The sequence below is a fragment of the Rattus rattus genome, chromosome 6 (genome assembly GCF_011064425.1).
Source record: "Rattus rattus isolate New Zealand chromosome 6, Rrattus_CSIRO_v1, whole genome shotgun sequence".
Lineage (NCBI taxonomy): Eukaryota > Metazoa > Chordata > Mammalia > Rodentia > Muridae > Rattus > Rattus rattus.
Window position 1 is genome coordinate 145,247,853 of NC_046159.1, and position 111,020 is coordinate 145,358,872.

General features: G+C 37.6%; 1 protein-coding gene and 1 long non-coding RNA gene across 2 annotated transcripts; both read left to right on the forward strand.

Moving 5' to 3' along the window:
• Positions 1-23,804: 23,804 nt before the first annotated feature.
• On the forward strand, positions 23,805-44,171 carry LOC116904156. Its single transcript, XR_004388333.1, has 3 exons — positions 23,805-24,663; positions 42,964-43,072; positions 43,613-44,171. It is a non-coding gene; the product is annotated as an uncharacterized LOC116904156 (long non-coding RNA).
• Positions 44,172-44,355: 184 nt separating this feature from the next.
• Positions 44,356-89,018, forward strand: LOC116904155 (protein piccolo-like). The gene is made up of 9 exons (XM_032907053.1): positions 44,356-44,729; positions 50,316-50,366; positions 52,423-52,547; positions 56,350-56,376; positions 66,148-66,241; positions 67,343-67,414; positions 68,601-68,781; positions 71,070-71,264; positions 88,409-89,018. Exons 1-9 carry the CDS (start codon positions 44,427-44,429, stop codon positions 88,552-88,554), a joined length of 1,194 nt encoding a protein of 397 aa, XP_032762944.1. The 5' UTR covers positions 44,356-44,426; the 3' UTR covers positions 88,555-89,018.
• Positions 89,019-111,020: the final 22,002 nt, after the last annotated feature.

A 111,020-nucleotide genomic window follows, 5' to 3' on the forward strand; every position in this document is an offset into this window, starting at 1 on the left:
CAGCTTGATAGCACACCTAAAATCTGTAGAACAAAAAGAAGCAAATACACAGAAGAGGAGTAGAGAGCAGGAAATAATAAAACTCAGGACTGAAATCAACCAAGTAGAAACCAAAAGAACTATACAAAGAATCAACAAAACCAGAAGCTGGTTCTTTGAGAAAATCAACAAGATAGATAAAACCTTAGCCACACTAACCAGTGGGCACAGAGAGAGTATCCAAATTAAGAAAATCAGGAATGAAAAGGGAGACATAACAACAGAAGCTGAGGAAATTCAAAAAAAAAAAAATCATCAGATCCTACAACAAAAGCCTATATTCAACAAAACTGGAAAATCTGGATAAAATGGACAGTTTTCTAGACAGATACCAGGTATCAAAGTTAAATCAGGATCAGAAAAACCACTGAAATGGTTGAATAACTCCAAAAGAAAGAAAAGCAATTATAAAAAGGCTCTCAAGAAAAAAAAATCCCAGAACCAGATGAGTTTTGTATAGAATCCTACCAGACCTTCACAGAAGACCAAATAGCAATACTGTCCAAACTATCATAAAATAGAAACAGAAAGAACACTGCCCAATTCCTTCTATGAAGGCACAATTACACTTATATCTAAACCACACAAAGACCCAACAAAGAAAGAGAACTTCAGACCAATTTCTCTATGAATATTGATGGAAAAATACTCAATAAAATTCTCGCAAACTGAATCCAAGAACACAACAAAACAATCATTCACCATGATCAAGTAGGCTTCATCCATGGAATGCAGAGATGGTTCAATATAGGGAAATCCATCAACATAACCCACTATATAAACAAACTCAAAAGAAAAAAACACATGATCATCTCATTATATGAAAAAAAACCCACATGATTGTTTAATTAGATGCTGAGAAAGCAATTGACAAAATTCAACACAACTTCATGTTAAAACTCTTGGAAATATCAGGAATTAAGGCCCATATATAAACATAATAAAAGCAATATGCAGCAAACCAGTAGCCAACATCAAACTAAATGGAGAGAAACTTGAAGCAATCCCACTAAAATCAGGGACTAGACAAGGTTACCCATTCTCTCCCTACTTACTTGATACAGTACTCGAAATCCTAGCCAGAGCAATCAGACAACAAAACGTGGTCCAAAGGATACAAATTGGAAAGGAAGAAGTCAAAATATCACTATGTGCAGATGATATGATAGTATACTTAAGTGACTCCAAAAGTTCCCCCAGAGAACTACTATGCCTGATAAACAACTTCAGCCAAGAGGCTGGATATAAAATTACCTCAAACAAATCAGTAGCCTTCCTCTACTCAAAGGATAAACAGGCTGAGAAAGAAATTAGGGAAACAACGTCCTTTACAATAGTAAAAATAACAAAATACCTCATTGTGACTCTAACCAAGCAAGTGAAACATCTGTATAATAAGAACTTGAAGTCTCTGAAGAAGGAAATTAAAGAAAATTTCAGAAGATGGAAAGATTTCCTATGATCATAGATTGACAGGAATAATATTATAAAAATGGCCATCTTGCCAAAAGCAATCTACATAGTCAGTATAATCCCCATCAAAATTCCAATTCAATTCTTCACAGAGTTAGAAAAAGCAATTTGCATATTCATCTGGAATAACAAAAAACCCAGGATATTTAAAAACTAATAATAAGAGAGCTTCTGGGGGAATCACCATCCCTGACCTAAAGCTTTACTACGGAGCAAGAGTGATGAAAATTGTGTGTTATTAGTACAGAGACAGGCAGGCAGATTAATAGAATAGAATTGAAGACCCAGAAATGAACTCACACACCTATGATCACTTGATCTTGACAAAGGAGCTAAAACCATCCAGTGGAACAAAAAGAATATTTTCAACAAATGGTGCTGGTTCAACTGGAAGTCAGCCTGTAGAAGAGTACATACAGACCTATTCTTATCACCCTGTACAAAGTTCAAGTCCAAGTGGATCAAGGACCTCTACATAAAACCAGATATACTCAAACTAATAGAAGAAAAAGTGGGTAAGAGCCTTGAACATATGGGCACTGGGGTACATTTCCTGAACAGAACACCAATGGCTTATGCTCTAATATCAAGAATTGACAAATGGGACCTCATAAAATTGCAAAGCTTCTGTAAGGCAAAGGACACTGTCATTAGGACAAAATGGCAACTACCAGATTGCGAAAAGACCTTTACCAATCCTACCTCTGATAAAAGGCTAATATTTAATATATACAAAGAAATCAAGAAGTTAAACTCCAGAGAATCAAATAATCTTATTAAAAATGGGGTATAGAACCAAGCAAAAAATTCTCAGCTGAGTAATATTGAATGACTGCTAAGTACCTAAAGAAGTATTCAACATCCTTAGTCATCAGGGAAATGCAAATCAAAACAACCCTGAGATTCCAAATCACACCAGTCAGAATGGCTAAGATCAAAAACCTAGGTGACAGCAGATGCTGGTGAGGATGTGGAGAAAGAGGACCACTCCTCTATTGTTGGTGGGATTGCAAGCTGGTACAACTACTCTGGAAATCAGCCTAGAGGTTTCTCAGAAAATTGGACATAGTACTACCTGAGGCTCCACCTATACCACTCCTGGGCATATACCCAAAAGATGCTCCAACAAAGAACAAGGCCACATGATCCACTATGTTCATAGCAGCCTTACTTATAATAGCCAGAAGCTGGAAAGAACCCAGATGCCCTTCAACAGAGGAATAGATAGAGAAAATGTAGTACATCTATACAATGGAGTACTACTCAGCTATTTTTTTTATTATTATTATTAACTTGAGTATTTCTTATATACATTTCGAGTGTTATTCCCTTTCCCGGTTTCCGGGCAAACATCCCCCTCCCCCCTCCCCTTCCTTATGGGTGTTCCCCTCCCCACCCTCCCCACATTGCTGCCCTCTCCCCAACAGTCTAGTTCACTGGGGGTTCGGTCTTAGCAGGACCCAGGGCTTCCCCTTCCACTAGTGCTCTTACTAGGATATTCATTGCTACCTATGAGGTCAGAGTCCAGGGTCAGTCCATGTATAGTCTTTGGGTAGTGGCTTAGTCCCTGGAAGCTCTGGTTGGTTGGCATTGCTGTACATATGGGGTCTCGAGCTCCTTCAAGCTCTTCCAGTTCTTTCTCTGATTCCTTCAACGGGGGTCCTGTTCTCAGTTCAGTGGTTTCCTGCTGGCATACACCTCTGTATTTGCTGTATTCTGGCTGTGTCTCTCAGGAGTGATCTGCATTCACATTTTGATCATCCGTCTTGAGTTTCATTTGTTCTAGGCATCTAGGGTAATTCAAGCATTTGGGCTAATAGCCACTTATCAATGAGTACATACCATGTATGCCTTTCTGTGATTGGGTTAGCTCACTCAGGATGATATTTTCCACTTCCAACCATTTGCCTACGAATTTCATAAAGTCATTGTTTTTGATAGCTGAGTAATATTCCAATGTGTAGATGTACCACATTTTCTGTATCCATTCCACTACTCAGCTATTAAAAACAATGACTTCATGAAATTCACAGGAAATTAGATGGAACTGGAAAATATTATCCTGAGTGAGGTAACCCAATCACAAAAGAACACACATTGTATGCACTCAATGATAAGTGGATATTAGCCCAAAAGCTCGGATTACCCAAGATACAATCCACAGACCACATGAAGCTCAAGAAGTAGGAAGCCCAAAGTGTGGATGCTTCAGTCCCTCTTAGCAGGGGGAACAGAAATATTCAAAGAAGGAGATATGGAGACAAAATTTGGAACAGAGACTGAGGAAATGACCTTTCAGGGCCTGCCCCACCTAGCAATACAGCTCATATACATACAGCTACCAAACCCAGACAATATTGCTGATGCCAAGAAGTGCATGCTGACAGGAGCCTGATACAGCTGTCTCCTGAGAGGCTCTGTCAGAGCATGACAAATACAGAGGAGAATACTTCCAAGCCAACCATTGAACTGAGAGCAGGGTCCCCCTTGGAGGAGTTAATAAAGAATTGAAGGAGCTAAAGGGGCTTGCAACCCCATAAGAGCAACAACACCAGCCAACCAGAGCTCCCAGGGACTAAACCACCATCCAAAGAGCACACAAGGACAGACCCATGGCTCCAGCTTCATATGTAGCAGAGAATGGCTTGTTGGGAGGAGAAGCCCTTGGTCCTGCCAGGGCAAGACTCCAGTTTGGGGGAATGTCAAGGGAGAGAGGCAGGAAGGGGTCAGTGGTTGGGTGGGAGAAAGGGGATAATATTCGAAATGAAAATTTAAAAAATATCGCATAACAAAAAAATTTTTTAAAAAAGAGAAACAAAAAAAATTATAGATACTGATGTTTATCCTTAGAGAATACAGTTCCACACAAAATCAAAAATCTTAAAATAGTAATATATCACTAAGTCCTCAGGAGTCTAGCTTATTTTAAATTTATAAATCTGTGAATCAGGAGCCACATGTGACTGTTTCTGTAAAATGTCTAATGGTCCTCACCACCTTAAACAGAACACTCATACTTGCCTTGTCCTAACATTGAGAGCTGCCAAACCAAGCTTGCTATGATTTATTACAGTTTGGTTGATATTAACTATTTATTAGTTGATATTTTGAATACCAATTTGGTTTGTCTCCAAGTATTCTCTGACCCAGGTGGTCCACCAGTCGTTCCAGCATGGCACCTTGTCACTCTGATCCCTGGGAAATAAACCGCCCACCTAGATAAGATAAATTTGCCTACAGAAATCAATCCCAGCTACCTTGGCAATTAAAGACCAACCAGATCTGGGTCATCCTTCGTGGTCTCCATCTTGATGCTCATTCTCCTTCCCCTTCTCTCCTGCCTTACGAAAGCTTTGTTCCCACCTTAATTTTTACTGTCCAATCATGGCCTTGACCTAACTTGTGCCAGCCCTCACCTTCGTATAAACATCAATCTGCTACTACTCAGATGTACATAAAATCATTAAATTTGCAGCTTAGTGAGATGAACGAGAAAATATGCTCCCTCCTTAGGTGCAGTGTTGAGTTTTGAAATCTGGTAGGATCAGTCTTCAAAATTTTAGGTTTCAAAAAACATTTGAACTTTGACAAAGTTTCTAATCAGCCTTCTAGCACTGTGATTGGGATTGTACTAAAAGGAAAAATTAATGCACATAAAAATGCCTTAAAAATCACTGGAATTTCCAATTCATGAATATGTATTTTCTCATTTATTTAAATTTCTTCTGATTCTTCTCACCAAAATTTTATTTCTCATGTATAAAATTAGCATTAATCTTACTGTGTTTAAATTTTTGTTCTGGCTGACTTTATATAAACTTTTACCCACTAGCCTCACAGATTTATTATTCTTACAAATTTCATTTAATACTCATGAATTTTTATATGCAAGTATATGTGAGCTGCCAATATAGTATTTACTCATCCCATTCCAATTTTTCTGCTCAATTTTCTTTGATAATACAAGGAAAAAGTTTCTGTTCAACATTGGATATAGTAGTCAGAGCAGGTGTCCTTGCTCTGTTTTACTATTTGGGGAAAATATTTATTCCTTCACAATTAATGTTATGTAAATGACATAAAGCATATTCCTATTTCCAGCTTAGGATGATTCTTGGTTTTTGTTTGTTTGTTTGTTTGTTTGTTTTGTTTTTGTATTGTTTTGTCTTCTCTTGTTTAAAACAGTGTCTTAGGTAGCCAAGGCTTGTCTTGAACTCACCAAGTAACTGGAGAATGGTCTCCTACCCCAGTGTGCTGGGATTATAGAAAGATACCATAACTATACAAATCATACCTTACCCTTTATTGGTAATTTAGCTTAGGGAGTTTTATTGTAATTGTATTCAGGATTTTCCAGAAATACATTGATTAGGTATAGTGAGGTGATTATGTGTTCTTTATTATTAATAAGGTACAATTTAATCAATTTCTAGATGTCAAACTACATGGCATTCACACGATTAGCATTTGTTATAATGTGTGATTATGTTTCAAGATTTAGCATTTTTGCCAAGTATTTGTGTGTCATCTTACAAAATTATTTTATGTGAATATTTTTATACAATGTCACTGAATAGCCTTGTATTGTAGCTTTCTAAGAGTTCAATCTAAACAGCCAATGATGGGTCAAAGTCCACCTCAAGTTACTTTCCCCTACCTCTAAAGCTACAAATTCTTGTTGCCAGATTGGTATATGAATCGGGAAGAAATCTCAAAGTTAAAGTAAATTTTAAATGTTCTAACTTCTAACCTCTCTTACATACGTGTGTTATCTTCTGTAGACTAGGTATTCATGGTCATTTAGACTTTGCCTGCCATATACTGTCTATAAATCAAGATTCCATTTACCCAGAAGCATGGACAGAGTTTACCAATATGGCTCACCTAGTTATCAGTGGCCCAACTTAATAACTAGAGAATTTTGAGAATTCCTACTTGCTCCATTCCATAGCAACAAAACCTCTCTGTGGTCTTCATGGCTCATCTGCCCCTTGTCACATGACAGATGAGCTGAGTATATACGTAGTCTTGAAAGGTACAAAGGTGCTTCATTCTCCTTATTCTTTTTTATTTTATTTTTAATTGTCTATTTTATTTATTTATATTTCAAATGTTATCTCCCCCTTCCCAGTTTCCCCTTCTCAAACCCCCTACCCTACCCTCTCCCCTCTGTTTCTATGAGGGAGCTCTCCCACCTACCCATTCACTCCTGCCTCACTGCCCAAGCATTCCCCTACTTTGGGGCATCAAGTCTCCACAGGACCAAGGGCCTCCCTTTCCATTGATGCCAGATAAGGCCATCCTCTGCTACATAAGCAGCTGGAGCCATGGGTTCCACCATATGTACACTTTAGTTTGTGGTTTTGGTCCTGGGAGCTCTGGGGTTGAGTGGGGTGGGGGTAATTCTGGTTGGCTCATATTGTTGTTCTTCCGACTGGGTTGAAACCCCCATTCAGCTCCTTTGGTCTTTTCCATAACCCCTCCATTGGTCCATTGGGGTCCCCATGCTCAGTCCAATGGTTATCTGAGAGTTTCTGCATTGTATTGGTCAGGCTCTAGCAGAGCCTCCCAGAGAACAGCCATACCAGGCTCCTGTCAGCAAGTGGTTCTTGTCATCAGCAATAGTGTCTGGGTTTGGTGTCAGCAGATGGTATGGATCCCTAGGTGTGGGAGTTTCTGGATGGCCTTTCCTTCAGTCTCTGCTCCACTCTTTGTCCCTACATTTCTTTTAGACAGGAACAATTCTGTGTTAATATTTTTGAGATAGGTGACTGGCCACAACTCTCGACTGGGGGTTATCTATAACTGAGATATGATCACTATGGGTCCTCTCTCCCCGTTGTTGGGTATTTCAGCTAAGCTAAGATCATCCCTGTTGTGTCCTGGGAGCCTCTTGTTCCCTGACATCTGGGCCTTTCTGTTGGCTACCCTCGGTTCCCCATCCTCCATTGCTACACACCTCTGTTCAATTTCCTGATCATCTGTACTTCTCTCCTGTCTTCTCCCACACTTGATTCTGCCCCCTTTTTTCCTTCTTCTCCCTCCGAGACCCCTCCCTCCATTTACCTCCACTGATTATTTTGTTCTCCCTTCTAAGTAGGACTGAAGCAACCACACTTGGTCCTTCTTTCTTCTTGAGCTTCATATGTTCTGTAAGTTTTATCATGGGTATTCTGAGCTTTTTGCCTAATATCTACTTATCAGTGAGTACATACCATGTGTGTTCTTTTGTGACTAGGTTACCTCAATCAGGAGGATATTTTCTAGTTCCATGCATTTGCCTATGAATTTCATCAAGTCATTGTTTTTAATACTTGAGTAGTACTCCATTGTGTAAGTGTAACACATTTTCTATATCTATTCCTCTGTTGAGGGATATCTGGGTTGTCTCCACCTTCTGGTTATTATAAATAAGGCTGCTGCCCCACATGTGGCCCATACATATACAGCCACCAAACTAGATAAGATGGATGAAGCAAAGAAGTGCAGGCCGACAGGAGCCGGAAGTAGATCTCTCTTGAGAGACACACCCAGAATACAGCAAATACATAGGTGAATGCCAGCAGCAATCCACTGAACTGTGAATGGGACCCCCGTTGAAGGAATCCGAGAAAGGACTGGAAGAGCTTGAAGGGGCTCGAGACCCCATATGAACAACAATGCCAACCAACCAGAGCTTCCAGGGACTAAGCCACTACCCAAAGACTGTACATGGACTGACCCTGAGCTCCAACTTCATAGGTAGCAATGAATAGCCTAGTAAGAGCACCAGTGGAAGGGGAAGCCCTTGGCCCTGCCAAGACTGAACCCCCAGTGAATGTGATTGTTGGGGGGAGGGTGGTAATGGGAAGAGGATGGGAGGGGAAGCCCATATAGACCTATGTGAGTGAGAGGGGTTAGGAGGATGTTGGCCCAGAAACTGGGAAGGGGAATAACAATCGAAATGTAAATAAGAAATACTCAAGTTAATAAAGATAAAAAATAATAATAATAATAAATAAATAAATAAATAAATAAATAAATAAATAAATAAATAAGGCTGCTATGAACATAGTGGGTATTTCTTTTCTGATCTAATATATGTTGTTTCTTTTGGCTTCTTCTATGTTTATGGGTATCTCTTTCTTTAGATTGGGAAGTTTTCTTCTATAATTTTGTTGAAGATGTTTACTGGCCTTTTGAGTTGGGAATCTTCACTCCCTTCTGTACCTATTACTCTTAGGTTTAGTCTTTTCATTGTATCCTGGATTTTCTGGATGTTTGGAGTTAGGAGTTTTTTGCATTTTGCATTTTCTTTGATTGTTGTGATAACGTTTTCTATGGTATCTTCTATACCTGAGATTCTCTACTCTATCTCTTGTATTCTGTTGATGATTCTTGCATCTATGACTCCTAATCTCTTTCCTAGGATTTTTATCTCCAGGGTTGTCTCCCTTGTGATTTCTTTATTGTTTCTATTTCCATTTTTAGATCCTGGATTGTTTTGTTCAATTCCTTTACCTGTTTGACTGTGTTTTCCTGTAATTCTTTAAGGGATTTATGTGTTTCCTCTTTAAGGGCTTCTACCTGTTTACCTGTGTACGCCAGTATTTCCGTTTTTAAAGAATTATTCATTTATTATATATAAATACACTGTAGCTATCTCTAGACTCACAAGACGAGGGTATCAGATCTCATTCCAGATGGTTGTGAGCCACCATGCAGTTGCTGGGGTTTGAACTCAGGATCTCTGGAAGATCAGTCAGTGCTCTTAACTGCTAAACCATCTTCTAGCCCTCTCCACTGTTTCTTTAAGGGAGTTATTTTTGTCTTTCTTAAAGTCCTTATCATTTTCATGATATATGATATTAGGTCAGAATCTTGCTTTTGAGGTATGTTAGGGTATCCGGTCTTTCTGTGGTGAGAGAAGTGGATTCTGATGATATCAAGTAGTCTTGGTTTTTGTTGCTTATGTTCTTGTGCTTGCCTCTCTTCATTTGGTTACCTCTGGTGTTAGCTGGCTTTACTGTATCTGACTGGAGTTTGTCCCTCCTGTGAGTGTGTGAACTTTGGTTTATCAACACCCCTGAGGACAAGTTTTTTCTGGGCAGGATTGCACTGTGGCACATGGCTGCCCCCCCCCCAGGCACAAATGGAAAATGGAAGCCACTCTTCTTATTGTTAAGTCAGTAATTCCAGTCATTCCTCTGGAATGTATGCTTCTCTCTTTTTTGTATGATTTACTCCTTCCAAATGTTGAAATGATTAATAATTTATAAAATTTTATAATATCCACTATTGCTATATTGTATTAGTCAGCGATTTTATTCCTGCATAAACCTCATGACTAAGAAGCAAGTTGGGGAGAAAAGGGTTTATTCAGCTTACACTTCCACATTGCTGTTCATTGCCAAAGGAAGTTAGGACCTGAATTCAAGCAAGTTAGGAAGCAGGAGCTGATGCAGAGGCCATGGAGTTCTTGCTTCCCCCTGGCTTGTTCAGCTTACTCTCTTATAGAAACCAAAACTTCCAGCCCAGGGGTGGTACCACCCACAAGGAGCCCTCCCCTGCTTGACCACTAATTGGGAAAATGCCTTAGAACTGGATCTCATTAAGGCATTCCCTCAAGACAGGCTCCTTTCTCTGTGATAACTTCAGCTTGTGTCAAAAACCAGCAAGTACACTAGGAATCTTAGCTAGGGTCACCCTGACAAATTCCTTCGAGTTTCCACTGTCATATATTTCTAGCTTGTTCCAGAGATACGCACACACACTAATTACAGTTCTCTCTCACAGTTCTCTATCACATGATCCTCTCCATACTTATTCACTCCTTTTTCTCTCCCTACAACCACTCTTACCTAGTTTGTTCCCTCCATCCAACCCACATGTCTCCCCCTTCCCTGAGGCATCAAGTCTCATTAGGCCCATCCCCTCCTACTGAGGCCAGACAAAGCAGTCCTCTGCTACATATGTGCCAGGAGTCACAGACCAGCCCATGTATGTTTTGTGGTGGGTGGTTTATCTTCTGGGAGCTCTGAGGGATCAGGGTTAATTGATACTGTTGTTCTTCCTATGGAGTTCCAATCCCTTTCAGCTCCTTCAATCCTTCCTCTAATTCTTTCATAGTAGTCCCCAACCTCAATCCAATGATTAACTTTAACTATCTACATCTGTCTCGGTAAGCTCTGGTAAAGCCTCTCAGAAGACAGCCATGCGTGTCTCGCAACCACAACATGTCATCAGTAATAGTGTCAGGATTTGTTGCCTGTACATGGGATGGATCCCAAGTTGGTCTTGTCACTGAATGTTCTTTCCTTCAGCCTCTGCTCCACTTTTGTCCCTGCATTTCCTTTAGACAGGAACAAACCTGAATCAAAAATTTGAAGAGGGGAGTATGGCCCCATGCCTCAACTGGGAGGCATGTCTGTCTACTGGAGGTGGTCTCTGTTTCTCAGTGAAATTCAACCCTCCCCCCTTGAACCTTATTTTATACTTAGCTTCTTTGGATCTATGGGTTGTCTGTACTGTAAATTTCCTGTACTTTATGAATAATATGCACTTAGAAATGAGTACATATCATGTTTTCCTTTCTATGTCTGAGTTACCTCACTTAGGATGAACTTTTCTGGTTCCATTTGCCTGCAAATTTCATGATGTCACTGTTTTAAATACCTGAACAGTATTCCTTTGTGTAAATCTACCATATTTTCTTTATCTGTTCTTCAGTTGAGGGACATCTAGGTTGTTTCCAGTCTCTGACTATTACAAATAAAGATACATAGTTGGGGAAGTGTCCATCATTGTTAGTCATCAGAAAATACAAATTAAAACAAATCTGAGATTCTACCTTACACCCCTTAGGATGGCTAAGACCAAAAACTCAAGTGACAGCTCATGCTAGAGAGGTTGAGGAGCAAAGGGAACTTGTCCATTGTTGCTCGGACTGAAAACTTGTAAAACCACTATGGCAATCATTCGGATGGTTTCTCAGAAAATTGGTAATAAATCTACCTCAAGATCTATCTATCCCACCTAAAAGATGCTCCGGCATACCTCAATGTGACATTTTCAATGGCAGAAAAGCTAGAGAAATGATGACTAAAAGAAAAGAGGACATGAACAGCAATTAGAACAGACCTTTACGCTCTTACAAACCAATAAAAGAGCTTACTTTTTTCCTTCAGATGAACATGAATGATGCTCCAAGATGAAACAGAAGGTAGCCCACCAAACAAGTCTTCAATTATGATACATGTCTTGATATACTAGTAAAAATACAGTATTTTAAGGTTTTAGTCATCTACACAATTGTTTTTGACTGTACAATATGATGGCACTTAAATTATTTTAGTAAAAATAATTTTTTACTAATAATTTTTTACTGTATTTTAGTAAAAAGATGAATCTATTGAAATTTGTTCCAGTGTAAGATCCTCAAAAGAAATAGATTCTAAGTGATCCATTGAAATATATATTTTGTATGGCTAAAAAGCAGGTTACAGACATAATAAACCTCTGTGTATTCCAGAAAAATGAGTCAGCAGGCAACAGAATAGTAGTTCTAGGTATCTGGATCAAACTCACACACAGACACAAGAGCATTCTGAGAAATCTCAGAAATCTGGAAAAAAGAGCCTTAGTACTCCATTTTTTCAAGGAGTTCAGTAATTTTCTAAAGAAGATAATGATATTCTTAGAATCTTAAGGAAAGTTAATGTCTACTTTGTGAGAACAGAACAGAGATTCTAAGCTTATCCTGCTGTAGAATTCCTTCTTTTCCTCACATTCTTTAAAAATTTCTGTGAAATATTTAATGATTGCTCCAATAAAAAATTGTAGAGAGTGAATACAGTGTAGAGAACCAAACAGAATGAAGTTTTTAACAGATTACAGTTGTCACCATTAACCCTGGATTAATTACTGCTCACACTAATTCTGTATCCATTGACTTAACTTTAAAGAATATTGTAAATTCAAAGTATAAATAATAAACTTATATGACTGAAAATGTCACTTTTGTGCTTTGAAATTCTACTGAATTTTGCATTAAGAAAAAGTATTTTTTTATTATTTAGGATATTTTAATAATGGTTTAATTCTGGTGGTTTTTAATGTACCTTAGACCACTGAGACACAGAATAGATGGGTAATAAATGTCAAGTACAAAAACATGAGTAAAACTCATTGGTCTCTTCTGCTTTATTGCATAAAAGTATGGTCTGAGTTTTGGAAACATATTAAACCCAGAGTCCAGAGTTTATAAGTTATAAAATTCCATATACAGGAAAGGATTGAATATGATATCTATAGGACAAAAAACTAGATGGCTAGGACAAAGGTAGAGGACTGGAGAGGTGGTGAATGATAGCTAGCTGGTGTGTAGTTTCTCTTTAAGAAGGTAAAAAGATGTTTTCAAATTGACTATGATGACGGCTGTACATACATTATATACTAACAACCACTCATTTGTAGGTTTTAAAAGCTAAAGTCTTCCAGGCCGTAATGATATCTCAATAAAGTTGTTAGAAACCTGTCACAGTTCTCTCTTTCATAAAAGGAACATTCCTGTCTTTGCTATTGACCATAGAGCAATAATCCCAAATAGATGTTCCTTGCTTCCTATCACTCAGACTCTGGTCACTGATAGGGGACATCTGGATGATCTAACCCATGTCCCATTGTTTGGCAATTTCATTTAGATCAAGTTCACATATTTTAAAAAGCTTATGCTGTATGTGATTTCCAGAAAATTCCTCAAATGATCAAGATTAACTGTACCATGTCGCCCCCTCTTTAACTTCCACATTTCGTCTTCCTGTTTGAGTCTGCCCCCCATCTTGATTTTTACAATGGATTTTTCATCCCTTTCTCTCTATTTCTGAATACACATGAACATACATAATAAAAGTTGAAAATATATTGTAATGTAGTTGACATATGCATTTAATATTCTGAAAAATAACAAATAAGGGCACTGTGTTTCTACAAACATAAATTTCATTGCTATTTTGTTATGATGTAAAGATATTTAATAGTTTAATAATTTAATAGACATTCTTTGTACAATATTTTAATTTGTTCTTTGAAACTATACCATATACATTTTATGTCTTTTAACCATAACCATTTCTACTCCCTCCTTCTAACTTCCCTCAGATACCTTTTATATTAGTTACATTTCTCACAATGTGATAAAATGCTATGAAAAAAAAACAACTTATAGAAGGATGAGGTTATTTCTGGTTCTATTCCAGGGGGAGCATCTATAAGGTCTAGAAAGGCACTACAATGTCATGCCAGATCAAGAAGCTGGCTCATCACATTTTGTCTCACAGGAAACCCAGAGAGTGAACTAGAAGTGGGGCAAGGTGACATAGTCTCAAAGCTATCTCCCAGTGATGTACATTTTCCTTCAGAAAGAATATATCCTAACAGATCCATAACCTTCCCAACGGTGTCAAGTCTTTCAAGTACATGAGCTGATGGAGGTCACTGTTCATTCAAACCACTTTAACTCTAGCACATTCCCCCTCCTCACTTCATGCCTTTTGGATTTCTTTTAAAACCCACTGTGCCTAATTAGTGTTGTGACTGTGTATGAGGGCATCAGTGGAACATGAGAAACCTATCAGTGACCATACTCCAAAGAAAAAACCATCATTCCCTCCCAGAGCAGCCATCTTGCTAAGAGTTCCTTGATTGAAAATAGCTCTTTGGCAATCCACTCATCTATCCATGCCACACTTTTGACTGCCTTGATCTTGCTCGGGTCTCATTCCTGTTGTGACAGCTTTTAAGAGTTAATATGTGCAACGACTGTGTCATGTCTGGAACACAAATCTTTACTGCACTCTTCCTTAATTCTCTGGATCTTATAGTCATTTTTTTCCACAATGATCCCTTAGTCCTGGAACTGGAAGTTCTAATGTACTTTTTCCATTTATTGTCACTTATTCTCAGTTAATCGACACAGTAAGTTTCTATGCACTTAGCACTGCACACTCCATGGACATCTCTATGACCAACATTGACAACAGCATACCTTCTTCCAATTTTGTCTGCCAAGGAAATTAGTACTCTACATTTTAATTTAGCCTCCTGAAAATTTTCAAGACACTGGCAGAATGCAACCAGATTCTTTTTTTTTTTTCCAGAATTTTTCTTTTTTATTAACTTGAGTATTACTTATATACATTTTGGTGTTATTCCTTTCGGTTTCGAACAAAACATCCCCCCCCCTCCCTTCCTTATGGGTGTACTCCCCACCCTCCCCCCATTGCCTCCCCCAACAGTCTAGTTCACTGGGGTTCAGTCTTACAGGGACCCAGGGCTTCCCCTTCCCTGGTGCTCTTACTAGGATATTCAATGCTACCTATGAGGTCAGAGTCCAGGGTCAGTCCATGTATAGTCTTTAGGTAGTGGCTTAGTCCCTGGAAGCTCTGGTTGCTTGGCATTGTTGTACATATGGGATCTCGAGCCCCTTCAAGCTCTTCCAGTTCTTTCTCTGATTCCTTCAACGGGGGTCCTATTCTCAGTTCAGTGGTTTGCTGCTGGCATTCCAGATTCTTTTTTATTGTAAAATATTTTATTTACTTACATTTTAAATGTTATCCCCTTTCCCAGTTTCCCCCTCTGGAAACCCCATAAACCACCCACCACCACCCACCACCCCTCTTCTATGAAGATGCTCTCTCACCCACCCACTCCCTCCCACCTCCATGCCCTGGCATTCCCCTACACTGGGGTATCAAGCCTTCACAGGACCAAGGGCCTCTCCTCCCACTGAGGGCCAACAAGGTCATCCAACGTCTGCTACATATGTGGCTGGAATCACGGGTTCCTCCATGTGTACTCATTGGTTGGTGGTTTAGTCCCTGGGACTCTGGGATTCTGGTTAGTTGATATTGTTGTTTTTCCTATGGGATTGCAAGCCCCTTCAGCTCCTTCAGTCCTTTCTCTAACTCCTCCATTGGAGTCCCCAGTGCTCATTCTGATGGTTAGCTGCAAGCATCCTTATCTCTATCAGTAAGGCTCTATCAGAGCCTCTCAGGAGACATCCACATCACGCTCCTATAAGCGAGTACTTCTTGGCATCAGCAATGGTGACTTGGTTTGGTGGCTGCATATGGGATGGACCCCGAGGTGGGGCAGTCTCTGGATGGCCTTTCATTCAGTCCTTGCTCCACTCTTGGTTTCTGTGTTTCCTCCTGTGAGTATTTTGCTCCCCCTTAGAAGAAAGACTGAAGCTTGCACACTTTGGTCTTCCTTCTTCTTGAGCTTCATGTGGTCTGTGAATTGTATCTTGGGTATTCCAAGCATTGGGGCTAATATCCACTTAGTAGTGAATGCATAACATGTGTGTTCTTTTGTGACTGGGTTACCTCACTCAATATGATGTTTTCATACTGATAAAGTTCTTGTGCTCCACTAAGACTTCAGGAACTGGGCTGAGGCTTTACTCTACCCTCACAGTCCAACCAAGCTGCTACAAGAATGACCCATTAATCTCGTCTATGCCACTCAACAGCTTTCCAGCCCAAGTTCCCAATTCTTCCACAAAAGTATTGCAAGAACATAAGAGCCACACGAACAAATTTATCACAGCAGCATCCCACTTCAGGTGCAAACCTCTGTGTCTGTTTCCTTTATTTTGTGTGATAAAATACCTGGACCACAAGGAACTCAGATAAAGATTGAAATTGTGTTGGCTTGAGTATCCAGCAGAATGGCATCCAATGTGACAGGAACACAAGGCACCAATCATCGAAGCCATTAAAACAAGAGCAGAAAGCTGACTGGTCACATTTTATCACCCACAGAGTGCAGGGAAGTAACATTAGAATGGTTTCATCCCCTAGTTTAAAAATAGTCTGGCCACCTGAGTTTTATTTATGCACTTATGGAGTCAGCAACTTTAGAACTTCTCTTGGGCATCAATCTCTCAACTCACCCTGAAAAATGAGGCTACTAAAAAATTTTATCACGAGGCCCTTACGCCAGTGAACATTTACACTTTCAGATTTTCAAACTAAACCACCTAAATATTAATCCAATTAATTATTCATTTATTGTATCTATAAGAATTCCCTTTGCCTATTGGAATGCTAAGACCTATCATTGCTACAATTTGAATTTCATTCTGGCAATATTTTTTTTTCAAAAAGATATGAGCATGTCCTAAAAATGTTTGTAGCAGTTGAAAAATAGAAATTACACTGACGTCATAATCCTTCCCAGACAAGCCGTTCCAAATTTACTTGTGCAACATAGCATGTGGGCTGTTGAAGCTGTGCCTATTTCTTTTCAGCCTTCATTGACAGTCTGACTCTCAATAGTTTGTTGCTACTGTTGATTCAGATCTTTTAATTTCTCATTTTAATGAACTGATGGCAGTCTCTACCTTCGCCCTCAGCAAGCGAATGGTGGGAAGGGTGTGTGTTGTTGTCAGAATGACTCCTGAAGGCCCCAAACCAGGAGCAAGCAGAAAGTACAGCGCTAAATCATTCATGTAGATTAAAAGTATGGGCTGTACTGATTTCTATTACACCTCACAGAAGCCTTATTTCTGTACATGTTAAATGGAAAAAAGGGTTTCTTCCTTGTACTTTGTTTTAAGGTGCGATGAGACCATGTGGTTTTTTTGTTTGTTTGTTTTTGTTTTTTGTTGTTTTTGTTATTTATTAAAAATTTTTCAGAATGTCATGGCATGAGAAATAGTAGCATTATATATCAAGTTAAAATGCAAGGAATGGAGTTCAATTGCCAACATGGCTGGGTTGTTCCACTGGGCTGAGTTAGTTAGATCTCTAATACTGATAGGATAAAACAGCAAGCAACAGATTGGGAAAAGGTCTTTATCAATCCTACATCTGATAGAGGGCTAATATCTAATATATACAAGGAACTCAAGAAGTTAGACTCTAGAGAATCAAATAACCCTATTAAAAAATGGGTGGGTGGGAGAGGGAGTATCCTCATAGATGCAGGGGGAGAGGGAAGGAAGTATAGGAAAGGGGGAAGGGGATAATATTTGGAATGTAAATACATAAAATATCCAAGAAAAATAAAATTAAAACAAGATATCTCGTGATGAACCAACGGTGATCATACAGTGTAGTTTTCAAAGGTATACGTTAAGACTCAGTAACAAGATTCACATAGTGTTTTCAACATCATTAACATTGATGTATTAGTTTCGATTGGGGAGACAGGCTGAAGTACATGTGTACTGATTATTTGCTGCCACTATGTACACTACTTCTAGTGTCCCAGAAATGAGACTGTTACAAACATCAATCATTTCTTTTTCGTGGCTGATTTTCCTTTTCATTCACATGTTCTCACTTTGATTGCTCACTGCCTTCTCAGTACTATAAGAATTAACATTCTGCACATTTTGGTAACATGGTAATATTATCATGCATTCAATCACAGAAAACTGAAAATACAATTTTTATTCTAACTGTAACTTTTATTCTCACATTAGTTTGTTATTACTGCATAACTAACTGAGTAATGCTTAAAGCAATATACATCTACTGTGCCAAAGTTTTCACATCATAAATGGACAACCTACTAATGACCTTGCAAATCTATAATCTGCATTAATCAAGCTTTGTTCCTCTTTAAATATTGGCTGCCCCTTCCAGCCTCAGGCAGAGCATTGTAAAAGTTAGTTCCTTTTGAATTCTAGTTCTTCCTGATGGCTGTCAGGAGGGACCACACATTATCTAGACATTTTCCATAGTCCCATGCCAGTATTCCTCACTCTGGGTCTCTCACAATAACAGCTTACCTGAAGTCCAGTGGGACTGTCATTTGTGTTGGCTAATATGGCACTTATCTTAATATTTGGCAACCACAGTAGTGACTGTATATCATATTTGCTAGATCATATTAATAAGAAACAAGTCATGAGTTCTACCTAGACAAAAAGAAGATTATGGCTTAATGGTAATCATGATGAAATATATCTGTCACAACGCAAAGTTCGTCCCAAAGCACTTGATATTCAATATATTACTAGAATAACAGTATATGTCTTCTTTGTGTTTTCTATAAGTAAAACTAATATTTATTTAGAAGCACATCTTAGTTTCTCACTACGGTAACTATTTTATTTCCAATAACAATATTAATTTACATAAGTATCTCACAAAAACAGCATTACCATAATTAGTGAATGACTTCACCACTACTTGTCCTGATCACTCAATAATATTAATACTTGTCCCCAGATTCAGTATAATTTAATTCTACAGCATATTTAGAAAGTGACCCTAAGTTCAAACTGTACATCCAATTGTTTTGGACTTTATTCCTACTAAGTAGAAGAGAGTTGTTTCAATTATTTCTACATAAGTGTTAGTGAAATGTTTTCAGATTATTCTTGATTTTATAATTTTGCAATTCCTTTAAGTAGCGTACAGTAGAAACCAGGAATGCTATGTATGTTATTTCATAAATAAAGAATATGTTTTATGACTAACAGTCCAGGGAAACTTTTAGTGGGAATTATGTTTTCAGTATGTCAAGAGAATGAAATCATGTATATGTAAGCAAAATCACTCTACCAGCGTACTCATGATATATGATTTGAAATCTACTTCAACAAAGCCAGAATACAAAAGCATTCTGCTATACATTCTGACATTTTTTTAATGTCTTGTGCCAATGGTTGTTTCAGATATATAAGAGGAAAATGTATTTCTCTCATTCTGTGTGTTATGAGCTCCACACAGCATTTTCATTAATACTTTTATATATTAAGGAAGACAAATATGGCCTATGGCCTTATGTTTACAAATAGGAAATTTATTGCTGCCTTCATATCCTTGAAAGAATAAAACTTCTTTTCATATATGTGTGTGTGTGTGTGTGTGTGTGTGTGTGTATATATATATATATATATATATATATATATAGAGAGAGAGAGAGAGAGAGAGAGAGAGAGAGTTAAAATGATGGTGGAAGGTAGCATGTTGAACTGTAATGCCTAGATAAGAAAAAGCTAATGGTAACATTCGAGATTAAAATTTGACTCTTTTCAGGTGGACAGACCTCGTGTGTTTCATATTGATGCTTTCTGAAAGATATCACCTGTGGACTGTAATTAAGGCAATGACTATCCATTTTAGGAAGGGTTCTCATATAGCAAGCAGAAGGGGCTTTTTTTGGTTTTTGGTTTTGGTTTTTATTTGACATTTCATTCATTTACATTTCAAATGTTATCCTCTTTCCCAGTTTCACCTCTGGAAACCCCCTATCTCATTGCCCTCCCCCTGCTTCTATGAGGGTGCTCCCCCTCCCACCTACCCACTCTCACCTTGCCGCCATGACATTCCTCAGTTATGGGGTATCGAGCCTTCACAGGACCAAGGACTTCTCCCATCGATGCCCAACAAGGCCATCTGCTCCATGTGTACTCTTTGGTTGGTAGTTTAGACCCTGGGATCTCTGGTTGATATTGTTGTTCTTCCTATGTGGTTGCAAACCCCTTCAGCTCCTTCACTCCTTTCTTGAACTCCTCCTTTGAAGTCCCCATTTGCAGTCCAGTGGTTGGCTGTGAGCATCCGCATCTGTTTTAGGCTCTGGCAGAGCTCTCAGAAGGCAGCAATACCAGGCTCCCTATCAGCAAGCACTTCTTGACATCAGCAATAATGTCTGGGTTTGGTGTCTGTAGGCAGAAAGGATCCTTAGGTGGGGCAGTCTTTGAATGTCCTTTCCTTCAATGTCTGCTCCACACTTTGTCCCTATATTTCCTTTAAACAGGAGAAATTCTGCATTAATATTTTTGAGATGAGTGGGTGACCCCATCCGTCAACGAGGGGTCTTGCCTAACCTCTGGATATGATCTCTACAGGTTTTCCCTCCCCTTTGTTGGGTATTTCAACTAACGTCATCCCTGTCGAATCCTGGGAGCCTCTTGCTTTTCTTGCTTTTTGATAATTAAGGAAAAGTTATGAACTATTTTTTATTCTTCACCTTCCAATATCATACAAATTATAGGGTTTTCACTATGGAGTACTTCAGATGTACTATAATTTAGTTTGCTTACATTTATGGTTCATAACAGAAGTTCATAAGTGAAAAATACAAGAACAAAGGTGCGTTGCCTTCGGAGTATCATTTAAAGTACATAAAAGACAATGTTATTGACCTAATGCTAAACAACCTATAGGGACATTTTTGTTGCTCATATTTTACAAACATTAATATTTATATTGATAATCTGCCTTCTCTTTCCAAATCTAAAGATAAAACTGTGGAATATATTTACGTTCTTTGGGTTTTTATGGATAAATATATTAGAGTAATTATTCATAAGGTAGAACTCTTAACTCATGTAAATTCTCCTGTTCCTTCATTCATGGATGCATCAAGGGATAAGAATATAGTGAAATTGGTACTTTAATTTTGCCAAATCTGCATGTTCCACATAATCTCAGAATATTTTCATGTATAATTTTAAATGGCAAACATTTAAAATGCTTTCTTTGTGGTGCTTAAAGATTTTAATGCAATGAATTGCTAAACATAAAATTAGATCATCTTTAAGCTGTGAACACAAGTGGAAATATAGTTTTCCATAAATATACTCACGTTTATGCAGATATTATTTAAGGTATTCATAAATCTAGTATTTCACCATATTTCTCAAATATGTAGACAGAGATATAAAAAGATCAGTCAATTTTGTTGTAATTATAGACAATGATAATAATCCTTTCCTTACTACCTGGCTACTTGTCTCATTGATCTTGCCCTGATATACTTTGTGTGTTTTGTGAATTCTAATTTACCCTGTCAGTCTAATCAGGAGTCTAGCACAATAGTCACTCCAAAGCTGCATTCAGCAACTCATGGAAACAGATACAGATCCACAGCCAAACATTAGGTGGAGCTGGGGGAATCCTGAGGGAGAGGGAGAGGAAGAATTGTGGGGCCCAAGGGGTCAAGGACACCACAAGAAAACAATTCACAGAGTCAAGTAACATTGGCTCATAAGGGGTCCACAGAGACTGAACTGCCAACAGGGAGCCTGAATTGGTCTGACCTAGGACTTCTACACGCATGTTATAGTTGTGTAGCTTGTGGTTCTGTGAGACTCCTAACAGTAGAGCAAGGACTGTCTTTGACTCTTTTGGGATCCTTTTCCTTCTACTGGGTTGACATGTCCAACTGTATGTGAGGGGAAATGCCTAATTGTATTGCAATTTAATATGCCAGATCCTGGTGATACTCCTGGGAATCCTGCCCTTCTCTGAAGACAAATGGAGAAGCAGTGCAGGGAGGTGATATGAACCTGAGAAGAGACAGGGGAGATGAAACTGTAGTTGTGATATAATATATAAGAGAATATATTATAAAGTTTAAAACACAACTTGTTCTACTTAAAATTCTAAATTTTTATTTTCTTTCTTTTCAAGGTATTATTTTTAAAGCTATGATAAATGTTTCTTTATGTGTCTCTTTATCCTGTCACATTGTAAAATCAAGGCCTGTGTATTTCATGACCTCTTACTAAGAGAGTATTAGTTAATGATTGTACATTACTACATAGGAAATATGTAAAAAGACAAAGGAGCTTGTTTTGCTTTTTTTTTAATGTCAAAGTTATGTAAATGTGAAGCCAGGAAGATGTCTCAGATGGTAAAGTACTTGCCACAAGGCCTGATAACATGACTTCAGTCAGCACAACCAATGGTAAAAGGAGAAAACCAACTGCCACAGTTGTCATGAGACCTACACATGATTAACACACACACACACACACACACACACACACACACACACACACACACACACGTACTCAGGCATGCACACACGCACATGCACATACATACCTTATATGCATGACTACAAAATAAATAAAAAGCTAGAACATTCAAAATATGAATAGCATATATTAAGGATTCCTTAGTTCCAGTCATTTTACTTCAAAATTCCTGTATATCCAATTCATCAAGACTTACATTGGCCTCCAGCTTTCTACATGTGAAGGGGAACACTTTAGCTTTATGGAAATCAAATATATAATATCTAAAGATACAATAATTATTACTCAAAAAACGTATGAATTGAACTAGCTTTCATGATATATAAGTTATGGTAAAAAAAACTATTATTTTTCTTCCTAAGTCTTTTTACGTTTCTACTATATGTTATTAAGCGAACATTTAAAGGGTATTTTTTCAAACTTTTAGTTTCAAATAACTTAGATCTACTTTAGAACTATGTAGTTTCAAAACGTACTTAGTATATTGGTAAGTGTTAGGTAGATTAGTTGATTGACGCTGGTTAATACTATTTTCTTTATCTTCTACCCTTTATTGACAAGTATCTAAAGGGCTAGTGTAGATTCTATTTCCATGACTTCTTAAAGTCTAAATTTCAGTGACTCACCTGCTTTTACTAGATTCAGTTGAGTGTTATTTACCAGATTATTTAAATTAGTGCAATTATGTTGCATTTGTTGCACAAAATAATTACTCTAAAACAAGAACAACAAAATAACACTGAGTCATGGACCAGAGAGAGAGAGAGAGAGAGAGAGAGAGAGAGAGAGAGAGAGAGAGAGAGAGACCTCTAAGTGTGGGTCTAGAAGGAACCAGCACATGGCTTCACCACGAATCATTAATGGCAGGACATTTACAAGCAGATTAATAACTTTGTTTATGTTAACATAAACATTTTTTGAGATTTAATAGCCAAAATACCCTCTGATGAAAAAAGCAGAAAGATGGACAGAAGAAAGGGAGAGAGGGAGGGGGAGAAGAAAGGGAACACAGTAAAGAAATGGAGAAAGCAAGACAGAAAATAAAGAACTCAAAAGAAGGCAGGAGTGAAGGAGGAAGTCTGAAGGGAAGGAAGGGAGGCAGTAAGGAAGGGGAGGTAGAAAGGAGAAGAGGGAGGAAGGAAGTTCATCTATAATTATAACATGAAATAGAAGGGGGTATTAAATTATAATATATATTTGGTGTAGACGTTACATAAAGGGCCCATAATTTAGTATAATTAGTTGCATAACACGTAACTTGTGCGGATGCTAACCAAGCCATTAGCTTTGCAGAATTAAGTGACAAGTGAACACCGTCTTGAGACTGAAAACCTTTGAGAACAGTACTTCTCACACCAAGTTTAGTAAAAGTCCAGTTAATAGATAACCGTGTTAGCAGTAGAGATTAAGAGTTCTGCTTTCACCAATCAGGTGTGAATGCGCCGCGCTAGGGTGTATATAAGCCGCGCGCGGGGCTCTCCTTAAGATTCAATAAAAGTTTGGCTGCAGCAAGGAAAAAAAAAAAAAGAGTTCTGCTTTCTTGTGTTACATTTTCCTAAAACACCTTTGACATCTGTCCAAAATCACACCTGGTACCACACGTACTCATTTGCTTTTAGATCTAGAAACAGTGCACCCACTTACATTGCAAAATTCATGTTATTCTCTGTTTTCGCTTCAAGTCGGTAATTAAAAAACAACCTGGTTATGGAGTAAAGAACCAGGACTGAGTTATGCATGTTCTGGAACAATATTCTTGCGCCACAGGCAGTTACACAATGAGGAGTTAGGGTTGAAAGCAATGAGCAGTCGTAGATATGGACTTCTTATCTCTTGAACTCATATCTATGTTGGGATTATATTTGTCTAGTTTACAGTAGCCATGAGTACCTTTCCAAGAGTAAATTGACCTTAATTTTAAAGTTGAAGTGTTTACTTTGGATTTTTTCTGAGCATATTTTGTAATTCTTAAAAAATATAACTGATTAAATTTGGGGCATTAGTTATTTGCATAAATATGACTAACTGTAAGAAAGCATTTAATTACAATCTGATCACCGTAGATTATACTTAAGCCCCAATAGCTTTATACCTTATTAGGTGTGTTGGAGTCGAAATAATGTAATTTTGTGATTGATGTCCAGTTTCTACTCTCAGGGTTTTGCTTGGATTCTGGGTACCTAATCCACCTTTTGTGTAACCTTCTTGTGATAAGAGTTTCCTTCTTGAATTACTGCTAACAGTTTGCTAACTTTTCTATACAGGTAATGGGCTAGGAATTAGAATTGTTGGTGGTAAAGAAATCCCTGGACACAGTGGAGAAATTGGAGCCTATATTGCTAAGATTCTTCCTGGGGGAAGTGCGGAACACACGGGGAAACTTATGGAAGGTAAGGATTAGAAATGTCATAGCAAAATAAAAAGAAATGTATTCATATTAGTATGCTTTAATTTACATGTGAATTAATATGCAAATTTGTTCACATTTTGTATCAGAAAGCTTTCTAGTTAATTGACCCTGCAATGTTACAATGTATTATGATATAATAGAAAATGTATCCACCTACTAGTTTCACCTACTGGTTTTGCTCTCATTCACATTGTTCTTTTGGCAGTTGGTTAGTTACTGGGATAGGTTTTTTTTAAAGACACAATTAGTCAAGGTGTTTTTCTGATGGATAATTAAAAAGAACTCTAAGAATCTAGTTTAATATTTTATTTTTGAAAAAAGAGAAAGAACGCTGGAAGCAGCTATGAAAGTTGAAAACATAATTCCGTAGAAGTTGGGGTCAGGTAACTAGCTACTACAGATGGTTCCCAAGCCAACTCCATCTGCCACCTGCTCCTGTCAACCGTGTATCTGGGAACACAGCCAGGACTGCTAACTTACACCGAACCATGCCTACCTTCCTGATAGGAGAGCAGGGATACAGTCACAGGGTCAGCGACATCCAAATATTCACTTCACTTCAGAAGTTTGCCAGCATCTATCTGTATGTGGTTCTGTTTACTTTTAGACACTACTTGCCCCACTGAGGACATTTTAAAATAATGACCTTTCTAGGTCTTCAGTGAACCAAAACATGTATTTCATCATCTTTACACAATACATTTATGGATGGACTCTCAAAATACATCATGATAATTTTCATGTTTTCCAATGAGATAATGTGAACATTCTATCTATAAAATTCTGTAACATACATGCCATGAACAATAGCCATATTTTATCCGGTTTGTAGTATACACTGTTTACCAGAAAAAATATTTATAACTTCTCTCTTTTACTCTGAATAAAGTATTTATTTGGAAAAAGTGCTTTGTTTCCACTTCTTGGTTCAAATATTGCATGTTTTGGCTTCCAATCGTTAGCTACTATAAAATTTGTTCATTTTCATTTTAAGTAAAATGTAAGTAATAGTGACCTACACACCACACATGGGCCTCGGATATGTTGGTAAATTTTAATTACAGAATTTACACAGATTATACACAATATTTATTCATCAAAGTTTCTGCTTAGGCCATTGGTCCAGCTTTCTTGAAGCAGCCTGTGTACATCCCGTCCCAGCTTCAAAATCAGACTTCACAACAGGTCTTTCAGTTGTTCATGGTAGGATTATTGAATGCTAACATGCACAGATGCTGTAAGTTCACTTCCCACCCCCTTTTATTTGGTTGCTTGTTTGTTTCTAGAATGTCATGTTTATTTGTTTGTTTATTTATTTATCGTGTTGCTTTGGTTTCTCTATTGCTATATGCCTGTATGTCTATTTCAAACATGCTGTCTTGTACTTAAGCATAAACTTTAGAGAGGTCTTAAATATTTTTGAGTGGATATGGAATAACTTTGGTTTTAATTCCTGGTATAGAGCATTACCCCAATAACAAAACATACTAATTAGAGATTCTATTCTCGTTTCATGTTAAATATATTTTATTAGTTTTCAATCCCATTTATTCAAGGTAGTGAGGGTAATTCTTCACAGTTTTTTTTTCCTTTTCTAAAGAAATTATAAGTAGTTGTCTTCATAGGGAGTAGATGATTTATTTTGATTGTATATTTATAGAATTTCTCTGTTTAATGTGTTCCAAAATTTGAAAGGTCATTCATATTTTTATTTCTGAATCTCCAATTATATGCTGTGGGCTTTTATGGAATTGAGTTTGCCTTTCAGGTGTGAGATGAGTAGCAATTTGTTCACAATATGCTTTTTAGAATGTATTAATTTTTTTTTACACTCAACTGCAAGGTGCTTATTCAGAAAGATCTGCCAGGGTCTAGTGTTGGCCAGTGTTTATCCATCTTTCCTAAGACTTTCAGGAACATCAGAGCACTCTTTGATGATGTTTATTCTACTCATTGATAATGGCTCTCTTATTGTTGACTCTTGAGAATCCAAAACTATTTCCAGGTTCCCTCTAGTTGTTTATTTCTCTTAGTTGTACATTCACAACATATTACAAACCCATAAATTTCCCAGTTCTCATGAATTAATGCCAATTTGAAGGACTTGTTGGCTTTCAAATAACAAAGGAACAGCCAGTGTTTTTGCCTTCAGCTAACATTGTAGAGTTTTGTTCTAAAATGCTTGACTCTATCTTCCCTTGAAATCATTTTCAAAACAAAATATTCAAGTTTATTTAAAAACAGGAGAATTTTGTGTTTCAGAATGTTCATATTGACAGAAATTGTTACTGAGAAATTAGATTATTTTCAAACTAGATTTGAAGTATTCCTAGTATTAACTTCTATACAGTTTTACCTTTATTGGAATTTTGTTTTTCTACTATTCTTTGATCAGTTGAAAATGATCTTTAAAAACTTAGTAAATCAGAATAGATGGGCTAGAACTCCCCAAAATGTAAAATCTATCTCTTGGTAGCATTTAGAAAATATTCTTGAACAAATACTTAACAGAAAATGGTCTGACATTTATTTCTCTCTCTTTTAATTGCTGAAGATCTGGCTTTGCTGAGGATTTAATTACAAATCATATTTCTTAATGCTATTCTTGCTATTTCTCTTAGGTTCAAAATTCTGACAGATCCTTTGCCCATGAATGACCCCATTTGAAAGGGTCACTGAGATTGGAGTTTTAACTAGTATATTTTTCTCTCATTTTCTTTGCATAACTTGAAGATATATAAGTACATTAGCATATGTTCCCATTTATTTAAAACTTGCCACTATCAGTGAGGATCTTTATACCAGGATCGATGATTATAAATCTTTTCATGTTACAACATCAATACCACTTTTTAAAAATTATTCTTTCATGCATAACATCCCCACTGTTGTTTCCCCTCCCCCTTCCTCCAGTACACACACACACACACACACACACACACACACACACTCACACACGCATGCACGCACGGGCATGCACACACACTAACACCCTCATACAACCACACACACACACACATGCATACGCACACACACACACTAACACCCCATACAACACACACACGCACACACACACAAGACACACACACACACACACACACACACACACCCTCCCCTCTTCCCCACATCCCTCTGCAGCTCCGTTTCTCTTCAGAAAAGAGCAGTCCTTCTGATATCCACCAAATACGGCATAGCGTGATGCACTAAGACTAGGCACAAACCCTCATATTCAGTAGGAGGAAAAAGGCCCCAAAAGCAGGCAACAGAGTCATTGACAACCCTTGCTCCCTCTTTCAGGAGTCCCACAAAAACAGCAAGCTATACAGCCACAGCATACACACAGAGGACGTAGCTCTGGCCTATACAGCTCCCTGATTGTTGGCTCAGTCTCTGAGAGCCGCTATGATCCCTGGTTAGTTGATTCTGGGAGCCATGTTCTCACGGTGTCCTTGATCCCTCTGACTCCTACAATCCTTCCTCCTCTTATTGTATGGGATTCCCCCAAACTTGCCTAATTTTTGGCTGTGGGTCTCTTCTTCTGTTCTAATCAGTTGCTGGATGAAAGCTCTCTGATGTCGATTATGATAGGCTCCAGTCTACGAAATTAGTAGAGTATCGTTAGGAATCATTCACTGGATTTAAAAAAAAAAAAATCTTAGACTATTTCACGTGAAGAAGCTTAGCCAATAGCATTCCAGCTTCAGAAAATGTTTAATTCACACTTTATTTTTTACAAAATAATATTTTATCTTTTATCAAGTTGACACTCCTTCCCTTTCCAAACTTTAGATATTCGCAATGTAATTATTAATATCCCAACATAATCACCAGTTTTATTTGCTAAGCTAATAAAAGCCTGACCCACTCTGAGCACACACCTCTCTTGTTTTTGACATTGTATTTTTTTGTTGTTGTTGTTGTTTGTTTTCTGTGACTTTTCTGGGGAGTTTGCTGTTGTTTGGGTTTTGGGTTTTTTGTTTGTTTGTTTGTTTTTTTGTTTTGTTTTGTTTTGAATCTTCAGTATCTAGCATAGTGCTAATGAAGGAAGAGCTCAAGTGATTTCTGAAAAGGTAAAGAATTATGATTCACTTTTGATTAAAAATTGGATGCTTAAAATGTGACTCTACAGGGTTGGGAGAAACACATCAATTCCTGTAGTTATAATCTGCCATCGATGGGAACCATGAACATTTATAATATCATCAGTATCTGGTCCTACAACTTCTCATTATCTGTTCAGAGAACATGAAGGAATTTGAAACTATATTAGCTCTTAGCACGCAGCCGACATGCTGAGCTTAGCTGCACATAAATTTACATAAATGTACTTTGGATATGTTTGTTGTTTCCTGGATTTGGTTTTGCATTTAAATTCAGATTTCTGGGGTTCGTTTGGGATGGTTTGTGTGCTGGATGCAGCGGGACCTTCAAAGGCAGCTTCTGTGTGTGAAAAAAATAGCAGTTCTGTCCCCTGTAAGCCTCAAAAGACTGAGTCCTCAGTGGTTGAGAAAGGGAGAAGGGCACGAACTTATAATAGATGAATCCCTGCCGGAGCGGTTTGCTGCCTGTTTCTGATTGGTTTCCACTTCAGTTGTGACTGGCTGAACTGCCAATTTACACATCAGCCACCTTAAGGAAGATTTGCTGTGTGCCTCTACATCAAAGGAGGCAAAACAATGAAAGCATAGATGATGCATATTGACATCCTATCTGTTACACCTTTTCTGTTGAGGTAAGAGTTGATATCAACATAATGCAGGTATGTAATTAGAAACAAGAGTGTACTATTCATAAACACAAAGGCCATTGAGAAATTGCAATAGTCATTCTGCATTTCTGATTGAGAGCAACGTCTTAGATAAAATTCTCTTTCATTAAAATGTCATACATTTTTGCATAGAATCTATTCACATCCGCCAATGTAAGATTACAGTCTTCTTTCAGAACCTTACTAATTAGGTACATAGAATACCTAAAATGATATAAGTGCCACAGAGTACTTGCTATATTATGTTGCTTAGAGATCATTGACAGGTAAAAAGTCTGTTATGTGAATCACAGAAGCACTTAGTAATATGTACAATGCTGACAATGGAAACCAGGTCATCACTGGAAACATTACAAGTGACTAGGTATCCATCAGAAAAGTCTTATATAATTTAGAGAGCATATTCCTTCTTTGTTTCTCCTATTTTACACTGAATTACATTTATTAAAAATATTGAGAACATTTTGACTAAATTGTAATCATTAAAGTCCTTTTACTATTTATAGTATCTGACACAAATAAAAATGAATTATCATCCTGGGTATGTAAAGAGTGGAGTATTGATATTTCTTATGAAGCAGCTTAACATGCAATTTGTTTCATTTCTTGTCAAATTCTTCCAGAATGATGGAATGTTTAGATATTTTTATTATACTAATATACATTTACATCTTTTACTTGTCTAATAATGAAATTGTGCACTCAGTTTACCTCTTTAATTTTAGTTTTCATAGTATTGTATTATATATGTTCAGCAGAATGATCTGTTATAGCTATCACTTCATTTTTGTCTGTTTTATTGAAAATAGATTTATCTTCTCATAGAAATAATATGGCTATAATTTCTACTCCTCCTAGCTCCTCCCCATTTATCCTTCCCTCTAAATCCACTCCTTTTCTTCCTCTTGTTAGAAAAAAACAGGCTTCTAAGAGATAAAAAAAACATGACAAAATAAAATATAAGATGAAGACAAATTTTCATATCATGGACACAACAACCCAACAGGAGGAATAGAGTCTGAAGATTAAGCAATGCAGTCAGAGACCCCCTTATTCTTCTATTCAGGAATCCCATAAAAATACTAAGCTAATAGCTACATATATACACAGAGGACCTGTCACATGTATCCCTGTGCTTGCTGCTTCCGTCTTGGAGAGCTTATATGCACTTCCTTGGCTGACTCAGAGGAGAAATGGTGTTCTCTATTTCCTCAGACTCTTACAATCTTTCTGTCTTTTCTTCAGCAGGATTTGCTGAGCTCTGAGGGGAGAGAATCACTGTAGAACATAAATTTAGATTCTCTCTCCACATAATGTCTGCCTGTGGATCTCTGCACCTGTTTCCATGTGCTGCCAGATGAAGACGCTCTGATGATGACTGTATAAGACACTGATCTATGATTACAGCATAATACCATTAGGAATCATTTTATTGATTCTTGTTGTGTTTGGTTTTATCCTAGGCCTCTGGGATAGATAGTCTCTCCTTTTGGTTACCGAAGCAATGCTGAGTATGGGTCCCTTCTGGTGGAGAGGGTCTTAAGTCAAATCAGACATTGGTTGGATAGTCCATATAGTACCATATTGTGTAGGCAGGACAGATCATATGTCAATGTTTTTGTGCTTTTTTTTCTTTTATACATTTTATTATTTTTTTCTTTTATTGGATATTTTCTTTATTTACATTTCAAATTTATCCCCTTTCCTAGTTTGTCCTCCGGAAGTCCCCTCTCCCATCTCCCCTCCCCCTGCTTCTATGAGGTTTTCTCTCACTCCCAGCCACCCACTCCCTCTCTTGTCCCCGCGCTGACATTCCCCTACACTGGGGCATCGAGCCTTCACAGGACCAAGGACTTCTCCTCCCATTGATGCCCAACAAGGACACGTATGTGGCTGGAGCTCCATGTGTACTTTTTGGTTGGTGGTTTAGTCGCTGGGAGCTCTGGGTTGTCTTCAACCTTCTGGCACCAAAGGGACTAGAACAAAGGGGTGTAGCCTTGCTGCTGGCAACAGCTTGACCTCTCCGTATTCAATGACCTAAGTGGATGATGTCCTCAGCAATGGAGCCCCGCTGTCAGTTTGTCTTAGCATCAGCCTAGGTTGTTTGGGGACTTCCATGGAACAACACAATGGAATACAATCCAGCATCTCCACTAGAAACTTTTCCTTGCTACAAAGGATAGCCAGTTAAGAGTCTATACCCTCCATTTCTACTAGGAATCCTCATTAAGATCGCCTTGATTGATTCCAGAAAGTTTTCACTGCACGAGGTTTTCACACCACCCCTCAAACATCCACCAAATCCCAGCCGTGTCTTCCTTCATTCTCTCTCTCCATCCCATCTCACCCCCACCTAACCTGATCCCTCCTGCCCCTATCTCTACCTGCCACAAGTTCATCCTTTAAATCTATTCTATTTCACACTCTCAGGAAGACCCGCCTCCTTACCTCTGACTCTTTGGATTATACCTTGGTTATCATTTTCTTAGTGGCTAAATCCACTTATAAGTGGATATATACCACATTTCTCTTTCTGGTTCTGGATAAGCTCAATCGGTGTAATTTTTTTTCTAATTCTATCTATTTGTCTGCAAATTTCACAAAGTCATTTTTCAAACAGCTGAGTAAAACTCCCTGTGTAAATGTACCACATTTTCTTTTTTTTAACATTTTTATTGGATTTTTTTAAATTTACATTTCAAATGTTTTCGCCTTTCCCAGTTTCACATCCATAAACCCCCATCCCATTCCCTCTCCTTCTTCTATGAGGGTGTTCCCCCACCCATCCACCCACCCCTTCCCGCCTCTCCACCCTGACATTTCCCTGCACTTGGGGGCCGAGGGATCCAGCCTTGGCAGGACCAAGGGCTTCTCCTCCTTAATATGCAGGTGGAGCCATGGGTCTGTCCATGTGTACTCTTTGGATGGTGGTTTGGTCCCTGGGAGCTCTGGTTGGTTGGTATTGTTGTTCTTATGGGGTTGCAAGCCCCTTCAGCTCCTTCTTTATCCATTGTCTGTTAAAGGCTATATAGGTTGTTTCAAATTTTTAACTATTATGAATAAGTCCAAAATAAACATGATTAAACAAGTGTTCCTTGTGGCAGAATGAGGAGTCCATTGGTATATAATCAAGAGTGGTATAATGGGTCTTGAGGTAGGTCATTTCCCAATTTTCTGAAGAATTGCTGTATTGGTTTCCAAAGTGGCCTCCCAACAACAATAGAGGAGTGTTTCCCTTGCTCCACATTCTCACCAGCATTAGCTGTCACTTACGTTATTGTCATTGATCTATGGCATACTGACAGGTGTAAGGTAAAATCTCAAAGTAGTTTTCATTTGTAGTTCACTGACGGCAAAGAACGTTGAACGTTTCTACAGTGGTTTTCTAACACTTTACATTCCCCTTTTAAGAACTCTCTGTTTAGATCTGTATACTATGGTTTAATTTGATTAAGAGGGTTTTATATCTAGTTTTTCAAGTTGTATATATTTTGGATATTATATTATTCCTTTACTGGATGTGGAGTTGGTTAAAAAAAAATCCATTTGTTGGCTGCCACTTTGCCCTTTTGACAGCGTCCTTTGCCTTGCAGAAGATATTCAGTTTCATGACGTCCCACTAATTAATTGTTGATCTTAGTGCCTGTGCTATCAGTGTTCTTTTTAGAAAGTTGTCTGCTCTGCCAGTGTGCTTAGGGCTGTTCCCCACATTCTCTTTGATCAGGTTCAGTATGTCTGATTTTATATGAAGGTCTTTGATTTACCTGGACTTGAGTTTTGTGCAGAGTGATAAATATTAATGTTTGCATTCTTCCACATGGAGACATCCAAATAGAGCAGCAGTACCATTTGTTGACAATGCTTTCTTTTTTTCCTATGGTGGGAGTATTTCTGGCTACTTTATTTTTTTTTAAAAAAAAATCAAGTTTCTATAGGCATGTGGATTTATTTCTAGGTTTTTAATTCAATCCCATTGATCAATGTGTCTGTTTTATGCTAATAGCATCTGGTTTTTATTACTATAGCTCCATTGTACAACTTGAAATCAGATATGGTGAGACCCCCAGCAGTTCTTTTACTATTCAGGATTGTTTTAGCTCTCCTGGGCTTTTGTTTTTCAATATGAAGTTGAGAATTTTCCTTTCAAAGTCTACCAACAATTGTGTCTAGATACAGATGGGCATCGCATTGACTCCATAGAGTGCTTTTAAAGGTAGGATGGCCATGTTTACTTTGTTAATGGTACTGATTCATGAATATTGGAGATCTTTCAATCTTCTGGTATCTTATTCAATTTCTGTCTTCAAAATGTTGAAGTTTTGATCACACAAGCCTTTCACTTGGTCGGTTAGACTTACCATAAAGTATCTTATTATTTGAGGAGGTTGTAAAGGCTGTTATTTCCAGGACGTCCTTCTCAGTCTGTTACTCACCTGGATGTAGGAGGGCTACTGATTTTTGTGAGTAATTTTCTATGCAGGGACTTTACTGAAAGTGCTTACCAGGTGTTCAGGGGAGACATTTACCAGTGGAATTTTAGGGCAGCCTCTCTTCTGTATACTGCCATATCATCTGCAAATAATGACACTTTGACTTCTACCTTTCCATTCGTATCCTCTTGACCGCCTTCCCTTGTCTTACTGCTCTAGCTAAAACCTTAAACACTATAATGAATTGATGTAAGGAGAGTGGACAGCCTTTTCTTGTTCCTGATTATAGTAGAAATTCTTTGAGTATCTCTACATTTAATTTGATGTTTTCTATACGATTGAGGTAAATTGTCTTTATTATGTTTAGGTGTGTCCCTTGTATTACTAATCTCTCCAAAAGAGATTCCTATACTTTATAGCTAATGTCCAATTGTAAGTCCATCCATACAATATATGTCCAGGACCTTCTGGATTTTAGAGTCCCCATTGAGAAGTCAGGTGTAATTCTAATAGATATAACTTTATATTTTACTAAGTTTTTTCCCCTTCCAACTTTTAGTATTCTTTCTTTGTTCTGTATGTTTAATGTTTTGATTATGATTTGACTAAGGAACTTTCTTTTCTGATCTACTCTATTTGGTGTTCCGTATGCTCCTTTTATCTTTTTTTCTTTTATTTAATATTTTATTTACATTTCAAATGTTATTCCCTTTCCCGGTTTCCTGGAAATAAGCCCCCTGTCCCATACCCATCCCTTCTTTTATGTTCATAGGCATTTCCTTTAACTTGGAAAGTTTTTCTTTTATGATTTTTTAAGAATGTTATCTGGGCCTCTGAGCTGGAATTCTCCTTCCTCTATTCCTATTATTCTTAAGTTTGGTCTTTTTTATAGGGTCTCAGATTTCCTGTAAGTTTTACATCAAGGATATATTTTAGAATTAGCATTTACTGTGACTGGTGTATCTGTTTCTTTTATCTTTAATGCCTGAGAGTCTTACTTCCATCTCTCTTTTTTTGTTGGATATTTTTTATTTACATTTCAAATGTTATCCCCTTTCTCCCACCCATCATCCACCCCTTCCTGACTCCCTGCCTTGATATTCCCCTACACTGGGGGTCCAGCCTTGGCAGGACCAAGAGCTTCTCCTCCCTCTGGTCTCCAACAAGGCCATACTCTACTACATATGCAGCTAGAGCCGTAGGTCTGTTCGTGTGTGGTCTTTGGATGGTGATTTAGTCCCTGGGAACTCTGGTTAGTTAGTATTGTTGTTCTTATGGGGTTGCAAGCCCCTTCAGTTCCTTCAATCCTTTCTCTAACTCCTCCAATGGGGACCCCATTCTCGGTTCAGTGGTTGATTGCTAGCATTCACCTCTATTTGTCATGCTCTAACTGAGCCTCTCAGGAGACAGCTATATCAGTCTCCTGTCAGCATGCACTTCTTGGCATCTGCAATATTGTCTGGGTTTGGTGGCTGTATGTATATTGGCTAGATCTCCAGGTGGGGCAGTCTCAAAATTGCCATTCCTTCTGTCTCTGCTCCAAACTTTGTCTCCATATCTCCTCCTATAAATATTTTTTGTTCCTGCTTCTAAGAAGGACTGAAGTATCTGCACTTTGGTTATCCTTCTTCTTGAGCTTCATATTGTCTGTGGATTTTATCCACCTATCAGTGAGTGCATACCATATGTATTTTTTTTTTTTTGTGATTGGGTTACCTCAGTCAGGATGATATTTTCTAGATCGATTCATTTGCCTATGAATTTCATGAAGTCATTGTTTTTAATAGTTGAGTAGTACTCCATTGTGTAAATGTACCACGTTTTCTGTATCCATTCCTCTGTTGAGGGACATCTGGGTTCTTCCCAGCTTCTGACTATTATAAATAAGGTTGCTATGAACATAGTGGAATATGTGTCCTTGTTATATGTTGGAGCATCTTTAGGTGGAGTGTTCCTCTTTCTCTACATCCTCACCAGCATCTCTTGTCTCCTGAGTTTTTTATCTTAGTCATTCTGACTAATGTGAGGTGGAATCTCAGGGTTGTTTTGATTTATATTTGATGACTAAGGATGTTGAATATTTCTTAAGGTACTTCTCAGTCATTCAATATTCCTCAGCTAAGAATCTTTGTTTAGCTCTGTACCCCACAAGCTTGCCTCTGGAGTTCCTTTTTTAATTCTTAAATCTTTCATTTTCAGGGTTCCTTCAGTTTGTGTTTCCTTTATTCTGTTTCCATTTTTAGGTCTCAAAAAGCTTTATTCATATCCTTCAACTGTTTGTTTGTATTTTCTTAGCTTTCTCTAAGGATTTAGTCATTTCCTCCAATTGTTCCCATTTTTCTTGGATTTCTTTAAGGGATTTATTCATTTCCTCTTTAAGGACCTCTGTTATCTTCATAGAGTTGGTTTTGAGGTCTTTTTTCTTTTTTGTCAGCTATGTTGGAATATTCAAGGCCTCCTGGGCTAGGATAACTAGACTCTGATGGAGACATATTGCCCTAACTTTTATTAATTATGTTCTTATGCTATAACCTATATGTCTGGGTTTGGTGTCTATATAACCTATGTGTCTAGTTGCATTTGGTATGAATATATAGGTCTAATTTTGTCTGTTTTTTTCCTTATCGTGTGGATGTTTTGATCCTTGGTTTCTGTTTCCTCTCTGGATTTTTAGAGAAAATGTTGGCTGTATGTAGCCTGTTATGCTGGCTAGTGTGCTCACAGGGAATGCCTGCTGGTGTTGAAGACTGGATTTCTGGCAGGTGTGGCCTGTGGTTGAACAAGAGTGTCCAGTTGATTGTGTACTGGAACACAGCTATAAGTGAGGAAAAGGGGGCTTGAAAGAAATTGTCTGTGGCATCCACTGGGTATGTGGGCACAAAGGAAGAAAGGATACAGCTGGTGATCTGTTATAATGCTATGTATGAGACTTAGGAATTCAATACAGGATAAAAAAGCCATATTCTAATTATTGAATTTATAAACATATATCAAGCAAAAGGTAAAAGAATAAATAGTAAGTAGAAAAATATCATAAATTGGGCATTCAAAAATTCCAATAGAGAAAATTAGGGAAGGAAAATTGTGAGATTAAAAAGGGGTAATCATCAAATTAAGGGTCTTATAACCCCCCCAGCAGAAATATAGTGAGGAAATCACTTAAATGAAGCATACTGGAGAGTCCCTTGAAGACTCTCAGAGGCCCCGTAGAAGTTTCCCTGGCAGTGCAGTATGTTCCATCTGGAGGCTTCCAAATAAAAGAACAAATAGATAAGGTTAAAAACTAACTTTCAAATGAGACACTCACATCCAGCAGAAACCAACTGGGAAAGGTGTGGGACTACACTGTAGTTCCCATTTAAGCTTTCTGTTCCTGAATGAAAATCCCACAGCTGAGCTTCTGCCTTCTTCCCCACAGCAGACGCTTTCATACTATAAGATAAACAGTCAGAATGTCTGTTGGAAATGCTTTCCCTTCCTGTTGTTTCAAGAACACAATGTTTTCACTCTTGAGTGTTTCGCCCTCCCTGTCACATTTGGGGCTGGGAAGCAACCCATCTTCCTCCCCAGAAGGAGGACATCAGAAGACACTGGCACAAAATGTTAGAGTCGGGAAGAGAAGATAGGGCTCAGCCCTGCTTCTTCCAAAGTCAGCTTCTCAGGGAGCTCAAACGGCACACGGCAGTTTGTCATATAACATTGTAATTACAAACAATGCTAAATGAGTCAAATATATTTCAAATTTTTCCCAAAACCTGCTTCTACTCTTCCACTTTCCTAGACGTGATATGTGTACATGAGCTGATCTAAAAAGCAAGCTCATTAGCACATACTTCACCTTACATATCGTTTACTTATTGGTGAAGAAATTTAAGATGTATCCATAGCAGACATCAAGTACACAGAGTATTGCCAGCTACATTCACCATGAATGCTAGTTTCCCCAAATTGTTTATCCTGTAACCGAAAATTTCAACACACTGACCTTTTTCTCCCATTTCTCAGAGTCTCAGTCCCTACCAACATCCACTTTCCTTCAGCATTCAAAAATTATAAGAATGTTAGAATTTTTCATTTAATGCTAATGATTGATTACAAGATTCCTTGTCCAATAAGCCTTTTCAACTATAGTTTTTGTTTTTCCTCATTATGTAAACTTTTAAAGTTATATCTCAGAAATGTTTGCAACATTCTGTACATTTAATTTACTGAACAATACTATGAAATAAAATTTTTATCCTCTTTATGAGTATAGTCAGGAGAGACAATGGTACTGCCACTGGTTCAATAGCACATATGTTTATTAGGAAATGATATTTCTGAAACGAAATTATGATATATGTTAAAATCTATTTTACAACTAATAGATTACATTTGCATGACATTAATGAAATAGTTGAGAATAGATGAATATAAAAAGAATTAAAGACATAACTAAAGTTACAGCACTTAATGGTTCAACCTGGACACTTAAAATGGAAGAGGTAATCATTTGGGTGTTTCGTCTCTTTTAGCTCCCTTTGTCTATTCAGTTACAGTACGAATCTTTGCATAATTCCCATACATTTTACTTAGTCTGTTTATATTAACTTGACATGAGATTCTTCAGATGTGATAGTTTATATGCTAATATGATTCAATTAGAAGGTCATTAGAAACACCCTTCTTGGGTTTATCAACAAAATCAACTGATAAGTTCAATTATAAAATGGTTTTACATTCTGAACTCAAATTTACTTAAAATGAGATAGTGTCGTTATGCACATTATATTATTTCCTGGGGAATCAATCATATTATACTAACATGCTCATTATCTTCTTCTGATTTATTCAGTAACTTTCTGATTTTATCTTATTCTAATAATGCATAGTATTCTAAGACAATAGGTTATAGTAATAAATTGACTTTGGCATATGTATCACTCCTTCCAGTAAGTACTGGTCTACAATGGTGAATTGTTTTAGTGATCATTGTAAACTAAAGGAAAATCTCAAGGTTGGAAAACACATCATAGGATGTTTTTTTGAAAGCATGGATTTGCAATATTGGTACTAAGTGCACAAAAACATTACATTACTTTCTTTCTATAAATCGATCATAATCAGTTCCAGTTGTCCTTTCAACTGTTGGTAGAAAATTTAATTGCTTACATTAATTGGTGTTTCCTGTCCTAGATTCAGGATCAAAAACATTATCCATTTAGGAATCATATATTCTAGAACACTGAAAATAATCCACAATACTGAGGAGGCCCTTTCAAAGTCAGGGCACTTCCTCAAGGGTAGGGGACTTCCTTACTGTGCCCTCCCATTTACAAAATAAGTTCTGGGTTCAATGGAAGTCATAGAACCTAAGGACATCTTGTAGCAATTTTTCTTTGAGGCAATGCCATGGAATTACCTACACAAGTAAACAGAACAACAGTTCCTAATGCTTTGGACAACTTAAAGCACCACTTCAGGATTGTATCCCAGCAACACTGAATAATATCACCATTCTTAGACTATGATGACGCTTGTCACTCACTATACAGGTCTTTGCTGTATACAAGTAGAATCTTCAACAATCTCCTAGTGTTAAGCGAATCATTGAATCATTATGCATCTCTTTTTTCTAGCAGATTGAGCTAGTGCATCCTTGGTTTGTAACACTAGTCTAGAAACCTGGGCTGCCTTCATGACTTAATAATATTCAAATCATCTAAAATTTCAATAGAGTTTTTTAAATTAGTCTTAAGGTACACACTATTAGATTTCATTATGGCATTTGCATACCTATGTGTCATTACATTCTGCTCAAATGCACTGCTCGACCACATTGCCCTCCCTGGTGCTCTGTGTGCCATTTTTATGGGTCCCTTCCTTTCCAAAACTGTCTCTCCTTCTGCTATGTCACATGTATCCCATTGCCCTCTACTTTCCTTTCTTCTTGTCTTAAAGTGTCTCCCTCTCCTCTGCTGACCCATGACAATTTACTGAATTTATAAGATGGAGCAGCAACTTGTTCCATCCTTGACAAAATTCAGAATTTGTCTTAGTTCTTGTACTGGTAGCATGTGTCATAGACACTGTCCATGAATAGTGTTGTAATATCGTCTGTGAACTCCCAAATTTGAGAGCCCATTTAAGGTATTTCTTGATAAAACTAAATCCATAATAAATATTAATGTTTGTTTCTGACTCTCAGTAGTAAACACTCCCATGCCTAGTATTTTACTAGGACTTTTTTATAACCTATTTAACAAGGTACTTTAAGACTGAAAAGGCACCTAAATTATTAAATGGTAAAATAATATGCTACAAAACATCTGGAGAATATAACTTTAAATATGTTTTGTGCATATTAGTTTTCATAAATTAGTTTGCAAGATTTTATACAAACAAATCAAACATTCTTAAGTGTGGTACTGTAATGCTTCCTGCTTCAATTTTTTCTCAAGGTGGGTTTTCATGTTGGGGGATTTTGGACTTCCAAACATACTTTAAAACTCTAACCTTTCTTTGAAGAATGTCTTTGATATTTAATAAGAATTGATTTGAGTCTGCAGAAGAATTTAGGTATATAAGCATCTTTAACATTGTTCATTCTTGAAGGCTGTGGACATATAATTACATTTCCACTTTGTGTGGTATCCTCATCAACGACTTTCATAACTGCTTTAAACTTTATCTTCTAAAGATCTCTCACATAACTAAGTAAATTCATTCCTGGCTACTTTATTTTTTAATGTACACCGTTGTCAAAGAGTTTGCTTTCTTGATTTCTATTGCAGTTAATACACTGTCATTAGAGTAACGCTACTGAATTTTATATGTTTGCCTTCTATCTTGAAACTTTCTTAAATTTATCAGTCCTAAATAGTTATTTGGTAATGTGTTTGTGGCTTTCTGGTTAAAAGATTGTGTGTGTGTGTGTGTGTGTGTGTGTGTGTGTGTGTGTCTGTGTGCGCGCGCGCGCGCGCGCGCGTGCGTGCGCTCATGCGGACGCATACGCGTCCTGTCTATTTAATCATTGCAGTATTAACCATTGCCTTATTACGTATATTTTAAACTGCGATGCATTTCTTCTACACCAAGGTCATTCTTCATTTTACAAAATCTATTAAAGTATTATCAAGTGTCCTTTATGTAACTACTGGGATGATTCTGTAGTTCTCATCCTTCATTTTGCTTGTGTCTTGAATCAAATATATTGTTTTGAAATTACATGACATTTAACTCATAATTCTATAAATGTTTTATGAAATGAATAATAGAAGCCTTCCACTCTCTTGCAGGAAGTAAGGGACAGTAGCATGGGAAGCATAAAATAACTGCTGAAATTAGCGACTATTTTCACAGTACATCAGCGTGTGTACCAGATCAGGACAAAAGAACTGGCAGGGTATTTTTAGCTTTCTCTAATACACAGAGTAATATGAAAACCGATAAAAGAAGTTCGGTTGTCTCTATGGGGTAGAACGGATCTCAGAGTTAAAAGTATTATATGCATATCTTGGCAAGAATCTGGTCAGCAATGTTACTGACAATATAAAATGTGTTTTCCTTCATTATGACTAGACATTTCTTTATTTCACTAGACAACTAAGTTTTGTTGGTGTTCCCTTTGTTCTCTAAAATATAAAAACATGCGTAGGCAAATGCAATGGAAAATAAAAATAAACCTGTGACTATTTCCTTAGAAAATGATTCTGTAGAAATGTGAAGAGGCAATATCTAAATCATTATAGCATTACATTGCAATCCAGAGTAAATGTAGGGTTTTTTTTTCCCTCTTGGCTTAAAAAAAATGCTTTACTCTCTGTTTTCACTGTGCTGAGCTTTTCTTAGTATCATCGTCTTTTATGTAATTTTCTTATTTTCTGTGTACAACAGCTGGGACGGTTGAAATAAACCTAAGGCCCATCTGAAGATAAAGGTTTCTTGGAGTAAGTTATAGAAAAGTCTTTTTTTGTGTTACTTTGAGCCTTCTCATGGACTTCTTCTGTTACTCCACTCTAGTATAAAGGCATTTCCTTCACTTAATTGCAACTGGTAACATTCCTTCCAATGTGTGTAATACCACTAAAACTTAGACACAACCATACCATATTTATAATTTTGCATTGAACCAGTGATGAACTAAGCACAATGGAATGACACAGTGTGAGGTTTGTCAAACATGGATAGTTCAGCAGTTATTGTTTTTAGTTTACTGTGTCATGGCATACAGATATTTTTGGCACTGTAAACTTGATAGCATTTACAGTTATCTGGGCACTCCGTGAGATGGTGTTGTACACTGTGGACTCATCTCACACAGCTGTATTTTACGTCATCTCAAATACTCGCCTGGGTTATTTTGTCAGCTCACAAAATGAGGCAAAAATGGATGTAGAATATTTCAATATCAAATATTACTATTTTTGCATAAAATTATCCTTTCAGATACATAGTATTAATGAAATGCCTTGACCAGACAGAAAAGGCACAAAATTTATTAGATTCTGTAAAAAAAAAAATTAAATCGTGGATTTTTCAGATTACAGCACAGCACAGGGCCTTTCTGAATTCAGAGCCTTGTACTACTGCATAGGTCACAGACTCAGAAAGCTGGCCTTCCTGAAACATTCTTCCTATTATCTTCAGAAACATCTGACCATGCAATGACTAGAAGACACAAAGTGCAGCCTTGTTTATCTGGGCAAATCTCAGGAGCAGAGCTTCATCTGAAAATCCTAGTGACTTCTTATCACTCCCTTCCATGAGAGAACGTGGCACTCAATACTCCTAAGCTAATGGTTGCAATTACTTGTATGTTCATTCAATATTTTTTTCTGGGTGTGAACAGAATGCATGTATTTGCTAAGAATTAACAGGTTTTCAAAAGCAAAACTTGCATGCTGTCTTAAACATGTGTTATGCACTCAGGTAAGTTTATATTTGACTATCTAATAATGTTCTGGAGAACATTGAACCAGTGTTCTCTGAAATGGTGTGCCGGTTTTGCTCTTTAAAGCAAGCAAAATATCTTTTGTGCCCTAATAGCTAAGACTGAAGATAGTACGCATGTTTGATTTCATACTCAAATTTGTCTTTTTAGGGATGCAAGTTTTGGAGTGGAATGGGATCCCCTTGACTTCTAAAACATACGAAGAAGTACAGAGCATCATTAACCAACAAAGTGGGGAAGCAGAAATATGTGTAAGACTGTGAGTTTTTCCCCATCTTTCTGTTTCCATTTTTTGGCTATCATGACTCTTTTAATTTAAAATTGTTAAGGTGGAACCTTTGCCAGACAGCAAGAGATTCAGAAAACAGAAAATGAAGTGAATACAAGGTTTACGGCTTTCTTGTGTTCTGAATCAAAGGCTAAGTAAGGTACAGACAGAATCAAGCCGACAGTTTCTGATTATGTTACAGCTCTCTCCCTTCCACTCTTTTATTAAAACACGTGTCATTTGAAAGGAGGCCAGAACCTACTTGGATTCCACAAGTGTGTATAATATTTTGAAATGACTTGCATCTAATTCATAAAGATTTCACCTTAAATGATCATTTTTATCAGCTTTGACTTTTGACAACATTGCTAATATGTACTGGGTTAGCCGGGTAAGCATGCCTGGGAGTTGCTTTCAATCATGAACCACTTCTCATTGACCTCCTGAAAACAAAATCAGGGCAGTTGAAAAAGGTGCCTTTTGTTTCAGGTTTCCTCAGTGTCTTTCTTACTAACCTGTCTTAATTTTTAGGGACCTCAATATGTTGTCGGATTCTGAAAATCCCCAGCATCTGGAACTTCATGAACCACCAAAAGTTGGTAGGTGACAGCAATTTGATTTCAACCGTGGATAAAGAGGCACATACAAAAGTAACCTGTTTTGACATACACAAAGGCAGAATTATAGATTTGTATACAAGTGTATGATTGTGACACCAAAACTTTTTAGTTACATTATTATCTTTCTGGTGAAGCATGCTGCATATTTACCTGTTAGAGTAGGCAAGAAATACATTTTAAATATGTACTACATAAATTTGTGTTTTAAATTACCTAAATATAAATTGATCTTGGGAAGGCAATCCTTAAGCCATTTCTTTTTAATCATGTAATTTTTAGTTACTAATTTTTTTTCAGCACAACTTGGCCTTTTGCTCTTGTTTTTACAATGATTCTGGGAAGTCTGACTTATGGAAATAGACTAGGTCCAAGAGAGACCACATATACATACATACATACATACATACATACATACATACATACATACATGTCATATGCTCTGAAATTTTCTTTATAAAGAGACAAACATAGAAGTCTTAGAAGAGAGAAAATATGTCCGTACAGCATGTTCTTAGAAATAAAATAGGGTGTTTTGTTATCTCCACAGTTTCCTCAATAAAGTATTCAAAGTATTTTTTTCTGAAGACATAATAGGATTTCAAATTGCCCCTGTAATTCATCATTATAATACTCCTAGCTTGACCTTCTAGATTTCCCTGGTCATAGATACATAAAACTGCAGTTAAGTACATTTGGTTTTGAAGGCTTAATTTAGTCTCTAAGTAATGATTGTGTCATCAGCTAGAACTCCAACCAGTGCATGTTACATCCAGCATACAGACCCAAGACATACAGCCATTCTTTTTGTTCCATTAGATAAGGCAAAGTCTCCAGGTGTGGATCCCAAGCAGTTGGCGGCAGAGCTGCAGAAAGTCTCACTCCAGCAGTCCCCACTGGTCATGTCGTCAGTCGTGGAGAAAGGCTCTCATGCTCACTCAGGTCCCACATCGGCAGGATCCAGTTCTGTTCCCAGCCCCGGGCAGCCAGGGTCGCCTTCAGTAAGCAAAAAGAAGCACAGCAGTACCAAGGTGAGAAGGACCCCACGTCACTACGTTGGCCAGTTCTGGTGGTTTAATCCGGACAGAAGTAGATGGGAAGCAAATGAGATTATGGCGTCTTCTTGTGATGGGTCACACCCTAATATTTCTACTGAAACAAACATTTCTCTCTTCTGACCACCTAAATGACTCAAATAGACAATCTCGGCTCTCAAGATAGTTCAGGTTTTCGAATGCCAACTTTGGGACAATGTGCTGCTTCCTATTTTTGACGTGTTGGCAGGGGATCATTGTTGCACAAATCTAAATTCCCTTCTATGTAGAAAATTAGCTTTACAGCTTTTGGAAACCGAAAGATAAATAGATTTTTCTCAGTGAAATATACAAAGAAGGGGTCCTGAGTGCAATTCCCGAAAACCACATGGTGGTTTAGGACAGAAAGAAATAAAAGACAGCGATGACGTATGAGCCCCGTTCTAGATATTATTCCTGTTCCAATGTGTGGGTTGTTCTTCACGTGTGTGGCTTTACTTGAACAAGCGTTTCCAGTGCTGGTTCTTTGAAGGTGCTGGAGAACTAAAAGTGGCCAGTGCAGCAGTGCTTCACCCTTGTAGAAGCAGACAACAGTACCACGTGCAACTGTTCTGACGTGTCACTCTCCTCTTCAGGAGGCAATCCTGATAGCTGAATGTCTGCTGGGCCATCTCTCCCAGAGCATGCCTCTAATCATTCTAAAAGGACCTAGAAAGAACATGCATTTCCATCTTTAGAAATGATAGCAGGCCTAATGCTACCATATCTGCCCTGATATCTTTGTGATCAATATTGCATTTATGAGCATTTCAGCTCTGGCTTCCACTCCGCCAACACTTGTCCATAACGATTGCAGTATAGAAGTCACTCTCTACCAGGATACAGGGATGAAAAAGTTTCCTCCCTCTCATTCCAAGGAGATAAGTGGTTCTAAAACCGTGCTCCCGGTTCAGCAGCTACGGCACAGCACCGTATGGGAATGTGTTAGAAGTGTTCCTTTTTTTTTTTTTTTTTTTTTTCCACAGCCTGGACTATTTAAAAAATCTACATAAAGGGAGCTCAGGAACCTAGGCTTTGTAACTTCTCTAACTGTATGTGGTCTGCCTTAAAGTTTAAAGCTTACAGATGAAAATATTCTAGGCCACAGTGAGTGGGTATAAAGAGAGCAAGGACACCTAGGCCGGTAGGATCAGAAGAGGTGGTGATTAAGAACCAATTTAGAAAGGAAGGAGTTTCCATTCCAAGATGAAAACACAACCAGAAAAGCCTTTCAGATTCAGAAAACTACAAGTCTCCCCATCCCTCCTTGCTTCCTTTTCCATTCCAGTCTTTAATAATAATAATAATAATAATAATAATAATAATTAATATGATAATATTATATTATTATTATTATTATATAATAACAAATAATCATTCCTTCGGTGTTTGTAGGTAAATCTCCATGATTTGTCTGATTTGTACTTCTTTGATGACTGGGGCTTGGGGAAAATATTTATTTATTTATTTATTTATTTACTTATTTAGACCTGACCAATTGATATTTCTTTGTTTTTGATAAATATCTATTTAGGATGACGGTCTATTTTTTACAGTTATTTCATCAGTGGTGTTGTTTTTGATGTTCCTCATATATTAGGGAAATTAGGTGTCATGTATGTTTTGCTGATGTTCTCTGTTCTGAAGGCTGTGTCTACTTGTGTTGTTTGTTCCCTTAGCTGTGCAGAAGCTTGTGTGTACGGTTTAATTTCATTTGTCAGTTTTATCTTTCTCTGTCTGTTAACCTGGGGCCACAGACAAGTCTCTCCCCGGGCCACTGTTGAGCATTGCTCCTACATTTAAGTGATTACATGTATGTGACTGCTGGCTAATGAGTTTTAAAAGTCATATAAGTGATACATAGAATTATTTATTTTCTATAGTTGAAAATCATTTTGATATTCACTCTGAAAAGGATATATTTTATTAAGTTCTTAGCTAGTAACTCTCACGTAATGTACACGTGAAACACAACAGAATTTCACTATCCTTGATTTAACAATACAATCCGCAAGCAAAATATAGATTATTCTGTTGCTATTTTGCTTTAGGTAACTCAGTGTACAGTTTTCTCTTGAAACGTTTTAGCATGGAATTCTAACCCATCAGTCTTTGTTTTTAATCTTTAAAATCTGGATTTTTTTTTCCTAAATGATGATGTAATCATTTAACTGAAGTACTTACTGATCTTATGTGTTCTTATGAGAAAGAAATTTGCTGTCATGATATCCTCAAAACTTCAGTAGAACCCTGTAGAAAGAAGTCTCAGACATTTGAAGTTGAATTAGTTGTTTGAAGATAATATATTTGGACATATTACGATGGGAGGTGATGAAAGATAAGCAGATGAAGCTACAAAATAGAATAAAATATTTAATATACGATAGAATAAGACTGTGGAAAAGAGATGATAAAATTAAAAGCAAACAAAGTTTTTTATATCAATCAAAGTCCAAAGAAATAAGTAAGACAGTGCTATTTATGATAAAATTAGGGCTAAACAATTTTTTTTTATTAACTTGAGTATTTCTTATATACATTTCGAGTGTTATTCCCTTTCCCGGTTTCGGGGCAAACATCCCCCTCCCTCCCCCTCCCCTTCTTTATAGGTGTTCCCCTCCCCATCCTCCCCCCATTGCCGCCCTCCCCCCAACAATCTAGTTCACTGGGGGTTCAGTCTTAGCAGGACCCAGGGCTTCCCCTTCCACTGGTGCTCTTACTAGGCTATTCATTGCTACCTATGAGGGCTAAACAATTTAATAAGTATCTGAATCCTAAATCTAAGGTGTAGGACTCTGGCGCTGCCAGGGGGTTCTCCACGGTGATCTCTGGCCTGGCAAGGTGCATGGGTTCAGGCGAGGGGGAGAAAACTCAGGCAGAGAGGGGGAACAGCTTTTGCCTTCCCCCACTGCCGGCCCTGCCCCTTACATTTGCTGCTGCTTGGGCTGCCCCGGCTGGGCTGAGCCCGCAGGAGACTGACTAACTGGCGAGGGGTTCAGGGGAGCTTCTGGCAACAATTTCGAGGAGAGCAGATCTCTTCCCCAAGTAGCGGTGTTACGACTCTTATGATAGAATCTCTCTCAGATGATGGAATAATTCCTACACACCTTTAATTCTGAAAACAATACTTAAATACAGTTTATTGGATGGGTCAGGGTCTGACAGCAGGTACTTCCTATTGGTTTGGCCTAAGAACTTGGGAAGACCTCATCTACATATTTGGAGGCGTGGTCCTGCTTCTATGATTGATCTGTCTTGGGCCAATGTAAACTGTGGCCACATCCTCACCTGTGGAAGAGGGGTTCAGGGCATTGCCCTATGTGACTGATCTATCTTGAGCCTATATAACCGGTAGTCATGTCCTCAGCTGTGGAGGAGAGGCTTGAGGCATTGCCCTATATGACCGGTCCGTCTCAAACCTCTCTACCGGGGGTCTGTGGGGGGCGCAGCTACATGAGGTCCTGATATCCTGGGAGAATGGGAATGCACCTGACATCCCTTTAGGGTCTCCTGGGGACTTGACCTATCTTGACCAGGAATCAGGGTACCTTTCACAGCCTGCTGCCCCACAAAGAGGCATTTTTAATCCTTCATGTAAAATTAAAAATGTTGTTTCTATAGCTTTCTTTCTAGCTTTTCCAGGTATGGCACATGCGCACCTGATGAGCAACTCCTCAAACTCTGTACAGTAGCACCCCATTACCTGATCTAGAGTACCAGCTCACTGGCCTTCTTGAAGTACATGCTTTCATACAACAGTTAACAGAACCAGCATCAAAAGTCATGACCCAGTCAAAAGGAGTATAGGTGTCTCTAGACTTGAAATGCAACTCCTACAACCTGATAATTTTCACAATATCCGATGTGTATATGCCATTTATACCCCAAAATTTAAAATTTCTCACTGTCTTCATAGCAGAACTCCAGGAGACTATAAAAAAAACACATAAGTTTATTTCCCCCTCAAATCTGATTTATTTTTTAATGGATCAGGGATATTCGATGAAAGAGCCCCAGTAGGTTTTGTTGTTGTGGTGGTGGTGGTTGTTGCTGTTGTTGTTGTCGCTGTTGCTGTTGTGTTGTTGTTGTTTCAATGAATAAACACTTACAGGCATTTGCATGAAACATTTTTACCATTTAGTTTTCTTGTTTTATTAATTTAAAATAGAATACATATTAAACAAATATGGTTGTTTAACAGCAAGCAGTTATCCCTTTAAAGCCCAGCACAGTTTCGATGTTAACAGTTAGCATACATTGTAAGTGAGTTAAACTATTGAAAGATATGGATTTGAACACATGTAATTCTCTTGATTTCATCGCGGGTTGATTTAATTTTATTTTTGGTAGCTTTTAGAACAAGGTTTTAAATGTTTTTTTTTCTTTTTTACTGTGCTCAGTCTGCAATAAAACTGTATTTTAAAAGTAACTAAATGTTTGAGATATTGCTCTATGGTTAAGAGCACTGACTGCTCTTTCAGAGGTCCTGATCTGATGCCCTTTGCTGGTGTCTAAAGACAGCAACAGTGTACTTATATAAATAAAATGAATAAATCTTTTTAAAAATGTAACTGAACAAGTATACAAAGATACTACAATGAATATTGAAGTTTTCTCTTCAATTACTAAGACAAAGTCAGCTTTGTCATGAATAGATAGGAATGATGTGTAAAGGTGACTGCTGCTCCACCGGGTGCCATATTTCATGATATCCTAACACTCTGTGATAGACTTGGGACCAGAGACATTATTTTTACATATATAAAAAATATAATGGAAATGTAACAAGTTCATTAGCAAGCATTTATTGAGGAACATGATTAGTTTACAAAATTTTAATTTTAATTTCCTTAGCTATTCATTTATTTTGAGATAGAATTTTACTGTACAGAATTAGATGGCCAGAAACTCACTATCTAGACCATGCTGGCCTTCACTTCACAGTGGTCCACTCACCTCTGCCACCTAAGTGCTGGGATTCAGGGAATGTGACACCAGACCTGGTCGCTAGATCACTTTCTTATCCCCTTTGAAAGATATGTTTGCAGTGTTATGAGGAAAATGAAAACGTATCTGAAAAGATAAATATTAGTTAAAATCTCCTCACAGGAAAAGTTATTTGGGTGCTTAACTGTGCAGGGAGCTAGAAGGAGAGAAGCAAAGACCATGACTTTCATCCCAGCTGCTATATTCCTAGGGAATTTTATGTAAACATTGTTTCATTCCATGTAGCTCTTTGAAATCTCTAAATACTTAAGCAAAATGCTTTAAACTCAAGATATTTGTTTAAATAATTGAAAATTCTGCTCACATATAATCATGGCTTCAAAGCAGGTTTTTCAAAATGAAAAATAGGTTTGTATGTCCTAAAATTAAACAACTGTGAGAATTGTACGTCGGTACTCTAATTCTGAAGCAACAAAGTGGATGAAATTATTTTTCAGGCAGTATGCTATAACCAGTAAAAGTTAATTTCAAAACACAGCTAACAGGAGAACAGGTACAAGGCTTTGTTAATGTAACATGTGGTCTTCACTGTTTCAGCCTACTGATGCGACCAAGACTGCCTCTCACCCAATTACAGGAGAGATTCAGGTATGGAAAGCTTCTCCTGTCATTTTTCTATCATCTTTTTGTTTTCTTTTAGCATTTGTCTATTGAATTTCTAACAGCGTGTCTGGAGCTTTCATTTTCTACAACCTGTACAAAATTATATGGCAATACAATGTTATAGTGTGGTGTGTAAATGTGTGTGTGCATGGAAACCAGCCATAGCTTTGAAATTCCAGACCGAAGGGTACTTGATCAGTACATACTGAGCTTCAATGATAGTGTACTTGAGTGTGCTTTACACGCAGCTTCTCCTTCCAAAAGCTTGAGGGCCATTTCTTCAAGTTATATTAATCAAGTGATGTCTTTTGTTAAGTCAATGATTTCCAACTAACTGATAAACAACTATTCTAGGGAAGATATTGTCCTACTGTAGGTCATAAGAGCTTTGTTTTTGTAAGACTGATTGAAAGAATCTTGACTGGAAAATAGAGTAAAAAGTACAGACAAATTTCAGCTTTAGTTCTGTGTATAGCTCTATATTTGAATATTGCATTATCACAGTTTCTATCTGGGCATGAGTCACAGTAAAACAGTTTTAAAATTTGCTTTGGGGTAATACCAAAATGTAATTTAAGGTAGATGAGAAATATCATAACATAGGAAGAATTAACACAGGACAAATCAGCTACTGGGAGACAGCAAGGTTCCAGTAAGGAAAATCGGGTATGTCTCCAATTTAATGCAAAAGTAGATATTCACATAGGACTTATAGAGTAGTAGAGATACAAGAAACAGTGTGTGGCTTGCAGCAGTAACACCAAGAAAGTTGTTGCACTCAGAATCAAGCAAGGGCAGAATCAGCTTTGAGATGATGTGTTTCCAGGAAGAACTTTGAATGCAAGCAGATGGGAATTACCCCTCACGTAGTATAGCAGAGTTGTAGAGTAAGAGGCAGAGTGACATGGGGGTGGGGAAGCGGGGGAGGGGTGGTGGTGGTAATAGTCCAAAGACTGGAAAACCAGGGAAATGACTGCACGCACAGACAAAAGCTAAAGCGAAGCAGTAAAATGCAGAGGGGTGTTCCAGGGCACCTCTCCTGGAAGGAACTGTGGGGTTGGACCCCCCTTACTGTGCACTCCTGATCTTGCTGTTCCTCTGCTAGCTGCCAATGTTGAGAAGAGCTTTCACCAGATCTGTCATTCAACATTCCAGAGGCAACACAGGAAATACTTGAACTATTGATTCTTAATAGTTTTCTCCTACCACGTTTTTAACTTCTTACCTTTAGACTGATGGTTACTGTTCTCTGTTTGGTTTGGTTTTCTCTTGTTGACTCTCTCTGTCCTATCCTTCAGTAGTGAAACTTAATTCTGTAGTTGAAACTTACCCTGATACAATACCTCTGAACAGTGGTTCTCAACCTTCCAAATGCTGTGACCTTAAATTCAGTTCCTTGTGTGGAACTGAAAGTATTTTTATGGCTACTTCACAGCTGTAATTTTGCTACTGTTGTGAATTGTAGTGTAAACATTGTTGGAGATAGAGGTTTGCCAAATGGATTGGCGGAACTGCACAGGCTGAGAACCACTGAGTTCAAATGTCTCTCTCTCTCTCTCTCTCTCTCTCTCTCTCTCTCTCTCTCTCTCTCTCTTTCTCTCTCTCTCTCTCATTTTTTTCCATAAGGGAAATTGTTCTGTAATTCTCTTTCTTTGTTTTTAATTTTTAATTTTATTTTGTTTCAGCTATTGTATCACCTGTTGTGTGGCAAAGCCTTATTGCAACAGTACACATAGAATAGTAAGCATAAAGGTGTGGGCTCTATGCATATTTAGTGTATGATTTTTCTTCTAACTGAACTATAGCTAGGCCAAAGCTCTTCACTGTGCAGAGTCCAGTAAAAATGAACAGCATGTTTATTACAAATCCAGATATGCCTAAGACCTTCTAGTTAAATTGGGCATTAACAGTTCAGTTTCAAATAAAATTGAGTTGAGGAAGATAATTTCTTATAAAACATTAAAGAATTAGTGAAGTATTAATTGATACTATGTCATTTGTGTTTTTTTTTTTTCATGGAATTGTTTTCTACACTTTAAAGCTTCAAATCAACTACGATCTTGGAAATCTTATAATACATATCCTTCAAGCAAGAAACCTAGTCCCCAGAGACAACAATGGCTACTCTGACCCATTTGTTAAGGTGTACCTACTTCCAGGGAGAGGGTAAGTACAAGGCACTGTCTTCTAAGAGTTTCAGGTCAGGTTCTAGACAATCTGGATAGTATCTTCCATTCTTTAATTTACGAGTCTAACCTGGATTGCTCTTACACTGTCCTTAACTTACTTTTTGCCATCATATTCTTCTCTAATTAGTAGATAAGGTTGAATTAAAATTTTAAATTAAGTTATCAATGGTTCTCTGAGTGCAGTGGTCATAACAAAGTCTCCATGAGAGCAAGCAGCATTTTGATTGTTGAAAAACATTCATGTACCAAGCAGACAGATTGTAACTCTAAAATCACTTAAGAAAATTGTGGCAGATTTTAAAGACTAACATGTCGTAAATGTAAATTTTAATGTAAATACATGTAGCAAATTAATATTGCAGCTTTATTTTAAATCTTAGCTAGTTCCCAAATAACGACACAAAGAGACCAAGACTTAATTCAAGCTTCAGCTCAATACCTGAGCAGTCAATTGATCTATCTTAATCCCCTAAACTAATCTGCCTACCTCCTAGGCAAATACTTGAATTTAGGGCCTTCCATGTTTCAGCTCAGCTCTTATGGGCTCCTTTTGACTCCCTGGCCTACCACCACCACCCCTGATCCCCTTCCTTCATCCTTCCTTTGACTGGCAGAAGTTCCAGCCTATTCTCTCTTCTGCCCAACTATTGGGTGATCAGCTTTTATTGACAAGGCAGAGAATAGATGGTAAGAATTGTGTTTACAAACTTAAGACTGCAGATTCTTGTCATAAGCATTACAATGCTGTATCCCGATTGAACCAAGATAGGAAGACAGAGAAATTAGCACTTGAATAACACAAGGATAACCTTTACACTGTGCACAAGAACATTATGCCTCAGCTTGTCTCCCTAAATTCACTAGAAAATCAACTTTATTTGCTGTTTATTTTTACAACCAGATACCCCAGAGCTCCCAGGGACTAAACCACCAACAAAAGAGTACACATGGAGGGAACCATGGCTCCAGCCACATATGTAGCAGAGGATGGCCTTGTCAAGAATCAATGAGAGGAGAGCCCCTTGGCCCTGTGAAGGGTCAATCCCCCTCCCCATCGCCCCCATAGGGAAAGACTGGGTGGGGAGATGGGAGGGAGTGGGTGAATGGGAACTCTCTCATAGAGGCAGGGGGAGGGGGAATGGGTTAGGGGTTTACAGAGGGGAACCTGGGAAAGGGGATAACATTTGAAATGTAAATAAAGAAAATATCCAATTAAAACAAAAAGGACATTTCTAGGAGGTAGAGAGGAAACTCAGCGACGTAGTGCTTACCAAGCACACCTGAGGCCATGAATTCAATCCCCAGCACAATGTGTACAGGAGCACAACTGCTCATGTGTGCACTCACACATCCATACACAAACCCACACTCTCAAAAGGTGAGAGTTGCCTTCAACTCTGTGGTTGAGGGAAAAATAAATTTTGAGCTTCACCTAAAGGCAGTAGGATAGATTGGAGGACTGTTCAGTCTGTTCTTTCAGAATAAAGAACATCTTCTAGGATGTCATGCTGAAAATCCTGTTATCTTTAGTGCTAATAAATACGAGTGAGCAGAACCTGAAAAGCTGAGTATCTGCTGGCATGTTATTATGATCATTTTCACTCTGTGTCACTTTTCTCTTGGATCACCTTAGCCAGTGCACCTGTGTCATTTTGTTTTCCATGAAATGATGTTTGTCAGAAAGGCTATAAATCCCTGATCTATAGGGTGACAAAAAAAAAGTGCACTGGGCTTTGGGTCTAACTTCATGGCAGAGTATGTGTTTAACATAACTCAGTCTCTCATTCCCTAGCACCAAATAAATGGTATGTGTTCTTTAATGATGTATAATAACTAATCTCATAATTAATGCTAATACCAACGTTCTGATATATCAATGAGTACTTGAAAACACTAGTTTTCAAAACAGAAACCTCTACAAATCATTATGCTTTATCTAAGCTATTTTTTAAAAGATTTATTCATTTATTTTATGTGAGTACACTGTTGCTGTCTCCAGACACACCAGAAGAGGGCATCAGATCTCTTTAAAAATGGTTGTGAGCCACCGTGTATGTGTATAGTTGCTGGGATTTGAACTCAGGACCTCTGGAAGAGCAGTCAATGTTCTTAGTCACTGAGCCATCTCTTCAGCCCTATCTAAGCTATTTATATTACCCATGTTAGTGTGGGGCAACTATGAGTACTAAACAAATGAAGATGTGTTGAGAAGATTTCTCAGCTAATAGGAACAGTGGTTTAATTTTTCATTAATGTGGGGGTGACACTTGAGTACCAATTTTTGCTTGGAATCTTTTAAGTAAAGCACAGAAGCAGAGAGAGTAGTGCAGTAGCAAGCCATCCTTCATCTTCAGAAGTTTTTACTTACTAGCCAATTAGAGGTCACATCTCCTCTTACACACTTCCTGCCTCCACACTATTGTGAAAGAAAGCTAGCAATTTTAAGTTGGATAAGAACTTAATTGATGTTTGTAGAGCACGCTACCAATCCACAACAAATGTTTCTAAGTACACATCAAACATTCCTCAGAAACACACTATGTGCTGCAAAGCGCCAACAGATTTAAAAGCAAACAAACACTATGGAAGTGTTTTCCGAGCGTGAGGTTTTGCCTGAAGAGGGGCCATATTAGATTATGCACTGCTGTGAATCTGCTGTTCGATCATTAAGTCGCCACCAGCAGGTTCCAATTTCTTTGATATCCTGTTTTACTGAGAGCACAATCATAATTTTTAGTTTGTCAATAGAGAGAAATCAGATGATGCAGAGGCAGTTTGCCACAAATAGTGTATAGGCTCTGATTTCATACCTTTGCTGCAAGAGTTCCTTTTTACAAAGTTAGATCTAATTTTACTTTCTTAAGCATTTTTAAATCATCAATAATTCTACATAAAATCAATAAAATAGCCACATACCCCAGGAAAGAGAATCTTATTTAAATTAATTAGTGAGTTTTTGTTACATTTGTATGTGTTATGATCATAAAGAACTTTGCAGACATAATTGAAGGTATGAATCTTTTTGTTAGATTTTTTATTTACATTTCAAATATTACAATGAGAAAGAGTTATGTGCTTGTATATACAATCTGGCCACATCTTTTGGGGGGGGGGGCAATGACAAAAATAACAAGCAAATATTAAAACAATTTTTTATTTTGATTTTTTTATGACAATTTTTGTTTTAAATGGAAAATTATTCCTGAGGACTTGTCTGTGTTTTTAAATGGATTGATTTATTTTCCATCTTCCATAACAGTAGCCTCAGTGTTATCTTTTATCTTTATCTTTTGCAAGAATATTTACAGTTATGCACTGAGTGGTTAAGTTGGAAAGTTGCAAAGTTGAATAAGCAGAACAGATAGACGGGTAACCTGAATACTTCAGACTGTTCTGTAATACTTAGTTGCAAAAGACTGAAATACATATAATGAAATGGACAGCGAATGCATACCTAATACTCTCACTGTCATATCACCTTCTTCCAACTATCCCTCATAAGGTGGGATTCAGCTCTTAGGTGGCTAACATTCTGGACTCCTAGCCTGTCATTAATTTATCACTAATTACCGAATATGCAATAGGGATTCATTAGACATGTGAGTATTGTTTGCCGTAGTTCTAAGATTACCTTCTTCCTCAAGTCAGTTGCAGTCTATGACTTGCTTCTGTGATTGCTAATCTCATATTTCCTGCCTAATTCTACTCTTAATGTTTTTCTTCCTGTCCTTCCCCCTTTCCTGTTGTATGCTTCACTCTGGCTTCTGGAATCAATACAGTCAAGTCATGGTTGTCCAGAATGCAAGGTACAGTCAGTTCTCCTTCTGTGTCAACTATTCTGTTATGTCTAGAGTTGCACTCGGTGTGTTTCTTAAGTACATAGACCAATGCTTCAACCTGGGCTGTAACTTTTATTTTTCTCTAAAGAAATGTCTGTTCAATTAGGCCTAGAGCAAACCGTTCTGACCAATGTGCAGGACACAGAAAAATAGAAAACATTAGAAACAGAAAGGAAAGATAAGGACATTTCACCCTAAAATTGAACTTAACTGCAGTTTTCACTTGTATTCTGTGTGCTGAATCTCAATTACCTGCTTATGTGTGATAATCTCAGCCTAAGTTGTCCTCATTTTCTATTACAAATGCAGAAATGGCAAGTTGTTTTTTAAGTGAATTTGTGAACTAGTCTAAGGTCTGTTTCTTATTTTAAATCTAATGTCAGAAATCTTTCCTTATTTGCCATTGTAATGTTTTCATGACTTTACGTCTTCTCTTGCACAAATGACTGGAAGGTAAATACCAGCTTATTATGATGTATGAGTAATCACATAGACACTCTTCTTTGACTCTAGTAGGAGGGATCGTCTCTGATCCATTACAGGCTGCATCACTATCCTACCAACCAAGACTACCTCTCAAGACATAACCCAGACTATCCTACGGCTCATCCCCCACTGCCCTATAAAATTAGTGTGTCATTTAACTGGAGAGACTCATGTATAGGTTTAGAATTTTCAAAACCTACTTTAACTGGGGTTCTTAAATGCTTAAACTTCCCTTCTATCCCACAGACCGAAGGTAAGAAGAAAGATGGTTAACAGGACAAGGGGGGTGCGGACCTGTTTAGAAGTAGTTCTTTCGGGTGATTCCAAATATGAGTCAGCAGCAGCAGTCAGTCTAATTGGGAAACACTCAATGTGAATTAGTAGCAGAGGCTCAGTCCAGAAGAAACCAAGAGGTTCAATTCCATGGAGCAGCAAGAAGAAGCCAAAACTCGATGGGAGGCGAAGACCAGCCATGTGCTCAAGAGCACTCTGTCTGTTGGGCTCTACTTATCGTCTTTCAAGGCATCACACGTCCTCTCATGTCTGTCTCAGGAAAGCATCCTCTCTTGTGTCTGCTTCAGCAAAACCCCCTCATACAAGACAGCTTTGAGAAAAACAGCACATGATACAACTGAGTCTCCAAAGAAACCAGAAGTTTCCATTTCACTCATGTATCATCTTTACTAATAGGATAGTGAGGATTTTAGACTCAACCATATTATAAATGTTGCAGCATTTGTTTTGTGTGTGTGTCACTACAGTATGACATTTTTATTAATCTTGGAAAGCTATATCCCAAAATAGACTGTCTCTGATTTTGAAGACATAAATATTTATATGCAACACTAGGATCTATCATCATATCCTTACTAGTACTCAGAAGCTTTAGACCTTAAATCCACATCATTAACAACCTGTGAACATAGACACTGGGGTAGCAAGCTTTCTCTTGTAGACATCATCTGAGCTTCTTGGGCTGATTTGTAAATTTAGTTCCATTTCACAGAGATTGTTATAGTTTAGAACGTGCATTGTCAAGCTCCTTACTCATAATCTCCCTGCATTTTTTCTAAGGAACCTGGTAGAGCATTGCCAGGGTGGTGGTTTTCTGCGTTCAACTTACAGGGGAGCACATTTAGGTACTGTTTGTGATGACTGAATGAGCCTAGTCTATTATGATTACAATTTAGAAGGTTAAGAAGCCAAGTTGCCATCCATATATCATTTTCATTGTATCTTTGAGAACTATCGATGTGAGAGGGAATTGAAATGACCATGGAAGTCACTAAATGGAGACCTTAAGAACCTGGGTTTGAATTTCAGCATTGTGACTTAGAAGCCATGAGTTATTCTGGAACTGTGTTCCCTCCCAAATTAATAATAATAATAACCTCCTTCATGGTACATGTGTGTGTATATGTGTTATGTGTGTGAATGTGTGTGTATGCTATGCTTAGTGATAAGCCAAAAGTGGGAATCATAGTTTCTGTATACTTTCATAATAATCAGTAAGTTATAGTTGTTATTATTACTTCTGATAATAGTAGACAAGGACAGAACATAAGTAGATAAGAGACAGAACTAAGTTATACAAAATACTTTTACAGTAACATCAAGAAAGACAAATAACTATTCTTCAATAAAAAAATGTAATGTATTAAAAATAATACAACAAGAGATGTAGAGATTACTCAGCAGGTAAAAAACAGGCTGCTCCTCCCAAGACCTGAATTCAGTTGCCATCACCCTCATGTTGGCTCACAACTTCCTCTAACACCAGTCCCAGGGCCCAACATCTGCTTCTAGCGTGTGTGTACATTAAGCATACAAGTGTTACACAGGCATAAACGCAGGCCAAACACTCATGCACATAAAATTTAAAATGAATAAAATGATGAAAGTCCCATTGCCCTAGTAAACCCACGCTGGTCCAGTTTTATCTTCTCTCTTTCACTGCGTTGTCTACAGTTCATCTAAATATACGCATGTGCTATGGAAGGGTTGAGGTCAGGTGAGACAGAGATGAAAGGAAAGCCAAGAAAGATGGCAAACACCCTACGGCCTTGAGGATACAACTATGATATGTGGTGATATCCACAAAAGAGGAATGGACATAACTGAAAAGTCCCCCACTTTTCTCTCGTCACCCTGTTGGGCAAACTGCAGTTTTCTCATTAATGAGATTTTGCTATGCTTGTAACAAATCTTAATTATCATTATAACTGCAAGTACAGTGACTGGCCAGGATTTCTTTAAACACATTTGTTAGCATACAAGTGTTGTCATTGGAATATGATATCCAAACCGGACTCTATTTTGAAAGCTTTAAAAAAGCTATCATAGACTCATAGCCATGGATTTTTTTTCTTCTTTTATTTATTCTTTTCTCATATAATGCATCATGACCCGTGTTTCCCACCTCCACTGCTCCTAGCCCTGGTTCCAAACTCATGTTTTAAAATGAAATTGCCATGTTCACTTGATGAACAGATTTTTATTTCCCCATATTTACACATCTTTGTGATTATTTAACACGACCTAATTGCCATGATGTGACATCATTAATGTACTCCACCCTCTAACAAGAAAGGCAAAGGAGAAGACCTCTTTTTCCCCCTCAGATTCAATTTATGCTTGCACCCCAGAACCCCAGTTTAGCTGTCCATGCTTGGGAATGCAGAGACTTTGGCAAAGCTTTTTTAATTGTGATAATTTATCAACTGTATAAAGTTTCCGCACAGCTTTACAGTATCATGCACAGGATAAGCAGAAAGTGGTAGCTGTACACGGGTGTTTAAAAGGGAAGGCTTTATGTGTCGAGCTTTGCAGTTCAGGAAATATAAAGCAATTAAATTATGGAGGAGGGTCCCATGTTCAAGGTCACCCTGGGATACATAATAGCATGCTGCCTGCAGACTAATTAATTAACTGAAGGAAGGAAATAAGTCAAACCAGAAAAGATCTGCTAGCAGATTGCTTTGATTCATAAAATGAGGTGATCAAAGCTGTGACAAGGACACAAGACCTGCAGCGCATCATCAAAAGCCCAGCACGGGTCGCTCAGGAATTCTCACCCTAGCTGAGAAGTTGGTACTAGTGATAGATGCTGGGCACCAGAGAGTCAGCTTTTCTCAGGTATAAGCCTTGTGGGGCTACCCATGTTATGATAGATGGCTCTACATGCATAGACACAAAGGGAATACTGAATGAACTCTGTGGCTTTAGAAAAAAGCAAACAAAGAAAACATAAATTTTGGAGAAAGAAGAGTGGAGAGGGGAGGAATTGAAGAGGAGGGAATGTGATTTTGTCAAAGATTTAATCAAAACACACACACTCTCTCTCTCTCTCTGTGTATGTCTCTCTGTATCTCTGTCTCTCTCTCCCTCTCTCTCCCTGTCTCTCTCTCCTCTCTCTCTTTCTCTGTCTCTGTCTCTGTCTCTCTGTGTCTCTCTGTATCTCTGTCTCTCTCTCTGTCTCTGTCTCTCTGTGTCTCTCTGTATCTCTGTCTCTCTCTCTGTCTCTGTCTCTCTGTGTCTCTGTCTCTGTCCCTCTCTCTCTCTCTCTCTTTCTCTCTCTCTCTCTCTCTCTCTCTCTCTCTCTCTCTATATATATATATATATATATATATATATATATATATGGGGGGGGGGGGGGTGTATGTATATGTATATGTATTTGAAATTCTTAAATAATAAAAATGGTGTTAGCCTGGCACTGGTGGCCCATGCCTCTAGTCTCAACACCTGGGAGCAGAGGGAGGTAGATCTCTGAGTTCGAGGCCAGTCTGATCTACAAAGAGAGTTACAGGACAACCAGGGCTACACAGAGAAACCCTGTCTCAAAAGAAGAAAACGAGTTTTTTAGCTTTGTGTTTTGTTTCCTGTGGAGTGTAGTCTGTAGGAAAGCTTCCTATTGGCCTTTGTTGTTGGGTGTGGCAAGCAGGGATACTGCTACCCTAGCAGCCAAGACTCCAACCTATCATTAACTATCACTTAAATCTACCACAATTCAACTGAGGACTGTATTTGGCTGGAAATGATGGTAAGTATATGTGATTCCAAGGCTCTGGAGCTCAGGGGATAAACACTGAGAGGCAGAGCATGTTTTGGTTTTCTGGGGGAGGGGAAGGTAGGTTTTTTTGTTTGTGTTTGCTTTTTGTACCTCTACATCAAGAGGATATTTTCACTAAAGAGGGTTAATTAGGTCCTGAGGCTACTGATACAGAACAAGATGAGTAGTCCCAGGAAAGACATACCCAGACAGAGAAAGTAAAGGAAACCTTGAAGCATATTCCTTTCTTCTAGAGCCTCAAAACATTGTTAGGCAAGATCATAATCCAGAGTCCAATCATGAAGGACGTAGACACAAGGTGGGGCACTAGAGAAGCAAAGAGTGAGCAAACGTGTGAAGAGGATGAGCTGAAGACGCTCAGACGGCCAAAGAGGAGGCTCGGTTCATAATAAAAGCAGGAGAACATGATCCAAAGGTGACTGCACTAAGACAGAAAACACAACGACAAAGAACATTCTTCTAGTAAATAAGGGAGCAAGTAAATCCATCTGGAAATGAAGACAATGGCACAGAACAGAAGTCATCCTGAGGAAGAAGTCACTCAATATCTACATCTCATCATGAAAGTCTCCACAAAGAGAGAAGAAGTCTCAGTCCAGGGATAAGGGTCAAAATAGTCTCAACCCAGAATCAGAAACAAGAATCCGAGATCTAGAAGCAAGGCTGGAAAATGATGGACGAGAATGCATTCAATCAGGATCCAGACACAAGCTCAGAACTAGAAAATGTGCCAAGATGGGAATGGAAAGAAGAGATTTGGAAAGTCAAGAAGATTGGCTGAAGCCTAAACAGGACACTCAGTCCACCTCCCTTGAGAGGCAAAAAGAAAGCAACAGACACCTAGGAAACCTGAGATTGAAAGATGAAAGAAATTATAAGAACAACAAGAGCATACAATATATATATTAAAAAAATAAACAAAACAAGTGGCTTCACAGTTGCAGACTCTGGAGTTCTGCTCTGAGCACTGCTGTGCTTGTGTGAGAACACAAATGATCCCTCAGCTAGCTACCAAAGCTTTTTAAAAAGGTCCATGCTTGCTAATGCCCAGGTAGAGCTGTGCAGAGCTGTGCAGAGCTGTGCACGGCTACAAGCTGCTGTTTCCTGAGCAAGAAGAAGGGGGAGAGGCTCCATCAAGAAAGAAGGCAACAAATCCTAGACCGCTGGAATGAGGACACTGAGTTCTAGAAACAAGGAGCAGACTATCGACGTAGGGAGTTACGGGATTTAAGAGTGGAGATGAAGCCAGCTGTAGCTCGGGTGATGAAAAATGCTGCAAGACTTCGAAGCAAATAAGTTTTTCGCATCTTGGTGCTCGGTATGAAATGGCAGGATCACAAATCCACACACAAAGAATGGGTTTCGGCTGCACATCTTCAATACATGGAATGAGTGCAGTCCCAAATGGGAACAGTTTAGGATTTCATAGACTTATACTTATTTAAGGCCTTTGCTTACCAAATAGCTACTAGCATCATAAGCTACATGGGTGTCACATTTTGTTCATTTAAAAATATGATTTTGTTTTATAAATATCAGACAGTGATACTAGTGATAATGTTTGCAAACGAGGTTCAACTCACTTCCATTTAACTTGGCAGGACTTTAGAAGCAGAATACTTGTTAATTCATGAACTCTACATTTCAAATATATATTTGAAAATAAGTATAAATAAATATAAAAGTTTCAGGTGGCATAAAACTTCATACACAGATTTTTCTTGTGTCTGATGTCCTGTGTACTTTTGTGCATCAGCTTGTACAGTTATTTTCATCTATTAATCCATGAAAGAAATATTATGCATATCCTTTGTAGAACATTACAAAGCAGACAAGCTGGGTAATGATAATAAAAATTATTTTCCCCAACAAAAAATAAAGCTGTTGAAAAGGGCTTGAATCTGAACAGAATTGGAGGATCAAATTCAATAAGACCATGATATTTTATTAATATAATTTTTAATCTGTACCAGCTTAGATGACTTCTGTCTCTGTTAACAGATAAATAAATGCCTTTAATATTCATCCCCATTGTAACACAGAATTTACATACCCCATGCCATTCAGAATATCTCCGTGCAGCTCTAACCATGTTCTAATCTCTTCTGTTGTAATAACAACTAGTATTATGTGTAAATTAAGGTGTAAGAACTCTGTATTGGGGAGACAAAGTGCACGGTTTAGCTAATAAAGCCTACAAAGAAAACAGATGAACAAGTGATGCTTTTGGATAGGTTCCATAAGTGAATTTCATAGAACACACTTAAGAGTAAAGAATAGGAACTTTTCATACTTAAATCCGGATCCTAACACCTCATATCCATGCAGCCTTACTAGGACAACTTAATTCCTCTAAAGCTTAGAGCCTAAGCTTCAATTCTTCTTAGCTATTAAATGAGATAATAAGTGAAGCCTGTTCTCTAAGGAAGCCGTTAAGATTCAGTGGGTTAACACATACAAAGCAGTTAGAACTCTGCCTGCCTAGGAAGCAGTCAGGACCTAAGGTGACTTATTATTTCAATGTGACTAGGAGCTGCTTTTCAATACGAAAACAATATATAATCCTAATTATACCACCACTACAGTTGTCCTTCATGATAGCGATGCATGGTTTCTGATAGAGAACTGGTATTTAATAATTCTTCTAGCTGTAGAAGTGACAAGAAGTACAAAATGTAGATGTGAAATTTTTAGAATTTATTCATATTTTATGGACTGATGAAACCCAGGGATTGGAAAATGGCAGCATTATAACTGGTTGTAGTTTTAGGCATAGCTGTAATTTAATTAAAGAGCATGCTTGCATTTGACTTTATGCCTGTCTTAAATTATATATATAATATGAATGTATATTCAGTATTTTAGAGCTTTAATAAGTAATATTGCTGGTTATCATCAAATTTTGTATCTTATCTTTGCTGTGGTAGTCCCTTGATTCCACCACCTCAATAACTAAGTCCATGTCACACAAAAATGTAAAAGTCTCTAAGTCTGTGCTTGGCTTACGTGCACCAGACTAATAGGGGAACATTTCCCTCTGTTCGGCAGTGTCGGCTGCTAACTGGAAAGTGTTCGCATTGATCGTTCCCACGCCGTCATAAAAAAAAAAAAAGACAAAGAGACATACCATGCCCAGAAATTTCCAGTTTCGGGAATCAGAACCTTTCAAGTTTACTGAAAGTTACACCTTAAAAGGGCCTATGCTGGGCAGTTATCATCTGAACATTCAGTTATTTCATTTGATTTTACAATAGAAGATATATCACGTGTACACTTGGAGTCCTTAAAACCACTACCTTGTCCACCTGGGGCATTAGCTAGATGGAATTTAATATTTATACCTCCTAAAGTTTTTCTGTGATATTGACATTTGTGTCTTACGTACAAGCATATTAACTAATTTATACTATTATTTAAAATGATCTTAAACTCACATGATAGGTTAACTTCGACCTGTTTATCTTTCTACAAAACTTTAAACAAAAAACATTTTCAAGATTTTGATTAAATTTATCCTGTTGCTTAATTTTTTTTGGTTGAATGTACAAGCATTATTTATTCATTTATTAATTTAACATAAATAATATTGTGATAAATATTCTTAAATACATTTCTTTTGTACACGTGAGAGAAATTCTCTGGGATAAAAGCACTATTATGGAAAACTGAAAAACTCTGGGTGCATGTATAATATCTTAAACTTCACTAAATATTGATAAAGGTATGGGCAAAATATATGTATAATCTCATAATCTCCTGGTAATTCTGATTGTTAAAATCATTTTGTAAGCATTTCTTCCAAAGCATCTATACTTTACCTTGAATGGCATTCATCAAATCCTGTTCTTCTTTTCGTACACTCAAATAAGATGTTTAGAATGAGGAAACACTAGAATCACTTCATCATGTCTGACATGTGAGGTTTGGTGACAACCTCACAACGCCATGGCTCAAATTTCGCAACCTATTACATGGTGGCTTTCAGAAATCACCATGTTCAAGATTATTCACAGAATAATAGCATTCGATTCTCCTGGAGTGGGAGGGGTATGGATTCTTGGCTGTCTTTAAGGAAAGGTAATTTGTAATTTTTAGACAAGTAACAGGACGTCCTAGTAAATGAATGGCACCTACCAGAAATAAAATGTTTAGTCAATGAGATGTGAATTAAGACGGAAAATTCAGGAAAAGACAAAGTCAAAGAAAGGCTTTGCCCGCGAGATCACCATCTGCTAAGCAGAGATAGCAGTCAGCTGTTCCCTAGTCTAGCCACTGGCCCATGCTAGCTGTCCATATGCGGCTAAACTTAATTTGTACAGGTTTTTAGTATAAGTTGTTAAATATATAGTATGCATTTAGTTTCTAATTACTCAGAGGCCATGGAAGAATTAGGGGTTTACTGAAACGGCCCAAATTGCAATGAATGAATTATTAACTAACTTTAATTTTGACATAAACTAGAGGCACACGACGTTCAAACCTGCTTTGTAACTCTTGTAAATGCCATTATTTTAGAGGGAATTTCCATATCCCTTTGGGGAAGATTTGAAATCTCACGTTGTAAGAACCATTTGTCTTCCTTTTCTCTGTAAATGCAATTACTGCCTTATTCTTACTTTCTTTCTCAAAATCAAAACAAAACAGGCTCTAATGTGGCCCGAGTTGGGTCCAAACCAGCTATGCAGCTGAGGGATCATAACTCAGGCAACCACCAGCTAATGGTCACATCACACCCACGTTCCACAGAAGCCTTCTCTCAATATCACTATGTTTTAGGGGGTAAAAGACAATTTTGCTTTGCTGACAAAGCTGATTGGAGGTAAAACTCTTAGAAGGCTCGAGGCTATATTATTATTTAGGAAGCAAAAAGATATCAATGTTATATATAATTAATGTAAACATCTCCCACATTCAGGAAAACGTAATAGTATGCTTCAAATGCTCAGGAGTTTCTTTAAGAGCATGCTCAGTACTGCAGGCAAAACTCCAGACAGCCCATGTATTTTCCAACTGTCATGGTGTGTTCCGTTTAAGATTGAATTCCTAACTAGAAGATGAGATGGCCGCACAGTGATGTGAGGCCAAAGACCTGGCAAACGCTGTGTGTCCTTCAGTTTGAGTGTGAAGTGATCAGTTAAGGTAAAAATGCCAAAATAACTTTTTCTTCTCTTCCAATTTAGTGCTGAGTACAAGAGAAGGACGAAATATGTCCAGAAAAGTCTTAATCCTGAGTGGAATCAAACAGTAATTTATAAAAGTATTTCCATGGAGCAGGTATGTAGTGACTGTTATGCAGACGACCACTGTGTGATGTGAGTGCGGTGATGACAGTATTGTGGAGGACTCAGGGTCTACATCAAGGTTTTCCAAACACAGCACGAGTTCGTTAAAGACACATGAGAAACCTATGCAGCGGTAATGGCTGAGTGGAGTTCAAAGGTAAGGTAAAGCAGACAAAGTAGCCAAAACAGGAACTGAGTTTACTGAAATGAGAATCCTAGAACAATTTAAAGCTTAAAACTTTCAATAAACCGAGTCAGATTTACAAGTTGGTGGGAAATACTTTCAACCGGCTGTATTTTGATTTTTCAGAAGGAAAATCGAAAGGGATAAGATATATAAAGTGTCTTTGTTTATTCTACCCAGAAAAGATGCAGAACTACATTTCTACAAATTAAAGCTTACCAAGAGGAGAAAACTAATGTTTATAGAAGATGGTGTAACGATGATTATCATAAAACTTTGAATCCAAAAACAAGTGGTTCTAGACAAGATTATATTAGTGGACATATCTTTTAATTTAAAAAACGTGAATTCCACAACTTCCATGGACATCAGTAGGAACTGATAGTTCAAACTGTTGAGCTTCATTTGTTCATGCATTTCACTTACTATGAATGAAAACAGAAACTTTTACATGCAAGATAATTTACAAAAATATATCTTTCAAAATGAGGTTTCTGGTTTTTTCTCTGGAAGATGATTCTGAATATGTAGTATTAATTTGGGTTCTTTAAGTTAAATTCTGCAAAAGTAAACCAATGCTTCATTTTGGGTAACGATTGAGGAGAAGAAAAATTTAAATACCTTAGATTTATGCTTTCATATGTTTAAGGAGTGTAGACTGCTTCTTATTAAATGAGGAGTGCAGATAGAAAAATAAGTGTGACCAGTTTGCTCGCAAGACAATGAGGTTTCCTATAATCAAACACTAGATTGAACTACAAATTGATCACTAAAATGTTACACAATATTTAACAGTCTTAAATAAAATACCAAGTATTCTAATAAATGAGAGAGTTCAAGGTATCATCTATGAATATGCTGAAATGAGTGTTGGAAACATGGATTGATGACTGCTGTGTCCGAATGCAGCTCATGAAGAAGACCTTGGAGGTGACAGTTTGGGATTATGATAGATTCTCTTCCAACGACTTCCTTGGAGAGGTAAGTCTAGATTTCCTGTTTGTTTGTTTGTTTTTGATTTTGTTTTTTGTATTGTCGCTATCTGGGACAAGTTAAAGCAAAATGAAAAGTAAATTTCTTGAGTTTACTCAATAGCCATTCCTGGACAAAGTCTTTAAACCGGCAAGTTTAGTTTAGTGAGTTACTTTTTGCATAGGTGACCAGAACATTAACAAGTAGTTTTCAATCTACCATTTGATGTACTTTTTAATTTATTTAAAGCCATAAATCTAAATTACAATGTGACTAAGAATGGAATCTGGAGGAGTGAACACAAGTTCAGGTGTTTCCATCAATAATGTTATAAACTAAGTGGTTTCTTTAATGCTCATTACTTAAATTATATATCTATATATGCTTATATATGTAAAATATATGAGATGTATGCTCCCCTATTTCAGCCACTGACACTAACACTCATTTATGCAAAGTTAATCCAGAATATATCTTTATGTTTGGTTTACAGACATATTTCAAAGTATTGACTTAGTGAAGACTTAATTTACTCCTTTTCTTCTATGAACCTAGATCATTTATCTACATCATATTTATAAAATTTATGATACCCATGACTATAAAAAATACAGTATTTTTGAACCATTAAAAAAGGGGAAAATACCAGATAAACCATTATACAGTATTTTCTCATCATCAGTTTGCAGTCACATCTATTTAAAACAGCAAAGTGTGTTTTAAAATGAAGGAATAAGGTAGCAATTGCAAATTGTGCATTCTTCTCATTATCTTGTCCATCTTCTGATTAAAATCATATGTATTTTCTGAAGTAAAAATTATTTTCTAGAACAACCCAAAACAACTTGTGTCTCAGAAAGAAAAGTCTAACTTACGACTCTGGTCTTTTTTTCATGCTACTCCAGTAAATTAGGGAATGGTCAAAGACAGTGTGTAGTTCAGTTTAATCACAAATTTATTAAGCATCTTGGGTTCACGAAGCATAATTCTCAGTATTGTGGCTGAAGAAAAGTAGATAAATAGGAAACAGAAAAATAGGTAAGCGAAACAAAAACTGAGGAGGCCGACATCACCATTGTTAAGGCCGTGTTTAAACGTCAGGTCATATCCCTGTTTATGTTCGAGCTCACAGAAACACTAATACACCGCGTATAGCCCAGTCCCCCCTTTTTACCTCTTCATCGTCCTTTCCCAGGTATTGATTGATTTATCTAGCACATCTCATCTGGACAACACTCCTCGGTGGTATCCTCTGAAAGAACAGACTGAGAGCATTGACCATGGCAAGTCTCACTCCAGTCAAAATAGCCAGCAGTCCCCAAAGCCCTCTGTGATCAAAAGCAGAAGCCACGGTATCTTCCCTGACCCATCCAAGGGTAGGAGATATTTCAAGTAGAACACCACTGTGTTTCTGTTTGTTCAGTCAGTAGCTTCGTGGACATGAGTGCCTCTGTGTTCAATGGATACTGTAAAGTTGGGTTCTGTTGGGAAAGTTACTGTGGTATCATAAAAAGGAAGCTCTGGATTAGGAAGAAAGGAGCTCTAGGCACATCTCAGCATATTCTTAGGTGTCAGCCTGGCCATCTTCGTTTCCTTACTTTTTGAAGATTATATTGGGCTACATGAGGTAATTCTGGTTCATAAAACCCATAACGATAGGATTTCAGAAAATTCACTGATCTATCTCAAAAAGAGTATAAAGTTCCCTCTTTTAGATTTACTGAAAGCATGACCATTAAGTATATTCTTTTTCATTTTTTTCAATCTCTGAATTCTCATATAGTCAGTCTACAAACAAAATTTTTGTATCCTGTTTTTACTTATCCTTTGAGGAGCATTTTCTCCATGTTACCAAAACAAACAGCAACTCAAATTCTTCAAGTCTTTCCTAAACGTTGGATCTGAACTACTAATAATGTTACATGCACAGTGTTTGGCAATATGCACAGCATTTCTGTAACAATGGGTTGTCCCTTTAATTTTTTAAATTGCTGTTCTACAGCATAGCTAATCCTCCCCATAACTCATATATTCACCAAGCAGAGTATGAGATAAACTTGTGGTGGCAGGATACATTAATATTTGTGAGTGTTAAAGGTGATTAGTGAGCGCTGTTGCCTTCTGAAAATGCTTCCGTGTGCACCAAAAGCGGGGAGATTGTGTTACGGTGTTCTGGGTGGCGAGAAGCTGCTGTCACCTGTAATAGGCCATTGAGTTAATGTAACTAAGAACTGCTGACCACAAAGAAAAATGCTGAAGATGGTTTCTGAGGATGTATTGTAGATTGGGATTGTATTCCACTTAAGCCACTTCAACTTCGCCGTGCTAAACATTATGAAAGATAACTGACATACACTCTCAATCTCAATCTCTCTCTCTCTCTCTCTCTCTCTCTCTCTCTCTCTCTCTCTCTCTCTCTCTCTGTGTGTGTGTGTGTGTGTGTGTGTGTGTGTGTGTGTGTGTGTTCTCCCCATCTATACGGTCTTAGTTCCCCGAGACAATGATTCTATATTATTTATACTTTAGTAAGTTCTACTGCTAACTCAGAATCTCGCTCTGTTTTTACTTAAGCACGTCCCAAGGCTCAGTAAACCCACTGTGTTTTACTAACCTCTACTACAATAAGCAGAGCTGGTATGGAAGGGGAGAGCTGAGACATTCGTACCCGAGGCTTTTAAGAACTCATTTTCCTTTTTTACCCTAACAAACTGTATTGATTATCTGGGAGTTTCACATAATATACCCCACCCCACTTCCTAGTCCTCCCAGGTCCAGCCCCTTGCATACTCTTCCACAAAAAAGAATAAAGGTGAAAAAAAGAAAAAATAATAAGGAAAGAAAAAAAGATACACCAGGTCCAATTTCTGTTGCTCAAATACTCATTGAAACATGATCAAACTCCCAATGCCCAGTTCCGTAAAGAAAACTGATCCTTCCCACCCCCCGTCTCCCCCACACACACACACACACGCTCTCACACCTCCAGAAGCTATCGAATGTGAGGAGCTACATGTCAGTATCCCTATCACAATTTTTGAGAGTTCTCTTCAATGGCTTCCTACATTGACTGTTTCTTTGGGGGGTGAGGAGGAGAGGCGGGTATCACAAAAGCCTTCTACATCTCTCATTCTCAACTTTGAGTCTACATTCGTCCATACCACTGCAAGAGACGCTTCCTTGCCCTTTACAATCAGGGGCAGCCAGAATCATGGACTTCCACGGGGTTTCTGGGACAGCACAAACCAAGAACACCCATGCAGCCTCCAGCAAGCAGCATGAAATTGGAACTTCAGCAGTCTTGCGTTGTCTGTGGTGCTGGAGGCCATGTCAAAGTCCTTAGTCCATACTGCCACTGGGGGCGATGTTGTCCGCGGCCTGTGCTGCAACCGAGGGCCATGTTGATGTCCCTGGTCTGTACTGTCACCGGAGAACTCATTCTTCTTAATAAATGAGTTTCTTCTCCAGACTGACCTCCCTTTGCTTCCTCCCCTGACTTGTTTTCTAAGTGTTTAATAGCATTACTCTGTTGTGTGGAGTGGCACAAATGGCGGAGAGACAGCATTAATGTAAACCTTAGACTGTTTCCAATTGCATGTAGACTAGACTTCTACAGCAAGGCACGATGAAGCAACTTTAACTCATTTTTTTATCCCTTTGTCATCAGACATGCAGGTTCCCACCATTGAGAAGTCCCACAGTAGTCCTGGGAGCTCAAAATCTTCATCTGAAGGCCACCTCCGATCTCACGGACCATCTCGCAGTCAAAGCAAAACCAGTGTCGCCCAGACCCACCTGGAAGATGCAGGGGCGGCCATAGCCGCAGCTGAAGCCGCTGTGCAACAACTCCGCATTCAACCAAGTAAAAGACGCAAATAAATTCCTCAGCATGGCAGCTTAATGTTCATCCGTTGCCTTCCTCTCCTGCTGTCTTTCCCTGTCTGCTTTCTGTTTTCTGGCATCCCCTGCTCACTCTGTTCTCTGTCCTTTTGTCTGTGTAAGAACAGTATCAACACATATAAATATGCTCTTCTTTTACTTTCTCTCTTTTATTTTTTTTATTTTTTTTAATTTTCATAGACTGCAATAAAACTGGCTGTTTCTCCTTTGTTTCCACCGTCCATCCAACCCGGTTCACAGTATTTGGTAGCCGTGTCTGTGAAGCCTGCAGGCAAAGCAGCGTTGTGTGTCTTTTTGTGTGTGCACTTCCTTCTCCTTTAGAACACAGGAACTATAAGCACAAGGGACTGCCAGCTTTCTAGCATTCTCCCCAGGGAAGCAACCATGGACACACACACACACACACACACACACACACACACACACACACACACACACACACACGTTTACATCAGGTTAGCAATGATACTTGGACCTGAAACGTTTAACGTTTAAGCAGATGCTTATGAGACCAACGGTCAAATTCTAGAACCTAGGGTGAAAAGCCACCTGGAGCACTGTCTAAAAAAGAACGTTACAGGAAGGAGCTTTCCATGTGCGTCTCCGGAAGAACACGTGCAGGAATTCGTAGTCTCGAAACTACGCATTTTTTTTCCTATGCATATTCAGTGATGTGAGGAGGGCAGCTTAATCTCCGTGAGGGTCACTGTCTGGTCCACCCTGCTGGATCACACTTTGTACAGAATAAAAGAGTTTACAAATTCTTGTTTTTTTTTTCTTCTTATCAGTGGAATGTTTTCAAAGTCAAGAAGTGCCATGTCTAGTAGTTTTAGTCAATTAAAGTCTAGCCATTAATCGACGAGCTTTCATTCATGAAGTTTTCTGACACAACTCTATAAAAAAAAAACTTGGCTCTCGGCACACGGTCACCTCTGAGAAGCTTCGGCCAGGCCATGGAGGTACCGTGTGTCGTCTTCCTCACCCCCTAAGCCCTCATTCCCCAGGAAACAGCCAGTTTTAATCCCCTTCAGTGCTGTGCATGTGGTATCGTCTTGGCATCTGACAACACAGTTTAAACAGAGCAAAAGCACACTTCTGTTTGCATGAGTCACATTTAAGCTGGTTCCATCTGAGCATACACTCTGGGTTTCCATTTCACCCACACGGCCACAGCAGCACATAAAAGCGGTCAGTGTAATCATGCCAGGAAGCAGCACAGACACAGCATAGCAGGCGTCCTCCCCATTCAGAGAACTCAGTCTGATAATCTGCCTCCACCAGCCAATGGCAGCCAAGACCAAAGCCAGCTAGCCCTCAGGAAGGTGATGTCCGATGGACCAGTCAAGCCAGAAGGAGGTGAGCAGAAAGGCCCCGTTCAAAGCACACTACAAGAACGTCCCCCAAATTTAAACCTCTCGTCCTTAAGTTTTAGAGATTGTCTAATGAAACATGTTTATCCCTTTTTAATGTGCTTTTGTGGGCATGGCATTTTAGGATTTCATCTTCACCATGTAAGTCCCAAGATCAGTCTCCTATTATATCGACTATAGTGATTTGTATTTTTCTATGCACTGGGCGCCTTTTGACTTTTGTTGGAAAATAGTTTAACAGTATTCATATTGCAGAATGGAATGCATGCTACTAACCTAATCTGTTCAAGCATGACTATAAAATATGTTGCATTGTGATAAAAGTTTACACTGCTCACAATTCAAGTTAGCGTACCAGTTGGAATGTAGATCAGTTTCTTGTTGAATACTATTTGACGTGTAAAATCTGGAAATGCTTAGAGGAAAGTGAAGGAAAAATTGTTAATGCACTCATTCACCTTGGCACAGAGGAAGTTCTCTCCTGAGCCTACAAGCAGACAACTTCTGTGCGTGTTTCCGTAGCTGTTAAGTGTATCAGCTGTGTTGGGCATGTGAATATCCAAGTGCCTGTGTAATAAATAAAGTATCTTTATTTCATTCATAAACTACTGGGTTCTGAGCCATTGTTATGTAACGCAGCATAAAATGAGTGTGTTGGTTTTGTTTTTATTTTTCTCATTTAATTCCTTCCAGTAGAAAATGGTCACCAATACATGCTAATTAGAGCTATGATGACAGAGACATTTGGGAGCATAACAAAGTTCCACACTGGAAACACTCTAAGCCAGAAGGAAAAAGCATTACCAATAAACCAGAGTTCACATGGAAACATGAGTTAGTGGGGTTGGGCTGGTAAGCAATGATTTCCCTATTCCTAAACTCCCTTGCCAGTCCTCGTGTCTGATCTAGTTGACAATCTTGTAAGACTTTTGCATAAAGGGAGGTAAATAGCAAGTCCCTGCTTTGAATCTCACAACTATAGTAAGAAAGGAAAAAGCTGATATATGTGGCTAGCTTGACCCCCCCCCAATCCAGAGTTTCCATGCAATAAAGACTCACTGCCCATTTCAAGAATCAAACTAGGGTGCTTTAAGTTTTTTCTAATTTAATTCAAAATCACATCGAAACAAAATAATAATTCTAAAGTCTGCATTTTCATAAATAATTTCCAGCCCTGAAATCCTGTTTTACATATTTGCTACGAATTAAAATCATACCTTTCATCCTCCTATAGTATTTCCACAGAAAACTCAAAGCATCAAATGTGCTCCTTTCACACATACCAGGTCTGTGAGGGTAATGGTCACTTGAGGCGAGAGAGGGACACTGTACTGAGGGCTTCTGCACATTTCAATCTGGGTAAGAAAGCAGCTAGCTTAAACTCAACACCGAGTGTGTGTTTCCCAGTGCAGTTTAAAGACTAACACCAGAGTGTGCTGTTCTTTTCCCTTGTTCTCTTTCTAGAGTATTCTGAACACGATTAACATACTACTTCTTGTCCAGGCATAGTTTCAAACCTTTTAATCCCAACACTCAGAGATAGGAAGATCTTTGGAGTCTCGGGCCACCCACGGCTACATAGTGAGAGTGCATTTCCCAAAGTGGGACAAAGGAGAAGGAAAACAATTCTGCTTCTTACCTTTCATTCTCTAAAATAAGCTTGAGGGCTGATCTCATGTCTTCCTTGAGATACAGCATTGACTTTAAATGTCACAGTAAGCTATTTCTGATTCCTTTCGAGCCTTACTTTAATATTGCAATTTACTTATTGCTATATACTCATTTGTAAGAGTTTAATCATAGACTTTCTCTTAATGTTTGTATGAAAATAAATTTAGTCCTTTTACAAGTAATGCTCAAATATATATTTGCTATTTAAAGAACTGTGTAACTGGATTAGAAGTCACTCTTTATTGATTTCCAATCAGAAGAAAAACTAAGTAACAGCTTTTTACATATTTATTACACCCTAATTAATGACAAAATTCTATTTTCTAAAATATGAATATATTCTTGTCCTGTTCCTATATGTCATAATAATATAAGTTAACAATAACTTTGCCCAGTCTTTATTATAAGCATACCATAGAATTAAATTTATGTAAAACTCAATGTAACTTATTTTACCTAGAGAATAAACTGCCCAGGAATATGAATATATAACAGAGTTTTCACTCCTCCCCTGCTGCAGAAGTAATGGCAATATTTTTATGTGTTTGATTACAGTTCTATCATTTCAGTCTTCCCAAGGTAGTTCATGTAATCGTACTTGCACTCTGGAAATAAGTCTATTTAAATAGTTAGTGACATTGTACAAAGTATAGTGCCATCCATGACTCATCACAGTAACTGGATGACTAAGTCATTCGCATGCTCAATCCTGTTCAATGGGATAATCAAAGGGTCAGAGCGTGGGATGCTGAACAGCTCCAAGCCCAAGCTGTCCCTGTAGCCCATGTTTATGGCTCTGAAGTCTTGCCTTCTAAACATAACACATCCTTTGAAATCAAGCTGTCTTATTTTAGATGGAAACGATCATGATTTACTTACTTTTTAAATAACCAAACATCTCATAAATTATTACAAATAGCTAGAACTGGCGGCCGAGGACAAATTCGACGTTCTCAACCTACATGACACTCCTTTCTAAGGATGGTGATTTGAGCTCTTCGGCTGCAATGGAAGAAACCATTCCACTGCACAAAGCACAGAGAGGCAGGAGGCAGGTCTCTAGAGGAAGCTATGTGTGCATCTGTAGGTATTTCAATCAAGGGTGGCAAAATTTCCCCTAAAGAGCTTTATAAGCATCTCAAAAGATTTAGGCTTGCACTAGCATAATATATGGGTCAAGCAAGAATTATGGGATAAGCCAATGGAACTTTTACTTTCCCTCTGAAGTTGAGTTGCAGCCAAGAAAAACACTAAAGGGAAGAATTAGACCAATTTCACCAAATCACCCTGATGTCAATAATATATGCATTATATATAATAAATTTATAATATATAATGCATATAGTTGGATTTAGAACAAGGACATTTGGCAAGTGTTTTGTTTGTTTATGTTATTCTTTCATATTTCCTTGCTTGAGCACAGGCTCTGCTATTCATAATAACCAATAAATTAAGGTTAGGAAACAGTTTTGGTTACTTTTATTTTTACTTTTCATTTTTTTAATAAAGTTTTTTAGGCACGGTTCTCCTGCAAAAGGGCTATATAATCCAGGCTGACCTGAGACTCTCCTGACTCTTCACTATACAGTTTAGAAGACCAAACCGAAACTCAAACAAATACCAATCTCATTTAAATCCTGGCAGTCCGCTTACTTGACAACCAATTTTAAGTGCAAATTTCAGCTTCCCTACTATTTTTTTTTTTTGACACTAAGGTCTGAAGTGTTCGTTTTAGGTTCAGAAGCAGGTAGTGTAGAATAAGTAGATTTATCTCTCCTCCTGAGCAATAGAGTGAGGTGATTTAGACTAGTTGAAGAGGGGATGTATGAAGATATAAAAATAAGAGATAAAGGTAAAGGCACACATTTGTTGGTTGGCCCAGTTGTAAGACTAAAGCCTGAAGCTACTTCCACAGGTGGATGTTAGAAATCCCACAGTCAATAAAGCTCATTGTGGTGCCTGACTAGGGTGTCCCAAGTCCTGTGCCCTACAAAGCCATCATTCTATGGGAGTTGCTCTCTTGGAGAAGTGGTAGTGGGTGGCTGGCTGGGAGAGGTTGGAATCTGGGAGAGAACAGAGTTGTTGGTTACAAGGGTTTAATAGCTAACCAATTTCTCACTTTTTTTCCTGACTGAGAGTAGACAAATAAGTTTTGTCAGAATGGATTGAGTGTGTTCTATTTCTGAAAAGGACAGGGACTTAAGCAAAGTAAAGCAGAAAACAAGACAAATCAAATTTGGTCATTTCTGGGTTTGGATTGCCTTCATTTTGTGTGTAAATGGTTAATAAACACAGATTTTTACATTCTTCAATTTGATGTATTCGTACAAAAATAAAAAAGCCAGATTTTTTTGGCAGTTTGAAATTACAAGAAAATTGACATTCTGAACATTAACAGAGTAAATATCCCTGCCCCACCCCCACAGCCTGAGAAAGTCAATATTCAAATCACTCAAATTTTTCAGCTTTCACTATTCTGGGCCTGTTTTGTGCGGGTGGGAGCAGTCTTTGTGTGTGAGAATCAAAATGTTTTTTGAGAGTTTCCACATTTTAGAATGATTGTATATGTTTTCAAATATTTTAAGCATTTAAATTGATTGCCAGAAAGCTCTACTTTGATGCAGAGTCGCAGACAGTGACTCCACAGTTCTGCACTTTTCCTTTCTGAAGGAGACCACATGATTCCCCATCAATGGATACTTTTGTTGTTTTCTCATCATAGATATGGGTCTCCAATAAGCCATTAACAACATGCTTTGGTCAACCTTGAGAATTTTTATTTGTTTAATTGCATATGACTGGCAACATCCACTGACCTTAAATGTAAAACCACCAAAACTCGCTTTCAATGGTGCTATATATTACTATACTGACCAATTCTGGGACTAAATAATAAAGATGAGAATATTGATCCACGATCTAAGAAATCCCAGCTTTAAGAAACAGAGGCTTATTAAATATTACATATGTTTGCAGTGGTTCTCAATCTTCCTAATGCTGCAACCCTTTCATACAGTTCCTAATGTTGCGGTGATCCCCCCAAACATAAAATTATTGTCACTGACACTTTATAATTGTATTCTTGCCACTGTTGTGTATTATAATGTAAGCATCTGTGTTTTCTGATGGTCGTAAGTGACCCCTGTGAAAGTGTTGTGACCCACAGGTTGAGAAGTGCTGCAAACACTAACCATGAATGAAACCAAGTTTGAAAAATATAAATTTCTTTGCCTTGGACTCCAGCAAGTTGTTTTCCACTTAGCATTGGAAATCTTGAACTGAGGAAATACAGCAGGCAAATAAATGAAGGAAAGACTCATGGGACACAAAGAGCATAGTGGAGACAGAGTAGGGACATTAGACAAGCTGAGATGTGACTGTGACACCAAGAGCTTTCTCATCCGGGAGAGGGAAAGGTAGAATGACCAAGGGAGAGGGAAAGGATGGTCAGAGACGCTGTTGGACGACTTAGAAATATTTCCTAAATCCAATATCAAACAACGAGGAATTACTTGAAAATTTTACTATGTTTGATCTACACATATTATACACAGATTCTAAAACCATACTTTATCATTTTTTCCATTGGGCTAGGTGGGAGGAGGTGAAGGTGTGAGATATGATGAGAGAAATCTTCAGGTATATCAGCTTAACCTATCAACATCATACGTTTATTTTATTGCAGTATATGTTTTGATATGTAATTGGGTGTCAAGAAACTACAAAATATTTGTTTTGAGAAGATAACATCAGAAATACACAATTTTGATTGGGATCTTGAGTGTGTTTAAATGTGTCAAAATAAGTAACATAGATATGATGATGTAGCTTTATATTCATGTGAATTCATATTCTTATAATTAAACATCACAAGCTATAAAAGGTTAAAAAAAAAAGATAGGCAAAGTACCTGATAAAGGTCACAGGCATGCGTGCCTTTCTTAAAACTATAAGAGAGTGAAATAAAAGCCAGTCGTATTTGTTCTTTAGAAAACCATTGGCTAAGATCAAGTGTAGAAAGCCATGGTAGCACAATCTCCTTTACCTAACTGAACAGATAAGTTTTAGAACTGCATGCTTTCTAGTTCTGAAGGTCACTGTTTCCATTTAAGGAACAGAAAATGGACATGTCTACAACTCATTGACTCAAATGTCTTTCAATATAGGTAAATCTATTGTACATTATTAATTTTAGTTGTTTTAATATGTTCTTGCTAATGGTATTACTTAAGTGAATAACTCCTGGGTTAATATTTTAACTCTCCTCAACTAATAATTTATAAGAATATTTCAAAGGCTTCATATAGAGACAAACCTTTGGGAATATATTTCTATTGTTCTATACGTGCCAGTTATCATTATTTACTCTAAGTTTCGTTGTTTCGTTTTGTTTTGTTCGAAGCAAGGAGAAAAGTCCAGTTTTTGTGTTAAATATATTTTCTAGTTTAGACCACAGACTAGTCACTAGAGACATAACATTCTGAATGAAGCACTTTCTGAAGAAACAAAATGTGAATGACGGGCATCATTAAATGATTGATGATTGATGATTGTCAAGAAAGCTTTTGCTAAATGGTATCAATTTGCAATCACTATTAGTCCCCAATGATCACCGTAGGCTTTTCTCACTAAAGTGACCACTTCTTCAAAAACTTCTTTTTGGCACTCTGTACAAGAAGTTAAACTTTCATATTAAAGTATTAGTCAGTTTTCATTCTCATTTTCTCTCCTGTACGGTGATGTTTATGGTATTTCCATGTGATACTAGAGCATCATATCTCAGATAGATTATAATGCCAATCTTTTCAAGCTTTCATAACTTGGCAATGATAAATAGCAATATGTTTAACTTATATAAATCCCATGGGATTACGTATCATTTGAGTGTATTGTGAATGTGTACCCACATTCTTTTCCTGACCATTTCTTCCCTATCCCTCTATGACTTCTCTCCCAACTTCATATGCTTTCATTATGCTTTAAACCGACTGCATACATTTAGTGCTGCCTGCATGTGCATGGATGTAGGACCAGCTACTAGAGCGTGAGTAACCTTCAAGGACCACATCTCTGAAAAAACATCTCCCTCCTCCAACAATCAACAATTGCCTTCTCAATAAGGGGTAGGACTTCATGAGCCCCTCCCCGGACAATTATTAAGTGATTTTAACATATAGAAATATTAAGTACATTTAAAGGTACACCAGTGTGTAAAGATCTACCAAGCAAATTGTTACACGCAATCATATTTTTTTTATAATATTCAAAGGCAGGAGAATAGCAAGGGCTTCCTACTCAAAACCTCCTTACCTCACTTGACTCTCAGATTTTGTGCCTTATTTAGCTCTAGTACATTTCAGGTCATCTTGTTTCTCATGCCATTTAATACTAATTTATAATAATTAAGGGTTTCAAACATTTTTTCACATTGTATGAATTTTCATGTTTCCTTGGGCATCAAATTGATTTAAATTACAACTGTGTATCCATATCCATTGTTTCTTCTTCCTGAACTCTGACTGGTCAGGTGTCTATTGGCTCTTATCACGCTGTCCCAAACTCAGGGAGAAGGAATAGTGCATTATAACAGGAAAATAAACTGTATTTCTGTTCATATTTTGAAAGACAGATGTATCATCTTTTTAATTCATTTGTTAAAAGTTAATTGTTTAGCATGCAATAGGAGAAAATGAATTATCATCTCGATTAAAATTTGAAGAGAAACGGAAGAACATGAGTTATGGCCAGCCTAGGTTACAGAGTGAGACACTCTCTCAAAAGAAGGAATAAAAAGAAACATTGAAAGTTTCTTGGCATCCAATAAAGAGCAAGCAGCATTTTCCCATGCCCATTCTTTCTCATATTCATACGTATACTTCTTTAAGCACATTACATTTCAGAACATCTTCAAGTTGTCGTGTAACTACAGCAAACAAAATAGACAGAAATCTCTGTCTTGAGACACTCCCATCCTATGTAGCAATATTTATTAAATAGCCAGTGAACTGGTATCTTGGAAGAATTGCGAAGCAGGAGAAACTACATTTTCTCTAAGTTCATCTGAAAGGGAGATTGGTTTGTAGTCAATGACAAGTTTATAGGCTAACAAACTTCAGCAAACTTAAATACCTGGAAATAAAACTATTTTAAACTGTTATTATTTGACAACTTTGGATAACGTGTTTCGATTGTATCTGTCCCTCCTACATCTCTTCTCGAATTCCCTTCTACATTCACCCAATTTTGCATCCTGTTTCTAACACCATCAAGCCCAATTTATGCTGAGCAAATAAATGTTCTTGGATGTATGCCCTTCCACTGGAGCACAGTTGCCTTACCAGGGCTACAACCCTTAGAGAACACTGACACTCCTCTCCTCAGCAGATAATCATTGCCAACAGCAATTACGAAATTTCATGCCCATGTCCCTCACTGTGTGGAAATTTGATCTGGCTTGAATCACACAGGTTCTGTGCACGCTGTCACAACAACTGTGAGTACATATGTGTAGCTGCTCTACTCTGTCCAGAAGATACCGGCTCCCCGTAGTCAGCCACCAACTCTGACTATTACACTCTGTATGTCCCCTCTTCAGCAACGATTTCCGAGCCTTGGGAGGTGAGGATGAGAAATATTTGTCCCATCAAGAGCTAATCATTCTTCAGTCTCTCTGTGCCTTGGCCTGTTGTGTGCCATTACCATCTACTATTACTAAACTTTCTTTTGAAGTGGGTTGAGAGACCCAATAATCTATAGCTATAAGGATAAATCACTAGGAGCCAGTCTAATGCTATGTCCATTTAGCAAAATAATTGTGGTTGGCAATTATATTTTCTAGCCCAGCTCTGAACCTTTATCGTACTCTCTGGAGACTCTCTGGTATCCATGGGAACCAACTACAGAAAAGCAGTGATGAACAATGATCATTTGGAAATTTTAAAAAGATGTCAGATGCCCTGGTTCTACACAGGCATCTATCAAATATTTTCTTAGCATCCTCTTTACAACCACTGGATAAATTTAAGCAACATGAAATGTACTAGCCAGTGTTTGGTGGAGTATAACCATACACACATATTTGCCAGCTTATCACTCCTACTGGAAATGCACTACCTCATTTCCTTTGAGTTGAATTTTATGCATTTGTACATGATACATTACAGGCTGGCCATGTGATAAAATGCTTCCCCAGCATGTAGGATGGTCTGGGTTCACGTTGTAGAACAACATAAACACAGTGAAAACAATCCGGTGGCCAAAACCATAATCACAGCATTTGGATATATGGGATAGAGGGAGCAGAAGTCCAAGGCTGTTTCCTTGGTACCTTCTTAACTCATCTTGAGGGACATTAGAACCTGTACCAGATACAAATAAATAAATAATAATAATGGATTTCATTTAAGGATAATATCTCAGTTGTCAAATGTTTATTATGGCTGCTTCTAGAACTATTTTCTTATTGGTTAGCATACTACCGAACAGTCTCCTTTTTCCTGGATGATTTTTTCCTCTCTCTGGTTATTAGTTGTCATAAATACACATCTGACCCTGTAATACAAGGATATTGTCAGAAAAACATGAGAGATGCTATTTCTCCTTCAAATGCAAATCAAATTAATATTGAAAATTAAGAGCTACCCCTGAAAATGAAACTGTATTTTATCTCATTTAAATATGATCCTCGACATTTTTCACTGACAAAAATCTTTATTGAATGAAAGTCTTAGTGAAAATCAAAAAATACACTTAACATAATCTTAGTTCATTCTATTTACCTGAATGGAGCTAAAATTATAATTAGATTTATTCAAGATAAAATGAATTGACTTCCTTGATTTTATTTAAGGTATTTTAATCAAACTTTATTTAACTATGCAGTATGAGATTTTAGTGCTAATTTAAATCGTGTTTTGTTTTTTTTTCTTCCAAAATCAGCTCTGAATTAAATGCTTCAGAGAAAAGGTAGACATCTTAAAAAGAAAATTATAGGCAGGCCGGAGATTCGAGGCCAGGCTGGCCTAAACAGGATGAGTTCCAGGACAGTCAGGGCTACACAGAAAAAGCTTGTCTCAAAAAAACAAAAGAGAGAGAGAGAGAGAGAGAGAGAGAGAGAGAGAAGAGAGAGAGGAATTATAAGATAAAGGCATATACTATATTTTATAAGCCATTATGAAGAATTTATATTAGAAAAGCTCCTCACTGTTGTTTTATTAGATTAACTTCACTCTCACGTGTTATGTTAAAGCATACCATTAATTCTGTACCCCAAAGGATCATTGATTCTATTCCTATAGTGCCAGAATTGATGATGGTTAGTGAGTTTAGGAAATACCTGGCAGGTACTGGTAGTACTGAATAAAAACAGAACAAGTTGATCATTCAAATATCTTAACATTTTCATTCATGGAGACAATATGTATGGAAACAGGGACACAGGGACATGATTAAGTGCATTCCAACTTCCTGGACAATATCAAAGGATACTTTTCATCTCCATTCCACCTCTAGAGGCTCTGTGAATATGGAACAACTTGTTTTCCATGGTTATAAAGAGAAAAGATAGCAGAATTTCATGAATCATGGCTTGCATAATGATATGAACAATGTTAGTCGTTTGTATATAAAACTCTTATAATGACTGTTATACAGTCAACTAATATTTTTTTGAAAGATGTTTCAGCAGCATCATCACTTCAATTGTTCAACTCCAGGGTTTACAAGTGATCAGGTCAGGTGTCAGAGATGCTGATCTTCAATAACGTTCATTGTGAAAATTTATGGCATATGTGACCAACTGCAGATAGCAGTGAGGAAGCTTTCTGTGCCAGTTTCCAGTTTACAAACTATAAAAATGCTTATAGACTATGAAAAAATGTTTCAAATATTTATTTTAAAATGTACTGAATTGATTTGAAATTTAGCTTCTAAAATATAAAAAATGCAGCATCTCTCCTTGAATTAATAACTCTGAACTGTAGTGGGAAGTACCCAAAAATTTGGTCAGACAAAATTCAAAGGGAGACATAATGAATAATGCTAGTTGTATTGTTGTATTTGCACTTAAATGCTGACATCTTCAAATCCATTTTCAATAAGCATTCTAGAAAGTGAGAGAAAACTGCAAACCCCTTCAGAATTGTAAGCATAAAACTAATGGCACCAGAAACATGGAGGGAGGAAGGAAGGAAGGAAGGAAGGAAGGAAGGAAGGAAGGAAGGAAGGAAGGAAGGAAGGGAGGAAGGGAGGAAGGGAGGAAGGGAGGAAGGGAGGAAGGGAGGAAGGGGTGAGGGAGACAGGAAGGCAGAGGGAGGAGAAAAAGATCTCTAAAACCAACTTAAAAAATTCTTAGAACACATGGTTTCAGAAATAGATAAATAGTTCTATTCTATCATATACTACTACTAAACAAAATATTTGTCCATTTCTTGTAATCTCAAACATTCTTAAGCTACTACAGACTGTGTCTGTAGACATAAGAGGTACAGTTGGATAAGGCAAGTAATTCAGAAACTTGCTACAAAATTCCAGCATGAGAAATTATTTTGGAACATTTGCAAATAAGTCTTTGCTGCACCAACTCTAAGACCAGATATACAAAGTTCTGGGCAGCCAGGCTAAATCTACAGAATGCAAAGTCTGTGGGGGGAGAAAAACAAAAACAAAAACAATAGCAAAAATAAAATAAAACAAAAAGCTCAAGGTGTTTGTTTGTGACAACTAAATGTAATATAAAAGGGAATTAGCAACTTTAAATTCTCTCATTAAGCATGAGATCTAATGAGTCACTAATCTTTGCAGAGATTAGTTTTCAGAAAGGTAAATGATGGTTCTAGAGTAGATGACCTTTAGCGTTCTTAACCAGCTCCTAATAGCCAGAATTCCAGAGCCCTCCATGCTTCAATTTGCTGAAGTCTCTGAGCGTCGTGCTGCCATCTAGTGGCAGCTAAGGTGATAGCTTTGCATAGTCAAGACTACTGGAGAGGGCGGGGCATCTCAGTTGAGAAAACTAGTTGAAGACAAAGGTGAAGTCACAGAGAAGGTACCATATTTAATTAAGATTAGTCACCAAGAAGTAATAAAGCATAACATTTAACCATAAAACACCTAGAGACAATGAATGGTTAAAGAATGTTTTTAAACGGTTTGAATTGCTCCCAGGAAGGTAAAATGCTTACCTGAAATGCCTCCTCAATAAGTGGCTATCAAAAAGGAATGGACTTTTTCAGATTTTATCCTGTCCATATCAGAAACCTTCCCCATCATGGGTGTATACCAGTCAACCTTTCCTGAAGTGGATAACTTTTTAAAGCACAATTAGCATTTCAAAATGAAGCTGGTATCTAAAACTGATTCTAAAAACTATGTTTGGTATTTTAATTTTTTTAAAAATTTTCTTGTGAAATGTAAAAATAACATTTATTCACCATTTGTAATTGTCATCTCAGAGACATCTTGCTGAATGAGATCTTTCTAGTTCATTCTGAACTCTGGCTATCTGGTACAAATCGGCTGCTCAAAACTCCTCTCCAAACAGATTCAATCTAGCCTCTCTCTCTCTCTCTCTCTCTCTCTCTCTCTCTCTTTCTCTCTCTCTCTGTCTCTCTCTCTGCCTGTCTCAGTCTCTGTCTCTGTCTCTCTGTCTCTCTCTCTGTCTCTCTCTGTCTCTCTCTCTGTCTGTCTGTCTGTCTGTCTCTCTCTGTGTGTCTGTCTGTCTGTCTGTCTCTCTGTGTGTGTGTGTGTGTGTGTGTGTGTGTGTGTGTGTGTGTGTGTGTGTGTGTGTGTGTGTGTGTGTGTGTGTACTGCCCTCTCTTTCTTATCTGTTCTCATAAATCTTTCTCTGATTCGGTCACTTTGTCTTCCCCTCAATTGGACATTATTGTTTGCGATTAAAAATGCATACTAAGGATGCATCTGTATTCCAGTCAGAAAGATTAAAAGTGTGTTATTCTAGCCAGATCACACAGACCTAGGTCTTTGGATGTGATCCCTTGCCAGATCAGCCATTTTGTTGGATGAAAACTCTACAGTGAAAAGACCATTTTACTATGCAGTACAAAGGTACATATCTTTATGGAAAGTATTGTGTGACTTCTGAACCTCTGCTTAAAAGAATTGGGAGGGAAAGCTGAGGCAGACTATTTGAAGCTGATATTTTAAAAATCATAAAGTAATGCAAGACCTAGCTTTTCATAGTTTTATATTTCTTCAGTCAAAATGCAGAAAAACAAAGGAACGCTAGAATGAAATCAAATTCAAAGCTCTTTGTCTGTTCACCAGGATAAGAAATGAATAAAATCTAGCATGTGTGTCGATGATTGCTTCCACGTAACTTTACTATGCGTATTATTTTCTTTCATCCTCCTGATATACATATTCATACGTCATACATGATCTGTTTTCAATGTTTGCTAACATAGAACTGTGCCTTTCAGCATTTAGTATTCAAGCTCTAATTCTCTTCTTCACTCAAACCAGTTTCTGAGGGCATTTGGATTAAAACCTAGCCAGCCGATTGTATTTATCCACATGGGATACCAGATAAAAGTTGTCATTATTTATTTTAATAACCTACAAATTTTGATTTCAAAGGTTTCTTTGGCAAAACAAACATTTTTTTTTCTATATCAGATGTCACGTTCAATTAGAATGGTGTACAAATTCTTTAAAACACACTCTGGACAGAATGTGAAATGCTGCCAGGTCACTCACCATGGCGTCCTCGGTGTTTGGCTTAGCAGCACTGGCACTGCTCTGTATGGATTCCTTTATTCCTTCATCTGTTCATCAGGTATTACTTGATCACTGTTCATTACCAGCGGCGTGACATAAATGTAACATGCACTATTCAAACTCGAAAGCGATCATCCCCACGAATGGCACCGTGATCGTGTGCAACGGATCCTGCAGATTTAGGAGTCATCCTGATGGAGAGAGTAAAGGGAAACGCAGGAGCAGCCGATAACTGAAGTTGACGTGTAGACTCATGCTCTATAAGATAGCAATTCTGATAGGCGGCATGCTGGCTCTTGGATGAAAACTATTTTGAGATAGTAATGTTTAGTGTAAATTATCATCTTTATTATCATTGCCTTTGAAGACAGTGCAATGAGGATTGTGTAGTTTTTTCATTAGTGAAATTAATGTTTTTCTCTCAATATTATTCTATCCACTATTAAAAACCTAAGGGGTTTGTATTATTTAATGTCGATTTAGAGCATGACAACTTTCATTTGTCTAAATTAATAGAATAATCTGAATCATTACTGATTGATATCTGCTTTACTGTATGCATATTCATAATTTAATATTCTAGTCCTATTGCCTTCACATCTTAAACTATCTATTTAAAATATTTTCTTTAACACTAAATATGAAATCTGGGATTTTTTTACATAATCGGTAACTAGTATTTTATTGATGAGTGCCACTCCTAACTTCTTTTAAGTAGTAGTTTTCAACTTATGCACATCAGATAGGAAATTGACTTTTATGAAAATTTCTTCCTTGTTCTCCAGTTCTGGGGAAGGGTTTCTACCATCATTGGAATAGATACACAATTATTTGGTAGCTTGTAAGGACATCTTATTGCTGGAGTGGGTCAGGAAGATATAGAGGTAAAGCTAAACACTTTATTAGACTTGATGGTAGCTGGCCTGTCATCGGTTTCTCAGACAAGTCCTTCAAGTTTTCGCTGTATTTGGCTTTATCAATTAAAAGTTTTCCAGACTAAGATTCATCATGTTCATATATATTATTAAGAAATACATAATTAGATCTCACAATATAAAATGATAATTAACCTTTCACCAATTGGCATGAACACATTCAACTCAGAGACTGTACTGATGGAACAGGGCTATCCCTTACAGAAGAAGACGCCATTAATCTTGTAGCTTCTAACACATCTAGCCTTAGAACCCAAATAGCTTCCTTGTCCAAGACCAGGTAAGCTCAAAGACACTAGTGGACAGCTATAGACTGTAAATCCCAGGAAAGAAGAGGTGAGAGTTTGGCAATTAAGAGCACCAGAGGAAGGGTTACAAACTGCCAAGCTCCTGTTCTATATCACTCTTCATCTCTGTCTTTAAAAGGTCATCATTGGTGGTGGCATTGTTTCTTCACACAAAAGCTCAGACTGAAGGGGTCTCCAGAATGAGCATGTAGATCAGAAAGAAAAAAAGCTCTCTCTCTTCTCTCTCTCTCTCTCCCTCTCCTCCCTCTCTCCCTCCTCCCTCCCTCCCTCTCTCCCCCCCCCCCCCCTGGCAAGGAATGCACATCAAGAACTTCAAATTTATTGCTCAATAACTTCTTCCTCACCAAGTGAGCAGACACTATCTTTCTCCTCTTCCTTCTTTGTGCCTGGCAACCTCCACCCCAACTCACTTCAGTCTAGAGTTCTGCCAGGGTTTGAGGGCTATTTTCCTAACGCATAAAGTATATATGTTTCTGTGGGCACATGGACCCGTATATCCAAAACTGAAACTCATGAAAAGTCTGAAACAAGACCCCATATCAATTACAAGTTACCTAAGGGAAAGGAACACCTTTAGATTGAAAACAGAGATTAAAACCGGGAGCATCCATAGAGCCATGTGAAGTATCCATTCGGTTATGCAGAAGGCTATCTGGTTACTGACTAGCAATATGTAAAGCAATTACCCAATTTATTTTATTCTGTCATAACTAGTACCAGAGTTTCCTAACATATTTTCTCTGTGAGTCTCCGAATTCCCCTTTGTTTGCCATGGCACTGTTGTAATGCTGTGCAAATAACAAAAGCAGTGGGAGAATGGCACACTCGCTTGAGTCTAAAAATGGGACAGTTTCTCCCAGTCATTTTTTTTTTCGTGCATAGTAAAACGTGAAGAAAGTTTCTATTGCCAGTGTGCGTTTCTGGCTAAAGAGACAAATAGGAAAGGCAGGTCCAGGGAGGGAGAATATGTTTGTTTGGTTCTGCCAGCCCTTTCTACGATGATTACGCACTTATGTGATTTTACATTTGGAGAAAGAAAAGTGACCTTCACTTGTTGACTGTGGTGTTGACTCTCCCCACGTCATGCAGCAAAGCCCACCAACCACCGGCCTGCAGAGAGCTCCGTGTCAACCGGCTCCTCGGGCAGCAGCGTTGGCAGTGGGTATAGCGTGGACAGCGAAGGAAGCAGCTGTGTGGCAGGGGAGCCCAATCTACTTCCTATCCCAAGGATGTAAGTGGTACTTTTTATAAAAACCAAAGTACAATTTTAACAGCGTCGTGAGTAATTCATTCTTAACATTTCACAGGAGAAAAACAAGGTAATTACTCAATTCTGAATCACTGTCGCTGGAAGTCTGGACTGCTGGTGCCTACGTTAAGAGTCTGTTGCTCGGGGATGACTGGTTTATTTCAATTAATTCTAAAGATGAATGCAAATTACTAGCGTGATGGCTTCATCTGCATCGCCTGCATTTAACATAAGATGCTGGTAGAATAGTCATGGAGATAGGCAAGCCCGGAGTTCTGAGCACCACACTGAACAGCTGGTTCATCACACAATGAATGACCAGACACCAGCTTCGCTATTTGACGATGACATAGATTGATTTTCTTCAAATCAGGAAAATTTCCCATTTGAAGAATTCATATCATCTTGGACACAAACGACAAATTTGAACATTCACTTAGACTTTTCTACTCTAAAGCTCTCTACAGTTAAAAGGGAAGATTCTGAAGTGTCTTTCTCCTCCCCACGGTTTCTAGAACTCGTTCTAGAGCTGGGAGTTCAGCTCATTCATAATATAATAAATCCCGTGACAGTAATTTTGCAACTCATACGCAAAACTAAAGCAGATTGTGACAGAATGGATTTGGATAAATTGCAGATTTTGTCTGTTTCAGTTTCAAACTCTAAACTTCTAGACCCTCATTTTGTTTTCCATGAATCTGTGGGTTAGAAACCACTGGTAGGAAATCCAGATCTGTAACTGGGCCACAGCATGTATGGCCTAACTGGTATGATCTGTAACTGGGCCACAGCATGTATGACCTAAGGTATGTTTTTGAACCATGACTTTGGCAGTTTCTAATGTTAAAAAGGAGGATATTTCATGATGCATGGAAAGTGTATAAAATTGACCTTTTATGACTCATGCAAAGCTGGTCACAGCTATTCCTGTAGACTCCTGTGTAGCTCCCTGCTGCTTTTTTGCACATGGCACAGTGCAGTCGCTGCGACAGAGAACACCTAAAAGGACAATAAAAGGTCTTTTCATGTTCGCCAGTAGTGGGAAGCCTTCTCCATGAATTCTTTGAAAGGGAATGTATTATTTTTATACAAAATATCACGGAAATATTGCCTTTGATTTCCCCATGGTGATTCTAATAGTTAGATATTAATTCATTTTAAGAAAGAAAAAATAAGGAAATCATATTCTCAGTGAATAAAGCATTTATTTTTATAGTTTTCAGCTACAATTCCCACCTTAAAAGAATTCTTATCCTACTACCAGCTCATCTGAGACTCATCATGACTCTACCTTTGAAATTCAGTCTGTGGATTCAAAAGGAGTGGCTATATTTAATCAGTTCTATTATTTGGAGATCGTTCTTAAAAAGAATCTAATCTTATTAATAGCTTCCCTCTTATGGTTTTGCTATAATAAATGACACTAATTTAAGCAAATTCATTGCATGTCTTTTTAAACTGTGAGCATCATAGGAATTTATGCAGATGGTGCTACAAACAGTCTAGCAATCCTCAAGTTGGACAATAAATTTCAGACTATACAATTTAACACTGATGTTAAAAGTTATAACTTCCAGAAGGGGGAAAAAAATCTTACTTTCTCAGTGCCTGAATGTCAGAGATAAAGGTTACCATACTCCTCCCAATTTGTTTTTTTTTTCCCTTAATTTTATGTTTTTCTCATTAAACAAACACCTCTCAAAATTGTATGGGAGACAATCATTTTTACCACATGGACGCAAAAAGTCACCTCTTAAATCACTGCATGTTGAATATAAGAAATAGAATTTGTTGCTCTCTGTGTCTGCTGGTGTCTTACACAATTGTTATTTGACCTAGAGCAAGTGTTCAATGATTATTGACTTGCATTTCAGATATAGTATATGCTACCTGAATTTTCTGAGTCCAAGACAGTTTTCTGGGAATTCAAGAAAATTCCTGCTTCACACAGCTCACGGGCACATCTCCTCTGGCCGTCATTTAGCATCAGTGTGACAGGGTGCTCCAAGAGTTCACAGAGGGACGACTTACTGCACATTTTGATGAATGTTTTTTAAAGGTTCAAAAAAAATTTTGGGGATTTTTTTCAGGTATCATTATTCCCCAGCTCTAAAAAAAAAAAAAAAAAAAAAAAGTAAAATTGATGACTCAGATGTATATTTAATTACTTAAACTAATAAATTATAATGCTTTTCGTAAATGTTGATGTAATATAAAATAATCTTTTTTTTTCAGTACTCTGCCATAATGGTAACACTAAAGGGATCCTCTCTTTTTTTAAACTGGGCTTTACTAAGTAACAAAATACATTTTAATACATTCTCCCAGCATATACACTACAGCTAAACCTTAAACTTCCCTTTCCTCTAACAGTAACAGAAGGAACTGTATTAGTTTGTCTAACCTAACTAATTTCATCTTAATAAGACAATTAGACAAACTGAAGCTCTGTGCGTGGCTAAGCAGGAGACACAACCCAGGGATAGAGAAATTGCCTATAATATCCACAACCCTGGGCTTTGGCACGACATAATTAAAAAATAAAAAAATGAAGTTCTATATGCTTTTTGAAAGGGACTATGAATTCATAAGGAGAAAATCAATATATGCATATGGATTATGCACGGATGTGCATGCATGAATACATACATATGTGCATGCATACAAATGTTAGGAATTATATACTCTGCATGCATGCATGTGGTTTCACATAATTACTTAATAGAGTTATGCGCTTAGATAATCAGCCTAAAATTGTTATAGTAGAACAATAAAATGGCTTTGAAAATAAAGTAATTTCTAATTTTACATTTTTTCTACTTTTGTTTTACTTTGTTTTTTTGTTTGTTTGTTTTGATTTGATTTGATTTTTCAAGACAAACTTTCTCTGTGTAGCCTTGACTGTCCTGGAGCTCATTTTTAGATGAGGCTGGCCTTGAACTCATAGACATCTGTCTGTCTCAATGCAAATTCTGCCTTCCCAACCATGTTTTCTTTTTCTTTTTTATTTTCTTCCTTCCTTCCTTCCTTCCTTCCTTCCTTCCTTTCCTTCCTTCCTTCCTTCCTTCCTTCTTTCTTTCTTTCTATCATACAGAAATATTTTAGCTTCTTGTTTGGAATAGACAGGATAATGAAAGAAGAATCCCTTTTGAGCAATTTCTGAAAATAAATAATTAGATTCTTATAGTTACAATTTCATAGAGTAGAATGGAAAGTCTATGTTATTATAATTTATTAAGATGTGAATTTTTTATTTTCTAAATGACACAGAAGTGTGCCTACTGATACAATTCATATAAAATTTGAGTAAATATATACTGTGTAATGTTTACACCAATATAAGCTTAGAATTTTCTCAAACATTTCTCTGCTTTTTGTAGTGAAGACATACAGAATCCCGTTTATAACTTTCTGGAATGCCTTCTTATTATAAGTTACAGCCAGACTGTTGTGTAATATCATACTAGAACTTATTGATCTGTAACTAAACACCCATTAATCAGCCTTCCCAGTGTCCTTCCCATCCCTTACTCTGCCAGCCTCTGGTAATAACATTCTCATATCTGTGAGATGACCATTTTTAGGTTCTAAATATGAGTGAAATCTTACAATGTTTATTTTTCAGTGCTTGGCTTTTTTCACCTAACTCCCTGCATTCTAATTCCTGTTGTTGTAAAGAACAGGATCCCATTCTGTTATCTGTGATTGCCATTTACAGCTATAGTTTAAATAAAATCCCTGCTGCGCATCCAGCATATTTTCTTTATGCATTCATAGAGAGTCTTTTACTGACACATCAGTGGGTTTGACACAGATATCTATGCATTGCAGTAACCAGAGTTTCAATGAACATTGAAGTATAGATATGTACAACATATTGATTGCATTCCCATTGTATATATCCTTTGGACTGTAAGGTCACATGGTAGTTTGACTTTTGCTCTTTATCAAGTGCGAAAGTCTTTATTCCAGCATTAACTTGAGGAGTTTTGTGGTCGTCATATTTTTATACTATTTGTGACAACAATAGCTGTGTCATAGCCAGAAGATAGCATTCCTTCCCATCCTCTAGCTCTTATAGTCTTTTCACCCTACTTGCGGTGAGTGAACCAGAAACACTTAAGGCTAGGTAGTCCTATTCTCAGTACTCTGAGGTGTTATGAGTCTCTGCACTGACCATGGCACACAGATAGAATTTACTTTTAATTTTTGATGAAAGTCTGTACTGTTCATAGCCCCAAAATGACTATATTGATTAAAATTCCAAAAATAGTGTATACATCTTCTGTCTGCTCCACATTCTTGACAGAATCTGTTTGATACATCAACATATTTCTCCTAGAATTATGTAATATCTCACTTCTGTTTTGATTTGTTACCTGGGGATTAGCGATGTTGAATTAGCCACTTGTTTTCCATAACTATTGGCCACTTGTTTCATTTAATAAATTATCAACTTAAGGTACATAATTATTTCCACGTGTTGTTTAATTCAGCATTTACCTTCTTACTAAAGAACGTGTGACACTTCATTTTTATAGAGATATACTCCCCACATATATTAAAAATTAAAAACAAGAATGAATGTTTAAGATAATTTGACTAGATTTAGTGAATATGTATATATTTATATTGTATGAATCAGGTAGTCTCCTGTTCATTTGAGCATTTTTCAAAGTTGTGTATTGAAAGATTTTTTAAATGGGAGAAATTTAACAAATTCATGAGTTCAACACTCTTATAAATGGGTTTATAAATAAAATGTGTTGATTTCTGTGATATTATGTTTAGACTGACTGGGAATATTAATGAAGTTCCCATTCTAAAATTAATGTGGCATAGCAAGGTTAACCGCTTGCATACTTGTCATACAAATGGTCCACTGTTGACTATGAATACAAAATGTCATTTTATTGCCTTAAACTAAGCCCCATTTGTATTTGGGGGATCATAACTAAAGATGTCATTTCTTTTCTCTTTGAAACAGAGGAAAGATGGGACAGAATGGACAGGACCCTGTGAAACAGCCAGGAATGGGAGCAACAGACACAGAGGGTAAGTAACATTGACTTTATTGAATTGTACCAGAATCTACATGCTACCTTACAAACTCATCTAGGGAAAAAATGAGCAAAGCAGCAAATGGTAAATCATTAACTTCAAGAATAACTTCATGTTTACCAACTCCTTGTCCTGTTTCCTCAATTATATTTAAATATTCTATCCCTTGGGGTGCAGAAGTTTTAAAGAGGATCATGACTTGATAGGGAGGAGACACAAAGATTAAAGGAGTACGGTAGAGGGCACACAGGATTCAGCCCATGCAGTTGCAGCCAGATGAATCCTTTCAAAGATCCAAAATCATACATTGCTTAAACATATCTAACAAATGTTGCTGGAAAATACTATTCACATGGAAAAGAATGGAACTAGATCTCTTCTTCATCAAAGGCCTCGTGTGAGACTGGAAGCTCGGTAACTATCAGAGGGGACATGAGGAGCAGATACAGGTGTAGGGAAGGACCATCCTGACCACAGTTTCCCCTCCTACTTCTCCCACTTCTCCCTCACACTTACCCCATCTCCACTCTCTCCCAGATCCATTGTTCCTGTTTCCCTTCAGAACATGCATGCCTCCCAGGCATATCAACTGAATACAGCATAACACACCCTCATGTCAAAGGTGGATAAGTTAACCTAGTAAAAGGAAAAGGGTCCCAAAAGTCAGGCAAAAGAGTCAGAGACAGAGTTACACCCTCAAGCAAGCATAAGTTTTAAAGTTTTACCTTATCTTTTAATTATTCCAGCAAGTTTGAAATCCAGAGAAGGTATTTTTATATATCATCTGATCATATATACCATTCTATCTCCATTCCCCTCTCTTCTGCTACACTTCCCCTCTTTGACTAATCACCTTCCTTCCTACAGTTTCTCTTCAGTTATTTTAATGATGTGTGTGTGTGTGTGCATGTGTGTGTGTGTGTGCATGTGCGTGCGTGTGTGTGTGTGTGTGTGTGTGTGTGTGTTTGTAAAGATTTATAATTCAAAAATGAGAGAAAATATAATATTTGTGTTTAGGTGTCTGGTTTGTTTTATTTGATGTGACATTCTTTTGCATATATTTTCAAACAAGGGATATGGATTAATTCTTTTTTGTGGCTGAATACAATGCTGTTGTGTATTTAGACCACATTTATTCATGTATCGATCTTCTATTAGAAACTCAGGTCAATTCTTTAACTAAGTTATTTTGAGTAGTGTTTCTAAAAACATGGACTCTGTGATATGTCGACCTAGACCTTTTTGAGTATGTGTATAGGTAGGCTGCAATATAATTGGATTGTGTGATAGTTCTACTTTTATTTTTTGTACAACCTCCTCACTGGTTCCATGGTGGCTTGACTAATTTGCATCATCGATAGCAACGTATAAGCATTTCTTATTGTCCTATCTGGCATTCACTGTTGTCTGGTTTTTTGATGGAACTCATTCTGACTGTGGGTCATAGGAAAGTCGAATGTTTTTTTGCTGCATTTCTCTGATGGCTAAAAATGCTGAATATATTTATGCGTTTATTAGTAATTTTACTTTATCATCTGATGACTATCTGCTCCTTTTGTTGTAGCATTTATTAATTTATTAAGTTATTTGGTGATTAAGGAGTAATATCTATTATCCTTTATAAATTATCCCTCCCAACCATGCTTACTCTTCTAAATATTTTATACCATCAAAGTACATTTTTAATGTATTACCTCACTTAATTATTTAACTTACCCTTAAAATAAAGAGCATATATTGGTATTATATTAAAAGATATCAGATCACAGCATACATGAAGCTATGAGTGAACTGATCCTATAACATGACTCCAAATATCATTCTATAAAAAAAAAAAAATGGAGTGATTGAGACATGGTGTCAAGAGACCATGATAGAATATGAGTGTATTTAGACCTTTGTGGGATATGTAAAGTGACTTATCTGTCTTCAAAAACCCTCATTCTGTAAATCCTGGGAGTAAATGATAGTTTCCTGGTGCTATTAGAAGATGCTACTTTTCCATGGTTTCTCAACAAGATTTCTTTGACTCATTTAAAAATCTGTACACATTCCACCTGCTGCCACGTTTCCCAAAGTCTCATCCACCTGATCCCTGGTACACACACACACACACACACACACACACACACACACACACACACACTCAAAGTGAGAGAGAGAGAGATGGGGAGAAGGAGAGAGAAGGAAACGGGGAGATAGAAAGAGACTCTGGCAACTCTCCCATATATATTATTTCCAAATCCATTACCCTGATGACCTAGAATTAAGCTCATTGGAGAGCACACTCAGGCATCTATGTCCCACCAGGGAAAACAAAAACTATGTACCTAAAGACCTAAAGTAGACTATGAGTACAGCGGTGTGATGCTCTGGTTGGTGATGTGAACCTGACAGAGTGGGGCCTAAAAACTAGGCAGACTTGAGTCTCATGCAATAGTCAGCTTTATTCAAAGAATTAGACGTTGTATACTCTGAGGGTTAAGAGGAGCCGCCTGAATAAGATGTTCAATCACAAGGGCAAACCACATGTGGCAAAAGTATTTTTCTCCATGGAAGCACACGAATAATAACAGCTGAAGTAAACTCACTCCTATCTGCTATGCCGGAAAGGAACACGAAAACACATTCCAAGAACAGTTGTGTGCTTTGACAAAACTAGGGTCACAAGACTCTTGTTTTCCTGGCATTTTCCCACGAGCTCTCAAAATTCCCACCACACAGTGTTGGGAGATACAGCTATATAAATTAATATAGGAATATTGTATATATGTGTATATAAATCAATGGCTTTTAATTTCCTCATGCTTCTAGAATTCAAGTATAAAAAGAAGCAGCAGTGCATGTATAATTTTACCCACTTAATCTCACCTCTCTCTTAACCTTAATGCTTATAAGTAAGCTGAATCTGTGTGAGTGTTAGCAGCTGCCAGTGAGACTCTGTTCATTCCACACTGCTTCCTTCCTTCCCCTCAGTCCCACACAAAACGTGCTTGCTTTCCAAGAAGGAGCCAATTAGAGACGGTTTCCTTTTTATTTAAACCTGTGAGTCAATCTGTGTAAGCTTCAGGGAACTGACCCTGACCACCAGTGAGTCTCAGATTAGCTGTAGAACAGAGAGGCAGGGTTGAGGGTGAGAACAGGGAAGAGGTAATGCTCGGTGTGAGTGATTTACAGTTATGTCCTCTTTAGGGCTAGCAGAACTTTAGATAAGTTTTTCTGTCTTAGTTAAGACGGACCCTCAAAATAATCAAATTTCTAATTTCATAGTTCTATGAAAGAAGGACGCAAGAGATACATAAAGAAAGATAGAAATACGTGAAGAAATTCACAATACTGAATATAGAAACAATCAAATTAAGAAGGTTATATAGTTAGAGAAAAAAATTATTAAGTGTATTTCTTCTCAGCAGGTGGGAAGAGGCATTAGTCCGACCCGTGTGCACACAGAAATGTAAAGTCACCTTTGCTGTGCCTGAGGTGTACATAGAACTCATTTATTGTTTGCTTTGTGTAATGCAGATAACTGCCCTTGCTTCCTTCTGTAATGCAGATAACTGCCCTTGCTTCCTTCCGTTGCCGGGCACCGTAAACAGCAGGTTCAATAAACAAGGAAAAACAAACAACAAAATCAATATAATTTGGTTTTAGACAAAGTCCATGGTTTCCTGATAATGTTTTTTACTCCCTTTAGTTCTTCATTAGGTACCAGAAAAATTGCAATTACACATACATAAATGCAGATTATGGCAGTTTTTTACTCCATCTCTAATATTTAGCATTTTTATATAAAATGCAATTGTTTACAAAGCCAAAGATTTTTGTCCAGATGCTGAGGTATTTTGATCCTAAGGACCTCAGCAATTGTTATATATAAAAGTACACCATTCATTCATGCTGTGAGAGGACAGAGGTATAGGATAAGATACAAGGCAATTATATTACTGCAAATTTAAGTAGAAATAATGTAAACTTAAGAGAATATCACTTGAGAGCACTTTAACCTCTCTTTTATATAGATATACATTATATACAAGCCTAACAGTGGGTAGTGTATGGATCTATTCTAGGTTGCAAAAATACATTTAACAAAATGCAAAATAAAAAAAGTATAGGACAGAAGTTACTCCCCTCGATAAGCAGATAAAAAATCTAGGAACAAGTATTTGAGTTCTCTGTCTTTTTTCAAGACAACCAAAAAGATATTTTTAAAAATCAGGTTTCCCAAGTGTTTCCTCTCTTAAATAGGAAAGACAGATGTGTTACGAAAAAGGCATCTGTTAACTAGATTGGAATACACAAAAGTTTGATATAAAATATTTATTTAATGTCCTCAAGTCATTACTTTTTTCTTTTACTGAAAATAGGTTTATTTTCATGACATATATTCTGATTACGGTTTCCCCTCTTCCAACTCCTTCCAGCTCCTTCTACCTACCCCTCTTCGATGCACAGCTACATTCTTGCCTGATCTCATTAGAAAACAAACACACATCTAAGGAATAAGATAAAACAAATTATAATAAGACAAAACAAGCAGAAGAAGCCAAAGAAAGAACACAAGAAACGTGTATAGATGCACACACACACATACACACACACACACACACACACACACACACACACACACACACACACACACAGACACACACAGACACAGACACACACACACACACACACACACACACACACACACAGACACACACAGACACACACACACACACACACACAGACACACACACACACACACACACACACACACACACACACACACATACACACACACACACAGACACACATACACACACACACACACACACACACACACACACACACACACACACACACACACTCACACACACAGGAATCCCATAAAAGAACAAAACTGGAAGCATGATATATATGCAAGACCTGTAAGGTTGAACAAAAACCCAGACAAAACCTTATGAGAAAAAGAACCTACGAAGATGCTATTGAGTCTGTTTTAAGCCTGCCCATCTACTGCTGAGCGTGAGGCCTACACCTTCAAGGATGGTTTGTTCCACCCAATTAGATTATTTTAAAAGAAACGCTCAGGGAGAAAAAGAAATGAAAACCATGTGAAGACTCTTAATCAGAGCATAAAAGAAAGCCAATAATTTACTCCAAAGATGTGTGATTTCTTCCTTATTGTACCAATACCCACACTATCTCTCTTATATTTCCAACACTGGTTATTGTTAAATGTGAGCAAATATGTTCTGCCTAAGACACTGTCTGTGTATACAACGCTAGCTCATGCCATCCAGGAAGCATTCAGGTATGCACAGCTGGGCTGGGTTGATTGTTCATAACCATGCCATATCTGTGATTAAACATTTTAAGAATTGCTCCGAGAAGCTGTTTTCTGTGATACAAAGAAGGACTGTTATGAAAGCGTGTACCAAAACACGTGCTTGGGAGACTGTATCCTTGGGAAGCATAGCTACAGCTGCAAACACAAAGATGGCGGCATGGTTTGCGAAGTAGACAGCGTGCAGTGGCTGCCACCTGTGCTCATGGGAGGAGCAAATTTTAAATTGACGAACCCTCTGAGGGAAAATAGAAAGAGCACTTATTAGTTAAAATGTCAATTTGACAGAATTTAGACTCACCTGGGAAGGTCTTCCCTCTGGACATATTGGTGGGGATTACACTGATTATGTTCATCGTTGGGCAGTAGCCTATCCTAACTGAGTGGAACCACTGCTTGGGCAAGAGTCCTTGCTGCAGAAAGTGAAGCAGCCAAGCTGAGCACTAGCATGTAAGCATTCCTTGCTCTCTTCTGACTGAGCACAGGACCTAGTGGTTCAAGCTCTTGCTACCTTGCTTGCCTGCCATGGTTCCTTGAACTGTGACCTAACATAAACTCTTACATTTTGAAAAATATTATTTTTGTGGTTTGCCTATATGCATGCTTTGATGCCCAAGGAGTCCAGAAGAGGACTTGAGATCCCTTGGAACTGGAGTTTCAAACAGTTGAGAACTGTCCAGTGAGTGCTGGAAACAGAATAAGCATATTCTAAAACAACAGCCAGTGCTCTTAGCCATGGGTACATCACTCCAGCCTCAACTCTCCCTTTCTTTAGTATCTCTGGTTAGAGCTCTTTATCACTCACTGAAGCTGGAGCAAAGAGTGCAAGGGAAAAACAGGGCAAGTAGAGATGGATAGAAGGCAAAGTCTTGTACATGAGTGCAATGTTCTCATGAGTGCATGAGTTCAATGAGTGCTGAAATTGGTCGCCATGAAATTAAGTACTAATAGACTTTGAAAGAATCAACATTTACAAGGATGAATACTGGTCTACACACAAATATAGTCCTCTCAACTACAGGTTTTTACAAAGTTGTGGTTGAAGAATACATGGGAGATCCAAGTAGGTAAAAGACACATATACAGGAGTGCAGAGGAACTAGAATTGAAGACGCAGGTCTGAATTTGAACAGAATTAAGAATGGTGATGTAGTACTAATTGTAACTAACAGAAGCCAAACACAGTAAGGACCGTTATTGCTTTTAAGTCCTCTCTACCAGATACAAGAAACACCTCAGTGATAGCATGTACGCTGGGAATTCTTGCAGTTCGCATAAAATGAAACTGTGGGTCAGAAGACTCTACTGGCTTTAACAACTAAGTGAAGATGCAAACCCCAGTGTGTGTGACTCTGTGGCCTGGGATATCAGCACCATACACTGCTGTATCATCAGATGTAAGCATGTGTTTAAAGTTACTGAGGTTCACTAATAACAGTGAAAATTAGAAAAGGCACTGCAGTCCATGAGTGGCCGGAGACATAGTATACAAACAAAAGGTTGAGTTCACTGTCTTACAATAGACATTTGAAGCTATGGAATCCCTTCATAAATTTCAATGAAAAATAAGGTTAGATTCATGTACAACTTTAGGATGGCTTATTTTTAAATATTCGTGCTTTACTTATATAGGTATTTGTATTATAATTCTAGTTCTTTTGTGATATAAAAGACAATATTTCATTGCTAAAACAAACTCATCAATCTTTTCTGTGTGAAAGGCAATGATCAGACAAGTTCCCTGTGAGCACTGCTTGAATAACCACTCATTTTCTCACCACTGTGAAGTAACGAATCAATCAGAGTGAAAAGTCTGAAGTAGATTTGTGTCATGTATTATCTTATTGACTTTACTCTTTGTATTTGTCAATGCAATTCTCATATTATTTAATTTTATTACATACCCAAACATGCACACACACATGCAAATTGCCTTCGAACACACACTGATCCCCATGTACAACTATGAAGCACCAAAAGTAAATAATGTTAAGGAACATAAATGATGAGAGAAGAAGAATCTTAAGACTATAGCATGCCGTGGGTATCAAGAACTCCCCCAACAAAATCTGGATCAAAATAAGGAGACTGTCTCTAATTACTAAAAAGCTTTAAATTTGAAATTTATTTTGTGGTATAAGAGACTCTTTTCCACTCAGTAAGAAAATACCAGCCCTAGAGCTGAAAATTCATCCATCCATAAGGGCTCCAAAGACTTGGTTGAAGTGGAGTGGGTCTCCAGAGAAGCACATTAGTGCACATGTGCACAGAGCAGCCAAGCTCTAACAGAGTGCTCACTCACCTGTGGCTCTGTTTTGCTTAGTTCATGGGAGCCATAACTACAGAGTGCTTGCCCAAGTGAAGTTCAAAACAAGAGTGAACAATACTCTGCATGTACAACTGGCCCTTAGCTGAACTTTGGTGCTCTCTAATGAACAACCACAAAAAAAAATATGCATCATGTATACACATACACAGATATGTACATAATGCCATGCACAGTGAAGGAAAACAAAAGCTATGGGAATTAGAATATCTTCTTCTTTCTCTTTCAAAATTTTATATCATTTCCATTTTTATACACATTTGAAGGCTAGGCTATGAATGGGTAATAAGTGGAGTGTCAGGAGAAGAGGAAGAAGAGGGTTAGGGTTAGAGGTTAGGGTTAGGATTAGAGTTAGGAGGTTAAGGATAGAGTTAGGGTTAGGGGTTAAGGGTTAGGGTTAGGTTAGAATTAGGGGGTTGGGGACTATAGGGTTAGGGGATTCAGGGGTCAGGGGATTCAGGGGTTAGGGTTAAGGGTAAGGTTGAAGAAATAATGTGCCTGACTAAAACAATAAATAGAAATACTATTGGTGGAAAAGCTGGAACAATTAAAGATAATTACACAAACATCTGAGGAATTAAAGACAACTTAATTGGGTGGAGGAATCATAGAATCCAGCACCTAATGTGTAGCTATATGTAATTAAAAGCTACTAGGAGAGAGACAGAGTTTATTTTATTGTATTTTCCTTTTTACTATGTTTGTTGTTTGTTGATGTTTTCGTTGTTGTCTTGTTTGTTTGTTTGTTTCCAGACAGGGTTTCTCTGTGTAGCCCTGTCTCTACCTCCTGAGTGCCAAAGGTAGAGCTGTGCACCATCATAGCTATTTTGGGAGTTTAGTTTTCTTTAAGTGTGTGGCCCTGGTAGGTGGAACTCACTCCAGTGGAAGACCACATCCCCAAAAGTAAACTAATTGTAATGGACAGAATTTTAAAATATGGGAACACAAAGTATTGAGGATATATATGGGGGTGGGATGAAGAAGGGATAAATATGATGAGAATAAAGCATACTAAAAATAAACTATGTATTAAAAAAGCAACAATTAAAAAAGTAATTAATGTTGAGGTGAAAACGAAATAAATTTAGTAAAAAGTCCATTTATTTTTCTCATTGTCTCAGCAATGAGAAAAAAGTTCAAGCTTCTGTAAATGCTAAATTAATTAAGATTATAATGTAATATCAGAAGAAAAAGGAGAGACAGGAATAAAACTTTGTTCATCTATTGAGATAATTTTTAACAATTAATCAATGTATTATAAGGTAAATTTGCATATAGATTATACAAAATTTTACTGAGAAATGTGAAGGTAGAAAAAACTAAACCATGTTGATGGGTTTCCATGGCATTCTTATTAACAGATTTATTTCTCTGTAATTTTACTAAGCGTTTGACAAAATAAGCTATTGAGATGTCTGCTCTGATCTTTTTAAAGAAGTCATGTTTATTAAGTGACATATGAGATTAAAGGATCAATATCAAAATGAGGAAAATGACTGTTACATTATTGAAGTAAATATATAACTTCTCAGTATTAACCTGAATCATATAGCTATCCAAATATTTTAAACTTTTTAGTGGTAGTTTTTGCAACAAAGTACTGTCTTTTGCTTTGGGCTTGTTGGTGGTGGTGGTGATGGTGGTAGTGATAGTTGTTTTTTCTTTTGTTTTGTTTTGTTTTGTTTTGTTTTGAAATAGGGTATTACTGTATAGTGTATGATGGCCTAGAACCTGTTTTGTAAACCAGGCTGGGCTTGCAGTCACACATGTCAACGTACCTGCTCTGCTTCCATTCATGGAATTAAAGGCATACCTTAATGGACTCACTTGAGACTTCTGACTACCATTGTTGTGTAGAGGATTTTCACTTATAAGAAATCTGACTTCAGATGGTAACAGGTAACAGCCAAACCTGTGGAATGGAGACCATGTGTGGTGCAAATTATCAGCTTATTTATTTCCACTCCAAAATAAAAGGTTTTATAAATATGGTAACAGGCAGCCAAAAATAAGTCAGAATTCTGGACTAATTTTGCTATAGTTCAGTAATGTAAATTTGCCCTCTGACCATTTAGATTATTATTTTCTCAGGTTAAAATATATTTTTCCTTTTCTTGCCCAGCAAGTCTGGGAGAATTACAGTGTTTTTAGAAAGGAAAATGTTTTATCTATAAGAAAAGAAAAAAAAAAAAAGAACTTTCATCAACCTGATATCATATCCCCCCCTCAAAGCGTTTTTTCCAATAATCAAGTCACATGGATATCAGATAATATCCTCTGAAGAAATCACACTGCTTGTGTCTTAAGTGTTCATTATTCTCCAAAGCACTGTTTAAGTCATTGCATTTGAGAATTCCCACTGCACTCAGTAAATGCAGATTTATCCTGCCACCATCCTAAGTAGATGCTTACTTATTCAGGAAATAGCTCACCAGTGTGACTTCTGTAGTTTACATTGTATTCTGAAGCCCAGACAACTCTCCCTGATACAGAATACCACCACAGCAGGGTTCCACCTTACAAGGTTCATCAGGGCAGTGCTGGAGTTGAAATGTGTTCATTTTACTCGATAATTCATTATTTTAAAATGTTATGCACACCTTAGTAACCACAACGAAACTAACACAGATATCGATTATCTGCCAACTATTCTGCTAGGATTTAAAAAAAAAATAGTAACTCCCCCTTCACAATATATTAATTATCCCTAAACCAGCAAGATCCTAACACAAAATATTCACTTGATCAATATGTCTGATCAAAATTGAATGTAGAACTCATAACTGAGATAAACTAAAGGTGGAACAAGCATAGTGACCCTTGACCCTTGTAAAATTACCACAAATATTTACACCCAAATATTGAGAATTTTAAAGCAAGATGCTTTTAACACATACCACACCAAGGATCCTGAGAATCAATGTTTCTCATATTTGCTAATGCATGGCTTTTAAGGGAAATTCCACATAAGACTTAAATAAAAAGGTTATGACTTATTTAAAATTACATAATTGGCACTACTAATTTTTAAACCTTCACCTTTGTGGCCCGTACTTTTTTTTCATGAGCATAGTAGGAGGTGATCAATGTTGAGTTTCTTCCACAGACTTGGGAATAATTAGGATACAATCTCTTAGAGGTGAATGCACATTGAGTATTAAGTTACTCTGATTTGAGCTTAGATCGTGAAAGTATTCCTGGAAGAATTTTTTATCAGATATCTTTGGGAATAAAAATATATGCAAAATAACTTATTGAACTGGAGATTCAATAAGGAAAAACTTCATGGTCAAAGATTATGAAACATGAAAGAACATGAGATATAGATGAGTCTTGTCATACTTCTGCTTCATTTTTTTGTAGCTTTGTACCGGAGGTGTAAGACCCTGACCCTAGGTCGGGGTACTTACATTGAGTGAGATACCAAGATGCAGATCGATGCAAAAGCAAGAGGTTTATTTTCCAGCGCATCAGAGTCAACCCTCAATCAGTCTCTCGAGGGGAGTGACTAGAAGGTGACCTTGAATGGCTAGTAAAGCAGGTTTTATATCTCTTAGGGGCACAGGTTACATTAGCAAGGTTACAGTTCAAACTTACTGGCTAAGCATATTGACTTTTTAGCTAGCAAGCATAGGTAGATCATGAACTTTCCAAAGGGTCAGGTGACTATCAGTCAGTACTTTCTGAGAATTTTTTTACTCAAGAATGTTCCTGTGGGTGGAAAATGGAATCTGGCCTAGCCTTGACCTGAGACAGGTGGGTGTAAGGCTAGCAAAAGCCTTTAGAGTCCTTCAGAAGAAGTAGTGGGATGCAAGATCCAAAATGGAGGTACAATCCTAATAATTTATAAAATAGGAGATGCCATTGTCAAGAACCAGCCTCCATTTACAGAGAAGTCCCTGAGAGGAGTGTTTAAGAGCAGTCAGAAAAGAAACAGTTTCTTCTTGCTATTCTAAAACCTCTTTGGATAGCTCATTTCTGGCAGATCAAAGGCCTAGTCTTTTATTTACATATCATTTCAGTCATTACTCCAGGTTCCCTTTGAACTCTGGAATCTGTCTGCAAAGCACACACACACACACACACACACACACACACACACACACACACACATCTGGGTTCTTTTTGGCTATTATAAATAAGTCTGCTATGAGCATAGTGAAGCCTGTGTCCTTGTTATATGTTGGATCATCTTTTGGGTATATGCCCAGGAGCGCTACTGTAAGTTTTGAAGTGGGTCTTAACAACCAGGAGATCCCCCAAGTGAGACATGAGAATGGAGTTTGATGCAAAAAGCAAGAGGTTTATTTTCTTGTAAGTCAGGGTTGACCTTCAGTCAGTCCCTTGTGATGAGTGACTAGAAGGTGATCCTGAACAAGCAGTTTTTATAGGAAACAGGTTTCCTGTATTTTTAGGAATACAGGTTACATCACCAAGTTTACAGTTTAAACTTATAAGACTTGCCTTCAAACTCTATCTGGGACAAGAGGGTCAGATAACTATCAGTCAGTACATTCCGTGAATTTTCAAGAATGCCCCTGCTCCTCCCAAGAATTGTGGGTGGAGAATGGAACCTGGCCCAGCCTTGACCTGAGGCAGGAAGCTGGTACTTGGCCTAATCTTGACTTGAGGCGGTGGGTGTAAAGCTGGTGAAAGCCCTTAGGGTCCTCATAACCTACCTACTTTCTAGAAGGCCACGCTTCCTAATAGCTCTTATGCTTCAGTAAGAACTAGGGTCCTTCAGTATAGCTGCATTCTCAGGTAGTAATATGTTCAGTTTTCTAACAAACCGCCAGACTGTTTTCCACAGTGGTTGTACCAACTTGCAATCCCACCAATAGTGGAGAAGTATTCCTCTTTCTCCACATCCTTGCCAGCATTTGCCATCTGCTGTCACCTGACTTTTGATTTTAGGCATTCTGAGTGGTGTGAAGTGAAATCTCAGGGTTATTTTGATTTGCATTTCCCTGATGACTATGGATGTTGAAATTTTTCTTTAGGTGCTTCTTGGCCATTCGATATTTCTCACCTGAGAATTCTTTGTTTAGCTCTGTACCACATTTTTTAATAGGGTTATTTGGATTTTTGGAGTCTAACTTCTTGAGTTCTTTATATATATTAGATATTAGCCCTCTATTGGATGTAGGATTGGTAAAGATCTTTTCCCAACCTGTTGTCCTATTGACAGTGTCTTTTTCCTTACAGAAGCTTTACCATTTTATGAAATCCCATTTGTCAATTCTTAATCTTAAAGCATAAGCCACTGGTGTTCTGTTCAGGAAATTTTCCCTTGTGCCCATGTGTTTCAGCACTTTCTCTTCTATCAGATTCAATGTATCTGGTTTTAAGTGGAGGTCTTTGATCCACTTGGACTTGAGCTTTCTACAAGGACATAAAAATGGATCAATTTGCATTCTTCTACATGCTGACTCCAGTTGAACCAGCACCATTTGTTCAAAATTTTATCTTTTTTCCACTGGATGGCCTTAGCTCCTTTGTCAAAGATAAAGTTGTAAACTACAAGGAGAACCTCCAAGTGAGACCTGAGAATGGAGTTTGATGCAAATGCAAGAGGTTTATTTTCTGGCACTTAGGGGTCAACTTTCAGTCAGCAAGTCCCCTCCTGGCAAGTGACTAGAAGGTGACCTTGAATGGCTATAACAAGCAGTTTTTATACATTTTAGGGGTGCAGGTTACATCAGCAAGGTTACAGCTCAAACTTATTGACTAAGCATATTGACCTTTGAATCTATTGGTTAGCAAGCATGGGAGCTCTACCTGGGACCAGAGGGTCAGGTGATTATCAGTCAGTGCATTCTTCAGTTTTTCAAGAATGTCCCTGCTCCTCTAGAGAACTGTGGGTGGAGAATGAAAGTAGGCGGAAGTTGACCAGAAGCGGGAAGATAGAACCTGGCCTAACATTGCCCCGAGGTGGGTGGATGTAAGGCTGTCAAAAGCCCCTATGATCCTTCAAAATAACCATAGGTGTGTGGGTTCATTTCTGGGTCTTCAATTCTATTCCACTGATCAGCCTGCCTGTCTCTGTACAAATACCATGCAGTTTTGTTTTGTTTTTTTTATCACTATTGCTCTGTAATACAACTTTAAGTAAGGGATGGTGATTCCCCTGGAAGTTCTTTTATTATTGAGAATAGTTTTTGCTATCCTGAGTTTTTTGGCTGTTCAAAATGAATGTGAAATTGCTCTTTCTAACTCTATAAAGAATTATGGGAATTTTGAAAGGGATTGCATTGAATCTATGATTGCTTTTTGGCAAATGGCCATTTTACTATATTCATCCTACCAGTCCATGAGTATGAGAGATCTTTCCATCTTCTGAGATCTTCTTTTCTTCAAAGACTCAAGTTCCTGTCATACAGATCTTTCACTCACTTGGTTAGAGTCACACAAAGGCATTTTATATTATTTGTGACTATTGTGAAGGGTGTCGTTTCCCTAATTTCTTTCTTGGCCAGTTTATCCTTTGAGTAGATATCCAGCCACTTTGCTGAAGTTGTTTATCAGCTGTACTAATTCTCTAGTGGAATTTTTGGGGTAACTTAAATGTACTATCATATCATCTGCAAATAGTGAGATTATATATTTTTAAATTCGTATGTTAGAGATCTTTCCCACAGTCTGAAAGGCTGTCCTAAAGGTCTTAGCATTTGCTTTTTGCTGAGATGTACATACACCCTTGCTTCCTAGGCAGCTTCTTCTAATTATCAGGGAGTCATTAACTATGGAGACGATTTCCCAGTATATAGATAGATAGACAGACCTTATGCCCACAGGAACCACTGAAACTTGTGGAGGCTCAAGTCCTGCTGTCTCTGTCCCTGGGTTGGAAAATCATGTCATGCTGTCCCTGTCATGGCCATGTTGGGCGTGGCATGCCATCATGAAGAAGTTTAACCCATACTGTAGTTAGGCAGTTGAAATGTACAGATGAATTCAAAAAGGAAAATTTCAGAACCTTGCCGCAGTTAAGGATGTAAGGAATCATGCTTGCATCACGGGGTTCATTAGAAATGTCATCAAGAGTACACATAAGAAATGATGAGACATGAGATGTAGGTTGTTGTTATAAAAATATAAAAAATTTAAAAAGTAAGGTTGTCTTTTATTCCCACTTAGGTCCGGCACCGCAGTGCCCAAGATATCTGCTGGATATCTTGCCAGAAGCACACATTCCAGTTCCGTGAGAGCCCAGACGAGCCGCCCCACACTCCATTACACTTAAATCTACACATGAAAGACCACACAACACAATAATCTTTAACCCAATTGGTAAGAAATAATTGCCCACCTAAACATACAAAGCCCAGTACCATCCATCCCTTAAGAACATTAAGAACAACCTGTATAAATACACAGAGCAGAATCTTAACGTCACCTGTCATGGCTTCTCCTCTCCCTCCCCTCTCTCTTCCTCCTTTCCATTCTAGTCTCCTCCTCTTCCTTCAAACTTTTTTCCCACCCATCCTTCCTTCTTGTCTAATGGCAGGCCTCCTTCTATCTTGTACCTGCTTCACCTGTGACACCATCCCACAGTTCACCCTTTTTGTCTAATTAGAAAAAAACTTTTTTCTCAAATATAAGCTGAGCAAAACTATTATCATTTTGTAATTAAAAACATAAAATATATCTAACACCCAGTTCAACACTTTATCAGTTAACCAGAACATTTAGTTACCCATTCCAGTTTAAGAAAAGCTTAAACTCTGTATTATATCTTAGCTAGCTTGTATACTATCTGATAACCATCTAATAAGATAAATATTTTCAGAGTTAAACAGCCTGATAGGCTATGAGACTATAATAAGTCTTCAACCCCGTCAGAAATCTGAGAATGACCAAATATCTATACACATAGGAAGCCTAACACGGCTTCCAGAACTGAGAGGTTGTAGAGTCAATTCTCCACTTGCACAGTCATCATCCCACAGTAGGTAGAAACAGAGACAGAAAAAAATGGGGATAACTCTGGAAAGTCAAGTGAGGTATGTGTGTTCTAAACATGATTCAGAATGTACCTTGAATCTTGGTAGTAGACAGGTGACATGAAGCAGTAATGGTGATCAGTAATTGACTGAAAATGATGTATGAAGATGAAATGCAGAAAGAGTATTCACAATTAAGGGTAATGTGGAAATGAAAATAAGGGGAACAAACTGAAGAAAAGTGAAATGCAAACCTGTTTACAGGTTCTTAAAAAGAAAGAAATAGGCTGCGAATTAAAACCATCTGGCATGCATTTGAGAATACATTTTAGATATGAATTAAAAGAGTAAATGGGATTTTATACTAAATACACACTCTAGGGTTTCACTTTCTTAACTTTGTCAGTTAATGTAGTGACATTGATCTGCTGTTCTATGTACAAAAGTTTGGTGACTGCAGTCGCATACCCCGTGTGGGGTGGGAGTGATTAATATTGGGGTAACCTCGGTGAGAAAAGGAATCTCTGACTAACAAGTTTGGATGAGCTTTGCGTCTAAGGTGCTATACAAAGAGAACAAATATTCTGATACCATAACACATGTAGGTCAAGTTGAATCGAAATTAACAATTCTATATTTGGGAAAAACTTATAGACATATATCTATCAACAGATGCACAATGCAAAAATGTTGGGGGAACTATAAGGATTTCATCCAATTGGAAGAAATGGAATTTATCCAAACCATCTTCTATGAAAGTTAACTGATAATATTATTTGGCAATTTTAAAATTTTCTTTCATTGATTACTGTTTTATTAGTCTGGACAATCAAGCCTATTGGAAGTTGAATAGTTTCAATCTCCTGAGAGGGATTTTAGGGTCCGAAAGTGATTGTGTTTCCTTTACATTTCATGTCTGCACCGAGTGAGGCTGGGCATACTTACTTTGGCTTCTACAGTCTTTAATCAGTGGGTAGGTAGCTTCCCTTTATCTCAGTTACTTTCAGTTAGGGTTTCACTGCTGTGAACATAAAGGATGCAAAATTTAATTGGGGCTGGTTTGCAGGTTCACAGGTTCAGTCCATATCATGAAACATGGCAGCAGCATCCAGGCAGGTATGATACAGGGGAAGCTGAGAGTTCTACATCTTCATCTGAAGGCTGCTAGAATACTGACTTCCAAGCAGCTAGGACTAGGGTATTAAACCCCAAATCTACAGAGACACACCTACAGCGGGGCCACACTTCCTTCAACAGGACCACACCTAATAGTGCTACTCCCTGGGCAGAACATAAACAAACCATAACATTTGCTACCAGGATGGAAAGAACACGAACAATTTTCCCATAATGTACTTTGTGGCAAATGTCTTCTCTCAATTGTTGTTTTACTTTCGATTGTCGGGTAAATCAAGTTTCATTTCCTTCTAATTAGTAATTAATTGGCTGAACCAAAATTTTGATCTGTTTGCTCAATTTAGTTGATGTTGAGATGGGTGTGATATTTCTCAGCTAATTTTCAGTATTCTTTTATAGTTGTCTGTGATGTTATCTAGGATGTGAGCTTTTAGCTTAGGGTATTTGAGACTCTGAATGTGATCTATTTTCAAAAAGTGTTTTCCTAGGACTTTGGGAGCATGGATTACTTGTCTCTGAGTGACATTTTTTTTATATTTTGTCTCTAAGGTTTTATGTATTATCCTTACTAAAGTATTTACATACGTTTTCAAGAAAATATTCATGAAAAATAATTGTGTTGGAGATTAAAATCAATGAATAAGAAACAATGA

Excerpts from the sequence above, each read along its gene's own strand:
- LOC116904155 (XM_032907053.1), top strand. The coding sequence starts at position 44,427 with ATGATTGTGTCATCAGCTAGAACTCCAACCAGTGCATGTTACATCCAG. Across the intron at positions 52,548-56,349 it reads TACCTACTTCCAGGGAGAGG|TCAAGTCATGGTTGTCCAGA; the intron begins GTAAGTACAAGG and ends GAATCAATACAG. Across the intron at positions 56,377-66,147 it reads ATGGTTGTCCAGAATGCAAG|TGCTGAGTACAAGAGAAGGA; the intron begins GTACAGTCAGTT and ends CTTCCAATTTAG.